General features: G+C 51.8%; 7 protein-coding genes across 8 annotated transcripts; 4 read left to right on the top strand and 3 right to left on the bottom strand.

Annotated features, from left to right (window-relative positions):
* Positions 1-4,900: 4,900 nt before the first annotated feature.
* On the bottom strand, positions 4,901-20,460 carry TRA2B (transformer 2 beta homolog). 2 transcript variants are annotated; one of them, XM_053951434.1, is made up of 9 exons: positions 20,266-20,421; positions 14,015-14,148; positions 10,502-10,664; positions 10,059-10,247; positions 9,133-9,248; positions 8,191-8,274; positions 6,334-6,396; positions 5,803-5,876; positions 4,901-5,307 (listed from the first exon to the last, which is right to left on the bottom strand). In XM_053951434.1, exons 1-9 carry the CDS (start codon positions 20,299-20,301, stop codon positions 5,297-5,299), a joined length of 870 nt encoding a protein of 289 aa, XP_053807409.1. In that variant the 5' UTR covers positions 20,302-20,421; the 3' UTR covers positions 4,901-5,296. The 2 variants fall into 2 exon arrangements, with proteins under 2 accessions (XP_053807409.1, XP_053807410.1); XM_053951435.1 differs by lacking the exon at positions 4,901-5,307 and having other exon boundaries at positions 5,795-5,876; positions 20,266-20,460.
* A 10,492-nt stretch (positions 20,461-30,952) lies between these two features.
* On the top strand, positions 30,953-36,790 carry CFAP410 (cilia and flagella associated protein 410). The gene is made up of 7 exons (XM_053951436.1): positions 30,953-31,081; positions 31,757-31,775; positions 32,375-32,421; positions 33,127-33,356; positions 34,047-34,218; positions 34,604-34,697; positions 35,855-36,790. The coding sequence occupies exons 1-7, from the start codon at positions 31,005-31,007 to the stop codon at positions 35,978-35,980; spliced, it is 765 nt and encodes a 254-aa protein (XP_053807411.1). The 5' UTR covers positions 30,953-31,004; the 3' UTR covers positions 35,981-36,790.
* A 3,347-nt stretch (positions 36,791-40,137) lies between these two features.
* Positions 40,138-46,460, bottom strand: PFKL (phosphofructokinase, liver type). The gene is made up of 22 exons (XM_053952010.1): positions 46,335-46,460; positions 45,749-45,822; positions 45,578-45,655; positions 45,303-45,492; positions 44,965-45,130; positions 44,835-44,879; positions 44,642-44,750; positions 44,207-44,302; positions 44,035-44,127; positions 43,623-43,748; positions 43,471-43,535; positions 43,230-43,293; positions 42,997-43,143; positions 42,829-42,899; positions 42,655-42,742; positions 42,383-42,535; positions 42,081-42,245; positions 41,858-41,919; positions 41,418-41,529; positions 41,230-41,329; positions 41,009-41,114; positions 40,138-40,924 (listed from the first exon to the last, which is right to left on the bottom strand). The coding sequence occupies exons 1-22, from the start codon at positions 46,417-46,419 to the stop codon at positions 40,777-40,779; spliced, it is 2,343 nt and encodes a 780-aa protein (XP_053807985.1). The 5' UTR covers positions 46,420-46,460; the 3' UTR covers positions 40,138-40,776.
* A 2,450-nt stretch (positions 46,461-48,910) lies between these two features.
* PROCR (protein C receptor) lies at positions 48,911-51,333 on the top strand. The gene is made up of 4 exons (XM_053951840.1): positions 48,911-49,088; positions 49,195-49,431; positions 50,286-50,552; positions 50,633-51,333. The coding sequence occupies exons 1-4, from the start codon at positions 49,034-49,036 to the stop codon at positions 50,743-50,745; spliced, it is 672 nt and encodes a 223-aa protein (XP_053807815.1). The 5' UTR covers positions 48,911-49,033; the 3' UTR covers positions 50,746-51,333.
* Positions 51,334-57,302: 5,969 nt separating this feature from the next.
* DNAJB11 (DnaJ heat shock protein family (Hsp40) member B11) lies at positions 57,303-68,946 on the bottom strand. The gene is made up of 10 exons (XM_053951972.1): positions 68,800-68,946; positions 68,275-68,431; positions 65,431-65,528; positions 64,349-64,481; positions 63,300-63,442; positions 62,636-62,718; positions 62,070-62,127; positions 61,464-61,575; positions 60,801-60,960; positions 57,303-57,680 (listed from the first exon to the last, which is right to left on the bottom strand). Exons 1-10 carry the CDS (start codon positions 68,865-68,867, stop codon positions 57,616-57,618), a joined length of 1,077 nt encoding a protein of 358 aa, XP_053807947.1. The 5' UTR covers positions 68,868-68,946; the 3' UTR covers positions 57,303-57,615.
* Positions 68,866-78,348, top strand: TBCCD1 (TBCC domain containing 1). The gene is made up of 8 exons (XM_053951944.1): positions 68,866-68,872; positions 68,989-69,590; positions 69,692-69,841; positions 71,065-71,431; positions 72,692-72,878; positions 73,515-74,012; positions 77,128-77,303; positions 77,846-78,348. Exons 1-7 carry the CDS (start codon positions 68,866-68,868, stop codon positions 77,255-77,257), a joined length of 1,941 nt encoding a protein of 646 aa, XP_053807919.1. The 3' UTR covers positions 77,258-77,303; positions 77,846-78,348.
* Positions 78,349-79,999: 1,651 nt separating this feature from the next.
* CRYGS (crystallin gamma S) lies at positions 80,000-86,663 on the top strand. Its single transcript, XM_053951815.1, has 3 exons — positions 80,000-80,123; positions 84,322-84,564; positions 86,391-86,663. The coding sequence occupies exons 1-3, from the start codon at positions 80,103-80,105 to the stop codon at positions 86,661-86,663; spliced, it is 537 nt and encodes a 178-aa protein (XP_053807790.1). The 5' UTR covers positions 80,000-80,102.
* Positions 86,664-109,996: the final 23,333 nt, after the last annotated feature.

The following is a 109,996-nucleotide window of genomic DNA, read 5'->3' as shown; positions in this document are numbered from 1 at the left end:
TGCCCACTGGTAGATGGCTCCTGCAGCCTCTGGGGCTCTGCTGAAGGGTGTCCTCAGGTCACCAGGAGTTGGTGTCACCACCTGCCTGCAGGTTAAGTGACATTTTTCTCTCTCCTTTTGAGAATAGAAGCATAATCCTTGTGGAAGCGCACCGAGGACATGATTGGAGACAGGAATAAGGTGCAAAATAATCCTGGCTGGGTGGGTGACAAGCGGCCTTGTGCTCTTGGAATGGAGCGTTGTGTCCAGGGTCAGGTGTCCCTTCCTGTGCTGGGGGGTGAAGGGCGGTAATCTGAATTCCCCAGATTTTAAGGCAATTAAGGACACTTAAACCACCACTCCTCCTGCTGCTCCATCCCACTGCCAGTCTTCCCTGGCATACGGAGATGGATGGAGTAGGAATAGCGGTGACGGGTGCTCAATGCCATGCCTACAGCAAAAATAGATGTGGTTGGGCTGAGATGATGCAAAGCCAGAAGAATCCTTCTCCTCCGATTTCTCCGGCTTTGCTTTCAGTGCAGCTCCTGCCTGGCTGTCATTTGTCACCGGTGCTCACGGCTCCTCCATCCCCAGCACATTTTTTGGGGTGATTTTAGGCTGAAATTGGTTGATAAAGTCCTTTTCAAAGATCTTGTTCAGGTCATTCCTGCCTCCTCCGGGACGAGCTATCAACAGGAATGGGGCAGGAAGCTGCTGGTTCATTGTGAGAGGTCACTGCTACTGGGAAGCAGTGGGAGAAACACGAGGTTTGGGGATTAATTAGTGCCCATGGGATGCAATACTCATTTACTACTCCTCAAATCAGCCTTCTGCTGGAAATGGATCTAACAGAGGAGTCTCCTGCAGTCACCTGCATGAGCTCTCCCTCCTGCCCCTGATTTTTGGCTTTGCAGAAAGAGCTCAACAAACTTCTGCAGATGCTTTCCCAACCCTGTGGAGCTGATAATATTTCCCAGTTTTGGTGGATCTGTCTTGGTCCAGATGTGATGTTCAAGGGAAGTCTGTGCTTTGGGGAGGAAGATTTCAGAGCACTGGTACTGAAGAGGCAGCAACCAGATGGAAAAAAGGTCCTAAAAGTGGTGCGAGATCCAGCAGGAAAGGGAAAGCATCTTCCAAGGGCAGCCTTGTAGGCAAGATCATTCCTCCCTGGAAAGAGATGCTGGCATGGAATGAGTCTGGAATGCAGCAGCAAGACTGATAAAATGAGCAAAAGGCCATGAGAGGGTGAAGGAGGGTTTGTTTAGTCTGGAAAAGGACAGGATAACCCACTGTGTGTGAAGGGCTGCCTTGAAAAAACAGGACAAACTAGGAAAAAAACTGGAGTGTTTGGTCAATTGGACAGAGGAAGAGGAGATGCTGTTCCTCAGCTGGAGGTTTTGGGAGGACGTTGGGCAAACATCTGAGACTACCAAATCCATGTTGGGGGGTTCCTGAGTCTCCTCCCAGCTCAGGAGAAAGAGTCTGGCCCACAACTCCATTTTATCCCAAACCTTTGGTAAGGCTGTCTCGGAGCAGGCAGGTTGGGATCCACGAGGTTTCATCACCCTGTTCCGGCAGACTGGTCGTACTGGGACTTGCATTCAGGGCACTCACTGGAGCACCTGTGCTGGATCCCACATGCCCAGAGGGTGTTGGGAACAGGACAGACAAAGGACAGCACAGGGAGGGAGGATCCTGCCCCGAGCCAGCAGGGATGTGGTGCCTCCAAAAGTTACCCAGGAGGCTGGGTAACTGAGTAAACTGGAAAAAGCCCAGTGACCTGGCCCAGGAGGAACCCACGTCACCTCTCTAACATGCAAGTTTACCCTGAAGCCTTAAGGATATATTTCAGTATTCATCACACAGAGAATCTCAGGAGAGCTTCATCCCACCCCTGCACTGTTGGGATTGGGAACAAGGTGGGAATGCAGCTGCTCATTGCTCCATGGGGGACACCTCTGGCTGCAGAGACTGCACAGATCAGGCAGTGCCAAAACAAAGCCCCGAGTAAACCCAGTCCTAAAAATGAACCCATTTCCTTAACGAAAGGACTTGTTTTGCTGTCCTTTGTTCTCCCGAGCATGTGGCAGAGATGACTCTGTGCACAGTGGGATTGGAACAGGCTGCCAGAGCAGCTCCCACCTGCCCCTCACCACTCTGAGCAAGCCACCAGGCTGGGCCGATCCCAAATTTCCCTCATACAGTGGTGACACTGTCTGAAATGTCATTTTTGGCTTTTAGAAACCTCCCAGCTGGAGAATGGTACAGCTGCTATGGAGGTGAGGGAAGAGCATGAAGGACTGGCACTGAAGCAACCCGCTTTGGGAGATAGGAGGATCCCTCAGGAAGAGCAGAGCTGAGAAAATAATTCACAATTTGGTTGGAAAATGCATCCATGCTTTTCCATCATTTTGCTCACACTTTGTTGGGACATGAATGAAAATCTACTCACTACTCAGTGGATTTCAGAAGTTTCCAAGTTTGCAACGGTTGGGAATGCTGAGGTGGAGGCACTGGCATGGCTGGGTAATTAAATTAGTCTGTGTTAATCACAGCTGCTCTGGGGCTGAGCACGAGTGAGACATTAATTATGGGAATGGTGGACAGGCACCAGTAGCTCCTTCCCAACGAGCTCCAAGTTTTGCTGACTCTCCTGAGGTGATGTCAAAGGTATGGATCTGTGGGAATACGGTGTGGAACACAGGCCAGGTGCCAGAGATGGGCACTAAGGAGGGTCCTCTGGAGCTCTACACTTCCTATCCAAGCACAAAAATGAAAGTAGCAGCTTCTCCCAGCTCCAAAGCTGCTCCATGGGGATGGGAGCACCTGTCTTGTGTGTAATCAATCTGCTGGAGCAGGGATGTGAACTGCAAAAGAAATTGTTTGAACCCCAATGAAGGAGTTGCAAGGAAAAATGGGATTTTTAGGAGCTCATGGAATTCCATGAGGAGCAGAGAGCTACTGCACTTGTGCAAGGGGTACCTGAATGTACTGAACCCATGACTGCCTTGATACTGCACAAGTCCCTCAAGCTCCACAATCCCTCCAGGGCCCCTCCTCGTGCCCAGGGAAAGCCAGGAGATGCCGCTGAAACAGGAGCATCCCCTGAACAGGGAGAGGCTCAAACTGGCCCAGAGGAAATTCCACCTGCACGTGTGGGGAGAGGACAGCAGCACAAACAGCTCCTGGTTTCCTTTTTCCCCTCCATGTGCTTCCAAGGTTTTTATTTGTCCTCTGCTGACAGGAAAGCAGGTCTGGAAAGGGCACAGCCTGCCACATCCAGCCAGCAGATGCTGCTCCAGCAGAGATGCCTCACTGCACTGTGGGATCCATGCTGGGGGTCAGGGTAGGCTCCCCCCTCCCATGGATAATTCCTGCCTCACTGCTGGCAGAGCACCAGGCCAGCCAGCCGTGGGTTCCAGCACACCACATCCCACAGTGGCCTGTCAGCCATGCCACAGGGCAACACTACACCCTGGGAGCATCGGAGTCCGGGCTGTTCCTGGACTGAGAGGCCTTGGAATGATTCAGCAGCAGGAAGTGCTGGACAACAGGCTCTACTCCCCAGGGCAGCTACAGCAGCTCCTTCCCCAAACCCAGGAACAGTTTAACGTGCATTATGGGGGTGCACCTCAGCAAGCTGCTGCTCATGGACAACACCCATTTCCTCTGGCACCCTTGGTGGAATTTTCATCTGGATCTGAGCCTTACCAGTACTCCTGGGTCCTCACAATGACATCGAGGAGCTGGGGAAGGGGCTGGAGCACCAGGAGAAGCTGAGGGAGCTGGGAAAGGGGCTCAGCCTGGAGAAAAGGAGGCTCAGGGGGGACCTTGTGGCTCTGCACAACTCCCTGACAGGAGGGGACAGCCAGGGGGGCGAGGCTCTGCTCCCAGGGAACGGGGACAGGACAAGGGGAAACGGCCTCAGGCTGGGCCAGAGGAGGTTCAAGTTGGACATCAGGAGGGATTTCTTCATGGAAATGGTGGTCAGGTCCTGGAAGGAGCTGCTGAGGGAGGTGGTGGAGTCCCCATCCCTGCAGGGATTTAAAAGCCTGTGGATGTGGTTATTGGGGACATGGCTAAATGGTGGCATTGGCAGTGCTGGTGAATGGTTGGAGTCCATCTTAGAGGGCTTTTCTAAACTAAATGATTCCGTGATGCACCGTGGCCTTGCAATGCTCACACCAAGCATGAACTGACCTGGCACAGGGATCTGGGACACTCGCAGCACAGGAGCCACGTGACACATCACAAAAAAATGTGTCAACAGGAGCAGCCAACACAGCCCTGAATGGGCTATTACTGCTCACACAATTTCAAGTAATTACTGCCATGGTCCTGTTGTCCACTCTGGAGAGTAAAACGAGGGAAGTTTTAACAAATACCTGGATCATTTGTAAATCCCTAAGACACCTGGTGTGCTGCTGCTGGCCACCTCCTGTGCAGGCAGCTGAAGCAGGTGGGGCCTGCTCCCTCAGTCTCTTCCTTTGCATGATGGCACACCATTCTTTAAACTTTGTTCCCTACATCCATAGAAAGCATCAGTTTTGAGTCTAGAAATTTTGTTATTTCCACAAAACCCCGCATTCTCACCACAAACCAACGTGAAAATCTCCTCCAACACAAGATTAAAAAATAACTGGCTCACAGATCCAAGTGCACAAATTCACTATGTGATATGACAGATACACATGAAGTGTTGGCCCAAAAGCTTTTATGTACAAGAGGCAACAGCTGAACACCCAAATGAGGGATTCAGTGCTGATTTCACAGATGAGAAATGGACTTGAGAAGCACCTCAGATGCAATTTACTTGTGGGACACCAAAAGAGTGGTTCTTCCTGGAAGGAGTGGATGGCATTTGCCCTGGGATTACCTCAGCTCTTTTGTTTTCTTGGCAAAAATAAGTAGGAAAAGAAAAAACAATCATATTTTTATTTTATTTTCTCACTTTCAGAAAGCATTTTACACAGGTTTGGATCTTGGGAATAACTTGGAATCAGTAGAAAAAACTAACTGAATAGTTTTTGTCTTTACAATAGAAACCTTTCAGGAGTCAAAATGGAGACTAAAAAAATACATGCAAAACATACTCCTTTCAAAACACAACTGGAAACAAAGCACCAAACTACACAAATATGCAGAATGAAACAGCATTGAACACCACAGAAGTTGTCTTCATAAAAGGTGTAAAAGTCACCTAATTCACTAGGCACTGTCACTTGGTTAAACAGAAGAGACAATAAAAAAATATTGTCCACAAACTTGCCATTTCAACTCAAAGGCTGTAGCTAGAAATTCCTCTATGTGTCATGCTTTAATAGCGACCTGAAAGACAAAAACAAAAAAGTCAGACTTCATGGATTGAGAGATTTCTGGCTAAATCCACTGCCTCTCCTCAAACCTGCATCAGATCTGAGCCCGATGTCCTAGAGGTAACCAAACTCCTGCTTTAACAGAGTTCTAGAGGAAGAAACAGGATCTCAGACTCATAACAAGGGCTGTTACCTCACTTGGTTTTCCCCTATTTGCTCTGTCCTCAAGGTTTCTCAATGAAGCATTAAATTAACTGTGGCTCAATAAAATATCCACACCGAAGTCAATCTTAGTGGGCACAGAAGCTCAAAAGAAGTTCAAGGAATTGGAAATTTACTTTAGAGACATGAACTCTGTGACTGGGCTAGGCCCAGGGAAGGTGAGGTTGGACAGGGCTTGGAGCAACCTGGTCTACAGAAGGTGTCCCTGGTCACAGCAGGGGCGGAATGGGATGAGCTTTAAGGTCCCTCCCAACACAAAGCATTCCATGAGTCCACGACTACTTACGAGGTGAGTAGGACCGGGATCTAGACCGGGATCTGTAGCCTCCTCGGCTGTAGTACGGGGATGGTGACCTCCTCCTGTGACAGGGGTGACACAAACAATTCCTTTGTTACAAGCTGCACAGGTGAGTGGCAGCAGCTTTATGTGGGTAGCTCTAACCCCATCCTGGTCTCAGGAATGCACTTGGGAAAGCTAACAAGCATGGGAGACCTGATCAACGTTTCTACTGGGTAACAAAACAAAGATCTGAATTCTCTTTTTTGTTACTAGGTTTTATTATTTTTGACTAACACAACAAATAGAAGCTCTTGCACTCACAATCTGCTTTCATGTGAATTTAGTCTGAAGCCAGGAGCATCCCACACAAGCAGGGTAAGCCAAATCCACCTTCACTTTTAATCTGAATTACTTGTCCAAGATGAAGGTGTCCTTGACTTACAGTCAGTGCTACAGGCAGGCACCCCCAAACCCCTCCAATCCAGGCACTCCCAAGTTTTGTGCTTCCTTGTATAGTTCCACTAATCCAGCACACACCTGTAAAACTGATCCCTGTCCTGAACAGCTCTCCAGCCTCCTCCACCGCCGCCACCTCCTCCTCTGTGAAAACAGAAGCAGAATGACTTTTAGGAATTTAAAAAATAAAAAGTTCACTGTACAAACCCCCCCTCATCGAATAAGAAAATGATGTGAAGATAAGACAACATTAGTTCCTACACTGGCTGATGCTGAATTACTTCATTTAACATTGATTTTTAAGCACTTACCTACTCAAGGAAAACCTTTATAATTATTATTTTCAAGTACCAAGATCAACTCACTATCCTGAGGAAAAACACTGATTCTAAGGTGGAGGCAGGGAAAACCCTCCTATCCTGACATTTTAACACTTCAGAGTCACATTTAAACAAGAACTGTGATGTAACTTCCTATGGAGAACAGAAACAACATCTTATAGTATTAATACTGAGTGGCTGGACTTCAACCTCCTCAGATTCAGATCAGCAAAGCTTTACCAGGAGACTAAATCAAGTTTCAAGTCTTCCCTAGTTGTTTTGGGGGGGACTGCTTTTTTTTAAAGGTTATTCCCTTATTTACAGACACTTTTTCAGGCAAAATTAAGCCTCCCACTGCAATAAGGAGAAACTGAAGTTTTAACAGGACAATTCCCACCTGACACTGCATTTCCCTTAGGGCATTATTTTCACAGAGGGCAGGGAATGCAAAGGAATTGTTACCAATGGAATTTTTAGGGTGGGGTATGCAATGCTTCACTGCATCTTGAACAATTCCAACTTTTCCTTCTTCAGGGAAGCCCTCACAACATAGCTACACTTCTCTCTTCCTCAACCAACCCATGTCTGTAGGAGGGGAAAGTAGCAGACCATGACATTTTTCAAGTAGCCACACACAAGTAATTTCTGGCCCCATATTTATTCACGGAATGCCAGAATGGTTTGGGTTGGAAGGGACCTGAAACACCATCCAGGGGCACACCCCTGCACAGGCAGGGACACCTCCTGCTAGATAGAGCAGGTCACTCTCACTGGCTCTCTCCAGACCCAACCACAACTTCTGGTAACATCCACAAACCCTATCAGAATGAAAAGGCACCACTCAAGCACTTAAGGCTTGGGCCCATACCCTAACTTTAACACAGAATTCTGCAATTGCAGGAATGTTTGGTAGCGCAGACAGAGACAATCCACTCGTATCTTTGTGCTCATCTTAACAGTGTCCCAGAAATTTTGGGGATTTTGCAGGGGACAAGGGTTTTGCTGGAAAATGCAGTAAATTACTTTATCACCAAAACCAACTGCACCCCGACCACGATTACACACACATCCAACATGATAAAGGAGTGTTAAAAAAGCCTTTTAATGCAGATGTCCAATACACAACAGGTCATGCTCCAATCCCCAATTCCTTATTTTTGGCAACATTTGAGGTGCTATAATTATGAGCAGGAGATACAGGGGACCACTGAAACTTCCCACTTTTTATCTACTACACTGTGCTCAAAATGTAAGCTGGCACTATAATACAAACTCAAATATTAATCTGCACCATTTCAGTGCTAACAGATGAACCAACTAAAGGTTCTAAAATGAAAATGCAAAGAACACACTTTGTTTTTCAAAACTCAGTGTGGATTCAGAAAACATTTTGGACTAAGCCAGGCCACAGGTTCAACACCATCAAATATTTCTCAATCCAACCAATTTGATTTGTACTGAGCAGTCATTTTGGTGGTGATTTCACAGGAAGGTTCCAGAATGACAGTGAGGGCAAAAATATTCTGGAATAGTTATGTAGGAAGAACTGCCTAATGCTTGCACAGGCAGATGAGAAAGCAGAGTTTAGAAAGCAGCAAAATATTCCAAATATGCTCACCTGTATGACCTGCTGTAATAGTCACGGTCATCGTAGCCTCTGTCATAGCCTCTGTCATAGTAATCTCGTCGCCGTGAGCTGCCACTGCAAGGATTGAAGGAAATTGCATTTACTAAGACACAAAACTCTAACTTTGTCTGCAGTCTGGTAAATTCACACTATTTAAACTAGATTCTATTATTATGTCACATCCTTACAGTTGGAAGACTGCGAGCACTCCTGTTTTCCCAGGAGTGCAGGTGGGAACAGAACTACTCAAATAATTGCTTTTTAAATGCTTGAACTTTCAGTTGTTTTCCTCAACCTTTATAAACCTCAACCTTTTGGTATCACAAGCACATGAAGAATTCCATTCTGAGACAAGTCTTCATTCCCTTTTAACTCTGAAAAAGCTCCTGTTCCATCAACTTTCTGACTAAAAAAAATCAGAAACCTGTAGTCTCAACACAACATCACCATAACCATCAGTAAGCTGAATGTCTTGGGAAATGAACAAGGGAATGCCTTGGGAAAACAAATGACAGTGTTGGCAACTGAAAGTCAAAAGTGCAGTGTGTGAACACAGCAAACTGCTAATCCCTAACGTTAACTGAGCCACTCAGCTCCTTGACCAGCATTTGTTCATTCACTCATGAAAACCTAAGCTTGCAAATATTTGAAGGTACACGGGAAAACTACATAAAATAATTTAGAAATTGTCTAAATGTCTTACTGTTGACACAAGCATTACTACTGATGCTCATGTCTAGTGTTTTCAGTACAGCACAGCAGCCATGAACAAGGAAACACAACTTGTGCATTAATGCATAAGCCCAAGGAATCAGGAAAACCACTCAGATTCAGGTGTCTCAGAGGAGAAACAGGAGTTTTTACAAAACAATGAATCCTATCCTCTACTGGTTGGGGGGAAAAAACCCAACCAAAACCATGGATAAAACTCACTAAGTGGGTCTTCCCATATAGATTCCAGGGGTAGGTGTGTGAGGTCTTTTTGTTATGGAGAAGTCTACCCGGATCCTTCTTCCATCCAGCTCCATCCCATTGGCACGTTCCTTTGCCTAAGGAATGACAGAAGAGCATTAGCTGTAGGTATGAACTTCAGCAACAACACAAATCTCTAACCACTGCTTTAAGTGTTAAAATGTCCTAAAAACCAGCCCAGTTTGGAGGCAGGTCTGAGTGTCACATCTTACAGTGAATGTACTCTGTACTCTCTAGGCCAGCTGGACTTATGTGCCAGGAACCACTGAAAATGTGACTTCTATGGCATTAAAATCCTGAACGGAAACATCACTGGGCAATTGTTTCAGTGCCTCTGATGTGACTAAGAGCAGTCTTTGAACATGCTGATGTAGGGAGATATAACTACTCCACCACACAACATAAAACATTTACAGGTTAGAAGAACATCAGTAAGGTATTCAAATACATCCTTCAAATTACCATAACCTTGAATATAGTATCAAAGTTACAAATAAAAGGTAAACCAAAACCAATCGTGCTTTGGTTCTTTTTTGTATGCCAAGTAGCAGGACCTACATATCAAGCTCCAACCCAAAATGGAAGACTTCACGCCAGATGTGGAAAAGTCTGGAGATTTTCTGGAGTGGAGTTTATGCAGAATATAAGCCTTGTTCCAGCCCATAAAGGGCAGCATTACAAGGACTGGTATGAGTGTAGGACTCTCTACTTGGGTGATTACAGAATTCCTGATTCATTCTGCAGCACTAGTAAGCCCAAATTCCATGATGACAAAATTCCAAGTATTTTTCAGGCTGAGTTTCCCCTGGCTATACCCTGTGACAGAACACACACCCCAGGAGCTCAGAGCCCAACAAACATGGCCCACACTGTGTACCCCAACCTACTTCCTTGGCATCCTCAACGTTCTCGAAGTAGACGAACGCAAACCCTCGGGAGCGCCGCGACTGCTGGTCGTACACGATGGAAACATCAGCAATGGGCCCATACTTGGAGAAAACCTCTCGCAGGTCTCGTTCTGTAGTGTACAGACTCAGCCCAAACACTCCGAGACAACAGTTTGGATCAGGGTTTGCCTAAAGGAAAGGACACAGATATTAAAATCAAATTGGGTTTATTTGCAGTGCAATGTATTTCTGAAGTTGTGACTGTCAGGGCTTCAAGAAAAACAACAAAGATGTGGCTGAGATTTGGGTCACCTGCTAATAGACAGTAATACATTAAACCTACAGGAGCACAAGCCTTTCACAAAACCCCTTTGTGCTTCTCAGGGCACAGAGACTGATTCCAGGATGCATCCAGGACCATGACTCATCCCTCACACACGTACCCTGTTCCCAATGTGACGTCTCCGAGTAGACATGGGGGAATGGCTGTGACTATGCCGTCGCCGGTAGTCCCGACTGTACGACCTGCTTCTGGATCTCCTGTGGGAGCGGGAACGGGAGCGGGACCTGGTGTAGTGTCTGCGGGAACTCCTCCTTGATCTAGACCTGAGGGAAAGAAGAGAAACATATAGTGTTGGGCTTGTTGGGGTGTTTAACATTTCAAAAATCCATCAGTCACAAAAAGCTCAAATAATTGTTTTCCAAAATCCTGCAGTACCACATACCTCAGCTATAATCCATTTACTCACTACTCTCAAGGACTGTAAGCTAAATCTTTACTATCAGATTACTACAGACAGTCTCAGGGCATTCCTGCTGCAGCCCAGGAACTTGACCACAGTCAGCTCTTCCTTTCACAAAGCTACCTGGGTGTGACACACGTGCTTACAATATTCAGTGTTTAGGTAAAAACAAGTGGGGAAACTTTCTTTTCTCATATATCAGACAAAGGGAACAGGTAAATATGCTTTAACACAAAGCATGCTCTATGCTAAGGGGGGCATTCTCTCAGTGCTGCCTTGGGTGACACTGAAAAGCAAATGCCCCTGAAACAGAGCTGAACACAATCTGAAGAAATCAATCCTGAGCTGGCTCATTTACCTGCTGGTATTTCAGCAGTTATTTAGCACTGTTTGTCCATGAATATTTACATGTTCACACTCTTAAGTGCATTTATGTAAAGGTGCAACTGCTCACTAATTCTTTTTCCCCAAAATGATTTTCTTACATCAAGAGCTCTTGTGGACATGAGAGTCTGAAACCCTTCAATTCCTTGTCCCAAAGCCTCAGCCTTCCCAACACAGCCAATCCTAGAGGAGAAGCTGGGCACTCACACGGGGCTACTACACCTGATCTTGGTCTGCTGATGGCTGCACTGAATAACCTGCACTCCACACCACTCCCAAGAAAAACCCCTCGAGGCTAAGAAGTGCAATAAACAGTGTAACAGTCAATGGATCTGAGTCACAAATTGCTGATTTTCAGGCTCTTGTGCCTTAAATGTCCCCTTCCTCTAATTCCACAGCAGCACCACCCCCTTGGTGTGAGGGAAGCTCTGAACCTGAACTGCTTTTACTCCTGAGCATTTAACAGCTTCTTCCAATCTTTCTCACAAGTGTCACCAGGCAGCCAAACTGCTTGATCTATCTCCTCAAAAAACACCTCCAACCTCATCAGGAGTGAGCCAGAGAAGCTCAACTTAAAATGCATATTCATGTCCAGGAGAAATTAATTCACCGTGTCTCATTACAGCACTTCTCACTATGTATTTATACAGAAAACATTATTTTTGGCAACAAAATAATAATAAAAAAAAGAACTTCCCTGAAGCTGGGAAAACAGTAAAAAATGAGAGAAATTATAATAGCAAAAAGAAAAAAAAAACTCCACACATGCACACAGCCACATTTCAGCCACTGACATAGGAAAAAAAAAATTAAGGCAAACATAGAAGTGGTATTTCAGGTACCAGACTGATATCAGCCAAAGACAGGAGCTACAAACATCAAAAGTAGATTTTAAAATCAAGTATATCCACACCCCAACTGATAAAAACACCAGGACACAAGTTGGTTCCCAAAACAAAGTTTAATTTATAAAGCTGGTAACTCAAAAATACATTTGCAACAGAAACTACCAAGAAATGTAGAAGTTATCACAGGGTATTTCTCTGGGGAAAGCCAGAGTTCAAAGATCTGCCCATGACCACAGCCCAACGTGTGACACCACTGAACAGAGATTAAAGTATATTGTTTCTAAATATGTGCCTCGACACAATTCTGTCCAAATCTACTAATCAACACTAACTCTGGCATGTAATTCCATTATTTCCAGCCATAAGCATCTTCAAGACAGCTGTTAAATGCTCAGGAAGCCATGGAAGTTATAAACTTCTACTTTTGGGTCATCAAAAACTAGAAAGCCAGTTGCCAGGGTGTTATTTAAACACTGTTTATTGCAAAAGTAAGATTTGCCAGGTCTCTCATAAATTCTACATCTTATATTTGCTTCTTCAGAATTGTGTACCATTTGTGACTGTATTTTTACTCAGTATTGTGGTTATTCTGCAAGTGGGAAATGTTTAAAGAAGCATGGAATCCCTAGAGTCATATGGATTAGAAGGCAGAAGAATATGCTGGGAAGGTGTCCTGAATTTGCTGTTTTAATATTAAAAGGTGTTTTGCAGCTTCCCTCCCCCAAGGTTTTCAAATCCCAACTGGATAAAGCCCTGACAGCAGGGTCAGAGCCCAGAGCCCCAAGCAGGATCTGGGACAGGGCGCTTCCTGAGCTACCCCATCATCTCTCACTGCTGGCACTCCCACAGGTCACTCCAATTCCACATTTGCTACTGGTACTACTCTAACAAGCATTTATTTATTTTATTCAACACATTTCTTCTTATACTACAGGGCCTGCCAGGTGCATGATATGACACTTGTGACTGTGCCTGAATTAAACAAAAAAAAACCTTATTCTTCTGCTGTCACAGCTTCCCAATTACATTCCTTCTCACAAAAGCCTTTCTGTTTGATCTTGCAAGATTTAACACATTATTTGGTTATGTTTTCAACCCTGGGTGATTGCTGACAGCACAGTATCTTCCTCCAGCCTGCCCCCAGGCTTTGGCAATTCATTGCTTGTTCACATAAAAAGTGTGTTGTGAACAGCTCACCTGAAAACCACACTGCTGAAACCTCACCTTTTTTTTAGCCTGAATGCCTACAAATGAATAAAGAAATTACCAAGACATTAATTTCTGTAGTCAGCAGTCAACTATCTACTCTTTTTATTCTGACCCTGCACACAGCTTGTTTGGCAGGTGAGTATCAGGAGAGGTAACACAGTGCAACAGGCACGTGGATGTTTGTGCTGCCACATAACAAATACAATAAGTAAGCTCTCCACAACTCTTCTGAAGAGTTTGCAGAGCTGTCTAATATTCAAAACTTCCTACCCTATTAATTTTCAAGCTAAATCAACATATTTAAAATGTCAGACTGTGAAATTCACATTTATCTACTGCTTCTTTTCACTACTCCAGGAACATCAATGCTTCCAGTGAAGAAACATAATACGCGAATGTAGCTTAAAATGGGACATCTGCTGATGCACCAAACTCTGTTAATGCACAAAAAAACCTAAAACCTGGAGTTTCTAGTCAGTATTCCAAGAGATAAAAGACACAAGGCAGTAGTCCAAGAGATAAAAGGCAGGCACTTGCTAGTGTATCAGCAAGGATACAAGGCTACATAACTGATTTAACTGTTGGAAGAAACAGCAAAAATATCTGAATTTATGTAATTTGGCTTTCCCAATCCTGAAACCACACACGCCCCTTTGTATCTCATATCCACAGGAGATCCTCTAACTCTGGAAACAGAACTGCCTAAGCTGGGCCATCTCTGACAATCATCTGACTTGTGAGGAGGAGGAAGAGGTAAAAGAAGCAAACTCACCTGGATTCAGACCTGGATCTAGATTTTGACCTGGAGCGCCTGGAATCCTCCTTAGAGCGAGATCTTGCAGGGGTGTGCCTCCCCGACTTGCCAGACCCATGAGCACTTCCGCTTCTGGAAGCAGAACGGGATTCCTGCACGCAGATATTGAAAGCCTAATTTGTACACAATTCCTTGTTCACCTAGGGGCTGTAAACAAGCTCCAGTGAAATAAATGGTAAATATTCATAGCTATGTGTCCGGGCAGTTGGCATTAGCACTGCCTAGATTTTTAAGGAGTTTTTTTTTCCCTGGTAGACACTTCTTTACCCTGCATGTACTTTTGCTATTAAACAGATAATGCATGCATGTTTAGCAAAATATACAGGGACACATAAACAGACTAGTAATTACTTAGCGTAGTGCTTTCAGATTCCAGATTACTTCTTATCTTAACTTCATTTTTATTCCTTTTCTTCATTCTTCCGTTTCAAATTCTGACTTCTTTCATCTTCCCCACTTCACACAAATTGCTCAATATTCTACAAGTGGGACTTCTGGTCTGATAATTAGCATGCATTCACTTTCTTTTTTTTCAAATTTCAGCTTCACTTATTCCTGAGCTTCAAATAATTCTCATTTATAAAACTTGTCAAATGGCGACTTCCGCATTTTCCTTCTTCAACATTAACCTTAATAGAAAAAGAACAGGATGAAGAATATTTAAGAACTCCAGGATAAAATCTAGTGCCAAAACTGAAACTAGAAAAAAAAAAGTGTTGTGGACTTTTACTGTAAATGCAGTTCAAGAATTGAATCTACCAAAGCCCTACAATTTTATCAACAGGTTCAGTCAACTCAGTTAAACTTAGCTCTAAGTAGCTGAATTTGCTATTTATGCCTGTATTTAACAGCAAGTGCAACTGGATCAACTGAGTACCTACTAAGGAATTGTAGCATCAGCGAGCTCAAAATAATTTGCACTATCAGCCACACACTGAGACAAAATCACCAAGGAGTGACTCCAGTGAGGTCCTGCTGCGGCCACTGATGGATGTGCTTTTGAATGCAGAAAGCACAGCACAGTTGGTCCTTCCATGAACTCCAATTATCTGAACTTTGGGCCCCTCCTGCAGTTTGGCAGCCCTGGTGTGAAGGTTTAGGAGCACACACCCCCAGCTGCCTGCACAAGTGGGATTACATGTGCAGGCTTCGTGTTTCCACAGAAATCTGCATGCCCCACTGACCAGAACTGCACCTGAGCCCCACACTCCAAACTGCTCTGGACTAACACCCCTCCTGCTCTGTTATTTACTGGCAATCTCAGCTGGCACTGACATGACCTAATTAACAGTTTCAACTTATGTATTTTTATTTTTAAATCAGTATAATGCTTGGCTTTAGTCATATGCCTTAACCACTTGAACACACTCATAGAAAGTATTCTTAATTTCAAGATATTAGAGAAAATTTAAAATTCAGCAGAATTATACTTCTTTCTGAAATCCTAAATGTAGTGCAAATTCTGATGAAGAAAGCTCACCAATGACACTGGGTACCAGCTTTTTTTCAAAAATCCCCTGTTTTATCTTTCTAATATCTCTTATACCTGAACACTAACTTAATGGGAATCCTGTACTAAGCATTCAGAAATTCATTTGCTAACCCAAAATTTACACGCTTCAACCACTTCCATACAATTTCAACCAAAAGTTACCTGTTTACAACTCCCTACCACACAGGAGAAAATAAACATGATGTACAGGACAAAGCAGGTTTGCAATTTATCCCAAGAGCAACAGAAATAGCAAAGCTGGCCAAGGCCCTATTCTTCATACAGGTATTTAAGGTTTTGTCCCACGTACTAACACTGCAAAGGGCAGGGGGAATATTTAGGAGTAATTTAAGTTACAATTAACTAATTTAACCTAAATCCATTACTACCTTCCAAAGAAAACCCTCCACAGAGATGAGTTCTGAGTCAATATATTAATTTTGCCATAAGAAGACTTAGCTCTTTAACAAAGTTAGACAAAGCAAGATTGAAGAAGGACTAAAACCCAAACTAAGGCTGCTTTTCACCAGAGGAAAAATACTTCAATTCACAAAAGATAATCTGGGCTAAACAGAAGGAGCTGTGTCCAAGCACAGGTGGAGAGCAGAAAGAAAAGGAGAAATGCAGGATCAGAGGGAAGCAGTTGGGAGGATTTTGCCCACAAACACACACCAAACCCTTTTTCAAAACTCTTTAAAGTCAAAAAGCTTTGAAGAAATGAGTAGAGTACAGGCAAGTCTTCAAATATTTGGTACATTTTTCAGGCAATCTTGGCTTATTATGTTAAGGTTGATATGGAATCTGGACACTGAGGAGAAACTTGGGAAGAAAATGTCTTAAAGACAGCTATCTACCAAAATCAAAACAATTTAACAGCTGGCCTATTTTCATTCACTCCTCTGCATTTCACATTTCTCAATCTTTAAAAATCCACTTTTTTTTCCCAGATTATCCTTCAATCCACCACATTTTACAGGATTATTGCACTTCTTTATTCCAGCCTTAAAGGAATTCAATGCACCCCACCTGCTCTGGATATCACCAGGACTGGTAATAACCCCCAAAATTACCATGTTGCCCCTTTTCCACCCAAGGCCCAGGAAATCCTCCCTATCCAAAATTTTAAGTACCAGGGGCCTGCAGCACTGCACATTTATTTTACACCCTTTAGGGTTCACACCAGTCACTCCCACAGCTTGTTTCTCCCATCTTTTATTGTTGTTCTTTTTACTTTCTTTTCCTACTCTTTGCTCCTTCACTCTGTGAATTTTAACTTACTGAAAAATGCTCCAGTGTGCTCCTGGCATGACATGGGAAAGAGGGAAGAAACAACCTTCTTTACCCTGCCTATATTCCAGCACTGCTGGTCAGCAGATCCAGACTGGTATTCACTAAACTAATAACCATTTTTCCCCCCTAACCTAAAGTTTGTCAAGTCTGAATTTAACCTCCTTCCCCACATCCCTTGGTCTTTATCAACAGTTCTTCCCCTTCACCAGGCACTTCTGGAATTCACATGGAATCCCTGAAGTCCAGGCTTGTGGATTCCAAATGGTTCATTCCAGACCTTGAGCACATTCAAACCAAGTGCTGGGATGATTTTAACAGCTCTAAGCACATTCACAAAGAGCCTTCCAGCCATGTACTCTGAGCAGGGAATGTCCCAAAGCAGGATTATTTGGGGGGCAGTCGGTAGGAAAGGTTTCCATGGACAGAAGCAGCTGGAAAGTAGATGATGGCCACAGTTCTTTGCATTTCTGAGATCCAGGTTTTCCTCACCGGGATGGAAGTTAGAGATTTCAGTCAGTAATGTAAGATACAGAGAAATAGAAGTATTAAGGTTTTATAATCATATATTCCTATGAAGCTATGTATTTCCACTTGTTTTCCTAAGGAGAGCTGCAGCCTCACATGACATTATCAGATCTGCAGCCTCTTTATTCAAGGTGTCTCTGTGTTGACTGCACATTCCCCAACCTCTCCCTTATGGAAGTTGCCTCCCTTCCCCTGAGGGACACGAGATCACTGCTGGGGGAGCTGGGGATTCACTCGAGGGAGAGCAGAACCATCCCCTTCCACAGGTTTCCAAACTCCACAGAAAGAACAGTGTGTTCTAAAAAATCAGGCCACAGCTTCCTCCCACCACTGCTGCCACTGGCTCTGTGGGCTCCTCCAGTGCCCAAGCTGGAAGGAAATTTATCCACCAGCAAAACCCAAATTATTTTCTGACAGGTTTGGGCACTGAATGAGCTCCCCAAGAGGTTCCATCAAGTGCCAGCTGGTAAGGGAAGAACACAGAGCATGATCCATCCCTGTGGTGGCACTGAGTGATCAGCTGATCTCCAACCTCAAACTGCTTCCTCAGACCTCCTTCTCACAAAATTTAGCAGTAAAAATCACTCTTTCTTGAAAACACATGTATTAAATACCTTGTAAGTAATCTGTAAACTGAGCTTTCATACATAAAAAACCCCAAACAAACAAAACCCCCCATCCCGACTTGCATATTGAACAGCTTCTGACCACATACCAAGCCATCTCCATCACAATTAACTAATTCACAGTGTAGGATTCATTAATTTGGCCTTTAACTCGTCTTTTTTTCCAAACCCTCCATGCCTGAGTCCCATGTGCTTCCATGAGAATCAATTCAGTGAAAACAAAATTAAGCTGGAAAACCATGGCATTGCAGCATAACAACAGCATCTCAATTATAATCCAGTATTTAAGTACTGTATTTCATAATTTACAGTTTCTTCAGTCAAAAAGTTTCTAGAGTTCATCCCCTTATGGACCATAAGCTGTAAAAGAGAATTCAAGTGGGGATTTTTTCTTCTATTTTTCCTTCCCCTTTTAAAAAACACTATAATCCAGAGTAAATTCGTGCTGCTGCTTAAACAAGTTCCAGTCCTGGCAAAATCACCTGGAACTTCTTCATCCCAAAAGCTGCCATGAGGGCTCAATCAAGTCAGGCCTGCAAACCAATGCAGCTGGAAATGGAGTAAAACAAGATCCAGCTGCCTGAATTCCCAGATCTGACTGGCTGAAGAACACCACTGCGGGAGAGAGCAGGAGCACAATTCCTGCTGGCAGCCTGCACTCGGGACAGTTTAAGATAGTTGCAATCGTATTCCAGATTATTTATCCAAACACTAACTCAACTCTGCAGAGACTCCAGCTTGGAAAAGCTCAAAAGCCATTGACTCAGTAAAACATAAGCACTGAAGTAAGCAAAAAGCCCCATAAATAACACTGGCAAGAGCAGAAGGAAAACCAATCCCTGCTCCAGTCTGGAATAGCAGGTGTGCAGCTCTATGGTTTCACCTTTACAAACACGTCCATTTCAAACAACTTACCTATTTAAAGGTCACAAAAATTCAGACATAACTCATACTAGGCATTGGCAAAGACTGCCTACAAATGCTTTAATACATTTTTATATTAAAAATGTGACAAAGTAGCAGACAACAATTTCTGCCCCAGTACTCTGCACGATTGCTTCACATAAAAAGACTTTGCTATAGAAAGTTTATTATTTCCACTCTTTCTGACTGAAAATATAATGCAGGTTATCCTGGCAAACTTCATTAAAACTACATTTGCTTCCAGTCCGACCTGCATAATAATCAAAGCATCTTTAAAACAACTAACACACAGATAATTCACCCTGAGCAAAAAATACCCCCTCGCTAAAAAAAGTTCAGAGTGAATGAAGATACCAATGAAAACACAGGCGATAGCACGAGCCTATTCCTTAATCCCTGTCTTTCACCATTCATTCCCATTTTTAGCCCCCTGGAGACCAATTTTTTCTAATCTTACCTACCTTGAAGTAGAAACACTCACATATTACAGCTTCTTATAGTGCATTAATAAGATAAAACCATATTCTAAGAAAGATACTGCTCAGAATGACTACGTTTTCTAATAATTCTTGCCCTCTCCAGTTTAAAACTTAGGAACTTATCACCTCCACAAATCCCACCGATGCTGCAGCAAAAGATGTGAATTATGCTAAAAAAAATCCCCAAAGCACAGTACTGACCCTAAATAAAGACATCAAAGGCAAACAAGGCTGATCCAGTAAATAAAAAGCAATTACAAATGTGCATCAGAAACGTGAAGCTTAGCAAGTCATCTATTTCGACATTAGGATAAACTCATCCGGACTGCGAGATCTTTCCGAAACTAGGAGCCTTGGGAGGTATCTGCTGCAGGTTTCACAAAGCCAAGGGGCTGCCTCCGATTATCAAGTTGAAATTAGAGAAGAGCCCAAGACACCTGGACGCCAGGCCCGAGGAGTAGTTATTGTTACAGGGGGGTGGGAGCGAAGAGCTGTCTAAATTAGAGAGCAACTCGAGAGTGGATTGCAAGGCGGCTCTGGAGAGAGGATAATAACAGGATTCCCCTTCCGCCGGGGTGGGACGGAGGGCGAGGGGCCCCTGAGGGCTCGGGGCCGCCATTTTGTCCCTCCCGGGCGCGCGGTCCCAGCCCAAGATGGCGCCGGGCGCCTCATGCGGGGAGCGGCCCCTCCGCCATCGACCCCGCCGCGCCGCCTCACCCGCCTCTCCGCTCCCGCAGAGGCTCCGCCACCCGCGAAAGGGGACACGGGGGCACACGAGGGAACCGGCGCCACCCGAAGGCGATGGAGTGGGTGTGTGGGGAGGGAGGGGAGCGGGGGCCCGGCCGCGCAGCGTGCTCGGGCTCCGTGTATTACCCGTTCGCCGTAGTTTTGCTCCCCGCTGTCGCTCATCGTCCCGTCCCGCTGCTCCCACCACCACCGCCGCCGCCCGAACCGGACACGACCGACCCCGGCGACAGCACCGTCCGCGCGGGAAGTGACGAGACCGCGGGGCCGCGCGCGCGCGCTCGGCAGGACACGCCCCCAGGGCGACATCCCTGAGCCGGAGGCCGCGCCCGCGCCCCAAAGCCACGCCCCACATGGCACCGCCCCCGAAGAGAAGGCCACGCCTCCGGCTTTAGGCCACGCCCCTGCTCTGAGGCCGCCCGCGAGCCGAAACCACGCCCTCGACGGGGCCACGCCCCCACCAACCACCCCCCGCGGCCCTCACCGCCCTGGGTGCGATGGCCACGCCTCCTGACGTCACATGCGATGTCAACTCCACGACCCCGCCCCACGAAGCTCCGCCCCCTGCCCCTCAGGTGAGGCCCCGCCCCTCGCCCCAGGTGAGGCCGCGGAAACAGTTTAAAAATGTGATTGCGAGGGACGTTTTTTGAGTGTTAAAGCATTCGTTCAGAGCACGTGGGCACGGGAGAGCGGGATGTTTCTTAGGCACCCACTCGAGGGCAGTAGAGTGTCGCTGAAATGGTGGGTTTTCCTCCATCCGTGGCATAGTTTCTCCACAAAACGTGCGCAGCGAGGAGTGTGACAAACAACTCCATTGTATCTGTTTTATGTCACAAGCAGCACCGGCAGCCCCAAAGGGCCAGGACTGTGCAGGGATTAGCAAAGGACACCCACACAGAGAGGACCACCCTGACTTAAAACACACAGCTGTGGTCTAACCAAAATACTGGCTTCTTCAGTGCTTTTCAAACCACACCACCACACAAAGCGCGGAGTCGGGAGACAGGAGGAGACATTGCACCTGCTCAGCTCATCCCAGGGAGTCCCGGAATTGTCTAGTTTGACAGGGACCTTAAAGCTCATCCATTTCCACTCCATGCCATGGGCAGGGACACCTTCCACTAGCCCAGGTTCTCCAGGTCCTGTCCAACCTGGCCTTGGACACTTCCAGGGATGGGGCAGGCACAGCTCCTCTGGGCAGCCTGTGCCAGGGCCTCAGCACCCTCACAGGGAACAATTCTCCCCTAATATCTAATCTAACCCAACTCTCTTCCAAGTTGAAAATGCACCTGATAACCCACAAGCTGCTGCAGGACATAATCCTCCTCCAGAAATGCTTCTGTAACCACCTGACGTCCCAGCAGTGACTATTTTTCTTCACTGAAATGCATTTCCTGTGCAGTGGGGGCTGGGTAATGCCCTGCCTGCCCCATTGTGCTGTTAACAAGCAGCGAGGCAGAGACCTGAACAGGTCAGTACCTCTTCCAAGTGTGATTTTTGGCCGCCGGGGTTATTCCTGGCGCCATTCCCCACACAGATTGAAGAAGTGGCAGCAGCTGAGAATGCCAGGAGAGCAGGCTGGAGGCAAAGTGCAAAGGGAAGAGAGAAAATTTGCTGATGTCTTCACCCTGCAATCCCAGGTGATGATTACAGAGATACCCAGGGGGAACCCCAGCTCCATTTCCATCACCTCTGACACTTGTGAGAAGAGACAAGCCAGAGGTTGCCTGGCTGTCTTCCCGCTCCCTGCCAACCCCAGAACAAAAAGGTGAATTTATCAGCTAAAGAGGCAGGTGAACAGTGTTTTCACAGCTTTTGCTGATTTAAAAACACCACAGGGGTTTCTGTGCGAGTGGTTTCATTTCAGTGCTTTACTTGTGTTACAGCACAGTAACTGACACTGATCCTGAGCTGGAAGGGAGCCACAGGGATCATCCAGTCAAAACATTGGCCCTGACAGACACCCCTATAATCTCACCCTGTGCCTGAGAGCGTTATCCAAATGCTCCTGAAGTTCTGGCATCCTTAGGGCCGTGCCCATTCCCTGGGGAGCCTGGGCAGTGCCCCAACACCCTCTGGAGGAAGAATCTTTTCCTGATATCCAGTCTAACCCTCACCTGACACAGCTCCAGCACTCCCTGGGTCCTGTCTGTGGTCACAGAGAGCAGAGATTGGAGCTGCCCCTTGGAAGGAAGCTGCAGCCCCTGATGAGCTCTGTCCTCAGCCTCCCCTTCCCCAGGCTGAGCAGACCAAGTGACCTCAGCACCTCCTGCCTTTCTTGCAGGAAGTTTCATGGACATTTGTTTTCCCCTCCTTGGTCTATATTTGCAAATCTAAGCAGTACTTGGCCCCTAGAGACTGTAAACCCCAAGACTGCCTACAACCCTCACTGCAGGGCACAGCATTGCCCACCTCTCCTCAAGATTTTCCCTTTCACCAGTGGGACAAGCAGTCACCAGCAGGGATAAATCATCTGGAATTTCCTAGGAGTGAGGGCCTTTCCCCTCTCCCATGGTGGCAGACACCCCAATGCTCCCGGAAATACTCTGAGCAGGAGAAGAGGGCATGGAGGAAAAGGAACAGCTGATGTGAGCATGCTTTGATCCTTTCCTTCACATTTAAATGTGGGTAACCAGGAGTTAGGGAAGCCTCCCTACGTTTGGGAAGCACCTGAGCCCGCTGTGCCTGGCTTCTGCAGCAGTGACGCAGAGGTGTGTGAGATGATCCCAAGGAGATTATCTCCCTGCTCCCAGCAGCACCCAGAGAGGCAGCCTTTTGTGCAGGGAGTGCAGCTGGATTGAAGAGGCATTTTTCTGTTTGCTTAGGCCATTTCCAGTTTGTATTGAAATGTCAGTCTGGATTTGGGGGCCTCCTGGCCATGGTCTCCACAGACATACTCCTGCCAGAGTTTGTGAAACACCTTTTGCAGTTAAATTAACAGTCTCACCTGTGCCTTGGACACTGTTTCCTACACATTCTCCCTAAGAAACTGTTGCTCGTGGCTTCCATGGGCACCCCAATTTCTGGGCAAAATCCTGGCTGACGGCTGGGCACAGGGAATGGTGGGAATGGAGTTACATCCACCTTGGGCTGGGCACCACTGGGGAACCCCAGGGCTCTGTGTTGGACCCAGCACTGTTTAATATCTTTATCCATGATCTGGATGAGGGGATTGGCCACCCTCAGTATGTTCATAGGTGACATCAACTTGGGTGGGAGTGTGGAAGGCAGGAAGGCTCATCCAGAGGGATCTGGACATGTTGGATCCATGGGCTGAGGACAATGGGGTGAGGGTCAACAAGGCCAAGTTCCAGGTCCTGCCCTTGCGTCACACCAACCCCATGCAGCTCCAAGCTGGGGACAGAGCGGCTGGAAAGCTGGGAAAAGCCCTGGAGGTGCTGGTGACAGTGGCAGGACACAAGCCCAGGTGTGCCCAGGTGGGCAAGAGGCCAATGGCCCCTGGGCTGTCCCAGCCATGGTGGGTCCAGCAGGCCCAGGGCAGTGACTGTCCCCTGTGCTGGGACCTGTGAGGCACCTCCAGCCCTGGGGACAGTTCTGGGCCCAGCAGTTCAGGAAGGACATCGAGGGGCTGGAGCGTGTCCAGGGCAGGGAATGGAGCTGGGGAAGGGAATGGAGCCCCAGGAGCGACTGAGGGAGCTGGGAAAGGGGCTCAGCCTGGAGAAAAGGAGGCTCAGGGGAACCCTGTGGCTCTGCACAACTCCCTGACAGGAGGGGACAGCCAGGATGGGGTTTGGGCTCTGCTCCCAGGGAACAGGATGAGAAGAAACAGCCCCGTGTGTACAGCTGAAATGATAAAATAAGGAGCAAGTTCCACTGCACCCAGTGCTCTGTAGAGACAGTTGTTATCAGTTCCTTTTGCCAATAACATGCATCCTGTGAATACATTTACATGGGAATTGGAATCCTGCTGATTTGCAAATCAAAGTAGAATATGATGTTTCTTTGTGCAGAGTGTGTGATGCTGTGAGATGCACAGGAAGGAGCCTGAAGGAGTCATTATGGTATGTCCCTCCCTTATAAGGAGACCAAAAAAACATGGAAAAGGGCAGAACATTAGAGTTGAGGTGGGCCAGGAAGCTCCCTCTTGCCTCCCTCCTTTCTGAGGATTTAGTGAAGGGAGTCCAAACGGAATGGGAACTGTAGAGAATTTAAAAGGATCTGGAGAAGGGCACAAAGAGGCACAGGGTGCAGAACCAGCACTTTTCTCCACCCAGATCTACCAAGGACAATGCTGCTTTGCAGCCAAGTTGTTTCATCTCTTAATCCTGTTCCTTCCTCACATCCCCCCCTAGGAGGGCAGTGTCATGCAAGAACAAAGATTAAGTGATGATTAAGAACATTTAAGTGAAGATTAAAGATTAGGAACAAAGACTGAGTGAAAAGTCATGAGTGGAAAACGTTTGTGGCTCAGAGCTGCTGTAACAGCTCCCAGAACAGCAATTTCCCTCTATCCAGTTATGTGTAATCCCCAAAATTGATCCCAAGTGGAGAAGACTGGCTCATGCTTACACTGTTGAGGTCTCTGGGCTGCTCTGACTACATCCAAATCATCCTGGTGAAAACCTTCCAGCTATTCCTCAGCTGAGCAAATGCTGAAGTACATCCATAGGTCCTGCTAATCCATGTTAACCAAGATTGAACTTTGATGTTAATTTTTTCAGGGATTTTTTTCAACAGCTAACCAACCAAAGGAAAAAAAAACCAGCAAAAAAAAAAAAAAAAAAAAAAAAAAACAACATAAAAACAAAGCTGGGAATTACTTAAATTCCTGATTCCAAGTCCATCTTGGAAGTTTCACAAATCCACCTGCACAGTTTCTTTTCAGGATCGATGGAATGAGTCACCTGCTATATTTGCCATGTAAAAGGCAAACAGGGATGCTCAGCTGGGTTGTGGCATTTGCCTACTGAATTGCAGGCTGAAAAAGCCAAACTTGTGGAAGTTATAGAAAGGAGTTTGTTTGTTCCAGCAGCACACGTGTGCAGCTGCAGAGCCAACCTGGCAGCTCCCGCTCCCCTCCACCTCTCTTCCCCCACACCACCCACACAGCACATGGACACACTTCCAGGGCAACAGGAACCACAGGAGGGAGTGAGCCAGCTCGGGAATCAGCAGTGAACGCTGGCGGCTTTGCTGCCGAGGGGGACGGAGCAGGCTCTCAAACAGCTTTTCCCTGGAGCATGTGTGGCACCTCTTCCATGTGAGCTCCCACTGCCATCCTGCTGCAGCCCTTCCTGGCTCTGTGCTGCCCAGAGCTCTGCCACACCCAGCACCTGTGCAGCTCTCTGCTGCAAGGGGATGACAGAAACCATCCTGCTGGGAGTAACCTTTATCCCCAAGTGCCAGCTCACCTTCCTGCTGAAAGAGCAGAGGGAAGTGAGCAGAACAGATCAGAATCATTTAGGTTGGAAAAATCAGGTCCAACCATCAACCTTACACTGCTGACTCCACAACTTGTTCCCTGGGAATAGAGTCTGACCCTCACCCCCAGCTGCTTCCTCCTGTCAGGGGGTTGTGCAGAGCCAGAAGGCCCCCCCGAGCCTCTTTTTCTCCAGGCTGAGCCCCTTTCCCAGCTTCCTCAGCCCCGTTCCCTTCTCTGGACTCACACCAGCCCCTCAATACTCATTTTATGCAGCTGACTGTGATTTCTCTTTACTGTGGATGTCTGCCTTGGGAATTCACATTTGTTGGGTGAGGCAGATTTTGTCTTGGGAAATTCCTGATCCTGAAGCTGTGCAGCATCCCCAGGTGGCTTCAGGTGTGGCTGTGCTGTCTGTACAGCTGTTTTCTGGTGAAACAGGGTTAATGCTGGGGTCATCATGAGACAACAGAGGGAGCAGGAGCTTTCCTGGAAATCCTCTCCAAAGCTTTTGCCCCAGAACTTCTGCAGAATCTCCTCTGTTAATTTGGCCCTGGAATGCTCATCTGCCTCCCTGGCTCTGGAAGTGTCCTGTAGACACAGGTGTTCCTCTTGGCTGGCTCTTCAGAGGGACTAAAGAGGGGATGTTTCCCAAATTCAAAACTGACAGAGCCTGTGTGACGTGCCTGTCTCCATCCATCACAATGACATGATTATTTTGTTTGGTTCTCACCAAACTTTGGCATTTCCTGCCAACATCTAAATAGTGATCACACTTGGTGTTCTGCACCCAGGACAGTGACAGCTGCAGACAGGGAATGTCCTGTGGGTGGAAGAGCTGCTGGAGAACTGCCATGAGCATCCTCAGAACTACAGCTTGGCCAAGCCTGCCGTGACCCCACATTGCAGCAGTTACAGGAACAACTTGTTGCTCAGAAATGAGGCATTCTCAAATGCATGAGGCTTTTCCAAGGAAAAGGAAAGGGCAGGGAGCAGAGCCCATCTCAGGAGGGCTGAGCACCTGTCCAGGATACCAGGAAAATAAAACTCTCCCAAAGCTATGTTGCTTCTTCTAAACCTGTTTAACAGCTTTTTCACAACCAGGATGGTGCTTGATAGGGATCAGCTTCTGGAACACATAAAGCTGCTGTCAGCAGTGGGGTTGCACCAGGAGAGGTGGCTCTGGTTGCCCTCCCAACTGCCAGAACTCAAGAGGTGTCTCCATACAGGCACTGCCATCTGTCTCCATCTCCACAAAGTGTTAGTGAGATCTGACATGGCCAATGGAAGACAAAACCACGCCATGCAGGACCTGAAGGAATGTCAGGAAACTATGCTGGGGGGAGATTTAGATTGGATAACAGGAAAAAGTTCTTCCCCCCAAGAAGTGGTGGAGCACTGAACAGGCTCCCCAGGGAATGGGCACAGCCCCAAGGCTGCCAGAGCTCCAGCAGCATTTGGCTAACACTCTCAGGCACAGGGTGGGATTGTTGGGGTGTCTGTGCAAGGCCAGGAGTTGGACTCAATGATCCTTGTGGGTTCCTTCCAGCTTGGGGTGTTGTGTGACTCTGTGATTCCATGATACCTGGGAGGGCAGGCACCCATCGGTGACAGTGACAAGCCTGGAGAGCAGTGTGGAAGTGTGGCTGCTACTGGCAGCAGGGGCAGTTATCACTATCACTGGCAGCTCCTAAGTCCTTCAAATTCCCTGTGTGTGACTCCCACTCCAACAGCAATCCCACACCACAGCCAGGTGGTTCAGCTCAGTAGCCAGGACACTCAGGGGGGTTACACCTTTTCCTTTTGAGGCTATTGTGGGAATCACAAGTGAGCTGTGAGCCCCTGCATAAAGGAATCACAGATCACAGGAAATGTCCTGGTTGGAAATGAGAGGAAAAAATATATACAAGGATTACAAGCAAGAAATGGCTTTCCTGCACCCTCCACAAAGCCATTAAACAGGTTCTAATAGGCTCATTTTATAAAACACTGATGTGAAGCTGGAAAGGAAACCTGAGGCTGCTGTGTAGTACAGACCTGACTGAAGGTACTTCAGATATGAGCCCAAGTGTGCAAAGAGCTTTTTGCTCTCTGGCTCTCACAGACTCAAAAAGTGACCACAACCCACCACCAGGAATTCGGGGGTGAGGTGAGGCCTCATCAGAGCCATGGGGATACCCTGACCCCTGCTCTGGAATGTTGAAAGATCTGTTAGTGACACTGCAGGGCTGTGAGCAGGATGTGAATGTGCCATGGACTGTAGGTGATCCTGTGCAGCCTGGAGAGGCCACGTGGTCCCAGGCCTCAGGGGTTCTCCTGTTCCCTCCATGCACTTCACAAGCCTAAATGCATTATTTAACTGCTCTCTTTTTAAAAGACTGGTGCAGAGGTTTGCCTGAGATGATTATTGCTACTGCTTGCAGAATTAAACTGTGGATTAAAATAGATTTTATTTAATTAACCTGAATGAAATAAGTGTTTGGGTCTGATTCAGTCTCAGGAGAGGCGTCAGATCAGACAGTGCCAGTAAAACTGACTGACCTGTGCTTTTTCCAGTGGGATGAGCACAAAAATCTCTCTGTGGCATCTAGAGAAGACTCCTTAATCTCCTTAGCCTGTCTTGGGAACAGGCTTGGCTGCCAACAGTACAGCAATGCAGGGCTGGGTAGTTGGAATCATGCTTAGGTGTGCAGTGTTCCAGTGGAAGTGAAAGCAGCCTGGGATTCTCTGAACAAAAGTACCAAAGTCCTGGATATTGCTCTTCCTCAGGTCCTGCTGCTGCCCTCACTGACACACAGCCCAAGTACCCAGCTCCTGGACTGGGGATAGCTGCATGCAGAATACCCAAGAATTCCAAGAATTGGTCCATCTGCCTCCCAGTGCTAGTGTATCCAGCTCTAAACTCCTCATGCACCACCTGGCTGTCTGCGGGAGTGATGGCAGCTAAGTGCTGAGACAGAGGGAAGTGCAGTGGGATGATCTGCCTAACCCATTTATCCCACATTTTTCCTGAAAAGTGCGTGCCCACTGATCCCAAACAACACATCCCTCAGCCCTTCCCTTATCTGGAAGTATGGCAATCAGGAGGGGAGGGAGTTCAGTGCCACCCATCTCCTCTCCCAACACAAGGCCATCACCTCAAACCAGGGTTCCCCTCCAGTGTGTTCCATAGAATCATGGAATCATTAAGGCTGGAAAAGCTCTCTAACTTTGAGTCCAACCATTAACCTGGCACCACTATGTTCACCACTGGCTTATATCAGGAACAGGGTGTCCAGCAGGCCCAGGGCACTGACTGTCCCTCTGTGCTGGGACCTGTGAGGCTCCTCCAGTCCTGGGGTCAGTTCTGGGCCCTCACAGCAAGAGAGACATCGAGGGGCTGGAGCATGTCCAGGGAAGGGAATGGAGCTGGATTAGGGGCTGGAGCACCAGGAGAGGCTGAGGGAGCTGGGAAAGGGGCTCAGCCTGGAGAAAAGGAGGCTCAGGGGGACCTTGTGGCTCTGCACAACTCCCTGACAGGAGGGGACAACCAGGGAGGGGGGTCAGGCTCTGCTCCCCAGGAACAGGGACAGGATGAAAAAGAACATCCTCAAGTTGTGCCAAGGGAGGTTCAGGTTGGACATCAGGAGGAATTTCTCCACTGTAAGGGTGGTCAGGCCCTGGAAGGGGCTGCCTGGAGAGGTTTGGAGTCCCCATCCCTGCAGGTGTCCAAGGAATGCCTGAACATAGCACTCAGTGCCCTGGGCTGGGTGACAAGGTGGGGTGTCACTGCATATGTTGCAGTCAAGAGAGCCATAATACACAGAGTATCACCACAGAATTTCAGAAAGTTTAAGCACTCACCCAAACAGAGTAACACACCCTATCTCATGAGAAGGCTTCAGGCATCTGCCCATACAGAGTAACAACGTGTCACTTCAGAAAGCTTCAAGCATCTACAGCTCTTTGTTGTTCTTTTTCCCAGCCTTTTATCCCCTCATGTTCATGCAGTGCCCCTGTGTGCCCTCTGTTCCCTTTGGAGGTTGGTCAGTGCCCCTGGGCACCCCATGGCTCATTGCTGTCAGTGCTGCTCACTGCTTCTCACAGCTGTGCCCACTGGGGATGAGGCTCAGCCCCACTCCCACTCACCACAAACTGTGTGCCTACAGCAGTGGGGATCAGTCACAGGTTGGACTTGATGATCTTGCAGGTGTTTTCCTACCTCAATGATTCTATAATTTTGTAAACTATGTCCCTAAGTGTCCCACTGACACACCTGAACGCTTCCTTTTGCAGCAGCACCCAAACACCCACACAACACAGAACACCCAATCCCCATCCTGTAGTTGTTTCTGTTGCCAAATAAGGTGGAAATGCACAGAAAAACACTGGGAAACTCTGCATTAATCAGTTTTTTTTTATTAACCACACTGCTTCTCCAGACCTTTTTATTCCAGCTCTTCCATTCAACCACCTGCTTCTGTTACACCCCTGAAGATACAAACTCGAGGTTTTTCTGCAACACATCATACAGTGGTGTAGAAACCCAGCACTCCAGGAGAGGATACCTAAAGGACTTTGGCTCTGTAAAAACGAGTCCTGAACCACTTGAGTCCCAAGGCTGATTCAAAGGTAAGTGTTAGTTTTCTTATTGCCACATGGGATAAGAGGAGTTAAGAAACTGTAGTGCTGTATTAGCCATTCTTGATATAGTCATTAACTATTATTTGTACAAAACATGTTTTTCAAGGGCTGAACTATCACCTGTTGGAATGTTTAGGAGCTGATTGAGGAGAAAGGAGGCCAAGGATACAGATGGGGAACAGGCAGGGATGGGTGAGAGGGCATAAATTATATATTTATTATAGAAAATGTAGATATATTTTATTTATGCACATTGCATACACATATAGATAGAGGGGTATGTGGGGATATATGTGTAAAGTCAGATATAAAATTATACACTCATGTGTTATTCCAAGGGGGAATGGGTTCAATTTGAAAGAGTAGGTTTAGATTAGATATTAGGGGGAAAAAAAATCTTCCCTGTGAAGGTGGTGAGGCCCTGGCACAGGGTGCCTAGAGAAGCAAACTGTGCCCAACCCTGGACGTGTTCAAGGCCGGTCTGCACGGGGCTTGGAGCAACCTGGGATAGTGGAAGGTGTCCCTGCCCATGGCAGGGGTTTGGAATGAGATGGGCTTTTCCCATGCAGCCCGAACCACTGCACGATTCCATAGCGGTCCTTCCACATCAATATACACCCACAAAGGCGCAGCTCTGTGTACAAAACATTCTCTAATAAGACATAATTAAACGACTGATAGGATTTACCCGTAAACACGAGTAACCACCTCAAGGCGCGCCCAAGGTTGCGGCAGCGGCGCTCGGGCGGGCGGGGCGGGGCGGGGAGGAGGCGAATCCAGCCCCGCAGCTGCGGAGCCGCCCCGGCCGGGCGGGGCCTGAGCCCAGCGCTCCCGCCCCTGCAACCGCGGCCCGGCCCGGCCCGGCATGAGGCTGAGCCGGGCGGCCGTGCTGGCACAGGCCAAGGCGGCCGCGCTCGACGGCGTCCGCCGCCTCAATTGCTGGTGGGCGCGGGGACAGGCAGGGACGGGCCGGGGGACAGGGGCTGAGCGGGGGACAGGCGGGGATGAGCAAGGAGGACAGGCTCGGATGAGGCTGAGAGGACAGTGATGGAGGGGGGACAGGCAGGCCTGGGGCTGGGGGCACAGGCTGGGATCAGGAGAAGGGACGGGCAGAGATGGATGAGGGGTGGTAGGCCAGGATGGGGAGGGGACGGGCAGGAGTGAGGCTGGGGACACGGGCAGAGATGGGGACGGGGTTCAGACAGGGCTGGGGAGGGGAGAGAAGGATGCAGGGAGGGCAGGAAGGGAGGGAGCTGGGTGTCAGGCAGGGATGGGGGGACGGGACAGGGCTGGGTAGGGGAGAGAAGGATGCAGAGAGGGCAGGAAGGGAGGGAGCTGGGTGTCAGGCAGGGATGGGGGGACGGGACAGGGCTGGGTAGGGGCAGACGGGCAGGAGTGGGGAACGGGCAGTGCTGGATGAGGGGGGTCAGGCAGGGCTGGGTGAGAGTGAACAGGCAGGGCTGGGGAAGGGGAGGCACAACACGGCCCAAGACAGACTGTGCTGGAGCAGTTTGGTGGGGCCAGGCTGGGGGCTGGGGCTGTGAGCCCAGCTGTGGGGGAGTGCAGGGGGAGGCTGAGCCCTGCTGTGCTCTCCCTGACCCCCCTCTCCTCTCACAGGGGCAGCCACCTGACGGATGTAAGTACTGGAGGAGCCAGAGGAGCCTGGGCCCACAGCTGGAGCGGGGACACCATGGAGACCATGGGGTTGGCAGGGCGCTGGGGAGGGCCTGGCTTCACAGCCAGCACAGGCTGGCCTGGTGCCTGTGCGCTGCAGGGCTTTTCAGGGTTAATTAGCATCTCACACCATAAAAAAAAATGTGATTGCTGCTGTTTCCACATTGGAAAATTTCTCTCTGAGGCCCAGCATGGAGCCTCGGAGAGCAGAACCCTGAGTCCTACCTCTGTGGTGATTTTGGATGAGGTTCTGTGCTAGGGGAGGGCTGGCAGGGGTGGGAGGGAGCCTTTCTTGCGTGTGGAGGCTGCAGAGTTGGTGGAGCAGAAGAACAATGTGTCTGGTTGGTCTGCTGGCTGGTGTCTGCACTTCCACTCCTGAGCAGAGGCTGGAGAAGCTGCTGACGCTGCACTTGCTGTGTCAGAAAATCTCTGGTGCTGTTAAGCTCGGCTCAGACTGAAACAAACCCAAATTCCTGATGGTGCTTTTTGTGATTTCAATTGGGTTTCTTTGTATTTCCCCCCATGAGTGCCAACATGTTGTTTCTGTCTCTTCCTGCCCAGATATCCATATGCCGGGATTTGCCCAATATCGAGGTGATCACGTTCAGGTGAATGCCAGTTTGCCAGCTTTGGAGAGGGCAAGGAAATCACATTTTCCTGGAGATAGTTTCTTCCCATGTTGCTGGGGTTGTGTGTGTGAGCTGCCTGGCTCTTTGTGCCCCATTTCTCAAGCAGCAGAGATACAGAAATGATTATTCCTCAGCAGCTCCTCTGCACTACTCCCTGTGCTTTTGAGAAAATATTCTCTGTTTTGACAAGTGATAAAAGCCCTTAGGACTGTTGCTCCAGAAAATATTCCATAGTTTCGATAGTGATCTTCTCGGCCTCTCTATGTGGCCTGTTTCCAAAATGCTTGTTGAAATGTTTTGTGGATCTCTCAGAGCTTTCCCTTTCCCATAATACGCTCAGCTTTCACCTATCCGGGGGATCCCATGGAGCCAATGCTCTGTGAATTCGAGCCTTTTAACTTGGGAATCTTACATGGGTTTCCCTTGGGTGGCTCTAAGGAGCTGCTACAGAAAAGGGGGCAGGCTGGGGGGAAGAAGAGGGGCTCTTTGTCATCCTCAGCAGGGTGGAGCAACAGCTCTTTCAATTCTTCCCTCTGCTGACAAAGATGAAATGCCAGAAGCCATGGGCTTAACGCCCCTTGCTGTGCCGTGCTGGGGTGAGGCTGTTGCAGGAAAGGGGAAGTGCTGTGCTCCCCCCTGGACGGGGCAGCGAGGGCAGGATGGGCTCTGACCGTGTCTCCGCAGCGTGAACGGCATCTCGGACCTCGAGCCGCTGCACCAGTGCCAGAACCTGAGCGAGCTCTACCTGAGGAGGAACAACATCAGGAGCCTGGATGAGCTGTTCTACCTGAAGACGCTGCCGCGGCTGCGGGTGCTGTGGCTGGCAGAGAACCCCTGCTGCGGGCCCGACCCGCACCGCTACCGCATGACCGTGCTGCGCAACCTGCCCAGCCTGCAGAAGCTCGACAACCAGGGTGGGCTTTGGTCACCTGCAAACAGCCCCGGGCCAGGGCCACCTGGGAAACGGGGATGTGTTGGCTCCTCTGGAAGGCGTCCTTTGAGTTTTCCTAGAGTCAGGAGGTGTTAGGGGTTGAGTTAGATCCAGTGCTTCTAAGCTGTTTTCTCTCTTTGTCTTCCCTTTCCATTTCTCTTCCCCTTTCCCATCTGCCTCCTCTTGCTCCTTCCCTTTTTTCCTTCTCCATCCCCATCCCTATCCCTTCCCTACGGTAGCAAGACTGAGTGCCTCATTATAGCTCCGACAGTACCACTAATTAGTGGTTTTTAGAGCTCTCTCTTTGCTGTGGCCAGACAAAGGTTCTATAACTGGATCTGCTGCTGTAGAAAAGCTTCTCTGTTTTTTTTTCTTTTTCCATCCAGTAGCAGAAATTTGGTTGCTTTTGGAGCCTTCTCCAGAGACAAGAAATAGTAAAGCAGGTTTGCATCCCTCTGTGATACCCTTCTAGCTTTGGGAGGCTGGTGATTGCTTCCAGCATTCTCCTGCACAGGTTTCACTGCAGGAGAAGGGTGAAAGCAAAATGCCAGACAATTTTTGGACCAAACCTCTTGGGAACAGCTCTGCAGCAGCAGAACCTGCCCTGCTAGAGATGCCATCCCCTTGGGCTGCTGCAGTTCATAGCAACAGGCATTTGTTGTGGCCTTTGCAGCTGTGACGGAGGAAGAGCTGTCGCAGGCCCTGGTGGATGGTGTGGAGATCACGGCCCCGCCAGCCCGGAGCAGTGTGGAGAACGGCTGGTCCGAGTCCACCGCATCCAGCGCCGCCGGATCCACGACGGAGCCCGAGAGCGAGCTGCTCAGCTGCAGCCTGGAGGAGGCAAAGTGAGGGCTGGGCAGCTGCCAGCATTTCTGGGCTGAATTCGTGTGTAGCAGGAAAGGAGCCTGACATTCCAGGGGCCAGGCCCGCAGCTGGTGCCGGTTCCCAATGTTCTGGTTGCTGCAGTGGAGCTGTGCTGGCTCAGTGGCACTGCTAGGGCTGGTTCTGTGTCTGCCAAACAGGCTCTGCTGTGGGGGGTGACTTGAGCTCATCAGCTCCATGTGCAGGCAGGGATGGATCCTCTCTGATCTGGAAGCTCCAGCCCATTCCCTGGGGTCCTCCAGCTAGATACTCCTTGCATGGTTGCCTGTGGCGAGGAAGAATTGCCCTGGCAGAGGAAGGTTCTCCCACCTGGTCATAATAACATTTGCTTTTCCTCCTTTACTTTAGCAAAACTCAGGAGGAGCTTGATATGAAGCCTACTCCCAGGGATAAATATTCCTCCTTTTCCTCTCAAGAGACAGATTGCAGCTGCAAGAAGAGAGTGAGTATCTTTTAAAGACCAAATTCCTTTTCCTTGTATGTGGGGCTAAGCCCCAGCATTGAAGGGCACAAAGAGCCTTGGATGTCCCCAGAGGAGGGGAACAGAGCTGATGCTAGAGCTGGAAGAAATGTCCAGGAGCAGCTGAGGGCTCTGGGTTTGTTTGATTTGGAGAGGAGGCTGAGGGTTAACCTCATACCCCTCTGCAGCTTCCTGAGGAGGGCATATGGGGAGGGGGTGCTGAGCTCTTCTACCTGGGATGCAGCAATAGGAGATATGGAAATGGTTCAGAGTTGTGCCAGGGGTGTTCAGACTGGACATTAGGAAGTGTTTCTTTAGCAAGAGGAGGGTCAAACCTTGGGAAGTGGCTGCTGAACAGGAAGCTTAAGTGGTTCCTCAACCCCCTCCATCATGTAGCCTTGGATGAACTGGATTTTGGTGGCTCAGCTGGGAATTGCAGAGTGATGGACTCAGTGCCGTTGCATCAATCAGCATAGCAAGGTCTAACCCACACTGCCTCGCTGCCATAGCTGCCTAGAGCAGCACCACAGGCTCTGACCTTTAAAAAGGGGGGAAGTGGCCCCCCATTGCAGCTGGAGAGGTTCAGGTTGGAAATTGGACAAAAGATTCTCCCTAGAAGGACAGTTATTTAGGCTGTGGAATCTCTCCCTGGGGTTCTTCAGGACATGATTTGACAGAGCCACGGCCTGGTGTTGGCAGTGGTCCTGTGGTGGTGGCAGGGCTGGGGACCTTCAAGGGTCCTTTGCAGAGAGCACCAGCTCTCCTCATTCCTCAGAAGAGTGGGCTCCTGTCCTTTCTCATCCTACACATGCTGCAGAGCGAGGGCAGGCACTCCTGGATGTGCCTTTCATTACAGAAGGCGGGCTGGAGCGTGGCCGGCAGCCGGAGGCTGTGGGCAGCCCGCACAGGGCTGGGCGGATGGGTTTGTCCTGCATTCCAGCCTCGTCACGTGCCACACGCAGCCTCTGCCTGTGTTTGCCCCGAGGGCTTGGTTGTTAGTCCCGGTGGCTGCAGGTGGCTGTTCCAAACTGCTGTCAGTGGTGGTGGTGGTGGTGGTGGAGGAGTTCCTAGAAAGAGCAGGGAAAATGGAGTGTCCTTGTCCTGGCTGGTACAAAGCAGTGTGTGCCTTATCCCCACAGAACAATGTCCTGAATGCCATCCTGCTTCTCATGAAAGAACTGGACGCAGAGGGGCTGGAGATCATCCAGCAGACAGTGGCGAGGAGGCTCCAGGCCTTCCAGAAGAAGGAGCTGCAGGAGGAGTGACAACGCCCATCCCCATTCCAGCCTCCCTGGAGCCCCAGCCCCGCGGCGCTGTCCTGCCCCCATCCCTGGCTGCAGCCAGAGCCTCCGTGCTCCTCGCTCTGCTTCCGTGTGAGGGCCTGGGATGGGATGATTCTTCTCTGGAGATTTCCTGCTTGTGCAGCGGGCTCTGACAATGTATCCTGTGTGGCTGGGGCTCTTGGATGGGAACTGCAGGGAAATCAGCAAAGCAGAAGGGAACAGGGCTGTGGCCAGAGGTGCTGTGTGATCCAAGGGGGAGCAGAGCCCGCGGATGGCTGGGAGGATCTCCACCCCTCAGCCAGCCTGGGGGTGCACAGCACCTCTGAGGGCAGTTTGTACCACAGAGATCTGGTTTGGTGGAGTCTGACAGGGAGACATTGCCTGAGATGGTCACCAAGACCTGTCTGGTGCAGGTGGTGAAGGTCAATGTCCAGTTATTAATTTATTTTCCAGCTCCTGGCTGACTTCCTCAGGTCCTTACTGGTGCATGCAGTGCCTGCTGGTCAGGCAGCCCAAAGGAAAGCTCAGAGCAGGCTGGGTGAACCAGGAATGACTCCCACATCCTGAATGCTCAGCTGTCCTCTCACCCCAACATTCCCTGCAGGCATTAGAGCAGCTTAAAGAAACATCCCAGTTAAAAGGCCCTGAGCATTCTGCCTGCTTTGCACAGGCATGGGGGGGCGGGTGATTGTTGCTCTTTAACTGATAAAACTGCATTTACCAAGTTTTATAGAGCTGCTCAGTACAAACTCAACTGTTGTGACATACCAAATAAACCCAATTATCCCTCAAGGCCGTGTAAGTGGTGGCTGGAGTTCAGCAAAGGCCTGGCTGGGGGCACTGCTCCATTACCTCTGGTTCAGGGAGTGCATTGTGAGCCCTGTGGAGCAGGAGGAGGGCTGGGAGCCCCGCGCCTTCCCGCTTCACTGCGCCTCTGAAACGGTGAGCCTGCTCCCAGCGCTGCTCTGCAGGGGCACTGCGCTGTCTTGCAACCTTCTTGCAACCACAGCAAAGGCAGGGAGCAAAAGAGGTTCTGAGGAAAGCTCAGTGCAGAGCCACCTGGGCAGGATGATGGCCCTGACATACGGGACACAAGCCCTCTATGTCTCCCAGTGCTGCACTAGTGACGTGGCCTTTCCATGGCCCCCCGACCCTGTTTGTGCGGTGTCCAGGCTGTGCTACCAGGAAGGAATGCTCCTCAGGGATGGTGACAGCCCTGTGTCCACAAGCCTGTTTGCCTGACCTTGGTGGGAACAGACACAGTTTGACCCTTGTCACCCAGGGGGAGATTTGCTGATGCCTTTAACTCCTTGAAGGACCTTTGTTCTTGCCTATTGCGTTAAACCCAGCCGCAGTTGTGTGATTTATGATGTCCCAGACTTTCTTTGACAGCCAGGGCCTGGGAGACTCACCCTGCTGAGTGCAAGTCTTCTCCCAGGCCCCTGGCCTGTCCATGTCAAGGACCTAGGGAGTTGTTGTTGGGGTGAGCTGGACCCCCAGCTTTTCTGGGATGTGAGTGATCAAAGGAAGTGTCCATCAGGACTCAGTCATGGGGCTGATGGAGCAATCACTATGCCCTTGAGGCCACACTGACACAATTCCTGGAGAAGTTGGGCTGTTTGCTGCCTACGTGCCGTGCCGTGCTCGTCATCCTTGGCTGCTGCTGGTGCTGCCCTCGGTGCTCCCAACTGCTCCTTGCAGCATCCCAGCCGAGCTCAGCCCCTCCAGGGCCCTGGCAGCCTGCCTTCCCCTGCAGGATGCTTCTGGAGGCTTGCTCTGCCCTCTTTTCAGGGTGGGCTGCATGTGCTGGGAAGTCTGGGAGCACAGTCGTGCCCCCTCCTGCTCATCCTCGGAATGCAGTGGCTGTGCCTGTCCATTTTCTCCCAGGAATTTGGCCCTCCAGGTATTTTTTTTTTTGGTGGAAATGAGGTGTGGGTGCTGCAGTGACTCCTGTCCCTCAACGTGCAGCTGGTTGAGCCTGGGGACACTCCTGTCCCCATTCACACCCTAAACCTGTTTGCTGCAGGGCAGTGCTGCTGACAGATTTTCCACATGACCTGCAGTCACCCTGCCCTGCCTCAGCCGGGAATATCGAGCGGTGAATGCAGATGATTCCAGCTCTGCAAAATGCCAGCAGCTGTACTGAGCCACTTCCCTTCAAACCATCCTCAGAGACTCTTGAGAGGCTGGTGGTGAGGCAGGTGTGAGGTCCATGGCTGAGGGAGGGAGGGAAGGAGTGGGCTTGGGTTCCCCCACAATGAGTGGCACAAGGGAGAGTGGAAGAGCCCATTTCCCACCCAGGAAATGGAGCTCCAGGAGAAACCAGGTCTCTGCCTGGGGTCCCCAAAGCAGATACTCATTCAGGAGCAGCAATGCTGCCTCCATCAGCAAGGTCTGCTACTTACGGGTCCAGGGAGGAGACAAAAGTTACCATCTTCCTCCAGAGCTTAAAATGTGCTCAGTTAGGGGAAAAGCACTGAAATCATGGAATCATGGAATGGTTTTGGGTGGGAAGGGACCTGGAAGCCCATCTCATTCCACTCCCTTCCACTATCCCAGGTTGCTCCAAGCCCCATCCAACCTGGTCTTGGACACTTCCAGGGATGGGGCAGCCACAGCTGCTCTGGGCAGCCTGTGCCAGGGCCTCACCTCCTTCACAGGGAAGAATTTCTTCCCAATATCCCATCTAACCCTGCGGCAGTGAGAAGCCATTCCCGCTTGGTGTGTCACTCCAAGCCCTTGTCCAAAGTCCTTCTCCAGCTTCCTTGTTGGCTCCTTCAGGTACTGACAGTGAGGTCACCCTAGAGCTTCTCTTCTCCAGGCTGAACAATCCCAACTCTCCCAGCCTTTCCTCACAGCAGAACTGCTCTATCCCTCTGATCATCCTCCGGAGTCTCTCCAGCAGCTCCAGCTCCTTCCTGTGCTGGGCCCAGGGCTGGGGCAGCTCTGCAGGTGGGGTCTCACCTGAGCAGGGCAGAGGGGCAGAATCCCAATCCCTTTCCTGCTGCCCACGCTGGGATCAGCCCAGCACAGGGGCATTTCTGGCATGGGGCCTGGCCAGCCCTCACCACCTGCACCCCCAAGTCCTTCTCCCAGGGCTGCTCCATCTGCTCATCCCCAGCCTGGATTGATCTCGGCAGTTGCCCTGACCCAGGGGCAGCACCAGCTCTTGGTGGTGTTAAACCTCATGAGATTCCCATGGGTCGCTTTCTGGAGCTTGTCCAGGGCCCTCTGGATGGCCCCATCCTTCAGGAGTGTCACTGCACCCTCAGCCTGGTGTCACCTGCCAACCTGCTGAGGGTGCCCCGAACCCTCTGTGCCAGCGATGCAGATCTTAAATATCACTGGTCCCAGCACAGACCCTGGGACACCACGGGTCACCGATGGCCACTCTGAGCCACTGACCCTCTGGATGTGACCATACAGCCAATTCCTTATCCATCTGACTGTCCATCCATGGAATCCAGCTCTTCAATGCAGAGAGAAGGATGTTGGCTGGGATTGTGTCCAGGCTGTATAGAAATTATAGGATAAATGTCATCCCTAACCTTTCCCTTGCCCACTGAGGGAGCCACTCCACCAGAGAAAGGCAGGGGGCAAGCCCGGGGAAGCTTTCACTTGGGGACAACTCCATGGGGAGGACAAAGTAACAGCATGCTTGACCCCAAAGACTGATGCATGCTGATGCTGTCCCACAGGCTGGAGCCGTCAGCCCGCAGCCCCAGGAGGGAAGTGGCCTGGGAAAGGGGCTCCCTGTGACCGTCTGGCGCAGCCCGAGTGAGCAGAGCTCGGCCAGGCCGGCACACTTGGCCAGCGCTATGAGAAACTGCCTCACAAACAAGCACAGCACCACCCTAAAGCACTTGAGTGGTTCCCTTGGAGGTGGGAACCCAGTGATTTTTCTCTGGAATCATGAAGCAATAGAGAAAGGATGCTGACCTTGCACCCACCATGACTTGGACAGGGAGGAGAAGCCGCCTGTGGTCCCACTCTCCCAGGCTTTGAGGATGCACAAAACCAGGGAATGTCTCTTCCTGGAATTAACCCGGCTTGGGAAAACCATCAGGCTTTGCTTTTCCCCCCACCCCACCCCTGTCCTGCCACCCTTCCCCCCTGCAATGACCACTCCAGGAGGCAGGTTTGGCTCCAGCAGGTTTTATCTCTAGAGGAGAGGAGCAGCGCCGTGGGCGGTGCAGGATCCGGGGGTCACGGAGCAGCGGTGAGGTGATGGACACGGCGCCCACAGCCACACGGTGACGGTCGCAGCCAAGCGTCATGCAAGGGGACAGGGGCTCGCCAGGACCCCCGTGCTCGGCCCTCAAGACCCCCACGGGGGATGGAGCTCCACGGGGGCACCCAGAAGCCCCTGGGACCAGCTCTGACCCACTCTGGGATGGCTCCGCATCCTCCTCACTCCCCTCCCGCATGTGGGGCAGGCGGCTACAAGCAGCAGCAGTTGGCTCAGGCGGTCAAGCTGCTAAGTAAGGACTCAAAATACCCCATCATTAAATAATAATAAACTATTAAGGGAAGATTAAGGGTCTGGGCTGTGCAGCTGGGCTCAAGCAACTCTTCTGCATCTGCACAGGGACCAGAACCCGCAGCAGTGATTCGGGGCAGGATTGTGCTGTTCTGGGACACAGCACCAGGCTCTGCCTGCTGTAAAGGGTCGATGGCAAAGCTACAGGGCTACTGAGAACAGAGGGGACACAGTGCTCCCCCAGCAGCATGTGGGCACAGAGAGGACACAGCAGGGGCTATGGGTCAGGCTGGTGGGACTAGAAGCCCTTCTCGATGCTGAGCGTGCGACGGGTGACGTGCTCCATCTGCCCCGAGATGTACTCGGTGAGGCTGATCTGGTAGTTGGCGAGCATCTTCAGCATCAGCCGTAGGTTCAGCCACCACTGCTCCTGGGGCAGCCTGTGCCTGTGCAGGGGACACAGCTCTAGAGCAGACACCCCGGGAGGGTTCCCCCAGGAGCCAGTGAACCACTGGGGCATGGGGACTTACTCAAAATCCGTGACTTTCTTGAGCTCCGTCACAGGGCTGAAGGCCACCACCTTCTTCCGCAGCCCGATCACACAGGCAGTGTCTCCAGAGTTGGCAAACACACGCCCTGGGAGGGGGACACTGCTGACCTTGGCCACCTCACTGGGGGCCACGCCTGGAAGCCTGGAGCAGCAGCCACCAGCCTTCCCTACTCCCCCTTGGAACCCTAGCCCTCGGCTCACCCTTGCTGTAAACTTGCTGCAGCTTCTCTGACATCCACAGCACCGCCTTCACTCCCAGCTTGGTCCCATAGTTCCGGTCAAAGGGGGTTGGGGCTCCTCCCTGGGGACAAAGAAATGGGGATGTCAGGCCTTGCCCAGCTCTCAGGGCCAGCAAGGCCCATCCTACCCTCTCCCCTGTACCTCTGTACCTGCTGGAGGTGGCCCAGGACGTTGATCCTACAGTCAAAGATGCCTTTGCCTTCGGAGGAGTAAAGGTTGTAGAGGAACTCGGTGGTGTAGTGCTCGTGGCACTTCTCATTGCTGGGGAGCAGAGGGAAGGGCTTGGGGGGCTGCTCCTTCTGCTGGCATGCCCAGGGAATGCCCTTTGTTTCCCGTAACACCTTTTTTGTGCTGTAGTGTTTTCCCTGAGGCCCAGGGCCCCAGTCTGTGTCTCCAGGAGGACCCTGGGGCTGGGGTGGGGACGGCAGCAGAGGCAGCCAGTGTCCCCAGGGCCAAGTGTGTGCCCACTGTGCCAAACCTCACCATGCCCAGGACCCCTCTCTGGCCATGGGAAGGGCTCAGCTCCAGCCTTGCTCCCTGCCACAGGGCTGGGGTTTGCAGTGACTGTCCCCAAGTGCCCCCAACTCACCGCAGCACCAGTCCTCTCTGGATATCTGTCTTCATTTTGTCAGTCAAGTGCTCCACGTTGGCCTGCAAGATGAACACCAAGATGCCAGCAGCCATCCCACAGCTGTCCTGTCCTGACATCAATCCAGCATGGCCATGTCCTCCAGCTCCTGCCCTGCTCTGGAGCCCTCTCTTCCCCAGTTTTCCTTCTCATTTCAGCCAGACAGCCACTCTTGCCCGCTCACCTTTAAGTCGTGGATAGTGAAGGGGTCTTCATAGACGTAGGCAGCGTCGGCGCCCACGGCGATGCCGGTGACCGTGGACAGGTACCCGCAGTAGCCCCCCATGGTCTCCACAATGAACACGCGGCGCTTGGTGCCCGAGGCCGACTGCTTGATGCGGTCACAGCTCTGTGCCCAAACACGGGGAGGTCACACCAGGGAAAGCCACCTTTGCTTCCCCCGCACGGGACGCCGGCCGCTCCAGGCCATGATGGAAGGTGGTGGAGCACGGCGGCCCCTGAGCTGTCCCTGTCCGTGTCCCTCACCTCCATGGCGGCGTTGACGGCCGTGTCGGAGCCCAGGCTGAAGTCTGTGCCGGGCACGTTGTTGCTGATGGTGGCGGGGATGACGCACATGACGATGCAGAGCTCCTCGTACTGCCCGCGTGCCTCCACCAGCTGCAGCACCCCCTCGTACGCCTGCAAGCAGCCGAGGGATTGGGAAATGCTGGCCCTGCAGCCAGGTCTGCATCCCAGAAAGATTCCTCTGGGATGCCCACAGCCACCCTGGCCCCCACTGAACCAAGGATCCGCCGCACCTCAAAGCCCCCAATGACCAGCAGCCCCTGGATGTTGAATTTGCGCACGTTTTCCACGATCTTCTCCATGCAGGTCTTGGGCAGCGTCCTGTGGTGGGAAGGGGGTGCAGACGGTGGGGTGAGGATGGTGGGGACACCCTTTCCCTATGCTCCCGTGCCCAGGGCTGCACTCACCGCTTGGTGCCCAGCATGGAGCCGCCGCGGCCCAGCCATCCTGCCACGTCATGCCAGCCCACCTCGCGGACCTGCGGGCACCAGCGACAGCTTAGGGCTGGGAAGAGCCCCCCGCCCCCAAGCCCAACCCCATCCTCCAGGACATCCCAGGCTCACTGTCCCCCTTACCTGCCCCTTGGCCAGGCCCTCGAAGCCGTCGCTCACCACGTAGATGGTGTGTCCCTGGCAGATGCTGATGCGCACGGCCGAGCGCACGGCAGCGTTCATGCCAGCGGCCGGCGCTCCCACGTTCAGAATGGCCAAGCTAAAGGGGCTCTACGGGGACAGGGATGGGAACAGCACATCCCTGCATGTCCCCAGGGTGGGGATGGTGTACCCTGCTGCTCCCCATCACCCCTCACCTTCTCCTGAGCTGGCTTCTGGTGCGCCAGCAGCTTGTAGATGTTCCAGTTGTTCTCAAAGCTCCTGCAAGGACACAGTGATGTGTTCCCAAGGCACGTCTGGGAGAAGGGGCAGTCTCCCCAGTGCCCCTGGGGTGTGGCTGGCAACACCCTTCTGGCTGCAGAAGCCAACAGCTTCCCCACAAGGAGAAGCCCCTATCCAAGAGGGATGTCTCCCGCAGTCCTGGTTCCTGCTCCTCACCTTCCACGGAGCTGGATGGCCTCCTCAAACCTCTTCTCGTCCATGGCCTTCTGCACATCCTTTGTCTTGAGCCAGGAGAAAGATGCAGCATCATAACACCCACGTTCACAGGGAGGGGAGTGAGACCCCCACCCAGCTTCCCCGGTACTCACCACCTGGACACACTCCATGAGAGGCAGCCGCACCGACTGGTTCCCGGAGTGGCTGACCACGCAGGCTGGGGTGTCTGGCGTGGCCTCCAGCAGTGCCATCACCGCCTCCATCCCCATCTTGCTGCTCTGCAAAGGAACAGGGGCACCTGTGACACTGGGCCACCAGTGCCAGCTGGGTGGGATGCTCAGGGATGCTCCCACAAGCTTGGAAACCATGTGGCTGCTGATTCACTGCTGGAAAGCTGATGGTTTTATTTAAAAATTCGTGAAATTTGGAGTAAATGAGGAGAAATGGGTGCACAGCTCTGCCCAGCACAGCAGGGCTGAGCCCATCTGAGCCTCACCCCTTTCCACTGGGCAGAGGGATGGCAGGAGCGGAGTTCCCCCTCTCTGTGTCCTCCCCTGGACCTACCAGCACGCGGTCAAAGGCGGACGGGGTCCCTCCGCGCTGCACGTGGCCGAGGACGGTGACCCGCGTGTCGAAGCCCAGGCGTTGCACCACCAGCTGTGGGGAAGAGGGGACATCACGGTGGGGACCCGCCGGTGTCCGTGGGTGCCAGGGTGGTGCCGGGGCAGTCCCTTACGTCCTTCACGTAGTTGGAGGAGATGGGTTTGCCGCTGCGGTCGATGGCGCCCTCGGCGATGATGATGATGTTGAGCCGCGAGCCCCGGCTGCGTGTCTGCCACGAGGGGAGGACAAACGGCCACCACGGCTCAGCCAAAACTCGCCGTGGGCCGTGTGCGAGTGCCCTCCCCATCCTGCCATCTGTGCTGCCCCGGGGGTGGCTCAGGTCACGGGCAGCTGAGCCCCCAAGCTGGCGCTGCCCCTGGCACGCGAGGGCTGGATTTGCGCTCGGCTGAGTGCCCCGGTTCACAGGGACAATGGCGGCAGCTCCCGAAGCTTCGCAGGGGCTGGGCACGGCTGCAGGGCTCGGCCCGGGCCCCTGCGGGGACCCCCCGGGGGGAACCGGGCATGGGATGGGATGGGATGGGATGAGATGGCAGGAAACGCCCCTCACCTCCCCGAGCCTCTCGCACATGAGGTCCTCCCAGCCATCCTCCGGAGGGGATTCAGGGATGAAGAGCCAGTCAGCGCCCGAGGCCAAGCCGGACACCAGCGCCAGGTACCTGGGGGGACACGGTGGTGGCAGCACTGACCCCGAAACGTGGCATCCCATCCCACCGATGGCTTCCCCACCCACGGGGGCTTACCCGCAGTGGCGACCCATCACCTCCAGCACGAACGTCCGCTGGTGGCTGCAAGGACACGGGTGGGAAGAGAAGGAGGTTGGTGTGTGTGATGGCCGGGGCGCTGCAGCCCCCAGCCCCCCGTCCCCCTCACCTCTGTGCCGTGGTGGTGATGGCGTCGACGACCTCCATGATGCGGTGCAGCGCCGAGTCGGTGCCGATGGTCATGTCGGTGCCGCAGAAGTCGTTGTCGATGGAGCCCACCAGCCCCACGATGTTCAGGTGGCAGTTCTTCCTCGCCACCTCCTCGCTGATCTGCCCTGGGGGGGGTCACGGCCACCGCACCGGTTACTTCAGGGCACTCACGTCCCCACCACCATGGGGCTGGAGCTCAAGCCTCCTTGGGGTCACAGCACTGGGGTGACCCTCCAGACCTCTCCACCCTCCAACGCCTTCATCTACCCACCGGGGGGCTGGGAGGGGCTCACCCACCATCTCGGACCAGCTCCTCCAGCAGCCCAGCCCACTCGGATCGGAAGATGTCCGCGCCGGTGAGGCTGCCGTCGCCGCCGATGACGCACAGGTTGGTGATGCCGTGCTCCACCAGGTTGCGCGCGGCGCGCAGCCGGCCTGCCCGCGTGGTGAAGGCCTTGCAGCGGGCGCTGCCGATCACCGTCCCGCCCTGGGGACAGAATGGGACACGTGGCTTGTCACACACGTTTCGGGGGCTGGGAGCTGGGGTCCCGTGGCCCCATGGTGACCCTCACCAGCTGGATGATGTTGGAGACGCTGAGCCAGTTGGCTTGTTTGATGTTGTCACCCCCCTCCACCAGCCCCTCGTAGCCCTGTGGAGAAGCAGAGGGTGGAAGTGAAAGGTACCCTGGCACCAGGGGGGTGGATCCCCCCAGCCATGATGGGGAGCAGAGGGGAACCCCAACCTCATAGATGAGGAAGACCTTGGCTCCCACGTATATCCCCATGCGGGTGACAGCGCGGACAGCGGCGTTCATGCCTGGAAAAGTGATATGTGTGCTAGAGTATTCCCATGGAGATGGAATCCTACAGGTGACCCTGAGGTGTCCCTTCGAGCAGGGGGAACCCCTTGGGACCCTGCAGCCCACAGGGAATGGGATCCGATAGGTGACCCTGAGGTGTCCTCTTGAGTGGGCGGGGAGCCACGTGGGCTGAGACTGGGGAAACTCAGCGCACAGCTGGGCCCGCGCACGAGAAACTGCCCGGGATCGAGTTGCTTATCCCGGAGGGGACGGGGATGGGGACAGGGACGGACACAGCCCCTCCGTGGGGCTCCCCCCGGGGGGACCCTGCCCTCCCACGGCGACGGCCCGAGGGTGACGGGGACGGGGAAGCGGCGCGGGCGGGGGGCACACGGGAGGGGGGTCCCCATCCGCCCGCCCGGGGAGGAGCGCGGGCCGCGGACTCCGGCCCCGGGCGGTCGCGGTCGCGGTCACGGACACGCGGGGACGCCGCGGGCCCGGCCCGAGCCCCCCGCCCCGCCGGGCGCACCTTGCGCGTCGCCGCCGCTGGTGAGGACGGCGATGGCCATCCCGGCCCCCGCCATCCGCAGCCGCTCCAGCTCCGCCGCCGCCATCGCTGCGCTCCCGGCACCGGCGCCGCCGCCGAGGACACGCCCCGGGACACGCACGGACCGGGGACACGCCCCGGGACACGCCCCGGGACACGCACGGACCGGGGACACGCCCCGGGACACGCCCCGGGACACGCACGGACCGGGGACACGCCCCGGGACACGCACGGACCGGGGACACGCTCCGCCCGCCGCCGCGGAGCGACAGACGGCGGGACACGTCGCGCCGTGTCGCGACATGGTGCGCTGTATCGTGCCGGACGGTGGGCACATGCCCCGCCGTCCCGGACCGCGCCATCCCGCGGGCGGTCCGTCCCTGAGCCCTGAAGGAATTGGCTGATGCAGCTGCCCAGCCGCTCTACGGGATATCTGAAAGGTCCTGGATGTCCGGTCAGGTCCCAGGTGACTGGAAAAAACGGAGTCCTTGCCCCCATCTTCAAAAAGGGTGGAAAGAGGAGCCTGGGGCGCGGACCTAGCGGCCCGTCCGCCTCCCCTCGGTGCCCGGGAGGATCCTGGACAGACCTGGAAGCTCGGCTGAGGCAGGGGGAGGGAGGACGGGAGGTGAATCGGGAGAGCCAGCACGGCTGCACCAAGGGCAAGTCCTGCCAGACCAACCCAGTGGCCTTCTCTGGTGGAGTGGCTCCCTCAGTGGGCAAGGGAAAGGTTAGGGATGACATTTATCCTATAATTTCTATACAGCCTGGACACAATCCCACCCAACATCCTTCTCTCTGCATTGAAGAGCTGGATTCCATGGATGGACTGTCAGATGGATAAGGAATTGGCTGGATGGTCACATCCAGAGGGTCAGTGGCTCAGAGTGGCCATCGGTGACCCGTGGTGTCCCAGGGTCTGTGCTGGGACCAGTGATATTTAAGATCTGCATCGCTGGCACAGAGGGTTCGGGGCACCCTCAGCAGGTTGGCAGGTGACACCAGGCTGAGGGTGCAGTGACACTCCTGAAGGATGGGGCCATCCAGAGGGCCCTGGACAAGCTCCAGAAAGCGACCCATGGGAATCTCATGAGGTTTAACACCACCAAGAGCTGGTGCTGCCCCTGGGTCAGGGCAACTGCCGAGATCAATCCAGGCTGGGGATGAGCAGATGGAGCAGCCCTGGGAGAAGGACTTGGGGGGGCAGGTGGTGAGGGCTGGCCAGGCCCCATGCCAGAAATGCCCCTGTGCTGGGCTGATCCCAGCGTGGGCAGCAGGAAAGGGATTGGGATTCTGCCCCTCTGCCCTGCTCAGGTGAGACCCCACCTGCAGAGCTGCCCCAGCCCTGGGCCCAGCACAGGAAGGAGCTGGAGCTGCTGCAGAGAGTCCAGAGGAGGCACCAGGGTGAGCAGAGGGATGGAGCAGCTCTGCTGGGAGGAAAGGCTGGGAGAGCTGGGATAATTCACCTGGAGGAGAGAAGCTCCAGGTAACCTCACTGTGGCCTTCCAGTGCCTGAAAGAGCCAACAAGGAAGATGGAGAGAGAATATTCTCAAGGTCCCTGTCAGAGGGGAATGGCTTCAAGCTGCCAGAGGGCAGGATTAGATGGGATACTGGGAAGAGATTCTTCCCTGTGAGGTTGGTGAGGCCCTGGCACAGGCTGCTCAGGAAAGCTGTGGCTGCCCCATCCCTGGAAGTGTCCAAGGCCAGGCTGGATGGGGCTTGGAGAAACCTGGGTGTCCCTGCCTATGGCAGGGGATGGAATGAGTTGGGATTTCAGGTCCCTTCCCACCCAGCATTCCATGCCTGTATTCCGTTCCATAGCAGGCTGTGTGATGCCATTATGTGCCACCCCAGGCTGTGCCATGCTCTGGCAATGAGATGAGCTGGAGCTTTTAGTAGAGATTTCACTTTTTAAAATTTTTAGTTTATAATTATTTTAGGTGTAATTAAAAACAGACCTGTGGAGATTTGGCCCTGCCATGGATTTCTCATCCCCATGGACCAGCTCAGCTACCCAGAGTGTCACCCATTTCCAGGGAGGGGGGTCCTGTTGCTGGATGTCCTCTCCACAGGGAATGGGATCCTAGAGGTGACCTTGAGGTGTCCCTTCGAGCAGGGGGAATCCCGTGGGACCCTGCAGCCCACAGGGAATGGGATCCAGGTGGGTGCAGTGCTGTGCAGGGAGGCTGCTCCCCCCAGTACTCCCCACTCCCTGGCAATGGCCCTCATCACCGTGTCCCCCTGGTCTCCCACATCCCCCAGGGGAGTGGGACAGGGCCCTGCCCAGCCAGGGGATGGGGAAACTGAGTCAGGTGCTGGCAGCTCGCCCAATTCCATCTGTTCCGGGAGGAGCTTGGAGCCTCATCCTGGATCCTCGGGCGCCGTGGGGCCCGGCGTATCCGGCAGGGAAGGGGTGCGGATGGCTCGGGTTAAGGAAATGGGAGAGACCTGGCCGGAGTCCCGCTCTCCTCCCCCCACAGCCCCACCTCCCCGGCCCGCTTAACATCCCGTGGGCCAGCCGCGGGGCCAGCAGCGCGTCCCCAGCGGGTACCCAGGCTGAGCTCCGAGCCGGGCCAGCCGCGGGGCCAGCAGCGCGTCCCCAGCGGGTGCCCAGGCTGAGCTCCGAGCCGGGCCAGCCGCGGGGCCAGCAGCGCGTCCCCAGCGCGGGGGAACCGTCCCCACGATGCTGCGGCTGCTGCTGCTCAGCGGGGCCCTGGGCTGCGCGGCGGAGCAGGCGGGTAAGGCAGGGACACGGCGGTGCCTGGGGACACCGGGCTTGGCGTGGGGGCACACGGGGCTCACGGCGGGTGACAGGCGGTGGCTGATGTCCCACGTCTCCCGCAGCTCCGCTCGCCTTCACCATGCTCCAGCTGACCCGCGTCTACATGGGCAATTCCATCTTCCGGGGGAACGCCAGCCTGAATGGGCAGCTCAGCCATCTCCTGGAAGAGAATAATGTCACCCAGGTGCTCCCGCTGGAGCCTCCGGACGCCTGGGCCCGGCGGCAGAACGAGGTGATCACCTACCTGAGGAACTTCAGGCAGCTGGTGATGCTCTTCAACAAGGAGAGACCCACCAAGTGTGAGTGGTACCCGGGGGACGGGGGTGGGTGCCCCGGGGAATGGGAGCCTCTTCCCTGCTGCCAGGGCACGGGGGTGGCTCTGCAGGGACGGATGGGGACACGGCCATGTGCAAAACCTCTCTGTGGGTAACGGAAGCCTTTCTTTGGAGCCGGGAATTTCTTACCCGGAGCACACCCTGGGGTGATGCTCAACCTGTTGCTGCTCCTCAGGAAAAGGGCTGAGGGCTGCAGCCTGCGGGATGGTGAGGTGTAGGAACCCTGTCTGCTCCCTGCCTGTGCTCTGCCTGCATCCCACCTGTATCCCTGGCACCCTGCCTGCATCCTGCCTGCTCCCTGCCTTCATCCCGCAGCTTGTGGGACCTGTGGGACACCGCTGCCGATGGTTTCGTGCTCCTGCTCGCTCCGCCCCACAAGCCCTGTCACCTCTGCTGCTCCTGCCCCAGTGTGCTTTCCTTTCCTTTCTTTGGTTACCCCCAAACCGCTCTTGCCCCAGCCCCACACTCCTGTACCCTTGCGGAGCCCGGTGTCACCGCGGAGTCTCTGGCATGACCCGCCCCCCAGTCCCGGTGTCCCTGTCCCGGCGTCTCGCTCCATCCGCGAGAGCCACGAGCAGCTCTGTGCCCAGAGCCTCCTTCTGTAAAACCGGAGCTGTGCTCTGTGGAGAAGGGAGGGAAAATAATCCCGGCCGCTGGAAAAGTCACTGCCGTGCTCAAACCGAGGGGAAGCAAAGCTGTGGGTGGGTTGGGTGGTGCTGAGGCTGTGCAAACTCAGTGCCCAGTTTGCTGCTGGTGAGGGCCATGGGGTGCTCAGGGTGGGAGTGTGGTGACCCTGTCCCCTCCCTCTGTCCCCGCAGTCACCCATCACCTGTGCTGCCACCTCGGCTGCCGCCTCTACCCCAACGGGACCACTCAGAGCTTCTACGAGGTGACCCTCAACAGGACGGCGTTCCTCAGCTTCCACGTCCCCAGCGCCACCTGGGAGCGGCGCTGGCCCGGCGAGCTCCCGGTGGCCGCCTTCGCCCAGGAGCAGCTGATGAAATACCCCATAACCACCCAGGACCTGCAGTATTTCCTCAACACCACCTGTGTCAGCATCCTGCAGGTCCAGAGCGCCAGGACAGGTCCGTGGTGGGGCCGGGGTGGGGACAGGGACGCAGTGGCGTGGCCCAGTCGTCACCTCCATTCCTCTCGCCTCTTGCAGGAAAAGTCAGCGGCCGATCACACACTCCGCTGGTCCTGGGGCTGGTCCTGGGAAGCCTCGGCCTGCTGGGCATGGCCCTGGGCATCTTCCTGTGCACGGGAGGGAGCTGCTAGCGTGGGCAGCTGTCCCATGTCACCCCATGGACACAGGGGACGGACCTGTCATCTCCCCGTGCATCCATCACCACCCTGTGGAGGCAGGGGACAGACCCATCATCTCCCTGTAGAGTCAGTGATGGATCCATCATCTTCCCAAGGATCCAGCAACTCTCCATGGATCCATCATCACCTTGGGGAGGAAGGGGCTGGATCCATCATCCCTGCATAGAGACAGAGGCTGGATCCATCATCCTTCCGTGGAAGCAGGGACCAAGTCCATCCCTGACAAGGGATGCGTGTCCCCAGTGCCACAGGCTTTGCTCCCCAAGGACACCGGTGGCTTCCAGTCCTGTCCCAGCTGGACTGACCCCTCCAGCAGCCCCCAGCCCTGTGGACGGTCCTCACACTGGGCAATGCACTGAGACTCCACACGGAAACACTGGGCATGGATGGAAAAATGTGGTGGGAGAGGCGTGGGGGGAAAGCAGCAGGAGAAACTGCCATGGAGTGGTTAAAAGGATGGCGTTAAACCCTCATTCATCCCTGTTCCAGTGGGGATGGAGGGAGGATGTCACACCTTGTGTAATAAAAGCATCCATCATCTCCCACCACACCTTTGGCTGCTCTTGTTCCCCTTGGCAGCACTGATGTGGGGCTGTGGATCCAACCTGGACCATGGCTGCTGGTGCTGGGTGAGCTCAGTGTTGCCAGGCCCCGTGCCAGACCTTGGGTTGTGTGCTAAGTTTTCCAGGTCTCTGGAAAGACACTGGTGGTGTTTGCAGGGGGGCGTTGCACCTCCTCAGCTCATTTCAACCTTCTCCCAGCGTTGGTTTGAGTCAATTAAGTAATTTTCTCAAAGTTTTTCATTTCCTCACTTGGTGTGAGATGCTGAGGTCAAGCACACACAGCTGTGAGGGGACAGTTTTCCTTTCCACAATCCAAATCCAAGCTAAAACCTCCACTCTGACTGTTTAAACTTTGCGTAGATAAGAAACTCTTGGCCATGTTTCCCTTTCACCCAAAAGTGGATTTTGAGCTCTCCAGTGCATCTCCACTGCTCTGGCAGCAGGAAGGGAGCCAGGAGCTGGCTGGGGACAGGAGAGAGGCTTTCCTGGATTAGCTTCCAGCTCTTTATTTTCTAAACACCCTGCGAGCAAGGCAGGGTGTGATGAGGGAAGATGGGAAAAGAGACGAGGGACAGAAGGGATGCAAAGATGACCTTAGGGGTTGTCCTCATGGAGGGATGGAGGAGGAGGTCTCCAAAGCCCACATCTCATCACCCTGGCCCCCAGCCACCCCCGGAGCAGCCCCCGCCTCCCCCAGGCTCCTGGGGCAGGGGCTGGGGCGCTCCCCACCCTTGGCGGGCTCCGAGAGGCCGGAGAATCCAAAACAACGCGGCTGAGGCACGGGAACGTCATCGCTCGGCCCTTGGAGCAGTGCCCTTGGCAGGAGCTGTGCTGTGGGCCGAGCGCTCCGTGTCCCTGCCGCCGGCATCCAGGGACACCAGGGCAGTGCCCAAGGTCACACGTGCTGCATTTACTGCCCACAAAGGGATTCAGTCCCTTCCAGCTGGGAGAAAACACTGCATTCCCAGCTCTGCTTTGAGTTTCAGACTCGGGGCATCTCTGCTACCTGCAGATGTTGCACTGTGGTCCCCAAGACTTGGAATGATTCCCGTTCCCAGTCCCCTCTCCCTGGGCTGCAGCTCCTTGCTCTGGCTGGGATGGCTGAGCGTGGATGCTGTGGGATGCCCATGGCTGTGATGGAGCAGGGATGGTACCCGGGACTGGCAGACCCAGGTGGCAAACACTTGGGGGGGAGACCTGGAACAGCAGAGCTTGCTTTGCTTTTTGCTCCAGAAATGTGTCATCTTTTGGACAGATAAACAAGTCTGAGCTTGTCCACTTCACGCAGCTCTGGAAAAGCCTTTTTCCTGCCCCCGAGCTCCCCGTGTGTGCTGGAGAACGCTCCAGAATGGAGCTGACTCTGCTGCTGCTCCTGAGTTTCCACAAGGGACTGGGCAGTGAGGAACCCCCAAAAGTGCAGAACCCCGAGGAACTGCCTCATCTCCATTGCTGTCCAAGGGCAATGCACCCAAACCTGGCACCTCCATCCCAAAGCACCTCCCTGGCAGTGACCAGCACCAGTGTCCGACCTGGACACAGTGGCCAGCAGCAGAGAGGTTATGGTGGCAACATCCACTTCCAACACATCGTAGCCCCAAAATTTCTCTTCCTCTCCCCAAACATCACAATATGTTGCCCCAACATTTCTCTTCCTCTCCCCAAAACCCTCAAGTGCCTCATGGTGGGGCCACTGAGGCCTGGCTGGGTGTGGCAGCCAGGGACAGTAGCCCAGCTGCCTCAGAACTGGGAGCTGGGCTCCTGTTCCACCACCACTCCAACACAGCTTCCTGGCAGCTGGCAGCCACATGCATGGCTCATCCTTTCCCAAATTTGGTTGCTCTTCCGTCCCGATCACAGCTTGGGACAGGCGCCAGTGCGTATTCCATCAGCGAGGGGTGGTTTTAATTTTCTCCTTGGAGGACTTTTGGGTGAATGAACCCGCACGGAAGCGTCTGGCAGCTTTAAGCAGCTCCCAGAGTGACCCATCCCTGTTATCCGTGGGGATTGCCGGGCAAGGCTTTGTTTTCCACGCATGGTTTCCATCACTCTGCTCCGGTGCCACTGGCCTGGATAAGGGCTCAGATAAGATGCCCAAGCCTTGATTCTTGTTCCAGTGAGGCAATGCCCATGTGCCAGGAACCAGCTCTTTCCTTCACTCCATCCCATGGGGAACTTGGATGGGATGGGCAGGTCAGCCCGTTTCCTTTTGGACATCAGCTCCCTCTGCAAGGCTGGTATCTCCATCCGTGTCCTTTGGGAGCTGCTGTGCCTCAGGATAAAGGGCTGGAGGGCTCCAGGAGCTGCCCAAAACCAGTGATGGGCTCTGGTGCCTGCTGGGGTGGGAGAGGGAAAAAAAAGCGGGGCTGATGGGATCCATCTGGAAGGCAGTGGGAATATCTCTGTAAACACCTCTTACGCACTCGGAGCCTGCACTGGTGTCATTGTGGCTTTTCAGGACTAAACAAACCCCATCCTTCCAAATTCTCAGAAATCACAGTGTCACAGCCACAGATGTTTTAATTCCTGACTTTGGGACACCCTTGTGAACCCCAGGGGCTGCACTGGGGGTGAGGGGATCTGCTTCCTAGCAGCCTCCTGCTCCCACACGGAAACGAGCAGCTCCCTGGAAAAGTGCCTCAGCACGGGGAAGGGCCGTGCTGGCCACTCCCTCCTCGCAGGGCAGGGCGATCGGTGCCCAGCGCTGCCCTCTTCCCTTCCCGTTCACCTCCCAGATCAGCCGGAGGGAACGGGAGGAGAGAGCTGGCTGCTGGCCAGGAGCAGGAATACGTGGCAGGCGGGATGAAGGCAGCGGGTACCACCCATCCCACACCTCTGCCCTGCCCCGCAGGGCTGCCCCTCTCCCTGGGGACCGCTCCGGAGCAAGCCAGGCTGCTCCACCAGCTCCTGCAATGCAGGCGAGCAGGGATGGGGACCCCTGGCTGGGAATTACAGTCAGGATTCCAGCGAAAAATCATTGCTTCACCTTCCCTTCCCAGCTGGAGGTTCCCACTCCAAACCGAGCGGACTTGTCCTGGCACCAGTCCCTTCTCCCTTCTTCCTCCACTGCCCAGCCCTGGAGCAGAAAGGTTCAGAGAGAGATAAAGGATAAAGACATGATAAAACAATATTTTTCTTTGGAAAAACCCAAGCTTGCTTGCACTGCACCTTCAGAGAGGTTTCCCTGGAAAAATGGCTATTTGGGAACACTTTCACCCACTACCCAGAGTTGGAAGCAGCCTTCGGTGTGACTGAAGCCATTGGGAGCAAAGCCCTCTTCCCAAGACCCCCACACTAAGGGCTGAAACTCCTTGGAGCAGCCCCAAAACTTCACCATCCAGTCTGGGATGGGGAATGTGGCTCTAGATGCAGCCAGCCCAGGCTGTGGAGGGACAGAAGACACTGACAAGGCTGAAGGGCATGATGGATCTGAGCCCTGTATTCCCTCCCATCATCAACCTGCTATGGAATCCTCATCCCATCTGCTCCTTCCCCTCCCCTGGGATGGGAGGGATCCAGCCAAAGGGTGGGAACACAGCTGATGGAGGTGATGACATCTAAAAGCCAGCCTGTGGTGAGGCCCTGAAAGAACACACACAGCCCCTGGAGGTGCTGAAAACCATTCCCTGCAGGAATAAACCAGGACCCCATTTCAGCCAGGCTTTCCTGAAGCAGCATGGACTTCTGGGAGTGCATTCCAAGGACAAATGTTTTCCTAGAAGAATTGGACAACATGCCTTCATCTGAACCCTCACAATCCTCACCATTCCAAGGATTTAGGTTAAAGAGGCCCAGGAAATTTGCATTTATTTCTTCCAGTTTGGGAATGGTGTTGCTTAGAAAGGACTGGAAATTCAAGCTGTGCATTACAGAATTCCCAGCCTGGAGGTTCACTCAGGATCCTTGTTTGATGCCAGACCAAGATGTCAACACCTAAACCTCGTGGGAAGCATTTCTATGGATAAAGGAGTCCATGTGTGCCATGGCTCGCTCCCAACAGCTCCATGTCACAGGAGAAGGGGACAGAGAATGACATGGACGCCCAGCACCCTCTGCACCCCAGTCCTTGGAGGACAAATATTCCATGATCCTAAAACAAGCACACTGTGAGTGGGCTAGAACCAAAACCACTGGGAACGTTTGAGCAAGCACTGCTGTTGCTGCTGGGCAAAAGCAGGGAAGCCCTGGAAGCTTTGTCTGGAGGTGGGAAAGGCGTTGGAAGCCGGCTCCGAACACACCCCACAGCAGGGGGAAAGGGTGGAAGGAAGCCGGGGTTTTTGGTTGGAATTTGGGGCTTTTTTCCTGTCTTTCTCCCTGCTGGTGTGCAAGCCGTGGCTCTGCAGCCATTGTGTTCTCCAAAGAGTCTGGTCCCACAATGCAGTAAAAACAAGCCACAGGAAGGAAAGGAATTAGCAGGGAAAGGAAAAACAGCAGTGGGAACAAGGACTCAGGCCCAAAATAAACCCGTTGGCTGCTGCTGGGGGTGCAGGTAGGAGAGGTTACACCTTCCCCTGGGGGAGAACTTGGAGCTTAGGGGTGAAATCCTGGCTTTTTGGATTTGTTGCTACAGGTGAGTGGGGTTGCAAGGAGCTGGAAAAACAGGAAACGGCCCCATGCACAGGGATATGGGAAGGAATTTCTTCGAAATCTGAGGTTTCCTAGAAACTTGAGCTAAGGGGGAGCAGAGGCAGCACCTGGAAAAGACTGGGCATCATGGGCAGAGGAAGCAGCCTCAGCTGGTGTTACCACTTTATCCTTATGGATTCTGAGGAGAAGCAGGAGTCTGGCATTGCGGGTTTGTCTCAGCTGCTCCCCAAGCCCCTGCTGTGCTCTGCCAAGGCAAACGTACTCAGGATCCAACAGGAAATCTTCCCGGGGCTGCTGCTTCCCCTGCGTCACTCCCACTGGAGCTGCAGGGGTGGGTGGGACTTGCTGGACCAAGGGCCGCATGGACACAGGGGCTGTGCCCACCTCGAGCTGCTTCCTGCTCCCAAGGAGGGAAAACAGGGAATAAACTGAAAACAAAACCACCTTGAGGCTGCGTCTGCTGCTCCCCCCAGCAAACACTTCCCTGTAGGCAAATCGGAGCCCATCCACTTCCCAAATAGGAAATGGGGTAGGGAGAAGCTGGAAGGATCCCACTCTACAGCCCCCAAGATCCCTGAAGGAAGTGGGAGGCGCGTGGAGCCACGTGGCATTGGGCTCTTCTCCCAGGGAACAAGTGACAGGACAAGAGGAAACAAGTTGTGCCAGGGGAGGTTTAGGTTGGATATGACAGAAAATTCCTTCCCTAAAAGGGCTGTCCAGCCCTGGCATAGCTGCCCGGGGCAGTGGTGGCCTTGGCAGTGCTGGGGGAACCTCAGAGGGCTTTTCCAGCCTTACTGATTCCATGATTTCTGTTGCTGCCTGGCACAGGGAAGCCCAGGTCTGTCCCAGAAACACATCACCAGGGAGGTTTTGCCATTCCAACTCCAACAAACACTTTATTCCTATCAGCCTCACCCGTCCTCACAGAGGACAGAGCGCAGGAGGGGAGGGAGCTTTTCCAGACTGCTTCCATGTGGGGGCAATGAGGGACAACCAAGGCCATGTGGAGCTATTCCCAAATTCCACCATGACCAAGGAGTCTTTGCTAAGCTGGTGCAACTTCAAATTTCAAACCCAGCGTTGACTTTTGGGACTTGGTTGTTGGGAGAGGCCACAGAGGCCTTGAGAGAGACTTTTCCCAACCAATAGTGGGGCCTAACACAGCCCAGTCCACTTCCAACAGCACCAGTATTCCTGCCCCAAAACTAGACTCCGAACCAATACCACACTCTGGACTCAGAGGGGAAGGGGAGGAAGGGCTGGGATTAAAAATATCACCCCAAAACAACAGAATTTGGAAGAAATTTACACGAAGGACGTAAAAAGCAGGATAAGCTATGAAAATATGTTGAGATGGCCAAGAAAAGTCACATCAAAATATATTTAAAAACCAGAAATTCCAATCTGTGTGGAATTTAAAACTCCTTTCCCTACCTATGTTTTCCCGCTCAAGGAATCTCTGTTGTTCCAGGACGTGGAACATGATAGGCAGCACCAGTTATGTCCTGAAAAAGTACTTCCCCAAACTCTGAGCACTTCCATAATTTACAAACCAAAGATGAGCTAAACCTCAACCATTGCCCCCCTCCCTCTTCCCCCTTCTACAGTGGGCAGGAGAAAAGACTGCAAACAAATCTGACTTTGCATTTCCAGGGAAGTCCAATTTTTCCACACATCAATATCCCTGTAATCCGTTGTAGACCTTCTGCACTGATCCTTGCTTCAACAGCTGCTTGAGACCTGCAAGGGAAGGGAGAGTGTCACATGCAGAGCACAGCAAAGATGTCAGGATGGCTTTTCCAGCGCTTCTTCCCCATCCCTGAAATCCTGCACACTAAACATTCCGAGGAACTGGCAGTTCAAGGATCTGTATCAATTTCTTACCAAACAGGCTAAAAGAGTGAGTCAGCCCTTAAATCCATAACAGCTCATCTCCTGGGGTCGGCACAGCACGACAGGGAAGGGCTGGCAGGTCTCCACTGCTGCTTCAAGGGCAAGCCCACACGGAGCAGAGGAAGCACAGTGGCAAGGGTGGATGTGTTACTGTTTTTCCAGAGATTAGAGAGGGAGTCCCCATCTGATTAACTCAGCCTGGTCACTCACTGCCCTGGAGCCCCTCAGGACACAGCTCAGAGCAATCTCAAAAATCACTGAGCCCAAAACAGAGGGACACTCCCAACACTGTGGGTGACCTTCAAATAACTAAAAGGAGGCCATTGAGGGCTGGAGCGTGTCCAGGGCAGGGAATGGAGCTGGGGAAGAGGCTGGAGCACCAGGAGTGGCTGAAGGAGCTGGGAAAGGGGCTCAGCCTGGAGAAAAGGAGGCTCAGGCAGGACCTTCTGGCTCTGCACAGCTCCCTGACTGGAGGAGGCAGCCAGGTAGGGGTCAGACTCTGCTCAGGGGAACAAGGGACAGGATAAGAGGAAATGGCCTCAAGTTGCTCCAGGGGAGGTTTAGATTGGCTATCAGTAATGAAACCAACCAATTTACTTGTACAGAAGAAAATTCCAACCTTTCAGGCATGCAAATCCTTCAGGAAATCCTGCTGAAAAACAGTTTGTCTCCCTGCAACCCTTGTCCTGCTTGTCTATCCTTAAACCTTTTTGGCTACACATTCTACTGTTTTTGAAAACCAGTGATGGGATGCGTAAGGGTCACAGTTAGCTGTGTTAAAATACTGGAAAACTGTCCTGGAAGTAGTAACTGGAAGCAGGACGTCTCTCTGCCAGGCATGTTCCTTGGCTGGTGGCCAGAGATTCCTGAACTTTTTTCAGGAACACTAGGACAAAGTGAATCCCTCTTCAGGAGCTGCTTATTATTAGGAACAGGTCATTCTCCAAGGCAAATTCACTTCCTCTCCTGCATCCAGAGGAGCCTCCAAGTCACTTTCCAGCTGGTGGGTGAGAGGATGTGGCTCCTGGATGTCTGGTTCTTAGAAAGGAAGGCTGTAGCTGGAGAAAGGTGTGCTCCAGGAAAAAATGTGGATTAGTACCATCCCACACCTCATTTCCCAGCAGCTCCCACACCTCTGGCTGGTCTGAAGAACACCCTCAGGAGTGCACAGGATATTTCAACATGTACCCGAGGTTTAATCAGGAATTCCAACCAGGAATCCTAACAATTGGTGCTAGTGCACTTCAGGCACTTTTTACTGGAGCATGAAGTAAATTTTTCCTTTGAAATGTTGCTAATACCAACAAGAAGTGACAGGTTACAGCACAGAGGGAGAGGAAGCTCTGATCAACAGTGATCAAGTCCCACTGCAGGAAAGAAGGGATATTTTTATTGTGACTCCAAAGCTGGGGGTGGTGCTCATGGAGACAGAGTATCTTCTGACAGCCCCAGGAGCTGGATATGTGGTCAGGAGATAAGAAATGAAATACTGCCAACAATAAGGAAAAAAAGGGATGTTTTGAATTCTGAAGCCTACAGTTTTCCATTGACTGTGTACACTGAACTGCTGCCACACACAGTGATAGACCTATTCCCTCATAAAACTCCTGATATCATGGATGTTTGGAGATACCCAGCACACAGAAAGGCATCTGACTGCCTACCCAGTCACCTTCCCCTGGGAAATGTGGAATTGCTTTAGGAGGGAGAGAAACACCCAAAACCCTGTGCCTGAACACACCCATGCCACTGCCATCATCCCTCTGCTCCCGGATATCCGTAGAGGTGTGCGAGCAATTCTGTCAAAAACATGGAGCCTTCTGTCACTGCTCCTTGCCCAGTGTCCTCTAAACTGCCAAGAGCAACAGCTGGAATAACCTCATACCCGTTTCAGAGCTGCTGTTGCCTGATGAAGCTTCTGGAAAGGGCAGCAGAGCCTGGACTGAGACTCCACAGTGACGAGGCCATTGTGCCCTGCACAACGTTCTTGAACAAGAGGAAAAGCACAGGGATAAAACCACGAAGCAGGATCACTCTAAGCCCAGCCCAGAGGTACAGACCTCCCAGCCCAAACAGCTGCAGGAAGAGCCTTGGCACATCTGGAGCTGCAGCCACCAACTGGACTTCACAGGGCAGCTGGCACAGTGTGGCCAAGGCAGTGGAATAAAACCCACCCAGCGCTTGGCTTCCCACTACAAACTTGAGGAGTCCAGGAAATCCACTAAAAGAAGTGAATCCACTTCAAAAGAAGCCCTGGAAGAAGTTCTGGGGATGGGGATTTCCTGAAGAGCTGTACTAGTACATGCCAGGAATATCTTTGTCCTGTGGCAGAGGATGAGGCCCTTGATTCTTACTCTGATGTGGAGCAGCAGAACCACAGAGGCTGCTGGAGCAAAGAATTCCCTGCTAGGAGTATAGGATTTAAGGATTCACCCTCCTGGCAATTTTAGGTTTCCTACATGGTTCCTCAGGTTTCCATTTGAACACTGAAGATGAGCAGCAGATCTGTCCTAGAGGGAGTAAGCTGGAAGGAGCTGTGGGAAGTAACAACCCTTCTCCTGACGCAGTGCAATATTCCTTACCCTCAGCAGCAGAGGGATTTCCACAAGTATTCCCTCCAAGAAAGTAGCAGCAGGGGCTGGAAAACCCTTTGTGATCCCATTCCAGCCGAGGCAAAGCAGACAGAGGCTGAGCCCAGCAAGGCTGTGGGGTCAGACAGATGGGCAGCACCAAACAAAGCACCTGCAAACTTGCCAAGAGCTGCATTCCAGCAGCAGCACATCCCAACCTCGGCCACAACCGCAGCAGCCAAGCTTCCTCACTTCCAAGGGAAGTGGGAGCTCATCACAGGCCATCAGCCAACTGTGTTATGTTGGACAAGGGCACAGGGGCAGGACAGCCCCTCCTGACCACTCCAGCCCCTGGCTGAGCTGTGCCAGGCTCAGGCTGAGGGCTCTGGACACGCACCTTCCCGCTGCTCCGGCGTCAGCTGCTCCCTGGGGAACTCCACGTCGAAGGTGATTATTAGGGAGCCTTTGATGTTGTTGTTATCAAAGTTTGGAAGACCTTCTCCCTTCTTCCACAGCTTGGCGCCGGGTTTTGTGGTTTTATCCCGCACAATGTGAACCTGGCGAGGAAAGGAATTTTAGAACATTATTAGTGTTACAGGATCACTGAGGTTGGGAAAGACTTCCAAGATCATCGAGTCCAAGCTATGATTGACCTTGTCAACCAGAACAGAGCACTGAGGGCCACATCCAGATGTTCTCTGGACACCTCCAGGGACAGGGAGTCCATCACCTCCCTGGGTAGCCCATGTTCTGTGTGTCCACCCCAATACTCCAACACCCTTTCCAACCCACTGGAAAGCTCCAACTGGCATTGACTCCTTGCCAAAACCAGTGATATCCCATGGGTCCAGGATGTTTTACTGGACACATGCCAGAACTAACACCACCCTCTGCTGGGACAGCCTGGAAGTGAGGCACACACTGTGTACCCCTCACAGAGTCCATTGGCCTGGAATGCTCCAACAGAGGGAATACTGTAGATAAGCAGACCCTGAGCAAGCCAACCCTCAGCACAGAGCTGCAGGTGAATTTGGGATGAGCACAACACCCTGGACCTCACCTTGTGCCCATCCAAATGGGCAATATCCATCTCAAAGCCTGTCAGTGCCTCGACCAGCGAGATTGTCACGTTTGTGTACAAGTCATCTCCCCTCCTTTCAAACACTGGGTGCCTGTGGAAATAAGAGCCATTGAACTTCACTCCTTCCCCAGAGGGGAAGCAGGTCCTTGAGCTTCTTTCCTTCTGTTTGGGAGGTTGGTGAAATCATAAATAGGAGGGGAAGTGAGGAATTAATCAAATTTAGCTTCATTTTCCTGTGTAAGATATGCACTGATAAGTGTCTTTTCTATTTCTAGGGCACTGAGTGGTGAGGTGTGGCAAGAAGTCCTGACTCACACAGCAATTTTCTTAGTAGTGCATTTCCTTACAATAGCAAGATTGTGTGCTAGAAAAAAGGAGATATTTATTCTGAATCACACATTGTGAATTCAAGCCAAAAAAATTAAGACACTTTGATAATTCCACTTTTAACAGCATCAAGTCCAGCTCCTCCAGCACCACGAGGGCTGAGCATCCTGCACAGCCCTGAGTGCCAGGCCTGCACCTGCCCTGCTGAAGGGCAAGCTCCATCTGGCCAAGCAAGAGCCTAACTAGGCCAAGACTTACTTAAGAACTTTTATTCGGAAGCGCAAATCTCCTGGCTCCCCATCCACGTGGGGCTCACCTGTGGGGGAGAAAGAAAAGTTTTGTTTAAAGGAAATAGTTAGAATGAGTGGAGAGACAAGCAGGATATTACAGACTTGCAGCTCACAAGTCAAAGGCAAAAAAAAGCAACTCATTGATCTTTAGATGACCAAAATTCTGCTTAAATGTATCCTAAAGAGCTTAGGGCTTTATGGGTGTTGACTCAGCAGGGTCACACCTCTGCTTTTCTGGAAGACCTGTCTGCATGTTAATGATGTCCTTTAGTACTGAAGGGCATAGGGGATCCCTTCACAGGCTCAAGCCTGGAACAGATGCTCCTGCTCAGGTGTTATGGGAAACGCCAGACTTAGAGCTGGTTTTGTGCATGACCCCACTCCCAGCTAAGGGAGTTATCTGGACTTAGCAACATGCTCCTGGATTTCAGCACATGCAGAGAACACAGCACTTCCAGCCACACGGGGGGCTTGGGCACTGCCGGTGCCAGAGAACCAAGGAGAGGAGCAGCTCAGAGCTGAGCACACACTCACCTTCCCCAATGAAGGGATACTCCATGCCATCCCTCACCCCCGGCTCTATCTCCACTTCCAGCGTCCGCTCCTCATTCACCAGCCTGAAAACGGGAAGAGCAACCCAGAACTCAGTTTTCAACTTTATTTATTTCTTTCAACTTCATCTCAACTTTCAATTTGTGTCCCTGGGGTAAGGAGAACACCCCCACAAGCTCACACATTGTCTCCTTGCTCACATCTAATCCTGGAGAGTCAGAGCTGCCTTTCTGTTGAGCTGAGACTCAGAGAGTAGAGAGGTGAAGTTGAAAGCTCCCAAATACACAGTCAGCATCAGGGTGTGTGACTACAGCATGGCATTCCACATCCAGTTGTTCCCAGCTGTGTGCTTCCCGTTCAGATTTAGCTGTGGAACTTCCACTGCAGTGTGACTGTGCAAGGAATAAAAGGCTGGAAGAGGAAATTGGGGAGCTCTACATCCAACAGCTGTAAGAATCAAGAGTGGCTCCCGGGAAATGAGGACCCGGTGTCAAAAGCCTTCCCGAAGTCCCCAGTTCTTCCTGGGAACACAGGCGCGTTCCCCCACCTAGCGGTGGGGTTTGGAATAAACATCCCCAGACTGATGTCACTACATAAAATCACGGAATTTCTGATTCTGTGGAGCAGGAACGAGCACCAAACTCACTTGACGTTGGGACATTCATCACAAACAACTTCCTGAGTCATCTGGAAGCGCCCAGGCCCCAGCTGGGTGGTTCTCATCTCCTGCCTGCAGTTGCATTTCCGTTTGCCAGGTGCCTGTCTTGCCACTGGCTTGTTCCTGACAACCTGCAGGGAAGAGGGAGAGGTTGATGTCAGCGATCCTGGGTCTCCACAAGGGTCTGGATTTCTCTGAAGAGAGAATGGTTTGGGTTTGAAGGGACCTTAAAGATCACCTAATTCCAGCCCCATGCCATGGGCAGGGACATGTTGTGTGGTGCTGCCACAATAGCTCCAAATGTGGCCTTGGCAAAACAATGACAAGTTTTCACCTTGTGATCACAGGTTAAACACCAAAAAAGCTCTCTCTCACATCACTATTGCCATTCTCTTTCCACACAGGAAAGGTAACACCAGCATGGAACACCCCACACTTTGGTTATGGCACTTCCTTGTCCTATACAATGGGGAAATTATCTGGAGTTCCCCCAGAAGACACAACACAAAATCAACCAATGGAAAGCAAACATGCAGACAGGAGGGATTGTCAGCACCAGAGATGGAGCTTGCATAAAAGAAGATAATAATTTTCTACACACTCTTCTCAGTTATATAATCTGGAAACTTGCAGTGACACGTTTGACCTTAGAAGGAGACTGAAAAATCCTCAATGTGGTTTTACAAAAATAGCAAAGTGAATTTGAAGCTTATCAACAGCCCCTCAAATATTCCTAAATTCTACAGAGGGACAATTTACACCTCTTCCAAATGGGCTGCTGCACTAATCAAGCTGGTGACTGACAGCCAACAAATCAGTATTATCACACTTTATGGAGACACTGCCAGATGCAAAAGGTGAGTAAATGTGTGGTTTCCTCAGTAAACTACAGGAAATAGCACCACAACATCCTCCACTGCCAGATGCAGGAAAGGAGCATCTATTTCAGCTCTAATTTTTGGGATAAGATATTCTGAGCACCAGTCAGGCACCTCAAACCTGGGAACACCTGAAAACACTGAGACAAGTAAACTTACTTCTACGAAGTTTCCTGAATACACCTCCTCCAGAGTGACCTCCAGGTCCACGATGATGTCACTTCCTCGGGGAATATTCCTGTCCTGCTGGCGAGGGTTTCCTCCAAACATGAATCCAAAGTCCCCAAAGAAACTGGAGTTAAGCACACTGGTTAGGTCAGGAAGGAATTCTGGGCAAATGCTTCCACTCCACTAAAAAGCAGCCTCCTCGCAGTCCTAAAGCTCCAGAATAAACCCAGGAACCTCTTCTTGCTCCTGCAGAACACAACTAAAGTCTTCAAACACAGCAGCCACTTTGGAAGAGTTTTCTGCACTAAAGATAACGAAATCTGGAGCAGAACACTCAAAATCTGACCTCTCCACACTGCACTGCTGCTCAGCTGCCACCACCAAAAGGTGTAAACTCCGAGCAGCGCTGCAAGGCGCTGCCAGCAGGTTGGTTTCAGGAGTTTGTGGACAAGAGGGATGAGGAAAACCCCCTAGGAATCCTGCATTTTGTCCCTCAGAACAGAGCAGAGCAGCAGTGCAAGTCCTCACCCAGGATTACAGGAGCTGAGCAACTTCTGGAATTATTATAGGAAATCTATCCAAAGGGGCAGAAAATCAGGTTCTGTCCAAGCAATGTGCAAGTGCCTTTGGTTTTTGCAAGCAAGATGTGCAAGAATTTGGTTTTTAATGCTCCAAATTCTATAGGTGCTGTGCAAGTAACCACAGCATTGCTTTGCAGAAGGGAAAAGGGTCCCCAAAGTGATGTGTGACAACAGGTTCAAGCCCAATCACACACAGATAACCTGAGAAAGTTTCCACATGTTTGAAGCAGGTGCTGCACCTGAAAAACCACCCACAGTGCCCAGAGGTGCCCACGTGGGAAGTCTCTACTGGTTCCTGCTTGCAGCAGGGAGTGGGGCACACCAGAAGTGGAAAGTGCATGTGGGATACCCACTGTAAATGTCTTTCTTCATATTCTCAACTTGTACATCAGCGACCCTGGGCCAGGTAAAAACCCCATCAAAAGGGTGCTTGAGCATGACAGAATCAGAGCAGCAGCTGCAGGACAGCCCAAAGGGGTTAAAGCTCCTTACTGGGAGAAGATGTCTCCGTGGGAGCTCTGGTGCCCATCCTTCAGGCCTTCCTCTCCATAGGCATCGTACTGCTTCCTCTTCTCCTCATCTGACAGCACCTGGAAAAGGCAGGGATGGAGGAAAGGCTCATCTGGAGCTGAGGGGAGGTGTTGGACAAGGCTCTTCTCACTGGGAACTCTACAGGAGCCCTGCTTGCTGTGCTGTCTGGAAAAGTTAAGCCCATAACAAGCACATTTTGTTCATTAAAAAAAGCAGGAGTAGCCTGGAAAATGTAAACATTGAGTTTATCTTAAATATTAAAAAATAATCACAAGGAATAACTCAAATCCTACAAAGCAGGACATGCTGAGACAAATAATCACACATCACCATCTCTGTGTCTCAGCCATGACTTGTAAGACTTTTAAGCATCAGTTTTATTTCCTAAGTTTTGATCTTTGCTCTTTCCTACCTCAGACCAGAGAAGTCTCTGGTCACATTTAGTCTTCCTTGCCCTTCCTCCCCCATTGATCATATTTGGAAAAGCCAGAGTTGGCAGGTTGGCTTTCAGAAGGCTGTACAGGAGTGGGAACAGATGGAGAAGCAACTCAGCAGGTGGAAAAGCAGCTAAAAGATGAAAACCAGCTGAATTTGGAGAAGCTGTGGCTGCCCCATCCCTGGCAGTGTCCAGGGTCAGGTTGGACAGGGCTTGGAGTACCCTGGGAGAGTGGGAGGTGTCCCTGCCCATGGGATGGGCAACTCAAACCATCCTGAGATTCTGTGGAATTATAACCACTGATAAATGGGAACACAGAGAAAAAATCAGCAGTGACTTCACTACTTTCACCTAGCAGCTAAGGGTTCAGCTCTCCCTTTGCCATTTGAGATTCCCATGGAAACTCCTCCCAAATCCATCCTGAGACTCATGACTCTTTGTAGAAGATCTCAGCTCCCTCTCCTGGGATCAGTCTCCTTCCTAGTTGAAACAGCTGAATTCAGACCACACAGCTCCGGGCTGGAATCACGGAGTCTGTGAAAATGGAGACACTGAGCAGGTTCATTAACCTACTTTCCCCTCAGTTTTTTGGGAAAGCTTTGCCATCATCAGCTACCCAGACCCTGAGCAGCAGTGCTGTCAGCAGAGGAAAATTCTGCTTTATAAGGGTCCCCCAATTCTGGTTCCATCTTGCCCAAAACAACCAAATCAACTCAATGTACCCCACAGATAACTCAGTAGAAGGATTTCCAAGCTGTCCTGGCCAAACACAGATCAAGACCTTGCAGGGAGGGCATCAAAAGCTTCCTCCAAACCTCACACACATGAATACTGGATTTCTGATTTGATTTTACAAACATTTTTTCACTCAGCTTTTAAATAGAAAGAATAATCTCAGCTGCTGGCAAACACTTAAACCAACTGGAACTCGAGGAAGAGGCAGAGAAATCCTTTGGCAGCAGAAAGTGACAACAAGATCCCAGCTCACAGAAGCAGCACAAAGCTCACAGCTCCATGTGCATCAATCCTGAGGTGCTGCAAATGATTGGGGAATACTTTTTTCCACAAAAAATGTCTTTATATTCATTTTCCCTGTGATAATAAAGCCAGTTTATTTAAGTCTGAACTAAAAAATGGGTCCCAGAACATGCTAAAGCAAACAGTTTTCTTTCTCACACAGAGAAATAAATGCCAGCTGCTTCTCTCACTTCCTCATTTGGAGAATATTTGCATCTCTGAGGAGCACCAGGGATGGAAGCAGGAGCCAGGCTACAAACCCCTTTCCCTGCAGCTGGATTTTTTCCCAAAGGACCCCAAGCTCCCACCCAAAGAGCAAGTCACTGCCAGGAATTTTTGCTAATGGAAATTTTCAGCACCATCTTCCTCTGGGTCTCTGTGCTGCACAGGGGGGAACAGGAGCAGATGGAGTCCAACAGTGACAGAAGGAGGACAAAAAGGACAGAAAACATGGAGGAAACAGCCTGCATTCCATCACTGTGTATGAGAGCCAAGGAAAGCAGGCTTTGCCTTCACACCTTTGGGCAATACCAGAATCTATGTTTGATTTATTTAATGCACCGTGCTATTAGTGTGGAGGATCATCTGCATGCCACAACACCATCATGGAATAACAGGAATCCTGCTGTGAGCCACAATTACTTTTCTCACTTAACATCCTCTAAACCCAAGGCCAGCACCTTTCACTTCCCATCAGCTCAGATTAAGCCCAGCCAGGCCCTACACACACTTGGAGCTGCTGCACCTCCACTCCTCCCTTGAGGAACTGGGAATAAATTCCAAAGAACTTTAAGCTGGTGCCTTGGCTTCCTCCTGGCTGAGAGAGCTGAGGTGTTGGATTGTCCTCTGGCAGGAGCAGCTCTCCAAATAACCTGATATGCTCTGGATCTTTTTTTTTTTTTCATTTGGGAGACTATCTGGAATTGGATGTATTAACAGGGGCAGGATGGATTTTGGTGTAGTAATATGGGGAGTATGGAAAGTGATGAGAATGAAGGAAGGCAATTTGATGTGGAAGGTGTCCCTGCCCACAGCAAAGGGATGGAATGAGATCATCTTTAAGTCCCTTCCAACCTAAACCATCCTGGGATTCTGTGATTATAAAAGATGTAGGATGGAATTCCATATATTAACAGGGGGAAGATGGAATTTCACACGGTAACCGGGGAAGGACGGATTCCAGCTGCACCTTAGGGAAGAGCCTTTAATTCCCTACAAACCTCCTCTCCCCTCCCCTGAATGCTCTCGGGTGAATCCTCACGAGTCTCAATGGCCAGGCTCCAGCCTGTTTTACCACCAGCTCCATCCACCCTTCCCAGCCCGGCGAGGACATTCCCGGCTCCCGGCCTCACCTCGTAGGCAGCGCCCAGGTCCTGGAACTTCTCCTGCGCCCGGGGGTCGTCGGGGTTCCTGTCGGGATGGAGCTGCAGCGCCAGTTTGCGATAGGCCTTCTTGATGTCCTTGATGGAGGCGCCGCGGGACACCCCCAGGATCTTGTAGAAGTCTCTCCTGCCGTGGGGGGAGAGACAAAGTGAGGGAAGGGGAACGGGGAGAGTGGAGAACGGGGACGGGAGAGAGGGGGAGGGAGAGAGAGGGGATGGGAGGGAGACGGGGGGAAAGAGCTGAGGGGAAACAGGAGAGAGGAGGGCGATGAGGGGAAACAGGAGAGAGGAGAGCGATGAGGGGAAACAGGAGAGAGGAGGGCGATGAGGGGAAACAGGAGAGAGGAGGGCGATGAGGGGAAACAGGAGAGAGGAGAGCGATGAGGGGAAGGGAGCGCGGTCCCCTCAGCGCCGCGGCCGCCGACGCTGGGTAGGGGGAAGGCCCGGTGCTGAGGCGGAACCCGCAGGCCCGCGGGCGCGGCCCGGCGCACTCACCCCGCGGCGGCCTCCCCGCAGAGGCAGAGCAGCAGGAGGCAGAGGCGGCCGATCCAGGCGGGGGCCATGGCGGGCCCGGCCCTGCCGGCTTAGGGGGAGCGGCGGCAGCGGCGCGTCCGGGCGGCTCCGCAGCGCCACGGCCCCGGCGGCCACCGCCGGCCAATGGGAGTGCGGGGTGTTCCACGCTAGCCAATCCGAGCGCGCCGCCGCGCGCCGCCAGCCAATGGGCTGCTCACACTTCACCGCCGCCGGCCAATCGCCTGCCGGAGCGTCGCCGCCGAGAGCGCCCGCCACGCCCCGCCGCCCCTCCAGGGGGGGGACTTCCTTCCGAGCAGCCAATCAGCGAGCGCACTGCTTTTTCCCGCCCCCGCGCTGGCAGTCTCAGCCAATGGGCAGCGGCTCCGGGCAGGCGGGAAGGGCCGTCTCTATGGTGCCCGCGGCGGAACCCGGAAGTGGCGGCGGCGATGGCGGTGCGGCTGTGGGTGCGCACGGAGCCGTTCCTGGTGGGAGCGCTCCCGGCCCCGCCGCCCGCCCGCCTCACCCCGCACTACCTGCGCAAGGCGGCCGCCTACGCCCGCGCGCGGGCGGACCAGGGCTGCTTCCCGCGGCTGCGCTGGCCCTGCTGGCGGCACATCGCCTGCGGGAAGCTGCAGCTGAGCCGCGACATCGCCTGGCTCTACTTCGAGCTCTTCCGCGGCCTCCTCGGGCCCGCCCCGCCGCTCCGCCTGCGCTGGGCCGAGGCTGAGGCGGCCTGCACCAGCGCCGAGGAGCTGGAGCGGGAGCGGAGCAAGGCAAGAGCCCGGGCCCGGCCTAAGGCAGGGGGAGCCCCGACCCCGCCTAAAGGGGAGCCCGGCCCAGCCTGACTCTTCTCTGTCTCTCCCGTGCTCTCCAGCTCTCCGTGGACACGCTGCAGTTCCTGCTCTTCCTCTACGTGCAGCAGCTCCACAAGGTTTCCCTGCGGCGCTCTCTGCTCGGGGACGAGTGGCCCAGCCCCAGGACCAAGTCTCCCAGCCTGACAGGGAAATCGGCCGGCGGGAATAAGGTACTCGTGCCTCTGGGATTCTCCTTGTGCAGGAGCCTCTTCGCTCTGGGGAGCTGCCCTGAGGGGGGTTGGAAAGGGGCTGCTTTGTTCCTGGGAGGGTTTCACCTGTGAGCAAAGGCCCAGCTGCACAACTCCTGCTCCGTAGTAAACGAAGGGAAGTTGTGATCTCTGCATTTTATAAAACGATTCTTTAAAGTTTTCCATGAGACTTTCCTGGAGTCCAAAGCTGACTGAATATTCCTGGAGAGTCTTGGCAAGTCTCCTTTTGAGAAGCAACAGCTTTTTGCTGTGTTAGTCAAGCAGGAAGCTCTCCTCATGCTCATAGTGCCTTTCCCATGATCCAGATGGGAGTTTTGGATCCCAGGAGGTTCCCTGGCGTCACATTCTGTTTCTGAGAGGGGAGTTGGTTGTTCAGCTGTAGATGAACCAGTGGAAACGTTGTTCCCTTTGAAAATAGTGCCAGGTATTGAGGAAGGAGTGAGCTGGATGTGTCCCATGGGCAGCTCTGTGTGGGAGAATGGATTACAATTTGCAGCCCTATGTAAGGCCATGCCAGCCTCTGGAATTCTGGCACAGATGTGCTGCTGTGAGCAGGATGAGCTGGTGAAATGTAGCTTAGGGCAAGCTGGAGTGATTAAAAATTGGAGCTGGATAACTTTATCCTGAAACGTGAGAACAAGGTGTAATCACAGCTGTGTGTTCCTTCAGCAAAACTCAGCTTTAGCTCTGCCAGAATTGCAGTCTCCTGCTTTTTTTGGGCTGGAGCCCTTTAGAATTTGAAATAAGGATTCTTTCAGAGGGTTGGATTTATTGGAGAAATGACCTTCTGCTTTTTATCCTGGCACTGAATCCTGGCCACAGGTCTGGCCTGGCTGCAGGGATTTTCCAGTGGAGCAGCTCCAGGACCTTGAGTGTCAGTTATTGATTTGTGTCCTCCCTTTGAATGCCAGCAGCAGCTGCCTGGATTTGTGTAGGACTGTAGAAGAGCCTGGTGCTGCTGTCTAGAAGGAAATACTTGGTACTGGAGTTGGAGTGAAATGCTTTGAGTTTTTGGGGGGAGTGTCTTTCCAGCTTTGGGAGAGCAGAGCAGCAGGAATGAGCACTGTGTCTGACTGGCTTTCCTTCTTCTAGAAGGATTCTAGGCAAGGATTTCTATATATGATGCCCATGGAGCTTCTCAGCTTGGAGAACTGACCCCCTCGTTTGTTTTCCTGCCCCTCCAGAACTGGAACGACCAGGAGCACCTTGCCTTTGTGCAGAGCCACCTCTTGGATATCTTGGAGCTGCTGCTGGAGCCAGAGCAGCTCTCAGCCTCTTCCCATTCCAGCTGCAGCAGCCTGGTGTCCTTTGAAGCCGTGTGTGCCCTCAGCTTCCTGCTCGAGGGCACGGTCAGCAATTCGGGCACCGTCCGGCCCCTGCACGAGCTGGCCCTCAGGCAGCCCTGCCACGGCCACAATGGCTACTCCAAGGGCTCCAGAGCCTTCTCCCTGCCCCAGCTGGAGAGCTGGCTGCGCTCCTCCCTCACTGCCAATCCCTTGGGAATGACTGTCTGCCTCAAGGCTGGCAGGAAGCTCGCGTGGGCACAGCAAGGTGGGCAAAACTGCTGGCAGCTCGTTCTTAGAAAGACAGAAATATGTGGGTGTTGTTATTGGACACGAAATGAGTACACAGAAGCTTAGGAAGTTCAAAAGAGAAGAGACCTAGTTTTAGTCAAACATTTGGTATGTGTAGAATTCCAAAGGTGACTGTGGATTGGAGGATGGAATTACCACCTCTCCAACCACACTGGTCCAAAAATCAATCAGTCATTTCTCTCTGCTTACAGAGAAATACATAAACTATTCTATTTGTACATGAAATTGTGTGGGAACTCTGACTCTCAAATATGTAAACATTATCAGAAGGTTAAAGAAGTTTTATGAGAACTTTAAAACTTTCAAAAGAACTATAAAAGAAAACACTTTTAAAAATCAAAACAGCGTATGGGATATGGGGAGATATTGGGATGTGGGGGGAAATGGGGATATGTGAGCAAAATAGAAATATATAAAAATATACAGAAATGTGGCAAGTAGGAGTATGGAAAAGTAGAAGCAGAAGTATTCAGAAATGTAGAAATGTATAGAAATACAAAAGCATAGAGAAATCAAAAATTAGAAATAAAGTAAATAAGAATTACAGAAATAAATTTAGAAATACAGAAAAATAAATCTAAATAAACAGTATGAATAAAGTTTTAAGAAAAAAAAAAACAACCCAGAAATGGGCACTCAGCTCTTGTTGCTGACTGGGGATCTGGCAGTGGGGTGGGATCTGGTCTAGGTTTCCTTGTCTCCAATCCAGCCCGTCTCCTTCAGGGACGTGGCAGTGGAGCCAAGACACTTTCCCCCTTAGAATAAGGAATTTAACTCAGTGTTTTGTTTCCCTGACTGCAGGATCCCAGGAAGGGCAGTGGGTTAGGGAGGATGGGGTAGGGCTTAAGGAATGTGTCCTAGAGGGAGCATTTCCCTTTTTAAAACACACAATTCCTGCTTAAAACTCACCCTCAGGTTCTTCCTGCTAAGCTAAGTCTTGTGTTCAGCAACAGCCTTGTGGAACTGGAGATTCTTTGCTTGGGTTGGCTGGAGCTTGTGGGAGGCTTTGACTGCTCTTAAGTAATCTTGAAGTGGTTTTAATCCTTCAGTGTCTCTCAGTTTCTGAAATTTCTGATGCCTCGTGCTGCTGACTTGCCCAGGAGCCATCAGGGATGGTGTGACCGGTGTGGGAAGTACCATCCTTGAACTTTGAAGCTCATTATTTTCCTGAGGGATTGCTGGACCCAGAACTTTTTTTTTGGGCTTTGTTTTGCAGTGGAAGGAACAACCAGGAGAGCCAAGATTGCCTGCAGTGCCCGGGTGGTGCCAGAGGTGTCCCCCATGGTGATCATGAGCCAGGTGTACAGGCAGACCCTGGCCAAGAGCTCGGACACTCTGGTGGGGGCTCATGTCAGAATCCATCGCTGCAACGAGTCCTTCATTTACCTCCTGTCCCCTCTGCGGTGAGTTTGGGTTCTCCTGGGACACAGCTGGACTCCTGGCTCACCATGAGTGTGTCCTGGGGACCAGGAGGCCAATGGGATCCTGGGGGGCACTAGGAGGAGCTTTGCTAGCAGGTGAGGGAGTGACCCTGCCCCTCTGCTCAGCCCTGTGAGGTACAGCTGGGGTGCTGTGTTCAGGTCTGGGTTCCTCAGGAGGGGCAAGGAACTCCTGAGAGGGTCCAGTGGATGGTACAGAGATGATGAAGGGACTGGAGCATCTCCCTGACAAGGAAAGGCTGAGGGAGCTGGGCCTGGTTAGTCTGGAGAAGACCAGACTGAGAGGGGATCCCATCAGTCCATACAGAGATCTCCAGGGGGTGCCAGAGCGTGGTGCCAGGCTTTGCTCAGCAGTGCCAGTGACAGGATAAGGAGCAGTGGCCATAAACTAAAGCACGGCAAGTTTCACCTCAACATGAGGAAGAACTTCCTTCCACTGAGGGTGGCAGAGCAGCTGCCCAGGGAGGATGTGGAGTCTCCCTCTCTGGAGACGTTCCAAACACTCCTGGATGTGTTCCTGTGTCACCTGCTGCAGGTGAGCCTGCCTTGGACTGGATGGAGGTTCCTTCCAGCCCTAATGGTCCTGTATTTGCTTGGCAGATCCGTGACCATCGAGAAGTGCCGGAATAGCACCTTTGTCCTGGGCCCCGTGGGGACATCAGTCCACGTCCAGAGCTGTGACAACGTCAAGGTCATCGTGGTTTGCCATCGCTTGTCCCTTTCGTCCACCACGGGCTGTACTTTCCACACTCTCACACCCACGCAGCCCCTCATCCTCTCGGGGAACCAGGCAGTCAGCTTTGCCCCTTTCCACACCCATTATCCCATGCTGGAAGACCACATGGCTCAGGTGGGCTTGGCCACTCTGCCAAACTACTGGGACAGCCCCATGCTGGTGTGCAGGGAGAGCGGTGACACGAGCGTCTTCCGGCTCCTGCCCCCCTCAGACTTCTACACCTTTGTGATTCCCTTTGAGATGGAAGGAGACACCACAGAGACCCCAGGGGGGCTTCCCCAGGAGTACCAGGAGGTGCTGAGGCAGCGGGAGCAGAAGGTCCAGGTGTGGCAGCGCATGGTGAAGGAGGCAGGGCTGACCAGGTGAGTGCCCCCCAGGAAGGGCAGAGCTCGGGCCCATGGACAGGGGGTTGTTTGTTGGGGTTCCACAGAAATCCTCGAAGGATGGTTTGGGTTGTGTGAGCCATGTCTTGCAGGCCAGTCCTAGAGCATTAGTAATTAGCAGTCCTGGGATTCTGCTTGGTAAGGTGGGAAGACTGATGCTCACAGGCATAGCTCAGAGTTGTAGAATCCCAAAATGCTTTGGATTGGAAGGGACCTTAAAGCTCATCCTGTTCCACCCCCTGCTGTGGAACACCTTCCACTATCCCAGGTTGCTCCTAAGCCCTGTCCAACCTGACCTTGGACAGTTCAGGGATGGGGCAGTCACAGCTTCTCTGGCAACTGTGCCAGAGCCTCACCTCCCTCACAGGGAAGAATTTCTTCCCAATATCTGATCTAAGTCTGCCCTCTGACAGGGGCAGCCATTCCCTGTGTCCTGTCCCTCCATCCATTATCCAAAGTCCCTCTCCAGCTCTCCTGGAGCCCCTTTAGGCACTGGAAGGGGCTCTGAGGTCTCCCTGGAGCCTTCTCTTCTCCATGTGAACACCCCCAGCTCTCCCAGCCTGGCTTCAGAGCAAAGGTGCTCCAGCCCCTGGAACAGCTCTGTGGCCTCCTCTGGATTCCAGCAGTGGCACATCCTTGTTGTGCTGGGTATCCCAGAGCTGAAGACAGCTCTGCAGGTGGGGCCTCACCAAGTGGAGTGAAGGGGGACAGTCCCCTCCCTTGCCCATGCTGCTCTTAAGGAGGTGCTTTCTCATGGCTGCATTTTCCCAGCTTGTGAGACTCCAGGAAAAGCACTCCCAGGTGCTGCTGAGGTGAGGGATCCACCCTGGCAGTGGATTGGGCCAGGGCTGGGCGTGCACCCTGAGCTGCCTGGGGTCCCTCTTAGCCCAGCCTTCACCTTGGGATTGAAGCTGTAAATGGCTGTCCCAGCCCTTGTTGAGGTGAGCTGGGAATGTGCATGTGGATCATTGCAGCAGATCACCTTTGGGCAGTAACTTTTAAATTCCTCTGGAGCAGATCACATGGAATCCTCTGCCCAGCTTCCTTGGCAAGCACAGAATGGGGATAAAACCCCATTTCAAGCATCTGTTGTTCTCCCCTGGCTGCTGCTTCCCTCCACAGTTTTGGGAAGGAGATTGGCCTGTCAGAACCTTCCTGTGAAAGAAATGTGAGGAAATAGGGATGATGTGCTTAGATTCACAGGAGGCAAAAGCTCGCTGCTTATTCCATAAAAAGGGGGAAACTCTGGCAAGTTTAGAAGCTTGTTGAAAAGAAACTGGGCAGCTGACAGTGGAAAATGTCTGTTGTCTCCTGCAGGCAGGGAAACAAGAAGGGAGACAAGTAGGAAGCTTAGAGCAAACAGGATATCAGGCTTGTAGAAAGAAAAAAGCTGCTGTGCTCGAGCGGGGAGGTGAAAGAGAGTGTTAGAAATAAGAAGACATCTTTCAAGAAGTTGAAGTTGTCTGATTGAGGAAAGTGGGGCAAAAAAAGAATGTAAATCCTGCCAGGCTGAAAGTAAAACCCCCGTAAGACAGGACCAAGAAGACAGCTTGAGGAACAACTTGCAAAAGCATAAAATCCTGTTTATTCATTTTTCTGAGCGTATCAGACAGAAAGTCTTTCAGGGTCAGTAGCAGATCAAGGTAGAGGAAAAGCTCTTGGAGAAGATAAATCCACAAGGGAAGAAAGAAGTGGCTGCCTTTGTGTTCACTGGGGAGGAATTTGGGTTAGTTTGTGTTCCAAACCCCTGCTTTTTGGGGAATGGCTCAAATGGAAGAGAACATACAGACAGCAGCCTTAACTTGAAAAAAGGGTGAGGATACCTGGAGCCTGTCTGAGGATGAGTGGGACAAAACTGAATAGAATGGCCTGAATTGGAAGAGACCTTAAAAACCCAACCACATTCCACCCCCTACCGTGGGCAGGGACACCTTCCACTGTCCCAGGTTGCTCCAAGCCGTGTCCAACCTGGCCTTGGGCACTTCCAGGGATCCAGGGGCAGCCACAGCTGCTCTGGGCAACCTGTGCCAGGGTCTCAGCACCCTCACAGGGAGGAATTTCCTTCCCAATATCCCATCTAACCCTGCCCTCTGGCAGTGGGAAGCCATTCCCCCTTGTGCTGTCACTTCAGGCTCTTGCAGAGAGTCTCTCTCCATGTTTCTTGTAGCTCCTTCAGGCACTGGAAGGCCACAGTGATTTCACCCTGAAGTTTCTCTTCTCCAGGCTGAACAATTCCAAATTTCCCAGCCTTTCCTTAAAGGAGGGGTGCTCTATCCCTCTGATCACCTTTGTGGTCTCCTCTGGAGCTGGTTTCCTGCTTTTCCCAGTACAGAATGGGGTCAGCACATCAAATTAGGAATGGGTTAAAAGCAAACCCACATAAAATCTCCAGAATATTGAAAAACGTTCCTGTTTCATTGGTGTTCAGAAATGAATTGTGTAAACTCCTTGAAAAAGTCCATCAGGAGCTACTCAACATCTGAGCCACCTTTGGCTTAAGAAGTTCCAGATGTGAGCTGATCCCAGAGGGCTGGGATGCTGTTCTGGAGATGCTTTTGGGCATCTGACCAGTGCCAGTTAGCCTGAGCTGAGTGGCCCACCCTCTTAAGCTTGCCAAAACACCCTCAAGAGTTCATAATGAGCAACAGGAATGAAGTGAGGTGTGTTTATAGGTGCATTTTTTTCCTTGATCTCCATCCTCTCTGGTGCTTTCAGAACAGAATTTCGTGTCCTTAGTGCTTAAGCACTGGTTGCTGATCTTAGTCTTCTCCCTTTTCAGACAGTTTTTCAGCTGTGCCCTGAGGGGAAGGTGGAGGCAGCCCTGGAGCAGGGTGGTTGTGGTGGTGGGATGGGGAATTTTGTATGACTTCTCCAGCTCCACCAGGTTCTGCCTTTGGGGAACCTGGTCATTACCATCACATTCACTTGGTAAAAACCTTTTCTGGTTGTCTGTGCAAGCTTCAGGAACCAAGCCTGGCTCTTCCTGGTACATCTGGAGGCTTGTTTGGATTGTGAAGATGTGGTAGAAGTATAATACTGTGAATAAATGTGATTTTTTTTTTTCCATATTTCCCTGCTGCTGTGTCTGTTTCAGGGATCAGAGGAAACAGTTCCAGGCTGTGGTAGAAAACAAATTCTATGAGTGGCTGGTTCAGACGGGGAATCGGCAGCAGCTGGACAGCCTGGTCCCTCCTGCCCTGGGCTCCAAGCAGGCAGCAGGATAACATTCCTGGCCAGGACAACATTCCTGGGCAGCAGAAGGAAAGGCAGGTGAGTAAAAGGCCTCCTTCTCTTGCTTCTTCTCTTCCCCCAAGAATTGTCCCATGTTTGTGTGCACAGCCAAGGCAGAGGTAGGAGGAGCAGGAGTCTGAGTGAATGTTCTCACAAGAGCCTGGCATTTGGGCTTAGTTCTTACTTTCCTGTCAAAACCCATTCTCAGCTGAAATCTGTGTCCTCAGCATGGCCTTGGTGCCAAGTTTGATTTGTTGGAGGCATCAGATGGGCATACTGCACATAATGTGATACAAAACTGATTGGAATAGCTGCTCTTTCAAAGAAACTCTGTGCATTGATGTCTGCCCATCTCACTTTTTGCTAAAGAGAGTTGAGTGAGACTTTGGGTCGTTCTTTCAATGAGACTTTGGATAATTCTCAGTCTTCCCAAGCAGAAGTGGTTTAGGAGCTGCCCTTATTGTGCTCTTCTGCCATGGCATGTTTCAAACCATTAGAAAATTGTTTTATTTTTGATTTAGCCTTTGAATTTTTTTTTTTATGGGGTTAGAAGTAAAATTGTCTCCTTTTATTTTGTTCAGAGCTCTGGCAACAGCCACTGATCCACTCAGCCCAGTTCTCATGAAGACTTCGTGCCATTCCACCTGCACCCACTGGATCTGACACCCATGCCTGGTGTGGATGGGACTGCCTGGCTGCTGTAGGATTCCTGGGCATTGCTGCTTTCCCAGGAATGTGCTGTAGCCATCCTGCTGGTGACTGAGAGGTGCCTGGCACTGGGGGAAGATGAAGTGTGCCTTGTTGCAGAGCTGTCACAGCAGTTAGTGTCCATGGTGAGCAGATGTCCAGCACACCAGGTTTCCTGGGATAAAGCTGGATGCAGGCCCTGGGCATCACCTGTGTCCTCATGGTACAAACCAGCAGTGCTGTTTTTATAAATGTGAAAAAGAAATGTTTAAATTTTTAATGAATGAAGTCAAACAGGTTTTTTTTTTAATATGAAGATAGCACTTTTTGAAGATCAATTTTTGTATATGGTTGCATTGTTTTGACAAATGTCAATAAACCAGATTTATTGGATTAACCTGGCACATGTCCTGGGGAAGGGGTTTTACCTGCACAGTTGGTCTTAGGGGGACACAGCATCTTTTATCTTAATGAAATGTGAACCTGTCAGAGAGAGAAACTGCTAATTTATGGGGAAAGTGGGGCAAAAAATGAATGTAAGTTCCGCCAGGCTGAAAGTAAAACTCCTGTAAACCTCAGACATGCAGCTGACAGTTTTGAAGGCTGCCCTGGCACAAGGTTTTGATACAAGCCCAATTCCTATCCCTCATAATTTTCATAAAGATTATCAGCTTGAATAACACCATTCTCATGTGCTGGTGGGATGTGTTTTGGGGAGATGTGCTCATAGCTGAGCACTTAAATAAGCTTGGAAAATAGGCAAAGGCATTGCATGGATGAGTGGAGGCAGCAGCTGGTGGTGCCTTGGGAAGAGCTATCCAAGCTGAGAGTGAGGGGAAGGCACAGTGCTCTCGACTACACAGCCTCAGAATTCCTCTGAAGGTCTCCCTTGGCTCCTGGGCAGGCAGGTGAGGTGAGTTTATTATATTTATTCTATTTATGTAAGATGAGTTTATTGTAGTTAACCAACTTCTAAAGGAGGGGATGTGTGAAGTGACCACAGCTTTGAGCTGTGAACCTGCTGACAGAACCCAGCTTGTGCTTGAACTGTGATCTTCAGGAGTTAAAACCTAAATCAATCCAAGTGGCCTCAGTGAGAGCAACAGCTCTGGGTGATTCAAGGCTCCTAAAATGGGAAGAGGAGCAGCTGCTGATTGTGTGTGCCCCAGGCTCACAGAGCTGCTGTTGCGAGAGTGCTTGTCCTGACAGATTTGAAAGAGGGGCTGCGTGTTTCGTGCGCTGCTGTGCCAAATTCGTGTCCCTTTGTCTCACTAAGCCTTTGGGCTGGGGCACTGAATAGCTGCAGAGGTGGTTTTTCATAATGCACTGGCGGGGGGGTGGCTGTGGAAGCCAGTGATCCTCGGCCTCCCCGCTCCGAGGGCCAGAGTGTGGCCGAAGGGAAAACTGCTCCAACCTCAGGTGCTGGGCTGAGAGTTGGGGTTGGATTTGTGACACTTGCAGAGACAACCAGAAACCTGGGCATCGTTTGATGTGTGAAATCACTCACTTTGTGGGGAGTGGGGAGGTGGCCGCACATCCTTCTTTCCCTCTATGTCAGGAGGTCTTTGGAGCAGTGTGGCTCCAGCTGAGGGTGTCCCAGGAAAATCTGCAGCCTCTTTGCTGTACAGATGTCTCCATTGAGAGCTTTCAATGCAGAGCTGGTCTTTGCAATCCTCTGATGTCTGCTTTGAGCACTTGTTTATTGTTCCTTAACTACATCCTTCACTGCACCAGAACATTCCCTGATGAATACCATGTGCTCTTCTTACAAATGGGGTGGGTCTCTAAGAGCCAACGAGGATTCCTTCTTGTTTAACAAGCTTGGAAGGGAGGGAGCAGCCAAATTACCACCCGTCCTTGGCAGGGGGCTGCGTGTTTTGAGTGCATTTGGCAGAGTTTTGGTGTTCTGACTCAGCAAATGGTAACAAAGGGAGGATGGTGAAGCCTTCCTTTATTCTATAATCCTGTTTGCTTTTCTGGAAATCGGCTATAGCCTCAGAATCACTGACTCAATTTTTGGATCCTATTCTCATGACAAAGCGGCTGTCTGGTTTAAAACAAGCCCGTTATAAAAAGGGCACCTCGGATCCTGGCTGATTGTAACAGCTGCTGACGTTCCTCCGGCACAGGGGAGCTTGGCTGGAACGGAAAATGTCCAGAGCTGGAACCAAGGTAAGTTTGTTTGCAGTGTATTCATGTTTTTGGCTAAAAGAGCAGAATTTTGCAGGGATGAATTGTGGAGAAACTTTGTTTGTTTTGTTCTGCTGACAGCTTCCCCCTCTGTCAGCGTGTGGGCAGGGGGAGATGCTCGAAATCCCTCCTCATGTGGAGGGAAGCTGGAGCTGAGCCCTCCCAAGTATTTTCCTAGATTTTGGCTGGTTCCTCTAGGTGTGGCTCTGCCAGAGGATGGAGTCAAGCGCAGTGACTGGTGTGGAGGCATTTTGAAATGGCTCTAAATCAGCAGGATCTGATGCCTTGTGAACTGGGGGTGGAGGGGCTGTGCCAGCCGGGAATCATTGCACTTGCGGAGCCTCATGGAAGGGTCCCTTGGAGCCTTGGGAGAGCCTGACTGGCAGCACCAGTGGAGCCCCCACATCCTTTCTCCACGGTGGAGCAGAGGGTGTGCTGTGACAGGAGGGCTCCTGGACGATGGCCATGGCACCGAAGGGAATAAATAGTGTTCCCTGAGGATGCACGGCGGCCTCGGCATCCGGAGCGATCGGCAGGGATGAACTGAAATCGGGAAGGAGGTAGGTTGGGAAGCTCAGCTTCAGCTGCAGTGACATCTCAGATGGGGATCCAGCTCCTCAGGCTTGGGTTTAGCAGAGCTGAGCTGGCTGATCCCACAGAACTTGTACTGGCTCTGGGACTGGGCAGGGAGAAACAGCTGGGAAAGGAAAGGAGGGCAAGGATTTTGTCCAGTGTCCCCTGTGGAATGTCAATCACTAGGAAGCTGTGGGAACAGCTTCATCTGAGTTTAGCTTTTGGGCTGGATTCCTTTGAGGCTGTGAGATCCAAGGGCCTTTGGAAGCAGAGTGGGAGTGGAGGCACTGGGCAATGCCATGGGAGATCTGGTCTTGGCTTTTCCATGTCCTTCAGCTCTGTGGCTCTCAGGGCTTGGGCTGTTGGTGTGGGAAGCAGGAGAGTGTGCTGGTGGCTCCCACAGCCCGGGGTGCAAACTTTCTGTACCTGAGCCTAAAAAAGGTGCTGGGGAACTGCAACTGCTCCATCCTCGAATCCCCTGTCAACTTGGAAATCCTTGAGCACATTCTGCCTTTCCCCTGCCAAAAGCCATGTCCCCTCGGAGTGTGCCACGGGGAATTAATGGAATATGTGCTGCTGGGGGGCAGCAAGATGGCCAGAGGAAGTTATCTCCTATTTCTGTATGCTGTGCCCTTGTTTAGCACATTCCAGGGAGAAGAAAAGGGCAAAACAGGGAATTAAACACCTTTCCTCACAGCCCCAGTGAGTGATCTGCCCTGGAAGGGAATCACTGCTGACAGAGGAGGAACTACTGGATATTTTTTATGAATTTCCTTCTAGCTAAGCTACTGTTGGAAAGAAATATGTGATAACTCAGGTGAGGTGACCAAAGTGAGAGTTTTACATTCCTGCAAGCAAGATCTGCTCTGGCAAATGTGGTATGTGCCTGGTAACCCCCAAAAGACAAGGTTTGGGCACAGAGAGGTTAACAGGGGCGTGCTGGGAGCAGAGCTCCTGGAGGGTTTGGCTGAAGGCAGGCGATTTCCCTGCGAGTGACAGGGGACAGAAACAAAGTTGCAAACCTGGAACTGGAATCTGTAATTTGCCTGTAATTATTCAATGGGTAAAAACATCAACCTGCTCTGTTGGTGCCTGAATCCATGTGGGAAAGCTGGGAAGCAAAGGTCTGAAATAGCTGAGGGTGTGTCTTAAGGGCTGTGCTGGAGAACAGGTGGGGAGGATCCCTAAATTCTGAAATTAAACCAGGGAGCAGCACGTTGGTTGGACAGTTCTGTACGAATGGCCATATCCTTAATGTGCCTTTGGATTTCTTTGTCTTCGTGGTTTTATAAGTACAGGGAAAATTCCCCCCTGGAAACATCAGGAAGCTTTGCCAAGCTCCAGTTTGGTTGTGTTAGGCTGGGTGGGGAAGGAGCATCACCGAATCCCAGAATGGTTTGGATTGGAAAGAACCTTAAAGCCCATCCAGTTCCACCCCCTTCCATGGGCAGGGACACCTTCCACCATCTCAGGTTGCTGCAAGCCCCATCCAACCCAGCCTTGAACTCTTCCAGGTTCCCTCTGCCCAGAAAGCAGATCCACACTGGGCAGAGTTCATCACCAGCCATGTTGAACAGGAGTGGGACAGGATCAGAGCTTGGGGACAGATGCTGGAGAGAGGGACCAGCCATCCCAGCAGAGGATAATGCTGAACTGGGGATAAATGAATCCCTGCAGAGGGTTTTCCAGGGATGCTGTGGCTTCCTTGACCACTGGCTTCAAGAAGAGGGTGGCTGGTGATGCATGACTGCCAAACCCAGCGAGCAGAGCTTTCGGTGTTGCCTTTGGCTCAGGCTGGCAGATTTTTGGGTGATACCTTTAGGGACAATGATTCAGAAGCAGCATCTGGAAAAGGCAGTGGGTTGTGGCCAGTGTGGTTAACTGGCCAAGAGTGGGAAAATGAGACCTGGGCATTTCAGTGCTCTCCTTTCACAGCCTTTATTCACTGCTGGAAAGGTCAGAGTGATTCCCAGCTCTCCACTGCAGGTGGGAAGAGCTTGCTCAGGATGTTAGGGGACAGGTTGTTTTGTGTGCACCAACTGCTTTGTGACCGTAAATCTGTCCTTGAAATTAAGAGGAAAATAGCACTATCCTAATAAATGTCCTGTAACAGGCCACCAAATCAAGAGCATGAATCCTCTGGCATGATCAGTCTGACTCCCTAGATCTCTTGGTCATGCTGATGGGACACGCTGACCAACCAGCTCCAGGAAAACTCTGACTAATTGAATTTTTAGCACAAAACAAATGATTAAAAATAAAAAGTGAGAGAATTGTCCTGGATTTGGGTTGAAACACTGGCAACAAATGATTTTTTAAGAGAAGATCTTACATCAATACCAGTAGCCAAAGCACTGTACAGGAGGTGGGGGTTTGTCTTAATACTCAAACTATGGAAAAAATGGGAAAAATGGATTGTGGACCACTGCATGTTGGGTGTGCCCAAAAAGATTCTCTCTAGACCATCTGGTGTCATGAGCAAGCAAGGGATGCAGTCAAGATAGATGTGATGGTTTGGGAATCCTCTTAGACAAGAGCAATGTTTGATGGGCAATTGTTGCCTGGGAGGATCTAAAAATGGGGCTGGAGAAAGGACTGGTCTGGTTTAGGGCTTGGCAATATTTTCATGAAGGGATTTTTGAGGAAAACTGGATCTCCTCTCCAGGGCTGGCTGGGTGGATGATGCCTCAGGTGGGAGGAATGGGATTCGCTCATCAGCTCCCAAGATCACCTCAAGGGGACTGTGATCAAGGATAAAGTGCTTTGGGGTCAGCAGCCTGGCTGTAGAGCAGCTCTTGGGACAGAAATGTGGGGATGGGTCGTGAATTTGTCAGAGAAAACCTCTGGACTTGCAGCAACCAAAGCAGAACGAGCAAACTGCGAATACAATCTTTGGATATCCATAAAACTGCTCCCCACCATGCACATGGAATGCTCCCTTAGGTTTTCCTGGCATGGGCAAAGCTTGTGTGATGTCCAGCTTTGGGCAGTGAATTTTGAGAAAGGAAGTTTTGGGTTGTTCAGGTGGGAAGGAGGGTGGGCTGGAAGACATGACCTGGGAGGAAAGAGACTTCTCCACCCACTTATGAGTAAAGATCTCGCTGCAAACACTTGGTAAGTCAACATAAAGGAAATAATGGAATTGTTAAGGCTGGAAAAGCCCTCTAAAGACATCAAGTCCAACTGCTAACCCAGTGCTGCCAGACCCACCCATGTCCCCAGAAACCTGCCTTGTACATTCCATTGACTTCTCACAGCTCTCCAGCCGTAGTTCAGTAACTCCTGATCTAGAGGAGGTGGGAGGGAATTGCTTTGATAGCGTTTTGCTGGAAAAAGGACAGGGAATTCTTCATGGGAGTGTTGTGTTGGACTGGGACAGAACAAAGGTCTGGGAAGGGCAGAACACTGGTGGGAGCCTGAGGCATTGGGGCCAGACAGGTGAATTAGTCTGACTGACTGCAGTTGGTGCCCTTCCGTGGCTGGGCTAGATGATTTCTGACATCTCGTGGGCTCTGCCTTCAGGTATTTCCTGCCATGATGTGGCTGGAATATGGAGACCTGTGCTGGATGAGGAACCTCCCCACTCTCTCCCCTCTGCTTGTTTCAGGTCACCTTCTATGAAGACAAGAACTTCCTTGGCCGTTACTACGAGTGCGACAGCGACTGCCCCGATTTCCACAACTACCTGAGCCGCTGCAACTCCATCCGTGTGGATGGGGGCACCTGGGTGGCCTACGAGAGACCCAACTATGCTGGGAACATGTACGTGCTGACCCACGGGGAGTACCCCGACTACCACCACTGGATGGGCCTCAACGACCGCCTGGGCTCCTGCAAGTACATCCAGATCGTAGGTGTCGCCCCTTCCCAGGGGATGCTGTCATTTACTCCCATCGTGGGAGGGTTTCACGTGGGGGAACGTGGTGCCCATCGTCCTGGGGAGCCACAGAGAGGGTGGCTGCAGGGGATTTGCTCCCATGGTCCTGCTCTGGGAGTAGCAAGGTGTTTGGTGTGGGGAGAAGGTGCATGTCTCCCACTCTGGATTGCAGTGGGAAAAGGCAGATGCCTTTGAGTGTGGGTGAGTTTCCATAGGAAGAGCAGTTTCATCAGCAAGTTCCTTTTGGGATTTCAGTGTCCAGGCAGGTTGCTCCAAAGTTTGCCTCTCGCCTTTTCCCTGCTGTGCAACCAACTGATCCAACAGGCTCAAGGCCTGTGACAGTGGAATGTAGATTTTGCAGGAACATTTGGAATGAGGGGAAGTTTCCTCTCTAGCCAGGACTCCCTTCTGATACAGGGAACTGAATCCGTGTCACCAAACCCCTCTGGGCATGGAGGGACCAAGGCCAGTAGCAGCCCTGGAGTGCCCAGAAACAGGAGGAATGCCTGGAGCCCTCCTTGGCCAAGCTTGGAGCAGCCTGGTGCCTCCAGGTGTTAGGAGAGCAAAGGAGGTGTGCTCATCCCCTCCTAACTGATGATGGGGAGAAAGGAACAGAGGGAATGATCCTTTTGGGAAGCCTATGGGGAAGAGCATCCTTTAAAACTGGGATTGTGGATGAAGTGTGGATTGCTGCTTCTGCTGCTGAGGTTTTCCAGCAGTGGGGCAGACACTGGTGATCCACAGGTTGCTGACTTGGAGCACGGCCATGAATTCCCACTGCATGAAGCAGGTCTCACAACAGAATGGGTTTTGCTTTTCTGCCTGGGATTCTAACACCCCTCTGAGCCTGTGGTGGCTTTGAGCTGAGTCTAAATCCCTTTCCATGGGGCAAGGAGAGTTTCCAGCCCATTCAGAGCACTGATCTGGCTTAAGACATGGAGCCAAAACACGTGCGAGACGTAAGAGCAGCACAGCTTCCTCCACCAGGATGAAATGTGGGGGCCTTATCCTCAATATCCACCTGGTCCTGGCTTTCCCTCCTGCCTTGGGGAGACCCCGAGACCCTGCAGAGCTTGGCTGGGGCTGGCAAGGAGGGAGCTAGCAAGGAGGGAGCGGGCTGGGGAGGCGGGGGAAGAGGTGTCCAGGCAGCTGCAGATCAGACGCTGCTGCGGTGCCTTCGGGCAAGGAGCGCTTCCAATCCCGGTGAGAACCAGCGCTGCCTCCGCAGCAACACGGCCCCGCCGGGGTCAGCAGCTCATTAAACTCCTCTCCGCCCGGAGGAGAGGGGACTGGAGGGGGTCTGGCTCCCTGATGCTCACGTGGAGCACTGAGGGGTTCAAGGTTGCCCGGGATAGCGAGACCGGCACTGCTGACTCAAGCTTTGCCCTGTTCTGCTTGTGATGCTCTGTTAAAATTTACCCCAGCTGCTTCTCCCTGTGCTTTTGGAGGCTGACGTGAGATTTCAACCCTGTGCTGGTGTGCTGGGGGTGGTTGGAACCTGATTTGAGATTTGTGCCCAAACTGTGCTCTCATGTCAGAGCTGGGACATGTCAGTGCCTCCATCCGATGCTCTGGTTGCCAATGAAGTCATCCAGAGAAGCTGTGGCTGCCCCATCCCTACCAATGTCCAAGGCCAGGTTGGATGGGGCTTGGAGGAACCTGGGATAGTGGGAGGTCTGCCTGCCCGCAGCAGGGAGGTAGAACTGAATCATCTTTAAATCCCTTTCAACCCAAACCTTTCCATGATGCTATGATTTTCTCTCCCTCTCCCCCCCTTTTTTTTTTTTTTTTTTTCCTAGCCAAGTGGAGGCCGAGGCCACATCCAGGTGTTTGAGAAGGGAGACTTTGGCGGGCAGATGTTCGAAGCCACCGAAGACTGCCCCTCCATCATGGAGGAGTGGCACATGCGTGAGGTGCACGCCTGCAGGGTGCTGGAGGGCGTCTGGGTGTTCTACGAGCATCCCAACTACCGGGGCCGGCAGTACGTGCTGCCCAAGGGGGAGTACCGCAAGCCCGTGGAGTGGGGCGCGGCCAGCCCCGCCGTCCAGTCCTTCCGCAGCATCTCCGAGTGAGCCAGCCCCGCGGGCGGGCTGCCGCACCCCCCCAATAAAGCAACTGAGTCGCTCAGCTCCGCCTTGTCCTGCTTATTCCCGGGATTTGGGTGTGACATGTCCTGCTTCGGGGGAGCTGGGGTGCAGCAAAGCCTTCTCTGCCTCATTGTCACCCCCTTCCCCATCCCCTGCCCCTCTGATCCTTTAGGAAAAAGCCATCCCGAAGCTGGAGTTTGTGCTCCAGCCTTTGGCCATCCCGGTGGAGTGGTGGGACCACACGTCCCTGGGTTCCAGTTTTCGGTGGTGGCTGTGGGTGGCTCGGTCTGTCACGTCCCTGTGGAGTCCCTGCCTGCTCTGTTGGTGCTCCACGGTGGCCTGGGAGAAGAGATGAGGTTTTTGTCAGTGCCATGTGTCCTCCTGGTCACCCTGAGGAGGCAGCAGCTGTCCTGGCACTGGATGAGTTTGTGCTTCTCATGAGGCATGGGGTGACAGGACTGGGAAAAAACTGAGATCTCAGATGGAGCTGGATGGGGACAGCCATAATCTCCATGGACAATGCTGGGGACACTGGCAGCCCAGTGTGTCAGGCTGTCAGTGTCTCAGGATGTCCCCTGGAGGTGTGACACAAGGGATTCAGCTGCTTAAACTGGGGCTGGGCACTGCATGGAGCCGGGAGCTGGAAGCAGGAGAGCAGGCTGGGTGTGGGATAGAGGCAGTGAGTGCCTCTGGGAGGTGGCTGCTGAAGGGCAGGAAGAGCTCCCTGGACACCTGAGACATGCAGGGAGTAGAAGGGGCTCCCAGTTTGCCACCAGAAATGTCCCATTTTGCCTGGTGCTGCCAGAGGAGAGGCAGGTCCCAGGCAGAGCCTCCCGGGCAGGAATAACTGATGGCTGGGCACTCTTCCCCTGGGATTCCCGGGGCCATGCAGCCTGTTTGCACATGGAGCCGAGGGGCTTTGGGACAATGAGGCTGGAGGTGGAAGCAGAGCTCTCCCAGCCATGCCCTGCAGTCTCTTCCCGTTGATGTATGAGGTTATTACGGAGCAGGGAGCCAGGGGAAGGGATGCTCGTCAAGCCACGGGGCTGCCACCTCCTGGGAAAACTGCTGCCGGTGGGGAATGGGAAGGAGCTGCCAAGTCCAGCCCCCTGGACTTCCCCTGGCACAAAGATGAACTGAAGAGTTGCCTTCCCCTTCTTCCTCCTCTCCCTGCTGTCAGCCCCTCCCTTAGAGCCCTGTCCCATTCCAGCCTTTCCCTGCAAATCTTCACCCACTTCCATCCCTCCTCCCATCCTCTCCATCACGGATCAGCAGGATGCAGATGACCCAGCAACACGGTTGGGTTTCAGTGTATTTTTCCCCATAATATTTCTCCAGGACCAACCAGCCCTCAGCTCCAGCTCCCCTTTTCCCCCTGGCTCCTGGCAAAGCTCTCCAAGGGCAGCAGCTTGAGCACAGCCTGGCTCCTGGGTTTTTTGGTTTTTTTGACAGTGAGCCTGTTGCTGTCGCTGTTGTGGATGGCAAATCTGTAGGTAGGTGAGCTCCACCCAGTGCATTTCTAGCCACCTCCCACCCTGATTCTGGGGAATGTCCCCCTGCCTCCATCCCACATGCCCTGCACTGGATGAGTTTGGGATGCTCCAGCTCTGTGGCTGCTGGTATGCATCCACCCCAGAGCATCGGAGGAGCCAGACCTGGATCTGGTTTGCCCTTAAGGTAATGTTTTCCCACGTCCTTCCCTTTCACTGCTGATCTCCCCATTTTTAAAACCCAATTATTCCAAGTCTTCCCTCCTTCTCCTTGTCCGCCAGGCTCTTGCCCTTGGGTGAACGTTGTGTCCTCAACATTTGCAACCAACACAAATAACAACAAACTGCTACTTGGGTGGTTTTTTCACCATTAGTTTTTATTTTATTGTTATTCCAGATGACTTTTTCCATTTTTCCCTTGCCTCGGCAGAGCAGGGTGCCTGTGGAGATGAGTGGGGAGCTCAGCAGTGCAAGCCCAGCCGTGCTGATGCCGGGTTTTCCTTGACAGCTAATTTCCATTCCCCAGTATCAGGGGGTCTGCTCCAGTAATTGGCATGCAGATTGTGTCCGGTGGGCCTGTTAGACACGAGCAAAGGCTCTGCTGCTTGGAATAAGCCAACCCCAGGCTGATGGATGGGGTGTAAGGAGGTCATGGGGGGAGAGAATTTCCAGATGTTCATGTGCACACACCTAAGAAATTCCCCATTCCATGCCCTCCCCCTATCCCTACTTTCTTTATCCAGCAAACTCTAATCTATCATGTTTCATTGAGACAAACCCTGCTCCGTTTCTCTGTCTTTCCCTTTTTCCCTCTAAGGGAAATGTGATGGAACCTGCTCCTGGATTTAATGAGAAGATGGTGCAGCATAGCAGGAATTAAAGCAGTGCCATGCTTCATTAGCACTTGGGGATCACATGGAGCAGGCCCAGATGTTAATTACATTTCGGGAATTAATTGGTATAAGGCATTCCTCTCCTCCATCATCCGTAATCCGGTGGGTGTGTGAGGACTTCTGGAAGCAGAGAGATCCAGGCTGGTGTCTGTCTGTCTGTCCTGCCTTGTCAGCCTGCCCAGCACCAGCCGTGACTGAGGGACACTGGCTGGTTTGGAAATTTTGAAGTCACCTTCATTTCCATCCCCTTGGTGCCCAAGGACCTGCTGTAATTTTTCCCTCTTTTCCTTCCTGTGCCACTCTCCTCCAAAATTCTTCTGCAGCTGCTGGGGGAAGCAGGTCTGCATGGGATGGGGCAATGGTGGGAGGTGGCACTGTGTTGACGGAGGAAAGAACATCCCCCTCAGAGCTGGTCATCCCCAGTGGGTTCTAGGACATCCTGGTCCTTTCTCTTGCTCCTTGACCTGTCCTTGCTGTCCAATCCCTTCCCTCCAGCTCTGGAGGCAGACAGGGGAGCCTCAATCTGCCCCCACAGCACCTCTGCTGCTGGAATCTCCCCAGTTCTCCAAGGCCAGCAGTCTCCAGTTTCTTCCCTTTTCCACCTTGGGCTCAGCCTGACAAAATGCAAAAGCTGAGGGGGGTGTTACTTTGCCAAAGGACAGAAATTATAAGCTTGGAAATGAAGAATGCTGTGGCAGTACAGACAGCCACAATACACAGAGTAGCACCATACAATTTCAGAAAGCGTCAACCCATGAAGGGTAACACCACACCACTCCAGAAGGCTGCAAGCTCTGCCCTTCTTGTTCTTTTTCCCAGCCTTTTATCCCCTCATGTTCATGCAGTGCCCCTGTGTGCCCTCTGTTCCCTTTGGAGGTTGGTCAGTGCCCCTGGGCACCCCATGGCTCATTGCTGTCAGTGCTGCTCACTGCTTCTCACAGCTGTGCCCACTGGGGATGAGGCTCAGCCCCACTCCCACTCACCACAAACTGTGTGCCTACAGAATATTCCTCTGAATTCTGCCAATTTGTTCCTTTCCTGAGCTGGCTGGTGGTGGCCCAGAGTGAGGCATGGATGTCCCTGTGATGGAGCAGCACATCTGTGGGATCTGGCCTGGAATTTACTGCACAGCCCCAGTGGGACACTCAAAACTCAGCTCTGCTCCCCGCCCCAAACTGCTCCCAGGCCCTGACAGCGGGACACAGCCATCACAACCAGCCAAGGCTCCCATTTTCCCTCCTCTTCCCGAGGTCCTCAGGGCTTTGTGGGTTTTCCCTTGGTGTTGCTGATTCTCCTTGGTCTCAAGGTGTCAGCACCTTGATACATCTCTGTTCTGCCAGCAAAGATCACTACTGAATGAGAGCCACTGTCCCTTCCCTCCCATCCCTGGGAGGGCTCAAAAAGTGTGTGGATGTGGCAAAACAGAGCAATTCAAGGCCACTTTGGTAGGAGTTCAAGAAAAACAATGTTTTCAAAACTGCAAAATTAATGGTTTTGGTGTTGGATGGAGAAAGGAGATGTTTAATCCTTTCGTTTAAACTGTCTTGATTTTAGTTCTAGATTTTTTGGGTTAGGGGTGGGCTTGGCTGTGCTGGCTAACAATTGATGCTTTTAGGGGACTTTTTCAACCTAAACAATTCTATAATTCTGTGATTTCACAATTCCATGATTCTGTGATTCCATGATTCTATGGTCTATGATTCTATGCTTCCATGGTTCTGTGACTCAGGGCAGCACTTCATTGCCATCTGGTTCTGTTGGAGCCCTGCCACTTCAGATCCTGCATTTCCCACCATCTGCTCACTGAACCCCAAGTCCCTGAATGAGGGATTCAGCCTCCACCTCAACCCCTGCCTGGGCATTCTGAAGGTTCTCCCCAGTGACCGCAACCCGCACTTTGGTTTTGGCAAAAACTCTTTCCAGGTGTTGTTTTTTCCTCTGTTTTATATGTGATCCACCCTGTGCATTCCCTGTTGGCCCCAGCTGAGCTGTGGTTTCAGGATGCTCCTTCCATCCTGCTCTGAGCCTGTGGGTGATGCCTTGTGAAGGCTGACCTAGAGCAGAGGCTAGACAGAGTTAAAGAATAAAGGAGGGATTTATCAGAAGGCCTCAGTGGATACACATTAGGCACAAAAAGGTCACAAAATGCATGACTGATCACAACATCTCTCACTTTTATAAGTTCTGGTCCGTTTCCATACTGGAGTTGATTGTCCAGTTACAGCTTTAGGTTATGAAGTCCCATCCTTCTTGTTTTTCTCTCTTCAACCCACGTTGTTTGTGCTCTTGGGCCTGAGATTTGGATCATTTGTTCTTGGTCCCCAGCTGGAGAAGGAATTGTTTTGTCTCCCTGCTCTGTGCAGAGAGCTCACCATCCCATAATGTGAAGCTCAGAACTACACACTAAAGCAGCTCAGAGTCTGAAAAATATAAAAGCTAAAACCTGAGGCATCATGGGGAAAGTCTGGCCCAAATCTGGGCGGGGAGAGATGGAGCTGGTTTGTATCTCTCACACACAGATGTTCTGGAGACTCCATCAGTGTCTGGCCATTGTCACATGTGTCCTATCACCCAGAGGTGGCCATGAGCGTGTGAGTGGTGCCGTGGGAGGGAGTTGCCTTCTCAGGATGTGTGCACGGCCCTGAGGGATGCTGGCACCCCAAATGGGGCTCTGAGATTCCCCCAGAATTGCAGAGAGAGAGGAGAGGGCAGGAGAGGAGGGGAAGAGGGAGAGGGCACTTCCCAGGGCGCCATCCTTCCCTTTGCCAGAGCCCAGCAGAGGGCAATAGAAGCAAATGGAAGAGACGAGACCTTGCGAGGGATGTGAGCAGATTCCAAGGCAGAGCGACGTGGAAGCTGAGGGACGTGCAGGAAGATGTACGGGCAGAGGGATGTGCAAGAGCGGGGACCGTGCTCCCGGAGCGCTGTGCGGGGAGCAGGGCTGGGGGCGGGTGCTGAAGGAGCAAAACAGCAATTGAAGGTTATTTTGGTAGGAGTTAAAGCAAACCGATGCTTTCCTAACTCCTAAATTCAGTGCTTTGGAGTTGGATGGAGAAGGAAAGGGAAATATTTAACTCTTTTGTTTAAACTTTCTGGATTTTATGTCAGTTTTGCAAAATATGCTGCATGGCTGAGCACCTCCAGTGGATGATGCTGGGAGGGAAGGCTCTGAGAATTCCCAGCCCCGATTATATTCCACCTGGTTAATCGTGTGACTGAGTCCAGCTCAGTTTCTCTTGCAAATCAAATTCCACGCGTGCCTGCAACCTTCTGTGGGTTCTGCCTGAGCCCTGGCAGGAGGGATGTGCTGGGCTGGGGCTGGCAGTGCCCACGGGCTCCCTTCCTCTCTGCAGAGGGAAAACCACGGCAGGCTGTGGGGGGAAGCAGCAGGGAAGAGCTGGGAACAGCATCCCCTTCCACCTTCCTGCTGCTGGACCAGCTGGGACAGAGCTTGGGGCAGGAGCTCCTCTCCTGCTCTCTGCTCCTTCTCCCTGCACGCTCCTGCCTGGCTAGGCAGGTATTCCCAACTGGATTTCCTACGTATCCGGGTCACCTCCCTGGGGTTTTTAAGCTTTTTCTTATCCACACTCTTTGCAGTCACACAGGGACATTTAACAAGGAAAGTGTTCCATGGCAGGAGCGTGATCCTACAGCTGCCCTCACCGCCGGGACAGGGCATCTGCAGAGCCACAGGGGAAGTCACTTTTGGCAGGTTCCCGCTTGAGACCTCGTCTTTTTTGGGGGGCAAAACAACAATTATTTCAAAAGGAAGGGTCAAATCCCTGTGGCTGGGAGCTGCCGGTGGCCGGGAACAGGCAGGATCCTGCCCGGATGCAGGATGCCCGGGAGGGCTGGACACCCCAGGAAGCAGCTCTGGGGGTTTTTTGGGCAGAGCCCCACCACGGTGCTGCTACTGCGGGGTGCGACCTTAGGAAAAAAAGGATGGTTTTTTTGGGAGTCTGGCGTAGGCTTTTTTGTTGAACTGCTGCTGCTTGGAGAGAGCACAACTGGGCTCTGGTCTTAGAGGAGAAGAAGGAAGGGTCGTCCCCACCTTCCTCTGCGGAGCCCCCCACCCGCCTCATTAAACCCGTCCTTGCCGTGACGAGCGCGGCGCGATCTGCCCATCTCAGCGTTATCTCCCGATCTGCCTCCTCTCCTGCCACGCTTCCAGATGCTCCTTATCTCCTCTCACCTTCCCGCAGAGCCAGCGTGCTGGGGGCAGGGCCGGCTGCCCAGACTCCCCACCTGTGATCTCCCCGGCTCTTATCAGGCTCCGTGAGTCCTGATCGAGCCCCTGTCTCAAAGTCAAACGGATTTTCCGGCGGGGCGAGCGCGCCCAAGGTCGGGTGGTGGCGGGGAGGCTGCGGGGACCCCGCTCTCCCCCTGCGCCCCGCTCCAGCCCATTCCCCAGGTAGCGCCTCTCCCCGTTTATTCTCCAACATTATCAATTACATTTGGATTATTATTCCTCATTGAAGCCCAAGTGAGCCGCAGACAGCTATTTCCTAATGGGGAAACGTTACAGGCAACTTATTAACGAACAATGCGTCATTAAGGGGGGAGAGCTTCAAAGGCTCCTAAATGCATTTCAAAGGACACAATGCGGAGCGGATCCTGCCGCCGCATATCTGGGGGACATGGGCAAAATTTGTGACAAGGAATAGACCGGGCCCAATGTAATTAACTAATTCTCGATCAAAGGGGTTTTAGAACTGAATGGTCAGGGAATTCAATTATGGGTTTCCTAATGAACCACTCTGTGCCAAGGCAGGGGGATGTTTTCTTCTGGAAAAGCAGGGCTGAGGATCAGGGCTAGGATTTCTAGGCAGGTTTGGGAGAGAAGCACCAGAGAGCTCCTCACAGGTGGATTTGGTGCAGGGGGGACAGAGATCATCGAATCATGGACTCCCAGAAAGGATGTGTTGGAAGGGACCTTAATGCTCGTCTCATTCCACCGTGCCATGGGCAGGGGCACCTTCCACTAGGCAGGGTTGCTGCGAGCTCCATCTGCCACCATCCAGGCTCTCTTTGATGGCTGTCTGTCCTGGACATGTCCCTGTGGTGGGACATGTTCCCCTCCTCTGAGTTTGGGCAGATCTACAGCTCTTTGGAGCCAGAGCTGCTGGAAGGGGCTGTGGGATGCAGCAGGATGGCTGTGCCAGGGCTGGCATCTCCTGATCCCCTCCCTGGAAAACCTGGGCAAGGGAGATTTCCTCCTCTGCTGCCTGAATCCAGCCTCTGGCAAAAATAGCATGGTTTTCTGCTCATGAAAGGAGCATCTTCTAGTCCTCCACTAGTTTTCTCTTATTATAAAAAGTTGATTTGCTCACTTTACAAAGGGAAATGTATTATGAATTTTCCCTTCATTCTCCTCCTTTTTTTTGCCCCGTTTAACAACCGATTTGTGTGTTGCATGAAAGTTACACAGTTCTTTAGATGCGTTTGCTATTTTATTTTCTTTCATTCAAAAATATGTCAGTAATCTTTTTGTTAACATGAAAGATAAAGGATTAGTAATGCAAGATGCAGTTTTCTTGTAACCTTCTTGAAAGCAGACTATAGTTTCTTATCTGGCTCTAACATTCATTTTCCTGAAATGAAAAAAAAAAAAAAGAAAAAAAAGAAAAAGGACTTCTTAAAATGAAATAAACTATATTCGATTCAGACGAGCAGCGCCAGCAAAGGAATTTATTTCAGCTGGCAGAATGGAGCAGCTGCACTGAAGTCGTTGTGCCGCAGCACTGGGGACCTTCCCAAGGAACAGCACACACGGATCATTGGGCACCTGGGAAATGCTGCAGCGAAGAGAAACCACTGTAGAATCATGGAATCATGGAAGAGGTTAGCTTGGAAAAGGCCAGTGAGATCACTGAGTCCAGCTGCTCCCCCAGCACTGCCAAAGCCACCTTTAACCCATGTCCCCAGGTGCCTCATCCACATGGCTTTTAAACCCCTTCAGGGATGAGGACTCCACCACTGCCCTGGGCAGCTGTGCCAAGGCTGGACAGCCCTTTCCACAAAGAACCTTTCCCAATATCCATCCTGAACCTCCCTTGATTCAGATTGAAACTATTTCTTCCTGTCCTATCAAGAGCAAATCTTGTGTTCATGTCATGACGTCTCCCAAGATGTGCCTGTCCAGTTGACTTTGGCAGCCACCACGTTTATCTTGGGGACATCCAGGATGTCCCAAGCTGGAGATGGGCGACCATTTCCTGGGCTTGGTGTGCACTGCAGATGCACAGAGAAGCTGCTAGAGAAGCTGTGGCTGCCCCTGGATCCCTGGAAGTGCCCAAGGCCAGGTTGGTCAGGGCTTGGAGCAACCTGGGCTAGTGGAAGGTATCCCTGCCCATGGCAGGGGCTGGGACTGGATGAAGTTTAAATCCCTTCCAACCCAAACCATTCTGTGACTGTGATTCCACCATCTTCCACTTCTGGCTCATGAGGAAACAGGAACTTCCAGCTCCGAGGATTTATTTGAGCAGTGTTGGGTCTCCAGGAGGTCCCACCTTGTATCACCCTACCTGTCTCAGCTCCTGTCCTGGGGACAGGGCTCCTGCTGTGGGCTGTGCAGGCTGGTGGGGGCAGCCAGGGAGGAAAAGACATGGAATAACACCAAGGAGGGGAAAAAGAGAGATGGGGATAGTGAGAGGGACTACCAGGGACCAGCAGGTGTTTGAGAAAAAAAACAGCTTAATTTACATTAAATGGTTTGGGTTAGAAGGGACTTAAAAGATCACCTCCCTCCAAATTTGATGGAGTTGATTTCTTCGTACTTGCAGAGGATGAAAGGAGACCCAGGGTGAGCAGGGGCTGGTTTTTACAGCACCACAATCCTCCAGTCCTTAAAACCAGGATAGCAGACGGGCAATGCCACAGCCCAGGAGGAGAGGAGATCCATGTGGGTGCACCAGGATGTCCTCCTGCCCTGCCCACCCTGCTGCTGTGCCAGCCAGCCTCTCCCACCAGCCTGACAGCTCCTCAGGGGTTAAATCCTTTTATGAACGGCTGGATTTCTGTGGCAATCAGCTAATGGGTGCTCAGCATCTAAACAAGGTATTTTCCCTCCTTCAGGTGGATTTGGTTATTATTGAGTTGGCCTGACAAGGATCCAGCATTTACAACTTTGTTTATAACCAGGTTTGCAGGAAATGCTTTGTTTTGCTCCAGAGAAACTTGATATTTTCTATTGCGGAGGGGAACGATGATTTCTGTCCCACACAACATGGATTGCAGGGCTTAATCATTAAATAAAATAAAGAAAAGCATCATCCTGTGGGCTCAAATCTTTGCCTCCAGTGTTCAATGGGGCTCTTGTCCTGTGCTAACAGATCCGTGGTTTCATTTGAGGGAAAAGTGTGTTTTCATATCAAAGGAGCCCCCCTGCACTGACCCAGCCTTCCCTTCCCCCTCTCTGCCCTGGCACACATGCTATTTTAATATTTCATATATTTCATAAGCTTTTATGCTTCTAAAAGAGAAGTGAATTTGTGGAGAGTTGAGCTCTCCAGAGCTGTACTTCAGAGCTGGGAAGTAATTCAGGGTGAAGCCTGTATTAATCTCAGGTGAGAGAGATATTTAAATTCAGGCTACCAGTGTGAATATAAAATGGGGATCTCTTTACAAAAATTTCAAATTGTAATATGCAAAGCTTAAAGAAAAGAAACCCCAAGGGAACAGCTTTCTTCTAGAACATTTTGTTCCAACCATCATCTCTTTACCTTTATTTTTTTATTTAAAAAACCCTCCCTTTGCTATTTTGTATTTTTAAATTAAATCTTTCAGTTTTTAAAATGAAATTCTTTATTGCTGGGAGATGGTGATGGGGAAGGGGGAGCAGGATGTAAGCGCCTGGCTGTGAAAAATGGTGCATGGACCCAAGTTTTGGCTGGCACAGAAGGAGTAGTGACCAGTGGGAAAATAAATCCCTGTTTGGTTGGTCCAAGGAATGTGGGGCCACTTCCCCACTTGGGGGGTGCTGCCTGAATCCTGTTTTTGGGGAGAAATCTCTGCTTGGAGGGAGGAGAGAAGCAGCACAGCCATGTCCTTGCATCCTCCTCCGCCAGCACTGGGGAGCACTGGGATGAGCTGGTCCATCACATCAGCCTTTTCCTTCTCCACAGAAAAAACTTCAGCATGGATTTATGACCCTGGCCAGTGGCCACATTCTCTGAGTGCATTTTGGCAGGATGGGGATCACCTGCAAGTGTCTGTGCTGGGCGTAATGAGCCAGAATATCCCGAATGCCATGGTACCATTCCTGGGAGAGCCCCGTATTTGTATCCGTGGCAAAAACCTCCGGCTGCAACCAGCTCCCAGGTCAGGAGAACTGGTGACAGATGACATGATATTATCAGCTCTGTCAATTAATTAAATTATACATTATGCTTATGAGGGTGATATACTGAGCCACTCTAGATTAAGTGTCACAATTAAGTCTTTAATTTCTATTTAATAAGTAAGTTATTATATGGTAATAAAAGATCAATTAGTTGCTAACAGAGCATTGATCCAGGTACAATGAGTGTGTCAGGGAAACATCAGGGCTGATATGGAGGAGGCTGGGGGATTTTGTGCACGACATGTGTACAATTAGGATTTTAATAAAGACAAGCTGGAGTGGGCAGGAGGCATCCAGGTGGGCTTGAGATATTGCTCCATGTGTGAAACCTGGCTCTTCCCAGGCTGGCAGGGCTGGGACAGCCAGGACAGAGCCAGCCATAGAATCCCAGGATGGTTTGGGTTGGGACCTTAAAGCTCATCCCGTTCCACCCCCTGCCATGGGCAGGGATACCTTCCACTGTCCCAGGCTGCTCCAAGCCCCGTCCAACCCAACTTTGGACACTCCCAGGGATAGAGCAGCCCAGCTCCACTGGGCAACCTTTTCTAGGGCCTCTCCACCCCAACAGCCAGGAATTCCTTCCCAATATCCCATCTAACCCTAGTGTCTGGCAGTGGGAAGCCATTCCCATTTGTCCTGCCACTCCAGGCCTTTGTCCAATATCCCCCTCCAGCTCTCCTGGAGCCCCTTTAGGCACTGGAGGGGGCTCTAAGGTCTCCTTGGAATCTTCTCTTCTCCAGGTGATCACTCCCAGCTTTCTCCTGCGATGTCAGTGACAGCAGGTGCTTCTCCAGTGTGGGATGATCCCAGGGAAGGACCTTCCTCCAGGATGATCTCCAAGCCAGGTGTTTTTACTGCTTCCTGCTCCATAATCTGCACATCACGGCATCTTTCTGTGTGCCTGATGCCCCTCCCGCCAGGACCCTCTTCCTCCCCCGTCCCCATCCGAGCCCGCTCATTCCCACCGGGAAATTTCAGGTGAGCGCTGAGCAGCGGGGCGCCTGCGGCTGAGCTTCCAGCGGGAGAGGAGGGAAGCGCTGGGCTCCAGCGGAGCCAAGATTCCAGCTGAATATGGATGACATCATTATACGGGTGATCCTTTCAGCAACAGCGAGCTGGGTTTTAAAGTAGCGACCTACAGCATACAAATGATGGGTTTAAAGGAAATAAAAAAAGAGATGATTTGAATAGCAGACATTTAGAGAAGAAAAGCTTCCCCCCGCCCTTTCCCCATTTCTAATATCTTCCGACGGGGGCAGGCGCTCTGCATTCGAAAAGAAATTAAAACACTCCTCCTAAATACACTCCAGGCAGCAACAATGGCAAAGTTAAGAAGGTTACGAGACTTAGTTGTCCCAGCAACATGTCATCAAGTTGGAATGAGCAGGAAACACAGATAACGGGGAGAAGGAGGAGGGGGGAGGAGAGGAATAAAACCACAGGAGGAAAAATGCCAGGAGATTGAGGAAGAAAAGGGAAACCCCTTTTTATTTGCTGTTTCGTTAGGATGAATCTGATTTTATAGTCCCTAAAAGAGGCTAAAATATAATCTCCTTTTGTGTAATGTGTGTGTTAGGAAAATGTGTCATCAGCAATTCTTCTGTACACGCCAGCAATAGTCAGAAAATTAGCAGGGATATTCAGGGCAGACTACAAAGAAAAACAAACAGAAGACTCACATTTCCAGCCTGAGCTGTCATTTAAGAGTGTTTCCAACTTTTTTGTTCACCTTCTTGATTGTCCCTTATGGTTTGTCTCTGCTGCAGCAGCAGAGTTTGGAGTTTCCAAAGGAAGACAAAGCAGAAAAGGAGGTTTGGGATGCGCCTGTAACTGCCTGGAAAGCCCAGGGCTCTCCCAGTACTGAGGGCTTTTGTGCTCAGCACTGGCAGAGGAGAGAGAAAAGGAAAAGAAAGAGAAATGGGAGGCTCATCTGAGCCATAACCCCAAATCTGGTCACACATGGGCCAGTTATCCTTATTCCAGGTGCCAGCCTGGTGCTGAGGCTGTGTGGCACATCCACCCCAACTGGCTGCCATACGGGTGCAATCCCAAGTGTCACAGGAGCCCACAGCTTTTAGTGGATGTGTCTCCAAAGCCCCATGGTGCTCATCAGTGCCCACCACTGCCAGGTGTGTTGGTTTTGGTCTCTCCAGAAGGACATGTGTTCACTTCAGGTCAACATCTCCCCTTGGAAGTGCTCCAGGCCAGGCTGGACGGGGCTTGGAGCAACCTGGGATAGTGGAAGGTGTCCCTGCCCATGGCAGGGGGTGGGATGAAATGGGCTTTAATGTTCCTTCCAAACCATTCCATGATTCTCTGATTCCATGATACTGATGTTCCATTCCTGACTAGAGTTAAAGGCAAAACTTTAATTAAAATAGTAATTAATCACTCAGCCTGTGGTTGCAGCAGGAGGTTTGGGTGCTGCTTCCTCTACTCCCAGACGGAGTGCACTGGAGTGGTTGGTGACTCGTTTGGTTCCAAGGGGATGATGATACTGGGAGAAATGGGGCTGAACTGGGAGAAACTTCAGTTCCTTCAATCAATTCTTGAGGGTAGAGCAGGGGCCTGAGGAGGAGCTCCTCCACCATCCCCCAGACTCAGCCCTCCCTGGAGAGGAGTGAGGTTTGTGCTGACATGGGGAGTGAGGAGATGATGAAACAACAGGATGAGGGAGGGTGGACTTGAATATCCCAGAGAGTTATTCCAGCTCTGTGTCCCTAAACTGGACTGAGTGCCCCAATTTTATGCACTACCTTTAAAAACTCTAGCCATCTTTTTTGCTACCCCAAAACTTACGACGCCCACAAGTCCCTCAGTTACATCTGCAACCTCACACTGTGCCTTGGCTTGCTCCACATTGAGATATTTTTGGTGCTTGCATGTGACATACAACCAGCCAAAATGATACTGATCTCTGACAAAAATCCCTCCTCTCTCCTTCCCATCAGTTTCTTCCACAAATATTTGTTTGTTGTGCCTTTTAAAAAAAATTTAATTCTCTCTTGCTGTGGCTTCTTGTAGTGGATTATATTTTACAGCAAGCCTTGGTTTAGTTAATTGATGGGGAGCTTTGCCTGTGAGGATTCTGTAATCCTTGGCATTTTATCTTTGCAATAATTGCTGTGTTTGTGATTATTTCAAAGGACTCAGGGAAAGCAGACAACAAGAAAACAGCTCATCCACTCCTCTTTTGCAGCTTGTCCAGGCACCTGGGTGGGCTCCTTCTCTGCAAGATGTTCCCTGTGCAGCAGAGAAGGAAAGCCAGGGTGAAAACCTGGGGACCTGGAGCAGGCACAGCAATGTCATGAGATCACAGAGGACCTTGGTGACACAGTGGCACTGAGGACTGAGAGTCATCTTTCATTAGAAAAAGCTGCCTTTTGGCAAAAAGGGTTTAACTGGGGTGTTGGTCTCTTCTCCCAGAAAAAAAAAGGCGACAGAACAAGAGGAAAAGGCCTCAGGTTGCACCAGGGGAGGTTTGGATTGGTTAGTTGGGAAAAATTCATCCCCAGAAGTGTTGTCCAGCCCTGGTACATTAGCGCAGGGCAGTGGTGGAGTTCCCATCCCTGGAGGGATTTAAAAGCTGTGTGGATGTGGCACCGGGGGACATGGGTCAGTGGTGGCTTTGGCAGTGCTGAAGGAACAGCGGGACACGATGATCTCAGAGGGCTTTTCCGACCTTAGTGATTCCATGATTCAATGACAGACACCTTTCTGGCTTTGGGCCAGCTGTGAGCCCCTGTGGGCTTGGATCTGACAGGAGGGATGGTGGGGACATGCCACATGGAGGACACAGGGTGCACAGCCATGCCTGTGTTTGCCGTGGGACTTGGGGTGCCAGGCCCTGCTGGTGTGTGCTGCGACATGTCAGGAACGGGGCCACACTGGTGCTCACCAGGGAATGTTGGACACAAGGCCACATTGATAGTGGCCTTGGGCCACTGGATGTGAGGCCAAGCTGGAATTCACCATGGGACACCGGGGATGAAACCACACTGGTGTTTGCTGTGTGATGCCACGTGTGAGGCCACACTGATGTTGGCTGTGGGTGATCAGACATGAGGCCACATGGGCGTTTTCATGGCATGCTGGACACGACACCATGGTGGCAACGGCTGTGGGACATCAGGCATGAGGCCACACTGGCGTTGGCCACGTGACATTGGACATGAGGCCACAGCGGTGCTGGCAGTGGGACATTGAAGATGAAACCACGCTGGTGTTGGTCGCAGGACACTGGGCCACGCTATTTTTGGCCGTGGGACCTCGGACACGAGTGTTGGGTGTGAGGCCACACTGGTGTTTGCTGTGAGACAGATGGCCACAGGACCACGCTGGCGTTGGCTGTGGGCGTTGAGGATGAGACCTCGCTGGCCATAAGGCCACACTGGCCGTGGGACACTGGACACAAGGCCACAGTGGTGTTGGCCAGGGGACACCGGGGATGGAACCACGCTGGTGCTGACCACGGGACACTGGCCGTGAGGCCACGCTGGCATTTGTGCGGAGCACTGGCCACGCCGCCACGCTGGTGTTGTTTGCCAGCTGGCCACTGGAGGCTGCTGCTGTCTTTGTAGTCACCGGCAGTGCCTGCGGTCCGGGGGCTCTGCCCGGCCAGCACGGCTGGACAGGACACTGAGGCTCCTGCCTCTCCCCCAGCAGCCCGAGGCTGAGCTGGGAAACATCCTCCTCCCTTGTCTTTCTGTCCTTCCCAGGAAGGAGGGCCAGAAGCTGCGTAGGGCTCCTGGGCTCCTGGGCAGGAAGAGGCATTTCTGTGCCACTCTTTGAAGCAGGATGATCTTCCAACCTCTCAGTGCCCAGGTGTGTTTTTTATAAGAAATACAGACTTTTCAATGCTCTTTGTGCATTTTCTTAGATTTAGAAGCTGTTTAAAAGGGAGCCAGCCCTGGTATTGTGGACAGCCCTGGCATAAAGCCAGAGCCCTGAGGGTGCTGATGCCTCTTGACTGCCCTGAGCAGGCTCAGCTGGGACCCTGCCCCACACACACCCAGCTGCCCATGGGCTCAGGAACTCCCTTTAAGCCCAGACCCGGGTGTTTGCTCCCGGCATAGGCCCTGCTGCATGTGTGCTTGTCTCCAGTCTTGCCTTTCTCCTGGGTAGGGCTGGAATGTGTGTTGGGTTTAGCTTGTCTTTGCCCATCTTTTGAGGGGTTTCTTGGGATGGGCCTTGGGCTGGTCCAGCCCCTCGTTGTGTCAGGAGTCCATTGCCAGCACTGGGTGGGCTCTGTGGTGCTGAGGGGCTGTGTCATGGTTGCTGAGGGCACTGCTTGTTCTGAGGTCCTCCTTGGCTCTCAGCTCATCCCACCTTGGACAGTAGTGGAGCTTCCTGCTGTGTGGTGCAGATGCAGCCTCATTGGAATGACCCTGCTGTGTGTGACTTGCTGGTTGTCAAACTAAGGGCTTCCCACTACTTTGAAATTTATGGGTGAAAAACATAATCCAGATGGGACATGCTCTGAATGCAACTAAATTTAAAGCTTGGGTGTGAAGCAAATTCCGAGTTGGGCATCCAACAATAAAATCATGGAATGGTTTGGGTTGGAAGGGACCTTAAAAATCATCCTACCCAGTCCCACCCCCTGACATGGACGGGGACACCTTCCACTATCCCAGGTTGCTCCAAACCCCTCCAGCCTGGTCTTGGACACTTCCAGGGATGGGGCAGCCACAGCTTCTCTGGACAACTGTGCAAGGGCCTCACCACCCTCACAGGGAGGAATTCCTTCCTAATGTCCAATCCAAATATCTCTTACTTAGTTTAAAACATGGAGAGGCCTGACTTCTCCCATGGACATGGTGTCACTCGTGCTTTCATGATCCAGCTGCTTTTTGTGAATGCATTATGCAAAATGTGATACTTTTGGTGAATCCCATGGGGAACAGAGGTCATTTGACTTCCATGGTATTGGCTGGAGAAGGATGAAGGTGTTGTCTGAAGAAGGATGACTCCTGCTCTGCTGTTTTTTAAGAGCTTCCAAGGATTTGGTGAGTGCATAGCAGGCAAATAAAATCACAGGCTATGTTTCAGCCATAGAGGAAAAAATTCCTGAAAAGATTCTGTAGCTTGTGAGGGTTGGGAACGTGCATTTACCTGCTTGGCTCTTGGGACAGTGGGAGGCACAGTTTCCCCAAAAGGTTGCAGTACACACACTACATTTAAGAAAAACTCTTCCATACTTCTCCCTGCTATAACTGGAGTTTTGGTGGCTTCATTTGAGTCAGTTCTCTGGGCTTTTTTTTTTTTTTTTTTTTTGCCTGTTATAATTTGCTCAAGCTCTTGGAATACACAGGAAAATTCCTTAAGTTACACAGGTCTCACGACTCACCATAAAATGCTTTCAGTGTGTGGGGTCTGCCATGCTCCAGCAATCACAGGTGAGGTTTTTCACCTTCTCTAGGTGTCCTGACCATCCTCTCAAGCTCAGCCTCTGCATCACCTTGGTGGGATGTGCATCAGCTCTCTCACGACCTTGTCTGGGTGTAGGGGTGGCTGTGAGCTCTGTGCTGGGAGCAGGAGGGGCAGTGGGATGTGGAGTCTCTCCCAAGCCCTCTGTGAGGCAGAACCGTGCAGGATTGAGAGCTCAGGGCACAGGAGGGAGCCTTCATCAGCCTGAGGAGACTGGATTAGCTCCCGGAGATGCCTAGGGGGTCATTGCTCTCCTGCTGCTGATTCATAAACATGTTCCTGGTGCTAAATCCAGGGAAGTGTCATGATTGCAGGAGTGGAGCTCAGCTTGATCGGTTCCCAAGCCTGGTTGCTGAATTCCTATGTTTTCCTAAACCTGTAAGGGTTGAAATTACTCATGACACTCCTGAGATTAGGACCTGCCCAGCACATGGGCAGCAGTGCATTAAAATCAGCTTCTGCCCCTAGAAGAAAGGAATATCAGGGTTATCTTTGGGACCTAATCCTCAGGATCACCTTCCTGTAATGTTGGCACTAGGGAAAGAGGTTGAGTCAATTGCTGGGCAGAGATCCCACAGCTCTGCATGACACCAACAGACACAGTCCCACAGAGATTGGAAACCCCCTCCAAGATCATTGAGTCCAACCATTGGCCCTGGGAAAGAAAACTGGCCTTGCTTGAGGTTCCAGGATGCTTCAGTCCAGAGTCTTGTCAAGATACTCTAGGAATGAACTTCCAAAACCCAGGCATTTGGGTGCTGAAGGGTAGAAAGGGGTGCTGAAATACAGAGGCTGGATTTGGGAGAAAAGGAGATGTTTTCATCATGAAGAAGGCAGGTGTTTGAAGGGAGAGGAGCACCTTGGAAAGTAAATCCCCAGGGCAAGTGGGAGAAGAGCTGATGAGGAAGTGCAGGGTCTGAGGCCATGCTCTTGGCACACAGGAATGGCTGCACATTCCCTCTCCAGCTCCTCAGCTTGTAGGTCCCATGTGATGAGCAGAGGTCTCCGAGGTCATTGATTCCAGTTCCTCCTGCTCAATTGCAGATGGATCCCAGAGGCCATCGCGGCCTCTCTCATGTCCTCAGACTTGTTTCCAATACTTGTAGCAAATCTGTGATGCCCTGAGGTCTCTGTGCACTGATGGTGACTGCCTGAGGTTCTGGCTTTGCTCCAAGAGCTGATCCCAGCTTGGAGGTGACCAGGGAAGGATTTTATGAGTAAAAATAAAATAGGCTGGTGCGGTCAGTTCTGAGAAAGACTAATTGTGACCCAGAGGTAGTGGAGGCTCATGTGGCAGCTCTACCAAGGTCATGAGACTCGTCCCATTCCAGTACCTCCCTGCCAATAACACCACAACAGAACCACTCCCTGTAAGAAAACCTGGCATTTGAGGCAGCTTCTCTTCTGGAAGAGCAGAGGTGTTTTTTATTCCACATGGGGAGAAATTTATATGCAAAATGACAGATACAATTGACTCCCTGCCTTTAGGCATGAAGGGGAAGAGCTAAAAGAGGTTGAGAGCGCAGGGGGAAGAAGGTGTGGAGAGCTGTGGCCAAAATGAGACAGCACTGCAGGAGCAGGTTTATCTTTGTATCCCAAAGGCTACTCCCAAAGGGAATTTGGGATTGCTGCTGATGCAAGGAGACTCTAAAAAGGGAGCAGATTGATGTTGGAGAGCAGGATGTGCTCCTTTGTGTGTATTTAAGCTGCCGGCTCTAAAGGTCCTGGATGGCCATTCCAGATCTGTGCTGGGTCTTCTGGATAAATTCCTGGGCTACCTTTGTGAGCTACTATTCTGCTAAGCCAGGTGTGAGGGGATGGCCTCTATAGATCCCAACAGTATTCTGAGTGTCCCTCAAATCCCTTTTGTCTTGGACCATAAAGAGGAAGATGCAATGCATTCCCTGGAAAAGCCTTGCTCTGCCAGCCCTGTCCCTGACCTCACTCTTTGCATGCAGAACTTGCTGCTGGGAGTCCTTAATGTTTGTGCTGCTTCATCTTCCCGGGGTTTGGATCTGGCACGAGGGGCGTGAGCCATCTCCCGAGAGCCTCAAGCATTTGGGCAGCATTTCCATCCTCTGGCTGCCAAGGTTTTCCTCCTGCCTGGGGAAGCAGCAGGAGCACTCTAGAAGTGACAGAGATGGGAACGCTGCAGTTTGGAAGCAGCAGCACCAAGGGAAGAAACTGTCCTTCCCTTCATCCACAGAGTCAATCCTTGATCACCTCCTGTTTTTCATATGCTGGCAAAGGCAGGGAGCAGGGAGGGAAATCTCATTAAAGACCTTGCTGTTGGGAATGGCTGGATAGCTCATTAGAGTGGGCAAAATGACTCGTTTCCTCTCCGCAGGTTTTTTTCCCAGGAACTCCGTGGAGGGAAGGAGTTCATTTAAAAACAAATATTCACAGCAGCGTGCCTGCAGGACACGCTGCTCCAGCACGGGATTCAATCCCAGCACCCAGGGAAGAGCTCAGCGCTCCTTTCCGGAAGGAAAACCTCATCGGGCTCATTTGGCTTTTTTGGGTGCTGCTTGATCCGCCACGTCTCAGAGCGTGGGGATGGATCTCCCATGCTGGAAAAAGTGGGAGGCAAGAGGAGGGAGAGGTGGAGTGGGGGGTGGCCGTCCTCTCCCAGCACCCCACCCCACGCCCGGCGCACACTTGCACGCGCGGCCGCTGCCGTAGCGCTGTGCTCCTGCCAAGAGAAACTTGGGAAGGGGGGAGAGCCAGGCAGAGACAGCAAGCACACTTATCAAGTGGCTTGGACCGTAGCCGATTTGAAATATTACTAACCTTGCATTTTCAAATTTGATGCACAACAACCAAGATGCTAATACTTTCCTTAGTTTAGAAAAAAAAATCCTTTCACCCATCTCTTCTAGCCGAAGATTAGGAGAGAAGCTTTAAGAAGATTTAAAAAAAAAAAAAATCAACTTCTGAGCAGCGGAAAAAATGGTTTGTGATTCAGGGGCTCCGGGCAATTCATCATGGAAATTGGGTTTCTTAGCCGACATCATGTGAATCCTTTCGGCCCTGTCAACTTTTTAATACATTACATTGAGAATGTAAATCGTGTTGGTGAGGGGGAAAGAAGAGGGGAAAAAAAAAAAAAAAGAGAAAAAAGAGAACTGCTTCATTTTGGGTTTAGAGGGGAGGCAGCTTGAGGCCTGTAATTCATATTAACTAAATAATAATACTAAAAAAAAAACCCTCTCTAAATCTACAGATATGGATATACACCTAGGGAGGGAGGGGGGAGGGAAGTGAACGAGACAGCCCAAAATAGAAACCATTTTATCCTTTTGAAGGGTGAGTATTTGAGAGGGGTTTGTTATGGATTTATTTTTATTTTCTTTATTTTTTTTTATTTGGGTTTATTTTATCCCTTTCTCAGCTTGAGCTCATTCTTCCATCAAAGAGAAGAGCAAAATGAATGTTTTGGAGGTAAAGGAAGATGGAGGACACGGAAAAGGGAAAAGCTGCAGTAATATCTGGGATCTTTTTGGAGTTTGGTGGATTTTTTTTCTCACATCCAGGTGATTTGGATTAACTCTTTCATGGGTGGTGGAAGCGCATGCTAATTTTTTGACTTTTTAGAGAGTGCAAAAATAAAGCTCTGGATGGGGAGTAGCAGGTAGTGCTGTGAGATCCCTGAGACTGGGCTTCATGGAATTGCAAGCACGAACCTCTCGGTGCATTTACTCCCTGAAAATGTCCTTTAGGAGGTTCACTGTGAGCTAAATGGAGCACAAAGGCTCCACATAAACCCCTGGATAGGGCTTAGCTGCTGCATGGGCTCCCAGCTGGCTGGGAGGTGGGGAAGCTTCACCAGGCATGTTCTCGTTATAGCTGGTAGCTTCTCCTGTGCCTTGAAATGCTCCTGGCATGAGAAAAGGGGGATTGATCACTGAGGAGAGGCAGGGAAAACACAGATTCTCTGGCCTTGCAGGGAAAATACCTTTATTTTTTCTCATTGGATGGTGCTACATGGAGATTGAGACTTATTTAATACCAGTCATAAAATAATTCAGGGTGCAAGGGACTTCTGTGGTGCTGTACGTGGGTGTCCTGCTCAGAGCTGGGCAGGCTCCTGCATCCCAAACCTCTCTGCTTAATGGCTACTTGGGAAGAAAACAGGAAAAGAGGTGGAAGGATGTGTCAGGAGGGATTATCACAAATAGGACAAAGAGTTGATTGGATTCAACACAAATTATGAGCATTGACGTAATTGTATGAGACTAGAGTTATGCAGAAGGCTCCTTCAGTACCCTCAGAGAGGGCAAAACGGCTGGAAGTGGGAACTGTAGCTGGGGCACATCTAGAAAAATCAGGGAGACAAGCTTGTTTGGGCTGCTAAAGACTTCTTGGAAAGCATCTGAACAGTTGAAGCCCCTCTCAGAAAAGCCAGATGGACGCTCTCCCTCTGGAATGCTGCTGCCAGTTTTGGATGCCTGCCACAGGCAGAGGGTGCTGGGGAATGGAAAGGGCTGGAGCATGAGGACCAAACTCCTGGCTGGGGGATCTGAGAGTGGCTTCGAGCTGATAACACAACGTGCTTTTGCCAGCAGTGCCTGCTCTGCAAAGTGACACCCAAGTGGAGTGTTGGAGGAGTCACCAGTGTGGCACCCCTGGCACTGTGCTGGGCGTGTCATCCCTTGGGGTTGGGTGGATCCAGCACACAAAAAATCTGTCCCAGACTGCTGTGTGGGGAGGCAGCTCCTTTAAAAGGGTCATTAGTGGCTATTTTAGGGGGGGGGGGTGGTTAATCGGGTGAGTCCAACTTTTCCCAGCTGTCCACACCCAACACTTCATCCCTCTCCCTTTCTTTCCCAGCCATAACAAGAAGGACTGAGAACTTCCCACCTCTCCCATGGGACAACTGGTTTATCACTGATGCCTTCCTTGCTTGGCATCTGTGAAAGTCCTGAAAGAATGATGTAAAGCTGAAGGTGTTCCCTTTACTTGTGACTTATTAACTGCAGCTGAACTATTTAAATAGCATTGTAAAAGCAAATATAAACCCTGAATGTTTCTGTTAGGGCTAACAATCCCCAGTTTTATTCCTCTTTGACTGCTGGATTTGGGTGCTACTCCTCACTCCAGACTGACAGCAAACACTGATCCTGGAGACATTTGCAGGTGAATTTGTGGACACACACATGTGGACTGTGCAGTTATGCAGATCAAGGGGGTTGATATTAATAATGCACAAGGAAGAGGCTGGGCATTATTTTTATGCATGGGAATATTTCTGTGTGTGACTTTGAATTCCACAGTCAAGCAGTTGATGTTGTCGATGTATTATTTAGTCTGAGGCTGGGTACAGCAATTCCAGAGGGGTTTTTGGGCCTGGTGTCCTTCAAAATAATTAATTTCCCTTTTTGCTGCTTCCAGGTCTGCACAGCTGCACTTGGAAAACAGCCCTTCTCCTGTCTTGTTTCCATTTAGACATTACACCCATGGTCAGAACCTAATCGTGGATGTCTCCAACTCCTGCCAAGGGCTAGGTCTGCTCCAACTTCAAAAGGTTCTGGAAGAGTGAACCCAACAGTCTTTGGGAGTAGACTCCAAAATACTGGAGTTCATTCGTATGATGATGTCCAAGGACTTTTGAACCCACTTCCCTGTGAGGGTGCTGAGGCCCTGGCACAGGCTGCCCAGAGAAGCTGGGGCTGCCCCACCCCTGGAAGTGTCCAAGGCCAGGCTGGACAGGGCTTGGAGCAACCTGGGATAGTGGAAGATGTCCCTGGGAGTGGCATGAGATGAGCTACAAGGTCCCTTCCAATCCAGGCCATACCAGGATGAAAATTCCATTGATGGGGTCACCTCTGAGGGTCTGAGAAAGGATTTTCCACCTTCCTTTGTGGGTCAGGAGGGACAAAATCTCAGGCAATGAGAGACCCTTTTCAATTGATGAAGGTTGTGTGGGCGATTCCCCGCTCAGGCTTGGACCCACAAGCTTGGACACCCCTCATTCTGCACAACCTGGCTGCCTCTAACCTCAACACCTGCAATCCTACAGGAATCTCCCTCAAGAGGAGCTTCCAGAGCCTTTGGAATGTGCACATTCTCACAGATGACTGTGCACACTCCCAAGTCCTTCTAGGACAGCCTTAGGCAGGTTACTTTTTTTTTTTTTTTTTTTTTTTTTTTCCCTCTGGTGCTTCA

This window comes from Vidua chalybeata, chromosome 10 (genome assembly GCF_026979565.1).
Source record: "Vidua chalybeata isolate OUT-0048 chromosome 10, bVidCha1 merged haplotype, whole genome shotgun sequence".
Classification (NCBI taxonomy): domain Eukaryota; kingdom Metazoa; phylum Chordata; class Aves; order Passeriformes; family Viduidae; genus Vidua; species Vidua chalybeata.
Note: the sequence above shows the minus strand (reverse complement) of the source record. Positions and strands in the feature narration are given on the sequence as shown.

Bases quoted from the DNA above. Each gene is read 5' to 3' on its own strand.
- CFAP410 (XM_053951436.1), top strand. From the start codon at position 31,005: ATGAGGCTGAGCCGGGCGGCCGTGCTGGCACAGGCCAAGGCGGCCGCG. The intron at 33,357-34,046 runs GTGGGCTTTGGT...TGGCCTTTGCAG, and splicing joins GCAGAAGCTCGACAACCAGG to CTGTGACGGAGGAAGAGCTG. The intron at 34,698-35,854 runs GTGAGTATCTTT...TTATCCCCACAG, and splicing joins ATTGCAGCTGCAAGAAGAGA to AACAATGTCCTGAATGCCAT.
- CRYGS (XM_053951815.1), top strand. From the start codon at position 80,103: ATGTCCAGAGCTGGAACCAAG. The intron at 80,124-84,321 runs GTAAGTTTGTTT...TGCTTGTTTCAG, and splicing joins TGTCCAGAGCTGGAACCAAG to GTCACCTTCTATGAAGACAA. The intron at 84,565-86,390 runs GTAGGTGTCGCC...TTTTTTTCCTAG, and splicing joins CCTGCAAGTACATCCAGATC to CCAAGTGGAGGCCGAGGCCA.
- PFKL (XM_053952010.1), bottom strand. From the start codon at position 46,419: ATGGCGGCGGCGGAGCTGGAGCGGCTGCGGATGGCGGGGGCCGGGATG. The intron at 42,246-42,382 runs GTGAGGGACACG...GTTTGGGCACAG, and splicing joins CCGTCAACGCCGCCATGGAG to AGCTGTGACCGCATCAAGCA. The intron at 41,115-41,229 runs GTGAGCCGAGGG...TCCCCCTCCCAG, and splicing joins GCAGCAAGTTTACAGCAAGG to GGCGTGTGTTTGCCAACTCT.
- TRA2B (XM_053951435.1), bottom strand. From the start codon at position 20,445: ATGTCGCCCTGGGGGCGTGTCCTGCCGAGCGCGCGCGCGCGGCCCCGC. The intron at 10,665-14,014 runs GTGAGTTTGCTT...TCTTTCCCTCAG, and splicing joins AGATCCAGGTCTGAATCCAG to GTCTAGATCAAGGAGGAGTT. The intron at 8,275-9,132 runs GTGAGTTTTATC...CAATCCTTGCAG, and splicing joins TATATGGGAAGACCCACTTA to TGGCAGCTCACGGCGACGAG.
- PROCR (XM_053951840.1), top strand. From the start codon at position 49,034: ATGCTGCGGCTGCTGCTGCTCAGCGGGGCCCTGGGCTGCGCGGCGGAG. The intron at 49,089-49,194 runs GTAAGGCAGGGA...CGTCTCCCGCAG, and splicing joins CTGCGCGGCGGAGCAGGCGG to CTCCGCTCGCCTTCACCATG. The intron at 49,432-50,285 runs GTGAGTGGTACC...CTGTCCCCGCAG, and splicing joins CAAGGAGAGACCCACCAAGT to TCACCCATCACCTGTGCTGC.
- TBCCD1 (XM_053951944.1), top strand. The intron at 69,842-71,064 runs GTACTCGTGCCT...CTGCCCCTCCAG, and splicing joins AATCGGCCGGCGGGAATAAG to AACTGGAACGACCAGGAGCA. The intron at 72,879-73,514 runs GTGAGTTTGGGT...TTTGCTTGGCAG, and splicing joins TACCTCCTGTCCCCTCTGCG to ATCCGTGACCATCGAGAAGT.
- DNAJB11 (XM_053951972.1), bottom strand. From the start codon at position 68,867: ATGGCCCCCGCCTGGATCGGCCGCCTCTGCCTCCTGCTGCTCTGCCTC. The intron at 63,443-64,348 runs GTAAGTTTACTT...TCTTCCCTGCAG, and splicing joins ATTCAGGAAACTTCGTAGAA to GTTGTCAGGAACAAGCCAGT. The intron at 62,719-63,299 runs GTGAGTTTGGTG...TCCCGTTTTCAG, and splicing joins GATGAATGTCCCAACGTCAA to GCTGGTGAATGAGGAGCGGA.